This window comes from Sceloporus occidentalis, unplaced genomic scaffold, assembly GCF_023333645.1.
Source record: "Sceloporus occidentalis isolate IW3139 unplaced genomic scaffold, rSceOcc1.0.p SCAF_13, whole genome shotgun sequence".
Classification (NCBI taxonomy): Eukaryota; Metazoa; Chordata; class Lepidosauria; order Squamata; family Phrynosomatidae; genus Sceloporus; species Sceloporus occidentalis.
Window position 1 is genome coordinate 4,687,721 of NW_028316993.1, and position 133,837 is coordinate 4,821,557.

The window sequence follows — 133,837 nt, forward strand, 5'->3', positions numbered from 1 at the left end:
CTGTTTGATGCTGCTTTAACTTTCATGGATCCATGCTATGGAATTCTAAGATTTGTAGTTTTGTGGGACATTTAGCCTTCTGTCAGAGAACTGGCACACAGCAAACTCGCCATGAGTCCAAAATGACTTGAAGGAACACAAATCCCAGGATCCTATAGCATGGAGATGTGACAGTTAAAAGTGGTGTCAAACTGCATTAATTCTGTAGTGTGGTAGCAGCCCTAGTTAGATATACCTGTTTATACCTAGTGAAGTAACTTCTTCTGCAACCTGATGGGAACATCTTTCACCTGCAAAATAAAGCTGTTTCGGGTCACTTTGGAGGTATACTGTTTAAATGATGCATGTGTCCTAAGAGTCCAGAATCCGCACCAAAGCCAGGTGGCTTCTGGACTCTTAGGACACATGCATCATTTAAACAGCATACCTCCAAAGTGACCCAAAGCAGCTTTATTTTGGCCAGTCTATATGGGCCCTAAATCTAGGTAACTGTTTCATATTCACCATCATTACTTTGTTATGACTGTGACACTGTTGCCTTCATTTTAGAAACCTAGCTGGCTTAGTTTGAAAATATCAATATGCAAAGTGATCTTTGAGCGAAAGGTTGAGACTAATCGAGGGGGGAAAACTTGCATTGTCTTCCATAGACTTGGCCTCCCTTTTCAGATGCATGGAGTGAACTGGTGCCCAGGAAGGACCTTTGTAATAAGACTGTATGAATAGCCATAGAAATGCAAAATGGTGGGGACGGTGATGAGACAACGGGAGTTCAGTTTTAATTCTGGCCGTTGAAGGATGAAGGCAGGAGGAAATATGTTGCTTAAGGCCAAGGAGGGTGGATGATCGTATGGTGTAGAGAGAGATGTAGTGGGGTATATTATGCTCAGCCATGGAACTAGGTGGCCTTGTGTGAGTTGCGCACTCTCGGCCCCAGAAAACCCAGTGATAGGCTCACCTTGAGTTGCCATAGGTCCAAAGTGACTTGAAGGCACACAACAAGAACAATAAAGGAAGGGATGGAGACAGAATGCTAGACTTGGTGCATCCCATTCTGGTCTAATCTAGCAAGAGGCAAGACCAACCCTTTAATCTTTTAAAAACCTTTCCAAGTGCTGGCAGTCAGTTCATCTTTCTCTCTTTACTTTGCCATTGCAACACCCTCCTGCTATGGAGGCTTATTTGGCTGCGTGCGTCTTTGCCTGCTGCCCTTGGCATTGCGTGTGGCTGGAGGATGCTCTCTCAGCCTTTGCACAGTTGGGTGCCCTGTGCATTCACTGGGAAGGAACCAGAATTAAGAAGGACAGTCCATCAGACGGAGGGACAGAGGGAGTGAATGAGCGACTGGACAGAGAGGTTGTTCGGTCTGAATGGAGCGGAGTGGACTTTAGAAGTCAGAAGGCCAGGCCTGGTGAATCAAGGGTCCAACTTTATTCAGGGGAAATAACACATTTCTGTCTCTCTGCCCAACAGAACAGAACTTGAAGGGAATGGGAGCCCTGAACTACAGTCTATTGTTGTTGGGTGCCGTCAAGTCATTTCTAATTTATGGCGACCCTAAGCCAAACCTATCATGGGGGGGTTCTTGGCAAGGTTTCTTCAGACAGGGTTTGCCTTTGCCTTCCTCTTGAGGCTGAGGTCATACAGTGTGTTTCCATGGCTGAGCAGGGATTCGAACCCTGAGCTCCAGGGTCCTAATCCAATGCTCAAATGACTGAACCATGCTGATTCTCATGTGAGCACATTGTGAAAGCTGCCACTACAACTACGAAGTGCATATGTTGGGAAAATACTATCAAGCTAATATATTTGATGTTCTGTCTATAGCCTAGGTGTTAGCTGAGCAACCTACGTATTTTAATATTTTAATGAAATCACCCATACTTTCAGGTTTAGGCCCAGAAACCTCAAGGCCTGGGGTGGTCCTCGATTGGCAGAAGGATATCAGACAAAGACCCTGCAAATTATCACACACAAAGCATCAAGGAGTGGAAACCACTTTGCAGAGGATGCCACTCTTCCCTTGCCTTGGGTGGGTGGGATGCCCACCGTGGAAAGCGAACCCGAGCCGCCATCTGTGCTGATGGGAGCCGCGCCGCCTAATCTCTCACAAGTGCTTTATTATCCCATTGCATTATTAATCCCAATTATTCATTTCCTTGATTGCTATTCTTCTGTTTTATTGGGTTTGTGAAATGGATCATGTGGCACTTCTCCCCAGGCGGCGAGGGTACAATGGCATTCCAACAGGCTTGGAATGGCTTCAGCGCATGAGACGTCGGGGTACGCATCGCCTGCCTCCTCTTCTGGTGGGAAAGTAGCGCCGTTCAGGTGGCGGTGAGTCTTTGGTGTCACACTGCATACTTCTGGGCCGACTTGGTATATAGTGGTTTGAGTGCTGGATTCAGGCTGCTGCCACACTGCAGAATTAGTGCAGTTGGACACCATTTTAACTGCCATGTCTCTATCCTATGGAATCCTGGGATTTGTCGTTTGTTGTGGCACCAGAGGTCTCTGACAGAGAAGGCTAAAGATCTCGCAGAACTAGAGATTTCAGAATTCCATAGCACTTAGCCATGCCAGTTGAAGCAGTGTCAAACTGCATTAGTTCTGCAATGTAGGCGCAGCCTAAGACTTTGAGAGAACTGGGTTCAAATCCCTACTCAGCTCTGGAAACTCACCAAGTGATTTTGGACAAGTCCCACTCTCTCAAGGAATCCCTGTGGATTGCAAATGGTCTTGGGGGACATTATAGGGCACCCTAAAAATTCCATCACCCCAACTAGTCCAGGCTGTTTGAGCCTCATGGTGCCTGACTCTGCATGCGGACCCTGAGAGTTTTCCAAGGAACTTCTGGTTGCAGTTTGAAAGAATGGTTTTTTGGAAAGAATCTGTTGAAGGTTTTGTGATCTGACATGAAATCCTTTGTGGATAGTTTCAGCAAGCCCCTGATGTCTTCTGCTAAGCACTTCTCCTCCATACCTTCTCCAGATGCAGAAGTTACTAACTTCTGTTGCAGTAGATAGTAGAACATCATTAAGAGCCAGCACAGAGTAGCAGTTTGAGTGTTGGACCACAACTCTGGAGACCAGGGTTGGATTACTTCCATGAAACCCTCTTGAGTGACCAAGTCACACACTCTCAGCCTCAGAGGATGACAACGCCAACAGCAACCCCCTCTGAAGAAACTCACCAAGAAAACCCCATGGTTCGCCTTAGGGTTGCCATAAGTCAGGAATGACTTGGAGGCACGCAACGCCACCATACCAGAAGTTCAGTCCATTTGATTGTCCTCCTTGGTTGGGAGAGCAGCCAGAGAAGGCCGGCCATGTTGGTTTGAAAGAAGAAAACCTGGATCCATCCCAGGCAGAACCTGCCAATTTGTGCCAACAGTTCAAATACAGGGAACAGAAACCCTGGAGAACTATCTTTTTGGTCAAAGGCTCTTTTCCACTTTCAGTAAACGATGCCACATTAATGAGGCCTGCTGGACTAATTGACTTGTTGTTGTTAACTGCCATCAAGTTGACTTCAACATATGGTAACCCTAGGAAAGAGAGACCTCCAGACTCCCTATCATTAACTGCCCAGTTCAGGTCTTGCAGACTTGGGGCAGATACTCAATAAATAATGAGGATTCAGAATAGATTGCCTAATGCTCTGCAAAGATACTATTGGACTACAACTCCCAGAATCCCCCAGAGTAAAACAAAGAGATCCAGAGCCACTGCCATGAGCTCCTTGGAGCAAAGCCCAGATATCAATGTAATAAATATATTGTGAATATTGGAGGTCGGGGGGGCGGGCAGGGATAGGTGTTTCTGGTTTGCCAAAACTTGGGGAGAGTAGGCCATCCATGAAGGTCTGAGCTTGGTATGAGAGGCGTTTGGCATTATAGGTTTCTGCCCTTTCCGCTTATAAGCATCATATCCTATTTAGGTTGTGACTATAGATTTTAATTATTAACATAGCATGGCATAGTGGTTTGAGTACTGGACTATGACTCTGGAGACCAGGGTTCAAATCCCGGCTTGGCTATGGAAACCCTATGGTTTTTTGACAAGTCACACTCTCTCAGCCTCAGAGGATGAAAATGGCAGACCTGCTTTGAAGCAACTTGCCATGATAGGTTCACTTTAGGGTGTCATAAGTCAGAAATGCCTTGACAGCACACAACAACAACAAAGGGTGAAATCTTCCTCCTATGGAAGAAAGACAGCAAATAGTCTGGATGGAATGCAGCTCATCCTTTGGCAATGATGCTGCTGTTCTGTCATCATCCTGCTTTAACCACTAGGCCTCCTTCCCAGAGCTGGCAGCTGAAGTGGGCATTAATGAGGCTTGCTTGTCCCTGATCCAACACTGACATCACACTCCCACAGCCACACAACTCCTGTTGACTCACACAAGCAAGCCCTAGTGACTCTGAGGGGGTTATGGCTCATGGACCATGCGTCTGGGATTGTGACCAACAGCATCTCTAAGACCTTGTTCCCAACAAGTCCCTCACACCAAGGTGGCCACTTTCCCCATCGTTCGTAGTCAAGTGGCCAGCTTTCTGCCAACACTTGGCTGGTTTCGGGTTCAAATCTCCATTCCGGTGGCACTGCAACACTCGCTGGGAGATCTTGAGCCACTCAGCCCTCTCTCCCACTCTCTGCCTGTCCTACTTTGCAAGGTTGTCGTGAGGATAACATTGGAAGGAACAGAACCAGATCCAGGCCAGTCTCGCTTGGTCTCTTTCTTGCATCCCACCTCACAGGGTTGTCATGGAAGATAAATGCACAGAAGGGGAGAGTCTTGCACAGCGTTAAGAAACCCACTAAGAAATCCGAGGTATGGCAACCCAAAGGTGACCCTAACACAGGCTTGTCTTGAGAAGGTTTGTTCAGAGGAGGTTTTCCATGGCCTTCCCCTGAGGCTGAGAGAGTGTGACTTGCCCAAGGGCACCCAGGGGGTTTCATGGCTGAGCTGGGAATTGATCCCTGGTCTCCAGAGTTCCCCCTTGCCCTTCATCCTCCTCTTCCTCTCCCCAGCCAGCCTCCTTTCCCAAGGGCTCCATTCCCTCCCTCTTGTCCTCCTCCTTCTCTTCTTGGCCAGGAGGACCAAAGGTCCTCCTTCTCCAGGACATGGCCTCCATTTCAACCTTCTGAAGCCTGGATGCACAGCAGCGTGTGGAGCTTTTCTTGGGCCCTGTCCTCCAGGGCCCATGTCCTCCTCTGCACCTGGGTCCCCTCTGCCCTTGACAGCTGTCCCCTTTGGGCGGCCCTCTCCTCCTCCTCCCAGCCTGGCATGGATTCTCCTCCTTCTCCTTCTACCTCTTCTCCTTTCTCCACTTGCTTCCATCCATCCATTCTTCTCTCTCTCCCCCTTCTTCCTCCTCTTCCTCCTCTTCTTCTTTTTCCTTATCCTCCTCCTGCATCCACCCATCTATCCTTCCCTCTCTCCCTTCTTCCTCCTCCTCCTTCCTCTACCTGCCTCCTTCTGCATCCAACCTTCCTTGTCTCTCTCTCCTCCTCCTCTTTTTCTTCCTCCTCCTCTCCTTCCTTCTCCAGCTGCCTCCTTCCTGAATCCACCCATCCATCCATCCATCCTTCTCTCCCTTCTTCCTCTTATTCTTCCTCTCCTCACTCCTCCCTGGATCCATCCCCCTCCATCTCTCTCTCTCTCCCTCCTTTCCTCCTCCTCCTTCCTCCTCCTTTCCTTCCTCCTCCTCCCCGCATCCCTCCCTCATCCCTCTCTCTCTCTCCTTCCTCCTCTTCCTCCTCTTCCCTCCCAATTCAGTGCAGCAGCTGCAACGCCCGAGCCTTTCCTCGGCGGTGCGCCCTCCTCCTGCCTGCCTTGCTTCCTTCCTTCCTTCTCCTCCTCCATCTGCAGGGAAGGGGCGGCCCTTCTCCCCGCCCTGACTGCCTCCTCCTCCAGCCTCAGCCTGTCTTTCCCCCCAGAGATCGGCCAGGAGATGGGGCCCAGAGGGGGAGCCCCCCGAAGCCGGGCGCCTTAGCCTTCTGCGCTTGGCTCCAAAGGCGCTGCAGGGAGGCGCAGCATCCTTGGCTGCTGCTGCTGCTGCTTCTGCTGCTGCCCAGCTCTTCTCTCTCTTGCCCTGGTTCTGTGGGGCTGGGAAAGGCTGGAGCCAGGCCCCTGGGAGCCTTTGGGATCGGGACCCTCAGGGCTTTCCAGAGCCGGGCCTGGGCCCCCTCCCTCCTCCTTGGTCCCCTCCGGAGCGCCATGGCCAGCTGAGGAGGCTCCTCTTCTGCTGGGGCCCCAGCCCCATCGCCATCCCTGCCTTGCCTTGCCTTTGCGGAGCTCGCCTTTGTCTGTGGATGCCGACCATGGAGGCTTGAGAGAGGCCAAGGCCTGGAGGTGCCCTCCTTCCCAAAGGGCTGCCTTCGCTTTGCCCAGCCCCAGCCAGGCAAGAGGCTTCTGGGGGGCAGCCCCAGGAGCCCAGGCACCTCAAGGATGACGCCTCCCTTCGGCTGAGACACCCCACTGCACCCCCCCAAAGGTAAGGAGATTTGGGGGGACATGACCCCATTCAATCCCCCCCAGGAGAGGCAAGGGCTGCGTGCCAGGATGGAGAGGGAGGCCATGCCAAGGTGGGCAGGGAAGGCTTGGCTAAGATGAAAGGAGGGTGGGGGGGGGTGATGGGTCTAGGAGGGAGGGGTCCTTGGAAAGGATTGGGAAGGGTGCCACCACACATACACACACACACGCACACCCTCAGGGCTTTTCAGGGGCCCTCAAATGGCATTGGGCTTGGCATTCCAGGGCCGGGACTGTGCCATGGAGGGGTCCCTTGGTGGCTTTGATGCTGAAGGTTCATCTCATTGGGAGGGAGGAAGGGAGGGAGGGGCTGGCTGGGGGTGGGGGGCACGCTTTGCCAAGGCTTGGTGGGCACAGGGGCACAGGCACAGCCATGAAGGGCTGGGCTTGGCAGGGCAGGGCAGGGCGAGAGGCTGCTTTCCGGAGAGGGGCGCCCAGTGGCTTGGAAAGAGAGATATGGAGCATTGATGGATTGCTTTGGTCCTGGGTGCCAGGGAGGGAGTGCCTTTTTTAAGCGGGGCTTTGGTTTGCTGGACCAGCCTCTGGAGAGAGGGACTGGCATGATGTCCCCTTGCACCAAGAGTGATGGATCGGTGGGGTGCCGGGGGGGGGGAGGCACCTTGCCATCTCTTGCTGCCAAATCCTCCATTGAAGGCTTTAGGGCTCTCCAAATGGGTGGGGAGAGGATGCCCTTGGCACCCAAAATGACAGATGCTGAGTCTTGATTGATTGATTTGGGTAAGGAGGGCAACCGACAGGGCCTGAGTCCCCTTCCACTGTGTGATAAGGAAGCACTGAAATGCATCAGGGCTCCTTCCCAGTCTGTTTGGGTTCCTCTGGCAGGGCTGAGTTTGCTTGTCTCTGAACTGGGAACATTGCCTCTGTCTGTCTCTCTCTCATTCTCTCTCTCTGAGGGCTCCCCAGCCCCATGGTTCCTCTCTGCCAGACTCTGGGGGTGGCAGCTGGTTAGAAAAATAGAGGAGCTTTGCCAGCCAATAGAGGTGCCATTCTCTTCCATTGGCACCGACCAGGGGCAGTTGGCATCCTCGCCTCCCTGTCCCTGTCCCTGGTGCTGAATCCCAGTGCATTTGGGAGAAAGGGGTGGGTTTTTCAGGGGAGGGGAAGAGGCAGAAAATCTGCCAACCTCCATACCTGGAGAGGAGATGAGAGAGACCCTTTGGTGGTGCCAGGGGGGTAGGACCCACCCCAGACCCTTCCCAAAGAAAGATCTGAGCTGCTTCCAACAGACATGGAAAATCCCTGCCAACTGCACTCCTCCAGCTTCTATTCATTTGTATTCAGCGGTGTGGTTTTGATGGGGGGATCACCTTGAGGTGAATGACTGGATCATGGATGGGTCTATATTGGGTCTGTGCATCATGGATGGGTCTATACTGGGTCTGTGGATCATGGATGGGTCTATATTGGGTCTGTGGGTCATGGATGGGTCTGTACCTATACTCCCCCTGTCTTTTGCCCCCTCCCTTACACACACACACACACACTTTGCACCCAATCCTTCCCAATTTTAGACTCAGTTGCCACTTGGCTTCCTCTGGTTGCAGAAGAGAAGTGCAGGTAGGGTTTCTTCCCCAGCTCCTTTCCCCATGTCCCTCTGCCTCCTGCCCTCAGGGTTGATGCATGAGGCCTTTGTATCAGTTGAGATGAAGGATGGTGGTGGAGCTTTGAGAGAGCATCCAGTGAAGCTTCCCTCCTTGCCTCCAATGCTTGACTGCCTCATTGCTTCTTGGGAAAGCTTTCTGGACCCCCGGACCCCCGCTGACACACACAGGGTTCCTTGATATGCATCCAGCCACACTCTTAAGTGTGCTTGTGTTGAAATATGTACACTCAATGACACCCCCACATGCGTTTGGAGATGGGTCTAGAAGAGAGAAGCACGACAAAGAGGTGTATTATTGATGCTATTTATGGCATGTCATCGTCGTCCGTGACATTTTTCAGTAGCACAAGAGAGGGAGAAAGCGTGAGAGAGAAACAAATAGATGCCTGCCCCAAGGAGCTTACAACCGTGCGTTTTGACAGAGGGGAGAGAAGAGGCAGAGGGCCTAACAATAACACAAAATACTGGTTAATCTCTTTTGATCCAGAAGTCTCCGCACTGAAAGCAACACATTCTCAAATTGGCCTACTCCAATGGAGCACAGTTCACAACACTTCCAAGGGAACTCTTTATCAACAGTGAATTTACCAATGCGTAGTGCCAAATGGCACATCATCTGTCTCTCCTCCACTTGTTTGCCCAGTGGAACAAGGAGAGCCTCTAACACACAACCTTCTCATGCACCAAGTTCAACAGGGAGCACACTTATTCCAGTAAGTGTCAAATGAGATTTGCTCTCATCTCCATGTGCAAAGGATTCCAGGCTGGGCTGTGGATGCACCATTATGGGGGCATGGCTTTTGTTTCACATACAACCCAACCAGGACTTGATCTCCATCTTACTTCCAACAACCTTGCAAGGTAGGCTGTGCTTATCCTTCAGTTGCCACTGGGGTGAAAAGAAAGGCCCAAGTCCACCTTGGCAAAGGAAGGGCAAAGGGGTCACAGTCTTAACCCTTGCAATTGGGGTTTGGGTGCCTTCAAGTTGTTTCCCACTTACGATGACCCTAAGGCAAACCTATCATGAGGTTTTCCTGGCATGATTTGTTCAGAGGAGGTTTGCCTTTGCCTTCCTCTGAGGTTGAGAGAGTGTGACTTGCCCAAGATCACCCAGTGGATTTCATGCTCAGTAAGCATTCAAACCCTAGTCTCCCATTTGGCACATTGGCCCTCACAAAACCCTTGCAATAGTGGTGCGTAAATGTTGGTCTTCCAGATAACTTTCAACTTCATCAGTTCCCAGATGTCCCAACCAGCTTGGTCAATGCTCAGGAATTCTGAGAGCTGAATTAGTCCAAAATACTTCTGGAGGACCAAAGTCTGAGACCCTCTGGGCCACAGCATGAAGGGTCTGGTGGGCCAGAGCTTTGCTTTTGAGTGTTTCTGTGATGGGTTGGTGTGTGTACACAAGTGTTGCATATGAGGCGAGTGAGGTGTGTGTGTTCACTTATTAGTATTACTCAATGGAGCGCATGGTGAGGTTGATCTGCGCATGCAGGCATCAGTGTTGGAATTAGCAGAGTTTGAAGGCCTGTCTGCACATCACACGTTTTATGGATTACTCAAAGCGGAACTGACTGTTTTCTCAGTTCCTGCCCTGCAAAGCTCTTTGTTCAAAGAGGGTTACCATGCTATACACCCCTGAATCTAGAGGTGAGCAACTGTGGCGCTCAGCCCATTTTTGACCCATGTGATGCCCACTCCCCTTTACAGCATCTCCACATTTCAACATTTTAGGATGTGGTGGAGTGTTCTTGGGATGAGTGGGCAAGCTAAATCGCTGAAGGCGAAGGTGTTTTTGTGACATTTGGAGCCATTTGGGGGGGTACAATTAGCCTTAAAACTAAAAAAGAGGGAGTTTGAGGAACATGGAGTGACACAAATGTAGGTCACACTTTCCTCACCCCTGCCCATTGGGGCAATGCAGGTGCCAAGGGCCTACCTGGTTATCTGGCAGGGCCATGCTTTCTGCAGAGTGGGGCCAAGAACAACAAATTCCAACCCAAGTTTGAAATGAGGCAGGGGTTGCAGGGATGAAGAAATGGAGGAGGCAGGATGGGAGAGCGGGGAGGGGAAAAAGAGTGGGCGGATTTTGCCTGCCGTGGATTTTTGTTGTGCATTAATGAGTCTGCTTTAGGAGAGTGCATGGCGGTCTCTGTGCAGCTGTAAGGCTAATTCATGTGTGCAAAAGAGACCCAGTCTGAATGTCATAGTCATAATCTGCTTGCATTCTCCACCAAGGAAGCAAACCCTCTGCAGGTGGAAAGGGGAGCTGTTGGGGAAGGAACCCACACTGGAGAAATAACCTATTTTGGCATGGCTTTAACTGCCTTGGCTCAAGGCTATGGAATTCTGGGAGCTGGAGTTTGTTGTGGGGCCAGAGCGGAGCAGAGCTCCGCTCTGGGCCCCACAACAAACTCCAGCTCCCAGAATTCCATAGCCTTGAGCCAAGGCAGTTAAAGCCATGCCAAACTGAATTATTTATCCAGTGTGGATGCAGCCAAAGGTTTGCCTATTCCCTTCCATCTGCTGTGAGATTAGTGGGACAAGGCCCAGTGCGTCCAAGTGGCTTTGCCCCATCAAGCTTGGCTCTTTGGAAGTGACAGAGCTGGATCACAAGCGAGAAGAGAGAGACCTTAAACCCACTCCCTTGCTTCCAAAGTCTCATTTTGGTTGCCCCATTCTGGTGAGAAGAGCTTCAGAGGAAAGGAGTGCAGAGTTCAGACAGGCAACCCGAAACAGGCAGCCTTTGCTTTCAGCCTAGATTCAGGGTCTGAGATTGGGGCCACTGTTGGCTGCAGCTACGAAGAGTGTGGTTGGGTCAGAAGTGGGTGTTGTTTTGTTGTTTTTGTGTGCCTTCAATTTGTCTCTGGATTATGGAGACCCCAAACCTTAGGACCTAAGGTGAACCTATCATGGGATGCCCTTGGCAAGATCCAAACCTGGTCTCCAGAGTCATAGTCCAAGACTCCAACCACTACACCATGTGGTCTCCCCAGATGTGGATTGCAGACCATCTAATGCCAGACCTTGGTGTGAACTGTAGTCCAACAAAATGAAATGTCCAAGCTCTAATCAGATCCCTTGGGAAGTCCAGAGAGAACATGGAGCACAGGAATGTAGCTTAGTGGCTTTGGCTGCTTTAACCTCTGTGTTTAAAAGGATATCCTGTGATGGATTGGAAGGAATAGCCTTCATCCTGAGATCCTCTTGGGCAGCAGTCTGCCAGAAAGAGCAGGGCTGGATCAGCTTCATCCTTCCTTGTGTCTTCCAAAGGATTTGGACTACAACTCCCATCATTCCTTGGGTGCCCTAGGAGTTGTAGCTCAACAGATGTGCAGGACAAGTAAGGCAGGCATAAGAGAAGGAAAAGCCAGGCAAGGTGGCCGTTCCTTTGGATCAGCAGAAGGAATTTCCATACGCGATTTGTAATGCTGACTTCCATTCGTTCATGGGGCTGCTATCTGGGGAGTGAAACCCTCTAACTTAAAATTCCACCGTTTTGTGAACAGAATACAATTTCTCGGAAATCACTGTTTTGTTAATGCAACATCATTTCAGGCCATGGATTATGAATATTTCACCCCGCATAACAGTATGCAGCCCAAGAATTAGGCCTGCTGCCAATGGATGGGCTCCGATGACTTCTGTGTCAGAGGAGGTTTTGTTTGTCTTCTAGTGCCACTTGTTTGTATGGCTTTCATTTTATTTTAGCAGGCATCCGCATTATTCTTGTCGATGTTTGCAACTTGTGGTTTTGCCTGTTGCCCGCTCTGGGCTCCAGCATGGAAGGGCAACGCATAAATGAGGTTGTGTTGGCGGTGATCAATAATAATAATAATAATAATAATAACAATCTGACTATAGAAGGTGGCTTGATACGTTCCTATGAATCCTCAGTAAACATCTAGGGACATCCCTAGATGTCATGCTGGCATCATGTATACCTTGTACTTTGTTGTTGTTGTTGTGTGCCTTCAAGTCATTCCTGACTTATGGCAACCCTAAGGCAAACCTGTCACAGGGTTTTCTTGGCAGAATTTGTTCAGAGGCGGTTTGCCCTTGTCTTCCTCTGAGGCTGAGAGAGTGTGACTTGTCCAAGGTCTCCATGGCCAAGCAGCGATTTGAACTCTGGTCTCCCAGTGTCCTAGTCTCTGGATTATGGAGACCCCAAACCTTAGGACCTAAGGTGAACCTACCATGCTCAAACCACTACACCATGCTGGCTCTCTCTAGGCACCTGTACTACTGGAATGCACATTATTGTATAGAGGGATTCTCTTGCTGTAGCCCAGTGCTTGCTGAATTCCTTGTGTGCTGGCCTTGGTTGGAACAATTACAGATGAAAAGCTGACTCATTCAGTTGCAAGATCCAGAGCCCAATGAATTTGGCATCCTGAGATTCTAGCTTTTTTAGTTTTTAGGATTAGGATTCTAGTCCTCAAGATTATTAAGGCAGGCATTAACAATGCCAAATCCCAGAAGCGCAGAGGAAAGGCTCCATTGGGTTTGTTGTTAGAGCAGTCATTATAAAAATAGAGACATGTCTAGGGAAAAGTTGACCCCATGCCGGTCCCTTATGATGCAAAGACTGCTTAAAAGGAACATAGATCCCACTGGGAGGAATAATTGTGACTGGGATCTATAGATGTTTTGTTGGCCCCCTGAACTTCCACTCTTCCTCATCTTGGACTGGTTGCAATTGGTAGGGTTCAAGCATATAAAGTGCACAAACAACAGGGGAATGGGTCTAACTGGTTGGATTTCATTTGAGGTCACAACAAGCCCTCTGTTTTGTCACATCAAACTGTGGCTACCTGAGGAATATTGGTTGGTCTTTTCCATTAACAGCACTCAGATTGTCTTGGGCTTAGGCCAACCAAATGCAACTTTGAAAGCCAGTCTGGTTGAGTATCAGACTAGGATCCTGGGAGTCCAGAGTTCGAATCTCTGCTCAGTCATGGAAATATACTGGATGACTTTAGACAAGTCAGGCTGTTGCTACGCTGCAAAATTAATGCGGTTTGACATCAATGGTCATGGCTCCATCCTATGGAATCCTAGGATTTATGGTTGGTTGTGGCACCAAAGCTCTCTGACAGAGAAGGTTAAATATCTCAGGAAACTACAAATCCCAGGATTCCATGGGATACAGCCATGGCAGGTGAAGGGGTGTCAAACTGTATTAATTCTGCAGTGTAGATGCAGCCTCAACCTTAGAGGAAGACGATGGCAAGCCACCTCTGAATAAATCTGGCCAAGAAGAGCCTAGGATCGGATTGTCATAGGCCAAAGGTGACATGAAGGTCCCTGACAACAGGAAAAACAACAAAATGCATCTTTAACTGCAAACTTCTCAAGGTCAAGGGTCAGAAATCTGTGCTGACAAGTTGTAAACATGGAGCAACATCCATAGAAGATCCTGGATGCCCCAGGCTGATGCTGTCCTGCCATGACTTGGCACATGCAGCTGAACTCTGGCAAAGCTCAGTCATATACAAGGGAGCCAAATATAATGCATTCCAGGGTACTTGCAAAGACAGTCAGGGCTATTTTGGGAAATGTGTGTGCATTGTGTACAGCTCTAAGAGAACAAACATGGTGCAGGTGACCTGGGTTTGAATCCCTGCTCAGCCATGGAAACCAGTTGGCTCACCTTGGGAAAGTCCCACTGTTTCAGCCTCTAAGAAAGGCAATGGTGGAAAACGTCCTCTGAACAAATCTTGCAGAGAAAAACCCTAGGAAATAAGTGCCATAAGTCAGAGTTGACTTGAAGGCACATAACAACCACATGCAACCCCAGCATGTTCTCAGCAACCTGTTTTTAATGGCTTCCCTTTCAGCAGCTAAAGCATTCCATACGATTTAGCCAAGGAGCAAGAAAAGAGGCGTATGGAGCCAGTGACTAGGGTTTAAACCAAAGGTAGGGACTTATTTTAACCTGAAGGCTAAATTGAGTTTCAGAGACTTTCTGAAGGGCCCCCGTTCCAGTGGAAGACAGGACCAAAGACAAGAGGAGTAGGAGGACCCAAATACGAATGTATTTTCTTTAAAATTCTTTTGGTTGTCATGTAAGCCTTAGCAGAGGTGTTTCAGCCTTGGTACAAAAGCTAGGAAGCCACCAAAACTATTAGTGGGAACCATTTGTGGCCCAGATGTGGCCTCCAGGATGGGGACATGTGGCTCAGGGCCACATTTACCTCCAGCTCCTGACATATCTCGGCAGCATTTTAGACTGCAAGACAGTCAGACATAAGGGACACCATTTTGCTGTGCCATTATATTTATTGGGACTTGAGCATCCATGGATGTTGTTATCCATGCCACAGGAACCTGGAACCAAACCCCAGCAGACAACAAGGTCCCACTGTATATATTTTTAAAATCTTCGTACAGTCAGTCCTCCATATCCACATATTTTTTTTAAAATCAAGCATCCATGGCTTGAAAATATTTTAAAAATATATAAATTTCAAAAAGCAAACTTTGATTTTGCAATTTCATATAAGGGACACCATTTTACTATGCCGTTATATTTAATGGGATTTGAGCATCCACAGATTTTGGTATCCACAGGGAACCTGGAACCAAACCCCAGAGGATACCAAGAACCAGCCCACTGCATATGAGAAGCAATTTGTGTTGCTGAGTGTGAATGTCTTCTCTTTCCTGATTGAGAAAAGGCCTGAACAAGGACAGGGAGGAATGAAAAGGCTCCATAGTAGTTCCTCTTGCTATTTGGGTGAATGTTTCTGAGCCCGCTATGCACCATTAGCATTTGTGTCTCTGCCCCTTGGCTGGCATGCAGCACGTTCTGCGTTCTGCACTAGCAAAGTGGACAGTTGGTCCAGGCGGTGGGAGTCCACTTTCTCTGCCAAATGCCAGCTCCTGGGGTGGCCCAGGGGCAGGGCAAAGAGGAGGATGGAGGAGAGGAGAGCAGGTGGCAGAGCTGGGCAAGGGAGGCCTGAAGACTGGTGACGGGTAAGACACATTGGAGGATTGGCCGGTTTCTCTCTTCTCCCGCTGCCCACTGCTCCGTTCTTGAGATGTGGCTCTTGACTTGTAAACACACATCAAAGGGAAGCTCAAAGCATCGGTGTGCCTCATGCTCTGCTGGAGAGATCTTTGTTGTTGTGGACAGGAGAGGATTATCACCATTGCTGTCATGTAGCGGTAGTCAGAGCCAGAGGTGTGCAGCAAGCAACCCTCCAGGAGGAATGGGGCCAGGTGCAGCCATCCTTTCTTCTTGCTCACTTGTGCTGCCTCCTTGGTCAGTTGCTGATTCTGTTGGTGTTTCTACTCTGGCACAAGTTCCCCTTTGGGAGCGGTTGGATGTTTCCCATCCAGTTTGGAACATCCACTTTTGGTTCGAGTGCCTGCAGTGTGTGGCTGGGCATGTGTCTCGGTGTCACACATGCATTGGGTTGTGCCTGCACATTTGTGCACATGTGTCTGGTTGAACAGGTGGTTTGAGCATTGGGCTAGGACTCTGGAAATTTGAGGTTCAAATCCACCCTGAGACCTTTAAAGAAAGGCTGAGATAGAAATAGCTTAATAAAAATGATGGTCCTTTCCACATCAAGAGTCCGGATCTCCTTGTACCTGAGACTCCATAGAAGCGTTTTTCCCCTTTGTACAAACTGAACTTTCCTTTTCTTTGTACAAATGGAATGCTTTGTACAAATTGAACTGCTTGGTTTGACAACATTTCTGGCTTCTTCATCCTGAATGTCTGGATTTATTTCTATTTCTATTTTATTTTTCTTATCTATGGCATCACACTGTCTCATGGCACCGCCATTGTACCCCAAACTCACAAATCTTGTCTGAAGTTGGAAGGAAACCAGGGTCAAGTTACTGGTTACTACTTGGGTGGAAAGTCATCGAGAAATACCAGGCATCTTCTTGCAAAGCTAGGAGGGAATTTTTTCCCCAAAACCTGGGAAGCCAAAGTTGAAAGCCAGTCAAATTTGACAGTATTGCACTCGATGGAGCGATGTTCCTGCTTGGGATGAGGCAGCTTCTGATGCTCCTCTCTCATGCAGGGTTGGGTCTTTTCCACAAAGATAATCTCACAAAGGTCAAAACTCACATGTTATGGAGGGTAGGAAATGCCACTTGTTATTAATAGAGGAGGAAAAGAAAAGTTTGGATCTTTTTGCATCACTGAATGGCACATTTGGCAATTGCAACTCCTGTCTTTCATGCCTGGGTACAATCCTGCCAATTGCAGTAGAAGCTTGTGTTTTCCCTGGCCTGGAAGCAGCCAAAAGGGGTGGGCAATGCCGCGCTCCTGGTGTAGCAAAGAAAGAGGGTTCAATGCCCGACACATCCTGACTGGCATCCTGGTAGTCAGATGAAAGTGTTTATTACTCAGATTGCCAGTGCCAGGCATCATGGGTCTTTGCACCGAGATGGAGAATTGGAGTGATGTTTTTCATCTAAAACCACAGAGCTTTGTACTCATTTCTTGCTCATCGGCTTCCTACTGAGGAGGCATACTGGTCTGCCAATGTGGAGACAGGAATAGTTAACCTCCAGGCAGGTCTGGAATAGTCTGGGGACTGCCCAAAAACATGGAAATAAGTAAAAACAGACGCCTTGGGACTGCAGCAGTAGCTGTGTACTATGGAGACAGAGGGGAGGTGACTCAGAAGTACATGTGAAAGGGATCTAGGAGTCCTAGTAGACAACAAGTTGAACGTGAGTCAACAGTGTGATGCAGAAGCTAACAAAGCCAAAGCGATTCTAGGCTACATCAATAGACATATAGAGTCTAGATCGAGAGAAGTAATAGGACCACTTTATTCTGCTTTGGTCAGGCCTAACCTGGAATAATACTGTGTCCAGTTCTGGGCCCCACAATTCAAAAAGGATGTTGAGAAGCTGGCACTGTGTCCAAAGGAGGGCCACCAAAATGGTGAAGAGTCTGGAAACCATGCTTATGCAGAGAGACTTAGGGAGCTGGGTATGTTTAGCCTGGAGAAGAGAAGGAGGTTTATCACACGGAGGTTTTTGCAGCTCAGATCCGGGGTGACTCCTGGTTCAGCTATGCAAATTCATGTTGTAACGTGAATGTTTTATCACACCTGGTTGCCCTTCCGTTGCCCTTCCGAATTGAGGGGGAATTGAATCCAAGGCAAGTCACGTGATGAGGATTCAAGCAAAGCAGAGTGAGTGCAAGTTGTATTACCACACCAGTGCATACCATGCAGATTCAATGATTCAAATCGACACCTTGTGCATGCTCAGGTTAAGAGGTGACATGACAGCCCTGTTTAAGTATTGGAAGGGATGTCATCTTGAGGATGGAGCAAGCTTGTTTTCTGCTCTTCCAGAGAATGGGACCCAGAACAATGGATGGAAGCTACAGGAAAAGAGATCCCACCTAAACGTTAGGAAGAATTTTCTGATGGTCAGAGCTGTTTGTCAGTGGGACACACTCACTGGGAGAGTGGTGAGGTCTCCTTCTTTGGAGGTCTTTAAACAGAGGCTGGATGGCCATCTGTTGGGAATGCTTTGATTGAGAGTTCCTGCATGGCAGAATGGGAGGTTGGACTGGATGGCCCTTAGGGTCTCTTCCAACTCTGATTCTATGATTCTAAGTGGCTGGTCTCAGCTGTGAGGGGAAGGGAAACAAGAGTGCTCTCCCCGATGGAGCAAGTCTTCCTTTCTCTTGCCCTTGCAGCCCAGACTGGCTGCCTCTTCCTCCTCTGAATTGCTTCCCTTGCTAGGCCAGTAAACTGCAGCAAGATCAGAGTCCTTAGGGTTTGGCAGTTGCTGGAGGCGCTGCAGTGGGGCCTAAAGAAAGAGCCCCTTGTTGTGCCCCATCTAAAGGAAAACATAGCCATGGAACCCATAGTTATGTGTCTTGTGCCACTAATAGGATTCTGGCCTATGTTAGTCAGTATGGGGGAGCAATGCATCCAATGATAAGAGATTCCACCTAAACATTAGGAAGATCATTTTTTAAATGTTAGAATAGTTTGAGGATGGAATAGATTGTCTCAGAGGGTGGTGGACTCTCCCTCATTGGAGGTCTTTAAGCAGAGATTGGATGATGGCAAGGGGTTGGATTAGATGGCCTTTGTGGTCCCAATGCTAGGATATCTATGATTCCTGTGAAGTAACCTATTTAAAAAGTGATCATTTGCTTCTGGTGGTTTCCAGGAAAAGTCATTTATCCTATTTTTGCCAGGAAAAGGCAATCCATAGGGGAATCAAGGAGGCTGGACAAACAGCCTTATAGAAGCCCCTGCCATACATCTGATCCAGTGGAGCTCCTCTTACTTTCTTCATTGAGTCTGTTGTCCCCTTTATGAGCATTTTTGAAAACTTATTTATTTGCACTCCGCTGTTGAAAAAAGTGGCACTTGATAGAACTAACAAGCATCATTAAAACAAATGAAAGGCAAATGAAAGACAAATTGGACGTTGGATGAGATCCTGCGTCTACACAGTTAGCTCCTCACCTCTCACTGCCTCCTATGGCAGAAGCCAAGCCCTCTGTGTGTGTGTGTGAGGTTGTGTGTGTGTGTGTTTAGTGTAGTGCTGCCATGATTAAATTGTTATGGAGGTGAAGGAGGAGGAGAAGGAACAAAATGGGGGGCAGCCAAGCAATGGAGACTGCCTCCCTTTCCCACTCATCTCCAGAGAAAGAGGTCCTAGTTCATGTTCCTCTTTCCCTGGAGAATTGTAGCCATCATCACCATCACCATCACCATCATCATCATCATCATCATCACCACCACCACCACCACCACCCTAGATAAGTTATAACTCTATAGGGAATCTTGGGATTTGTAGTTTGGTGATGCATTAGGCTGGCCTCTGAAGCCTCAACAGTCCCCCAATTTTCAAAGAGCAAAATCAAAATTTGGTGCAGTCTTTGTCCCTAAACCTTGCAGAAACTCTTCCCCGTTGCATGAAAACACACGGAAATATCTCCACTCCATCCTTAGAAGCGCCCCAGAAACCTATCCTACGCTCAAGTATCTCAGTCTCCCTTTGCAATCCCTCTCAAAATGGTGGCATCACCTTCCTGCCACCATTTTGAGAGGGAACACCGAGGAAAAATTGAATTATTTGGGTTGCTGTGGGTGGATGGGAGGATGGTGAAGCCCACAGGAGGGTCGGAGGGGGAATTGACCCCTGGGCATCACTAGGGTTGCCAAAGGGAAATTGGAATGGGCTCCTGGACCTTTCATGGTATGTGTAGAAGAGCAAATTTTGTTGCTTGTTGCTTGTGACACAACCAGGTTCACACCTGCTGAAATAATATTTTTTTGTATAAGTAATTAAAGGTGTAAGACTCATGTTTTGCTCTGGCAAACAAACTCCCTGGAAAAAGGTGGTGCATTGGACGGTTTTGCTTGGACAGCCGTCATCCAGAAGTGCTTTAGCTGTGGATCCCTGCATGGCAGGGGGTTGGAGCAGATGGCCCTTGGGTGTCCCTTCGAACCCTTACAACAAGGTTGCAGCTTCTTTGCCCAAGCAGAGCTCTTCCTGAGACGTAGCCAATAAATATTAAAAAACAAGCCAGTGAAGGGGAGAGAGGGAAAGCTACTTGAACGGCACATTTAGCTTGCATGAGGGCTCTCCACTCTGCAATCATTATTCCCTGCTTAATGTTTCGTGTTTTAAGCAAGCCTTAATGCTATGAGAAAGATTTTTTCCTATGCTCCCCGCCCTCCACCTCTGCAAAGAGTGCCAGCTCTTAATGGAGTTAATAGGCAAGCGACTGTACGGTGGAAGGGTCCGCTCAGCCCCATCCAGGGAAAGAGGGCTTGGACGCCAAGGCTCCAGCCATCATCATACAACTGGATGGGGACACCAGGGGGTCAACCAGTCAGACCCCCACCTCTGAGACTGATTTCCAAAGGGGTCTAAGCTTATTTTATTTTGTTATTGCCCACCCTTTTAATTTCTGATGGGTGAGATTACGGGAGGATTCCTTTACAAATCTATCTATTGATCCGTCTAATCGATCCATCTAAGCTATCTAAAACATTTGAATGAATATTTCATTGGACCAAAAAGACAATATTCCTTTTCGTGCAGAAACCCATGGGTTTTTAAGATTAAAAACCTGGCTCTTCTTTGCACAAAAATGCAGTGGATTTTTGCACAATGTCTTTGTGCAAAATCACCAAAACTCGGGAAGGAAACACCCCAAAGGGCTGGTCTTGAAGTCAACTGAGATCAAAGCAGGAGGCAACGAGAGAAACCGGGACGTTATAAAAGCCGCTGAAAAAGTGGGACAGCAGAGGATTAATCATAATACGTCGGAGGCGTATGCCTTTGGACGAAAGGCAGGATCTCGCTGTAAGGAACAAACCTGAGCTGAGTGTTGGCAATGGCAGCTTCATCGTGGCTCTTTCTTTCCCCCTTTTAATACCTCCTCCCTGCTTTCAATCCTCAGCCCTGGTTGGCCATTTAAAATGTCATGTCTGGAATTCAGCAGTGGCTTCCAAAACCAACACAAGGCTCAGGGATCGATAGCACAGAAGTGTTAAAACCGAGCCGCCAAGGAGTGTCCAGGCAGAGAAGGATAAATCAGGCCTCCAGACAAACTCATTGTTAAGATTTAGCCTCTCCTCTGTGGCTCCTTGGGCCTTAATCTCAGCCAGGCAACTGGATGGCTACAGAAGGAGCAGCAATGGGCCGGCGATGGAGGGATGGCTGCTTTGGGCATGCTTTCTCTACAGAGAGAGGAATTCGCCAGTCAAAATCCATGGCGCTATCCATTAAGTTGGAAATGTCCCGATTAATTAAATGCAATTTGAACTGATCTGATGGCCGTAATGCTGGCATTTTCAGACTTCAACCTCATGCCAGCATTAGGTTATTAACTCAGTTATTAATTAATTCAGCGAGCGATAGTGCTAAAGAGCTAACATGGTTTTTCAATATATATATATATATATAATTTCTCCATTTCTCACCTGGTTCTTTACAGAAGTAATATTCTTGTGGTCTTGGATTTTTGAAACTGATGGCCAGGGCAGATCTGATCATGGCTAATAGTTTTTTTCCGCCACTGGCCAGAGTGCAGGACTACAAATCCCAGAACCAAAGGCTTAGGGGATTTTGGGAGTTACGATCTAAAAGCTCAGCTTTTGAAGCTCTGAATGGTACCTAGGTACCAAAAGAAGAGAGAAGCCTCAGTTCAATTGCTGTCCCAGTGATTCCCAAACTTTAGTCCTCCAGGTGTTTTGGACTTCAGCTCCCAGAAGCCTCAGCCAGTTTGGCCAACAGTCAAGAATTCTGGGAGATGAGGTCCAAAACATCTGGAGGACCAAAGTATGGAAACTACTGCCCTAAAGAAAGTATAAGGTTTGAATCAATATGTGTTGCTTAAGTCTTGCCCTAGGAGAAAGGCAGCATAAAAATAAAGTAATAAATAAATAATAGTGTTATTATTATCTAACAATTGATGGAGTGGGTCTACTGTAGTGAAGGCTAGCAGCTGGATTGAGGCCATAGTCTCCTCTCTGAGAAAATTGCTGCGTTTTCCTATGGACAAAGGTAAGAATCATATAGTCAGAAGGAATCCCAAAGAGCATGTAGTCCTACCCTACTTTAGTTCAGGAATCCCCGGCTAAAGCAGCTCAAGAAGTAGGTATCCAATTGCCGTTTTAAAACTTCCAGTGATGGAGAGATGACCAATTCATAAGGGAATCTATCCCCCTGCCCTATCCACCAAACCATGCAGCCTTGTAACAAGAGTCAACTACTGAGTTGGAAGGGATCCCAAGGTGATCTAGTTCCACTGCAGGAATCCATTAAAGCCTCCATGACAGATGGGTGTCCAACCTCTGTTTAAAAACTGCCTACAAAGAACAAACTATCACTTTCCAAAGTGGTGTATTTTACTGCCTCTGAGAATAGTGGTCCGTGAACCATTGATGGCCGTTCCATGGGGAGTTTCCCAGGAAGGAAAGATGCAGTTGTGGCCAAAGGCACAAACAGGACTTGAGTGTTAGCATTTTATTCTTTGCTTAGCCATGGAAATCCACTGGGTGACCATGAGTGAGTTGTACACTCTCAGCCCCATAAAACTTGTGATAGGGTCGCCTTAGGGTCGCCATAAGTGTGAAGGCACATGGCAGACACAACAAACCTTGGCATGTTGGGGAAAGAGAAAGGTAGTCCATCACTTTCTAAGGGAATCTAGTCTGCTGGCAAACAGTCCTTACTATCAGAAAATTGTTCCTTGTGTTTCATTGGAATCTCCATTCCTGTAATCTAAAACCATTGATTCCAGTAGCAGAAAACAAGCTCGCTCCATCTTCCACCTGACAGCCTTTCGGATAGTTAAAGATGGCTATCATCTTACCTCTCACTCTTCTCTTTAGAGGAGCATTTGCAAAAGAGATGCTGCAAGGAAGATGTGCGGACTGGACAATGCGCAAAGTGCAAATGCTGTTCGAAGGCGAAGACTGAGACGTGAGATGAGACCCATCTTTTCCAAATGAAAATACCTGAAATTGGATGGCGCACTTCCCACAACCATCCACAAGAACCACATGCCCAGGGATGATGGCTTTAACTCCCCAGTTGTTGCCAACATTTCCAGCTCCATCTCTCACTCCATTCTCTATATCACCCGGGAGGTCAGCCAGAGTGTCCTGGATCATCCGTCTCGCCTCTTGTTTCTTCTTCATATTATATATGTATTTTTTATAACAAAAGAGATTTTATGCTCCATTTTCCTGGCTGGCACTCTGGATGGAGCGTGATGCTCGGTCATGCCTTTCCACCTCTTTGTGCGCTGCTTTTGGGGGGCTGCAGGAGAGGAGAGGAGATGTGTGTGAGTGCTTCTTGGTGCTACCTGACAAGCATGATCTATAGAGGATCTGTTTCATTGAGGAAAACTGGCTGAGCAACGTCAGAATGTGGTCAAGAGGGCAAAAGTTAGGAATGAGGAAGAATGGCTAAGCTTGAGGAGGCTGCAGCAGTTTGCTTTTGCCTGAGCCAACTGGGAAGGACAAGAGTCATCCCTTTCTCCTCCTTTCTGAGTCAGTGGAATGCAAACCAATTTTTGCATTTTGGGCTCGGTTTGCAGCAACAGAAGTAGGTTGGCTTGAGGGCAAAAGGAGAAAGTGGACAAAGGTTATGAATGAAGAAAAATGAATAAGCTAGTGGAGGCTGCAGCTGTTTGCTTTTGCCTGAGCCTCCTGGGAAGGGCAAGATTCTTCTCTTTCTCATGCTGAGTCAGTTCAATGCAAACAACATTTGCATTTTGGACTCTGTTTGTAGCAATGAAAATAAGCCGCGGACAAAGGGGGAAAGTGAAGAAAGGAGAAAGAGACTGGGACATATCAAAAGCAGGTGGAAAATTGGGACGGCAGGGCATTAATTGGAAAGGTCTTTTCCAAATTGTGACAATTGGAGGCCAAGCTCACCTTAGCATTTAAGGTTATCCCATTATATTTTTCTGTCCTCTTCTCTCCTTTCATCCTTTCTTGAGTTAATGGAGTGTGGTCTACTTTTGCGCTTTGGGCTCAGTTTGCAGCAATTGAAGTAAAATGAGGGGGAAAGTGGGAGAAGGAGATTGAAATTGGGACATTTTAAAAACGTTTGAGAAAGTGGGTTGATAGAGAAGTAATTCAGCCTTTCCCTGCCAAGGTGGGATAGCTGGATATCAAAGGGGCATTGACTGAGAACTGGTCTTATTTTAGATATCAGGTGAAAATGGATTTATTTATTCTCTCAGACCTTTTAATTCAGACTCCATTATTTGTTTGCCACTGTTACCAGTTTTGCTCCTGGTTTGATGGGTTGCTGCTTTAGCCTGAGCCTTGAATTTTTATTTCCTGATTTCAAATGTTTATTGCTTCATTATTTTTATGTCTTTCAAAGGACGGCGCTCTAAGAGATGAGCTTCTTTTGTCTGACTTCAATATAACACTATCTTTCGGAGGCATTCTTTCACCTGTCTGTAAAGGAGCGCATAGATGGCAGAAGGAGGGAGTTTCTTTGCTTGGAGCAAATCTTCACAACATCTGGTTTTTTCATTTGCTATTTGATGTGTCACGCATGCCCTCCAACATTTCAGAGAGGAAAACAGAGACGCTTGTGGTCCAACAACATCAGAGTGTGGTCAAGATATCAAAGGTTATCCATGAGGGAGAAAATACAAGCCAGGAGTGGCTGTGGCAGTTTGCTTTTGCCTGAGCCTAATGGGAAGAGCAAGACCCTGTTCCCTTCTTCCTCGCTCCATCCACTGAGTTAATAGAGCACCAACTATTTTTTCCCATAGAACTCAATTTCCAGCAATTTAAGTAAGATGAGAAATATTTGGGAAGGTGGGAGGAATGCAGCTGGAAAAGTGGGATAGCAGAGGATTAACCAGGAAATTCCTTGCAAAATCAGGACAATTGGAAGGTATTCTCTGTGTGAAAATGATGTTGCAATCCCTGTTTCGCCCAGGGATTTGAGAGGCTACTTTTCAGATACTCTTAGACTCTCCCAATCAATAGGGAAAGGATTCTTGGAGCTCTCCTCCTAGGATATAACTTTTCAGAGCCCCGTTTATGAAATAGGTCACAAGTCCAAATTAGTAAGCGTGTCGCTATAATCCGTTTATTCAGTTGTAGGTTGCATCAGTGGGAGTGTAGGGTTCAGGTTGAGGGAAGTAATAGTATCCTTGATCTGTATTCTGTTATTCGGCCTCATCTGGAGTTCTTGGCACCGCAGTTCAAGAAGGATATTATTGACAAGCTGGGAAGGGCCCTAAGGAGGATGACTGAGATAGTAAAAGCCTTGGAACTTAAGCTGTATGAGGGATGGCTAAGAGAAGCAGATCTGTCTGGTTTGGAGAAGACAGGATTGACGGCTAACATGATGGCCGGATTGATATATCTGAAGAGCTGTCATGTTGGAGAGATGGAGCAAGCTTATTTTCCGCTGCTCCGGAGACCAGGGCTACTGCCACACTGCAGTCTGACACTGCTTTAACTGCCGTGGCTCAGTGCTAGGGAATGCTGGGATTTGTAGTTTGGGGTGGCACCAGAGCTCTCTGGCTGGGGTGGCTAAATGCCTCACAAAACTGCAGATCCCAGAATCCCAGAGCATTGAGTCCTGGCAGTTCAAGCAGTGCCAAGCTGCATGAATTGTGCGCAGTGTGGACTGGAACATGAACCAATGAGTCCCAATTGCAAGAACAGGGATCCCAACGAAGTGTTAAGAAAGACCTTCCTGATAGTAAGAGCTGTTTGACAGTGGAATGGACTGCTTTAGAGGGCGCTGGACTTCATTGGAGATCTTTAAACAGAGGTTGGATCCAAATACTTTAGTAGTGTTGTTTCTGCATGGCAGAAGGTCAGACTATATAGCCTTTGGAATCACTCCAACGCAATGAGTCTATGATTCTCTCCTCTCTGGTTCCAATGTCTTCTGCCTTCGACATATTGATGGTGCAGTGGGGTACCTTTGAGTAAGGATGTCTCTAGGCATGGCTGACAGTTTCCTTCCAGTTTGTTTTCATCTGGGTTTACTAACCTTTGCACAAATTTCAAGCTGGGAGAAGATAGAAAAAATATTCATTACAGTCGCAGACTTGCTGGGAAGAAGAAAACCAACAGAGGTGATTCAGGATTTGGTGTAAGTTTTGGTTTGATGAGAATCTTCCCAAAATTCACCAAATTCAAATGCAAGAGAAAGAAAAACAGACAGACTTTTCATCCATAGATGAGTCCAAATCTCACCACAGTTGAGGATCTTGCCATGTCTTTTTCTCCCCTAAAGAAGTTCATAGATCTCAGATTTTTAAGCTTTTGACCAAGGTAAGAACTGTATGTCCCTCTTGTTGCTGGACTGCAGATACAGGCCTCCCCCATCATTGGCCATGTTGGCTAGAGATGCTGGGCTTTGTAGTGCCGCAACAAGTTTTGTTTTAAGTAAGAGTTATGCTTTTGTTGCCATTTTAAAACATCTCACTCTTAACCTGTCAAATTCTTGCATTTGATGGTTTTGTTCCTCGCTCTCAGGTGTATTGTATTTTGACTGTTTTTTGCACCAGCTGCTTAAAATGCTATTTCTAAAACAGAGGAAAAAAAGAAGAAGCACGAACATATCCCTGTATCAATAAATGTGAAAATACACTTATTGTAGTTACATAAAAGACACAGGCGTTGCACCTGAACGATGATAGAAAGCCAACCATGTGGTCATTAGGTATAAAATGGGTACGTTTTACCACTCCGATGAACAAGAAAGGGGTGCCAATTCCTTTAGAAAATGACTTCATCTTGCTCTTCTTTCTCTGTTTTTGTTTATGGAGCACTAATTTCACAATCATTGCATATGAATGCAATTTATTCCCCCCGTTTTGCTTATGCTAGGTGTACATATTGATCTCTACTGTTTGGAGTGCAACATCCTGGCCATGCTGAACGTATTGGAAACCATTTCTTCAAAGATTAAAACACTACAAGTCCATTTTTTGCACCTAAGTTAGTATAAAAGGATCTTGTCTCGAACAAGAAGTTATCAGATGAGGTTGCACTATCCCCTACTATACTGCCCCAATTTGTCAGGTTCAGTCCCCATTAATTCTTTACCATCCCATTTTCCAGCTGCTTTTAAGACGTCCCAGTTTATCTCTCTTCCTCCCACCTTCTCCCTTTGCTCTCATTTGCTGCAAACTGAGTTCAAAGTGCAAAAGTAGTTTGTACTCCATTAATTTGGGAGGAAGAAGAGGAGAGGAGAGGAGAGGTATCTTACCCTTCCCAGTTGGTTCAGGCAAAAGCAAACTGCTGCAGCCTTTGCTGGTTTAGTTGCTCTTCCTTGTTCATAATTGCCCCATCTTTACCACACTTTGTGTCCCTGTTTTGCTTCTGGGCCTCAGTCTTCCTTCTGTAATCTGGGGTTCCTGTTAGCCTGCCTTGTAAGGTTGCTAATACATATAATACAATCACATCTGTGGCTTTGACTTTTGTGGATCTGGTTATCCACAGGTTTGATTAACGTTGTTTTAATTGTTAACTGCTATGTATTTTATTGCTGTACCTTTACTGTATATATTTATACTGGGTTGTAATCCCGCCTCAATCCCCCTGGAAAAATGTAAATGAAATGCTTATTTTATTTGTTATGTATGTTCTTTCTAGGGATCTAGAAGTCCTCCAGTGTAACTCTATGGCCATCTTTCACCGGATGTTGCTCTGGAAGTCCTAGGGATCCCTAGAGAGAACACTCCTCTAGGCATTTGTAGGTCCTCCAGCACAACTCTATGGTCAGCTTCCAGGAAATGTTGACCACAGAGTTGCACTGGAGGACCTACAGATCCCTAGAGAGGTTTTCTTTCAGGTATTTGCACTTTTGCTGCAGTCCTGAGTCCCTAAGCCCAGCAAATATGGAGTGACCTCTGTACTATTAAGATTGCTGAGAAGTATTTGAAATGCAGAATACATCTAAACGCTTTCATTGGCATCGTGTCGGATGCTTGCGTTGCCTCTTCCCATTGCGGACGGTTGCATTTATAAATACGAGCTCATTAGCATTCCTCCCGCCTGTTTTTAGGGTATTTTTAGCCTTTATTTTTTTTAAATTGGATTTCTGCCTGATTCTGACCTTCAGCAACAAAGCAAAAGACTGCAACAAGTAAGAATGGGTTTATGGGGAAGTGGGGGACTCCAATCCCTCTTCCCTCTCATCATATCTTGCTTGTTATACCAAGGCAGGAGGTTTGCACTAATGTTTAGTTGGATCTTTTTTCTTGTACTTTGAATCCTTTGGTTCACTTTCGATCATCTTGGCTGGCCTTTTTGGGACACTTCCCACTTTGTCAACATCCTTCTTGAACAGTGTTGCCAATTTCTGGGGAATTCCCCGGTTTCCGGGTAATAAAAAGCCTTTCCGGGTAATTTCCAGGTATTTTAAAAATATGGGGAATTTCCAGGGAATTAAACCTTCCCGTTCGGTAATTAAAAGCCTTTCCGGTTATGGGGAATTATTTCACTTCCTGCTCCAAAAAATGGCCGAAAACGCCTTTCCTGCCCAAAAATGACCGACCCAGAAGTCCTTACCCACCCAAAATGGCCGACCTGGAAGTCCCTGCCCTCCAAAAATGGCCGACCCAGAAGTACCTGCCCCCCAAAATGGCCAACCTGGAAGTCCCTGCCCCCCCCCAAATGGCCGACCCAGAAGTCCCTGCCCTTCAAAAATGGCCGACCCAGAAGTCCCTCCCCCCAAAATGGCCGACCTGGAAGTCCCTGCCCCCCCCCCCAAATGGCCGACTCAGAAGTCCCTGCCCTTCAAAAATGGCCGACCCAGAAGTCCCTCCCCCCAAAATGGCCAACCCGGAAGTCCCCCCCACCAATGGCCAACCTGGAAGTCCCCTGCCCCTTTTGCCTTCCCATAGTGCTTTGCAGCCCCTTGACCCAGAAGTCCCGCCCCCTGACCTGGATGTCCCACCCCTGACCCAGATTCCCCTGGGAAATTTGGGGGCGTTTGGGGGATTTTCAGGGGGATTTCCTTTGAGGGTGATTGGCAACATTGTTCTTGAACTGTAGTGCCCAGAATTGGACACAGGTGAGCTCTGACCAAAGTGTGACACTACTATATTCCTCAGTCTGGACACTATGCTGCTGTTGGTGCAGTCCAGAATCGCATTGGCCTTTTTGGCCGCTGCATCACAACTAAACTAATGCTGAGCTGATGGTCCACTAAGACCCCTAGATCCTTTTCTTTCAAGCCACCTTGTATTGGTGCATTTCCTTTTCCCTGCCTAGATGTAACACCTTGCATTTATCCCCCCTTGAGATTCATTTTGCTAGCTTTGGTCCAGCTTTCCAGTCTCCAAAGGTCATTGCATATCGCTAAGCGAGTGGATAAAAGAGGAAGTTTACACCCAACCTTCAATCTTTTCTGCTCCCAAGCTAAAGCAAAATTCATACTATTAAACACAAATTACTGTATATACTCAACTATAAGTCGACTTCATGTACAAGTCGAGGGCAAGTTTTGGGATCAAAATGATGGATTTTGATATGACTTGAGGCCGAGGGTAAAATCTAAGGGCACGTAACAAAGGATCTAAAGGATGATGCAAAGGAATATAATGCCAAAGAACTTAAAAAACCCTACATATATACAGTGCCTATATTTCCCCGTGTATAAGTTGACTCAGGTTGTTTGGGTCAATTTTTTTTACTAAAATGTCTAGACCTATACATGAGTATCTATAGTAGCTCCTCTCATGCCAGTTAAGGTATTTCTATGGGGACCTTCTCAGCCCCAGAAAACCCTATGATAGATTTGCCTTAGGGTCATCATAAGTCGGAAACGTCTTGAAGGCACACAACAGCAACAACAACAGCAAACTTGTGTCTGATCCAAAGCAAGGCTTACATGAACATAACACTCAGTGTGATCCACCTATATGTCACTTATAGGATTCCAGCCAAAGTTTTGGTATAATGAAATTTTTGCAACAACAACAACAACAAAAGACCCTCAAATCATCCAAAAAATTGGCTAAAACCTCAGATGACCTTCTCCGTTTTGGAGAAAGAAAACGTTTGAAATGTCTCATGCTCACATGCTGGAGAGAAATAAGCAGCAATTGACATTGCTAATGCAATGACTTCATTAGCGTAATGAGTAATGCTACTTTCAAAGAGCGTTTTTTAGACCCATGTGGACAGGAGTTATTTTCATGTTTCATGGCATTTATTTATCAGTCCTAAGGGTTGGTTTTTTCCCCCCTTCCCCCAAAGATAATGCAAAAATAACAAGCAAATAATGCAATGAGCGAAGGGATGCATTTTGTTTTATGCATTGTTAGTAAGTGATGACAATGGCTTATCCGTTACAACAGCTTATCAATGAATCATTATAGAAAATAATAGGAACAAAGTACAGTCAGCCCTCCGTACCCACAGGTTCTTTATCCACGGGTTCAACTATTCAAGACTTCAAAATACTCCAAAAATATAAAAATCCCAAGCAGCAAATCTATTTTACTATGATGTTGAACCTTTATGTCAGTGATGGTGAGCCTATGGCACGCGTGCCAGAGGTGGCACTCAGAGCCCTCTCTGTGGGCACATGTGCCATCGCCCCAGCACAGAGTTTGTTACTAGAAAGCCAGAGGGACATAGTGCTTTGCAATAAATAAGTGGGTTTTGGGTTGCAGTTTGGGCACTCGGCCTCACCATCACTGCTTTATGTTGATAAAGATGTTGAATAGCGCTGGGCCCAGGACAGGATCCTGTTGCGTGTCCTCATCCGATGAACCCGTTGGGGTGGAGGGATGGAGAGAAATAGCGTTAGGTCCTACGTCTTCCATGATGTGGGAATGGAGATCAGAGAGACTCATCTGTTCTGCACAGGAAAGACTGACTTCTTCTAGTGGGGCAACTGTGGATCCGGACCATCAGCCAGGGATGGACTGTCAGCCAAGGTGGTCTCTGGATTTTCTCTCCCTTTTGGCTGGCCAAGCGCTCATCTGGGCTGGATATTTCTGTTGGATCCTCTGTCTGTCTAGATTTGCCCAGGCTGCTCCCAATTAGCCAGCCGCGGCAAGTGCCAGCCAACTGCATGGAGCCAAGGCAAACTTTGGCCGAGCGATGGAGTGGCAGCAGCTGGATGAGGATGAGAAGGTGATTAGTCTCCTTGGGTGACATGGGCAGAAAGGACTGGGACCTTTTCCCTCCACTGGGTTATTTATTTGCTAGGAAATTGGCTTTCCCTTGCCTGGGTTGGTGCAGCTCAATGCTTTGGAGGGAATCAGAATTGGGTGCATAGGAACAGGGGTCCTTAATGTTCTCTTCCCACCATGTGCCATTGCAAATTACCCCCAAATATTCAGTGTGGCACAATGCAGTGCGCTATTTGTGTGGTTGTGTCATGTACCTTCATGTCATTAAGGTGACCCTAAGGAGTTTATCACAGTGAAGCTAATTTTGGCATTAAAGAGAGATTAAAGTGCATTTAAAGCATCCCTCAGATAAAGCCAAAAATGGTGAGTAGTTGCGCAAATGATTATCACACGCAATTGCACAAATAAAGTGATGTCGGCAACGCATTGTCGCCTAAATCCCGAAAGTAAAAAGATGCACATTAATGCTTCTTTGTGACCACTTTAATGGCGGGTTTTGTGCGATGTTGTGTGAAGTTGTTTCATGCAGTTATGTGATTTTTCCAGGATATTCATGGGATAAACACCCGATTTTCCGATTTGTAATTTGTTGTGGCACCAAAATGCTCTAATAAAGAAGACTAATATCTCACCTAGTGACAAATCCTAGAATTCCATAGCATTGAGCTGTGGCAGTTAAAGCGGTGTCAAACTGCATTAATTCTGTAGTGTAGATGCATTAGATGCATTTAGTGAGGATGCATTAGAAAACATATTGAGTTGGGGAAACTCCGGGATCAAAAGTGTTGATTTGTTTATCATAAAAAGACAGACAAACACTTCATATAATTATAGTCTAAGACTCCGTCGCTTTCTATCCTGCTGTTCAGGAAGCAAAACCCTTGCAGACATATTTTAAGACACACAACAAATAATCAAGCTATTAAAACCACTTTTAGTATATAAATCATTTACAAAAACCCAGATAAAATGGGAGCACCCGATCTTAGTTAAAAACACAGCGCTCCTAAATAAAATGGAAGGCAGGCTGGCATAAGCAAATCTTTCATGTTCTTTGAAAAACCAACAAAGAGGGACCCATGTGGACATGCGCATGTGCCTTCAAGTCGCATGTCAACTTGCGGCGACCCAATGAATTCCATAGGCACATACCTTCCAACGTTTTGCAGATCAAAATGTTATGGAGCAACACAATAGTGTATTCAAGATGACTATTGTTATCGTTGTTGTTGTTGTTAATGTCCCATCTTTTCCCCAGATTGGGACTCAAAGCAGCTCACACCAAAAGCTGTAAGGCAGAAACAGTTGTGAATGAGGAAGAACAAAGAAGAAGCTAGGAGAGATTGCAGCAGTTTGCTTTTACCTGAGCCTACAGGGAAGGACAAGATTCTGCCTCCTCTTCTCCTTCCACTGCTACGTTAACTACTATAAATACTATTTATGCTACTATAAGTAGTATTGTGGTCTGTACTAATTATATGAACCAAAAAAACCTCCTCCTGTCCTTACTGACCATCTTTTCCCCAGCCTACCTTGCAGGGTTGGGTTGGTTGTGAGGAATGTCTGGGACATGGAAAGAGCCCTACTGGATTGGACTCACCGACTGTCTCAACCCGGCATCTTGTTTTCCCATGGCGGCCAAGTGAATAGTCTAGACGGAGAGGGCAAGGGGACATTGACTTTCTTGTCCTGTGAGCCTCCTGGCACCTGGCATTCAGTGCCAGCCTTGCCTCTGAACTCAGAGGTTGTGGAGCCTCAAACGCAGGCTCCTATGGTGACTCATAAGCGTCAGTGAGCTAAAGAGCTGAAGCACCATGGAGGGAAGGTTTGCATTGATTCAGAGTCGCCTTGCCATGGAGTCATTTCCACATACAGCCCCCAAGCTGTCATGAAGGCACATTCATTACCTGCTGCTCTCAGCGTCAAGCCGAGACATGTGCCTGCATGCGCTTGTGTGAATGTGTCACTGCAGATGGGATGCTAACCCCCCCCCAAAAAAAATCTGTGTTGCTTCCGGAGGGATATAGCTTTGGCTGAGTTCACACACAGAGTCAGCTGGTCACTAAATGATGAGAATCAGAGTGGTGCGAGTGGTCCGGCAATATTTGGGGCCGCATCCCTGCTGCCAAAGTGGGTCAGACTAGTTGACCTCTGAAGTCCATCCAAAGTCTGGACTTTGATAAATGGCCCCTTTACAAAGATGTAAAAGGCTGGCAAGCAGCTTAAGAGACAAAACACTTGTGAATTTATGTATTTATTTAATCTCTTTATGGCTCTTAGAAGTTTAAAAGTAATTGCTTTAGAGGACTATATGCCCCAGAATCCCCTGAGCTGCATACAGGTTGGGGGCATTCTGGGAATCATTGTCTCCAAATCTGACACTTCTAAGTGCTGCTCAGTCATAAAACAAAAACAATTTAGTGTTGGAGAATGATGCTAATAAGCTGGACAGAGGAAAGTAAATTCCATCTGGTGACAGACACCTAATTTACACAAAGAATTGACTGCTAGAAGGGCTGATGGCCATCATCTGATGGTTTATGGAGAAGTTCTTTATGACCTGGAAGTCAGCCCAGTCCCACCAATAGGGTTACTCCTATCACCTTACAGCCTTTCTGGGTCTGGCGGGGCTGCTGGCCAGGAAAAGGAGAAGGCAGCAAAGTAAAGGGATGTCATATTGAGGATGGAGCAAGCTTGTTTTCTGCTGCTCCAGAGAATAGGACAAGGTGCAATGGATGCAAACTACTGTACAGGAAAAAAGATTCCACCTAAACATTAGGAGGAACTTCCTGACAGTGAGAGCTGTTCCACAATGGAAGATGCTGCCTTGGAGTGTGATGGTGTGCCCTTCTTTGGAGGTCTTTAAACAGAGGCTGGATGGCCATTTTTGGGGGATGCTTTGATTGAGAGTTCCTGCATGGCAGAATGGGGTTGGATTGGATGGCCTTTGAGGTCTCCTCCAACTTTGTGATTCTATAGTTCTATGTTCTTAGCCAACTAGAGAAGACTAGGAGGGGACACAGATGTGGAATTATTTTTTTGTGGCCATGTTCTGAAAGAATTTGTTCCTGACGTTTCACCAGAATCTGTAGCTGGCATCTTCAGAGAATGTGGCATTCATTTGCTCCTTCCAAGTGAGCATCTCACTCTTATTAAATGGCTAGCCATATTCTCTAAATGTGTGAAACGATTCTGGAGGTCAAATTGAGGTTTGAGGACTGCAAATCCCAGCGCATGTTGCATTGTACCTGGAGGAGGCTTCCCAGTGGCATGGCTGGCACATTGGACACCTGCTGCGGATCATTTTTAATACTCCCTATCTCTCTTCAATAGCCTTTTCTGAGTCTGGCGGAGCTGCTGGCTGGATGAGAAAGAAGGGAGACCTGCCCTGCCCTCTTTCTACCATTGCACCAGGAGTCACCCAGTGAGATCCACACCTCCCGCACCCCCATAATGACACCCCTGGCTTTGTGCAGTTTTGATTCTGGCAGTCCTAAGCTTGCTCCTAGCCATGCACTCCTCCTTCTCTTTGCAGCATGTCCAGCAAAATCAAACAGGAAAGCCCTCTTCCAATTTCTGCTTAACCTAATTGGAGGCTGCTGGAGGCGAGTGACATACGGACTAATTAAGACATGCCCCAAGGAAAAGTTTGCATTTGGGTGGATCATCTAAGAGTGCGCCGTTCCTATTTGCTTTGCCTTCCATTGCCACTCTGCCCCAGTCGCTTGCTGGGTTCGGGGAAAGGAAAGGAGGAAAGATCCATTTTGGACATCAAGGTTTTTTGCCTGGCTGTTGAGGGGTGTTTGCGAACCGGGGAAAGGAAGACACAGAACGGTTCCTTCCTCTCTGAGAAGCGTCCTCTAGGAGCTGGGCTGGGAGCTTTAATGGGATTAATCATCTGCGCAATCAATTAATTCATTAATCACAGATTAAAAGATGTGGCTTTTAAAACAGGATTTCCAACTCGGATGCTTTCCCGAGTTGTTGCGCATGAGCAGCTATCAACAATTAGTCGATGTCGCAATATCATTGCAGATGATCATTGCATTAATAAGTGATTGATCGGTGCTAATTAGGATTATTACATCCATTCCAGAGCCTCAGGCTTGCATCTTCGCTGCACCCCAAATTTTCAGATTTCTAGCATCCCAAATCTTTCTGCGAACCACGCAGATGTTGGAAGATGTTTGATTAAAATGGTCTTGTTTATCAGACTTTTGCTGGGCATGGATTTTGGCAAGGAGCCATGCAGAGTACCTGCTCCCTTTAGTTTTATATGTTCCTGCTTATAGTGTGTATGTATGTGCATATGTCTTATTTCATCCTCAAAACTTTCCAAATTGTATTATTTGCGATGGAGAGAAACAAGACAAGTTGGCAAGGATTTAGCTTCTTTAATCCACTCGGATCTCCTTGCCAGAGCTGAACTCCTCTGCAGATCGTCTACAAACTAATGTAACTTGAACGCATGAACAAAGAACGTATAAATTTTGCAAGCATGTCAACAATGAGCATTGTAATTTTGCAGCTCAGTTGTCTCCTTGGATCGTTTTTTAGTGCTGAAATTTTCATGTAAGCTTGGGATTTGCGTGTCTGTGTGTTTGGTCCAATCATTGTCTGCAATGTGCCAGCACCGAGGAATCTAGATGGTAAAGATGATGGCAGCGATGATGTTCAACAGAAAGTGAGGATCCACCTTCCACAGAGCTAGGGAAAACCCCTGAATCCTTTTAGTATCCTATACAGGTGTAAATTTTCTTACACACGTGGTTGTACTTTTTTTGGCTGTTGTGCAACAGACATGTTCAAATTCATGGTGTTGTAAGTGAAGTTGGTATTTAGCAGAAGGGTTTTGTAGTGCCATATTTGGCACTACAAATTTGGCTGGAATCCTCTGCCATCCCATTTTTTCAGTGGCTTTTCAAATGTCCTGGGTTCTCTCTCGTCTTCCCGCTTCCTCCCTTTGCGCTCAGTTTATTTGAGCTGGTGCAAACTCAGTGCAAAATGCAAAAAGTAGTTTGCATTCAGTTAACTCAGAAGAAGGGATGTGAGGGTGGAATTGTGCCCTTTCCAGTTGGCTCAGGCAAAAGCAAACTGCTGCCATGCCACCTCTCCTAGCTTGTCTATTCTTCTTCATCCACAGTTTTCCTTATCTTGACAACACTTTGGTGTGGTTTAGTTACAAGTGTCCCTGTTTTCATCTGTGCATTGTTGGAAGGCATGAGATGTACAGTGGTCCCTCCACATTCACTGGAGTAAGGGGCGAAGGACCCTTGTGAATGTGGAAAAGCCACAAATTTAAAAACCCACTATTCTTTTCACCTAAGAGAACACTTCTCTAGGAATCTTCAGGTCCTCCAGTGCAACTCTATGGTCAACATCTGCCAGAGGTTGATCATAGAATCATGCTGGAGGTCCTACAAAAGCCTAGAGATGTGTTTTCTATAGGAACTTCTATATTCTCCTGCACAACTCTATGGTCAGCTTCTGGCAGAGTTCCGCTGGAGGACCTAGAGCTTCCTAGAGAGAACATATTAATCAAGTCTGCAAATAACCAAAGCCGCAAAAGTCAAAGCCGCAAATGTGGAGGGCCAGCTGTATTTAGCTGGTGGTGTTATAAATGAAATTGGTATCCAGCAAAGGGGGATATTGTGCCAATGTCTCCATGTGAATATGTCAGTATAGGTTTACAGAATGCAAAAACCATTGTACGATCTCAGCCAAAAACTTGTGTTTGTTTTGTGGGTTTTAAGTTTTTCCCCTTTGGCCCTCTCTTTCCCGGCTCTCTTCTGCTGATGTTAATCAGACAAAAAAACTTCATCACGAATGCTCTGACGGAAAGGCGCCGATGGCCAGTTCCCTGGAAAGCCAGTCCTGTCCTGCAATTACCTCTAACAGGAAAATAACTGGTGTGGTCATAGCTAATATCACCTTTCGCCGCTGGTTCTAAGCTGAGGTTGCCAGAAAGGATCATTCGTAATCATGGCACAAAGGCAGGAGCCTGGCCTGGCTTTCAGCATCATTCGCTTTGGCAGAACGGCGAAGCCCTAATAGCTGGCTACAATATGGGCTGGTTTGAGTTTTCACGCTCCTTCAAGAACTGAACTTCCTTGGATCGAGGGCTTTATGTCCTCCTAGACTTCGCAGATGAAACATGGGGCACATGTAGCCAAGCCACATCTGAGTGCAGTCAAGGCAGCAAGGCTTATGAACACACAATCCAGGTGAGGCTGCAGCAGTTTGCTTTTGCCCGAATCCACAGGGAAGGGTGATATTCTTCTTCCATCTCTTTACAAACTACTTTTGCACAGTGAACTCAGTTTGCAGCAAGATGACAGGTGAAGGCGGGAGGCAGTGAGAAACTGGGACATTTGGAAAGCAGCTGAGAAAGTGGGACTGTGGAGGATTAACTGGGACTGTCCCTCTCAAATTATTTTGAAGGTATGGTCTTCTGCCTGACTTTTCTCAAAATGGGTGCGCATGCATGCGCCTGCCTTTGCTGCTGAGATGCTTCCAGCCCCATCTTTTCACCCCACGTTTGGCCTGACAGCAGAATCAATTTTGTTCCTTTCTGTATTTTTATGATTTTTTTTTTTAAAAGAGCTACATTTAACAAATTGGAAAATAGATTTTTCTTTTTTGTTTTCCATTTTACCTCCATTGATTTTCTTTGCCGCGTGCGTAAATAATTCCTCCCTCTCCCCACCCTCCTGTCCTTTTCATCCAAGATAGATGGGCTGCAGAGCCAGAGGTGAGCAGCGCAGCAGGATCCCAGGCTGGATCCATACTGTGGCATTCTCGATAGCTTGTCCAGTGCATAGAGAATGGCGTCGTTGGTGTCGTTGCTTTTGGGCCTGCCATTCCCTGAACAGAGGATTCTGGGAGTGACAGTCCCCAAAAGGCATGGCTTTACTCAGAGTTATGCAGTCTCTCTTCCCCCCCATCATTCTCTGAACTTAGAAATGTCATTTTTGGGTTCCCAAAATCACTTGGACAATATAGCCACTGGAGGATTCTGGGAGATATAGCTTTTAAAAAATCTGTCTGTCCCATTTCTCTCTCTCTCTCTCTCTCTCTCTCATATATATATATGGTCATGACACTCAGCAAGGTTCATGTAGGGACATTGTTGTGTTGTGTTGGCTCCCTTCAAGTTATTTCTGACTTATGGTGACCTTAGGTGACCCTATCCTGGGGTCTTCTGAGGCTGAGAAGGTGTGCCATTGTAGATATAGTACTGGCCTGCAATACCCATCATCCTTTATCCAGGATACCCAATGTGATGGGTTTATACGATTTTCCATCTTAATCCATATTAAGACAAACACACATACACTAATATACAGGGATTAATATACATACATATTTGTTGTTGACTTGTTTCCGACTTGGGGTTTTCTGGGGCTAAGAGTATGTGACTCAACCAATGTCACTCAATGCTCAAATCACTACAATATACTGGTTCATTTCAGTTCCCAGAATTCCTCAACCAGCCTAGCTACAGGGGGATTCTGGGAGGCGTAGTCCAAAACACTAACTTCCCCAGGCTCTAGGTTTTCCTTCCATCAAATGAGAGTCTTATATATCCCTTCCCATCGGTCCATGTTTCCTTGTCTGCCGACTTCACAAGTCCAGGACTTGACCTCATTTCCACAAGTGCAGACAGACTGCCAGTGTTATATTATGTATGCCAGTCATGACTTATATACGTTGCTACTTGGCTCCTTCTCATCAGATTATCCTAGAACACAGTGCATGTTTTTCAGGGTTTGCTTGAATTCATAGTATGTTTGTAATGTCTGGACTTAGCCCTGATAATCTGAGCATCTGAAACTGTGTTTCCCTGACCATAAGCTAGTTACAAGCATGCATTGGACTCCTATCTCACCATCTGCTTTACGTAACTTTACCTATACTTAGCTCCATTGAAGAGATGCTGAGAAACCGTGCGGTCAAGATAGCAAAAGTTATCTGCGCAATGAGTCTCAAAGGTGTTGCAAGATCCCTTTGCCTACCGATATCCCAGACTAACACGGCAAAGTCTCTAAATTCTAGATAAACAGTATGAAATCATTGTGGTTTGTAGCAACAGAAGTAAGCTGAGGACAAAGGAGAAAAGTGGGAGGAGGAGGAAAAGAACTGGGACATTTTGCACGCAGCTGAGAAAGTGGGATGGCAGAGGATTAACCGGGGCTCTCCTTGCCAAACTGGGACGGTTGGAGGGTATACCTCTGAAATGGAGACTGTGTCACTTGTCTCTGTTCTTTAGCAAGTAGTGCATCAGTGCCTTTCCTTTCCTCTCCTCCTTTCTTCCTTTTTCTTTCACTTCTTTCTGCTGGGACACCTGGGAGGCAGCAGCTGGCTGGCTGCAAGCAGAGGAGGCATTAGCAGGCAACTCGTCTTCTCTGCAAAGAGGAAGGGTTTCTCTGGCAGCTGGCAGCAATGTTTGTCGACAACCAGTCTCACTTTTATTTGGTCCTCATTTCGAGTCAAAGCATGCCAGGCTGAGGCTGAGGTGCAGCTTCACTGTGTCGTTTCGTGAACAGCATTGTGCAATATGGCCTTGTGAGTGGATGGCAGCATTGCACCACCACGAGCCCAAAACCATGAGCATGTGTATATCTTTGTGTTCACATGCAGGGTTCGTCCACGTACATCCATATGCTGTGTACTTGTGCAGTGCACCACATGCTCAACTCTGCTTCTCCACCCTTGGGATGAATCATTGCGCATCTATATTGGAACAAAGCGTTCCATATTGGAGCAAAATGTCCAACCGCATCAACCAGGGTTGAAAACACACTGCAGAAATAATCCAGTTTGAGCCAGCTTTAACTGCCCTGGTTCAGTGATAGGGAATCCTGGGATTTGTAGTTTATTGTGGCCCCAGAGCTCTCTGACAGAGAAGGCTAAATGTCTCACAAAACTACCGTTCTCAGGATTCCCTAGTACTGACCCAGGGCAGTTAAAGTGATCTCAAACCAGATTATTTCTGCAATGTGTTCTGGACCAAGGTAATTTATACATGCATATGATACCAAGAGTAAAAGCTCCCATGTTTTAGTTCAGCGCTCTAACCACTCCGCAACACTGCTCTTTTGATCTCTTGTATTATGTTCTGGCTTCACATTATCCAGATTTGGCAATTGGGTATAAAGATATAGATCTGGCTAAGTTGGAGGGGGGGGGGGGGCTGTGGAGGATTTTCAAGCCAATCCAGTATTGGAAAAAACATCTCCTTGGCTGCATTGCAAGAGATCATGGGATGTGCGGCTTGGCATGGCTTGCAGACTCCTTGGTTGGCACTGCCCAAAATCTGGCTGCCTTGGGGACCATTGAGTCAGGAGAGGTTTGGAGACTCGGTTTGAAAGTGGAGAAACAACTTTCAAGTTTAGCATTAGCAAGCAGGAAAGAAACAAGGTTGCTGTTTGTTAGAATAGCCCATTCATTCTGGATTTAAAGCCTAGGCTGAAAGATCTTGAAAGATTGGATGGAAGTTTATTCTGCATACAGAAAGGTATTCTGCACATGGTCTGTGGCCCAGCCCTGGCAATTCAAAGTGGTTTCTGGTAAGGATGTTAAGTCTTTGATTATTTCATTCTTATGTGAAAGGATGAATAACTGCTGTAGTTTTCTTGCTGTTGAAGGAACAAAAGTGAGTGTTTTTGTGCAATACAGTTGGCCCTTGGTATCTGTTGGAGTTTGGTTCCAAAATCCATGGTCCCATTAAATACAATGGCATAGTAAAATGGTGTGTGATACAAAGTGGCAAAAAATCAAGGCTTGCTTTTTGGAATATATATATATATATATATATATATATATTCATTCAAACCATGGATGGGTGAATCCATGGATAAAGGATCTGTGGATACAAAGGGCCAGCTGTATTCTTCTGTATCTGAACATCCTGGAGAATGTTCTGGAGAATTCTTCTCCATTGAAAATCCCATTTTTTTTTCCTGGGGGGGGGGGGAATCATGACTGTCATTGTGTTGGGAACTTATGTCTTTGTGCAAGTGGACTTAGGTTTGCAGGAATTAGAACCGAACAGTTCCATAATGTCCCTATCCAGGAATGGGCTGCTGCCATGCTACCATATAGAGGAGCCGGCAAAGGGGCTGATGCGCATCGGGAGCAACCATTGTGCATCAGGACACTAGCTAGGGAGTGTCAATGTGTATCAATAGAACCGGATGCATATCAAAATATGCTTGCCTCTGTCCCGTTAGACATCTTCACAATTTACTCGCAGGCTTTCTTAGCACCTCTACTATGCAGCTAAGCATGGTGTAGTGGTTTGAGTGATAGACAACGACTCTAGAGACCAGGGTTCAAATCCGGCTCGGTCATGGAAACCCACTTGGTGACTCTGGGCAAGCCATAGTCTCTCAGCTTCAGAGGATGGCAATGGCAAACCCCCTCTGAAGAAACTTGCCAAGAAAACCGCATGATATAAGTTCGCCTTAGGGTCTCTGGTACTGGAATATCAAGAGAATGATGTATAAAATTTCACTGCTGTTTTATTCTATCTGATGAGGTTTTCTAGCTGTCGGGAAACCCTTTTTAAAAAGACTGGGAAAGAAATAATAGAGAATATTCTCTCCATTCCTCGTTTCTTGGAACAAAGTCCTGCCAGCCCAGATGAAACTCTGGGAAGGCCAGAGAAGACTGAAATGGAGCCAAAGCGTCGAGAGAGGAAAAGCGTTGGGTCTAATTTAAAGCAGAAATCGTTCTCTGGGGTTGGGAGAGCGTCTGAGATCAGGGGAAAGACCCACGAGGTGGAAATGTTGTGTGGGAAATACTTGAACGGATCCGCAAGGTGAGCCATTCATCGGGATGTTGTAAAACCTGTTCCAAGAACGCATGTTGACAGCTGTCGGCAGCTGTAAGGGAAAAACCACCGCCGGCACCAGCGCACTCCCTTCGCATCTTAAATAATGGGCTGCAGGGAAATGGCTCTAAGAGATGCTGGAGTTTGGATCCCCAGCTAAGCAGGGTCAGCCCTGGTTAGCACTTGGATGGGCACTGCCAAGGAACTCCAGGTGCTGCAGGCTGTGTTTCTCAGAAAGGCGCTGGCCAAATGGTCTCTGAGAAAGCCTAAGATCCAATCCACACTGCAGAAATAATCCGGCATGAGACCACTTTAACTGCCCTGGCTCAGTGCTGGGGAATCCTGGGAATTGTAGTTGATTGTGGCACCAGATCTCTTTCTGAAAGAGAAGGCTCAATGTCTCACAAAACTACAGTTCTCAGAATTCCCTAGCATTTAAAGCGGTCTCAACCTGGATTATTTCTGCCGTGTGGATTGGACCTAAGAAAGCCATGGCAAAATAATCAGTGAAACTTTACAAAATGGAGTAAATAAAAGCAATCCTTAATCTACCAATGCTTTTACTAGCACCGATTTGTGTTTGTAAATGTGTACTTGCAAATCCCCTCCATGTGTTTGGTGGCACTTACTCCCAAGTAAGTGTGCCTAGGAGAAATGGCATGCGGCCTTTGCATGCCGTCTGACTCTTCACAAATGAAACCCAGGATGCATGTGGCCACAAGAGTTTGGTCAAGATGGCAAAAGTTATTAATGGGGAAGAACATACAATCTGAGAGAGGATGCAGCAGTTTGCTTTTGCCTGATCTTACAGGGAAGAGAAAGAGTCTTTTCCCTCCTCTCACCTCCTTCTGCTGAGCTGACTGAATGCAAACTACCTTTGCATTTGGAGTCCATTTGCAGCAATAGAAGAAAGCTGAGGACAAAGAGGAAAGGTGGGAGGAGGGGAGAGAAACCATGACATTTTAAAAGCAAAAATGGGATGACAGAAGATGAATCGGGACTGACCTTGCCCAATCTGGACAGTTTGCTTCTGCTTGATAATTCCATATGACTTTTGGTGGTCCAGTTTTGCCAGATCATTTGCCAGATCTGCCTATTCCAGATGCCCTTCCATTGCAGAGTTCCTGCACACATGTGCCTCACCCTGTCCATTTGTTACCAGCCTAATTCTAAAAGGCTTTAGCAATCGATGATTCGAGATAAGGAGCATCTCAGTCCCAGAAGTGTGTGTGTGTGTGCGTGTGTGTGGGGGATAAAACAGCGAAAAGAGAGAGAGAGAGAGAGAGAGAGAGAGAGAGAAACAAGAAAGTGATGAATGCTTTTAGAGAATGTCTCTCCCCACCCCAATCCAAAAACCTCCCTGCCGACTCCGGCTTTGCCACTGTATTGCTGAAATGGATTAAAAGGTACATTAGGCTGAGGTTTTGCAGATGGCGCTTGCCTGGGGAAGGCGAGAGATGCTAAGGAGGATTAGGGGCCTATTAAGCCTTGCTTCCTTGCCTTGGCAGATAATGGCTCCAGTGCATCTCCTTGGTTCGTGGGATGGAAATTGGCTGGATAGAACTGGGGCAGCTTTGAGGCTTCAGTCGAAGCCACCAAATACGAAGAATCATTTCAGCCACATAGGGCACCGAAAAGGGTTTCCATCCCCTTGGTTTCCCATCTCCTGCTGGTTCCTCTTCTCCTGGCCTCAGGGCCAGGAGGAGGAATCTCAGGGCAAGAGCATTGCCTTGAAACAGGCCTCCATACGTGGTTGTTAACCATGTCCTATCAGGAGTGGCTTAGGGAGCTGGGGTATGTTTAGCCTGGGGAAGAGAAGTTTAAGAGGTGACATGACGGCCATATTTAAATATTTGAAGGGATGTCATACTGAGGATGGAGCAGGCTTGTTTTTTTGCTACTCCGGAGATCAGGACATGGAGAAATGGATTCAAGCTACAGGAAAAGAGGTTCCACCTCAACATTAGGAAGAACGTCCTGATGGTTAAGAGCCTGGGGAGGAGACGTTCAAGAGGTGACATGATGGCCATGTTTAAATATTTGAAGGGATGTCATATTGAGGATGGAGCAAGCTTGTTTTCTGCTGCTCCAGAGAACAGGACATTGAGAAGTGTGTTCAAGCTATAGGAAAAGCGATTCTGCTTAAACATTAGGAAGAACTTCCTGATGGTAAGAGCCTGGGGAAGAGAAGGTTAAGAGGTGATGATGGTCGTGTTTAAATATTTGAAGGGATGTCCCATAACGGATGGAGCAACCTTGCTTTCTGGTGATGTAGGGACTACTCTAGAGCAAGGGATGCAAGCAATAAGAAAAGAGATTCCAGCTAAACTTTAGGAAGGATGTCCTGATATTAAGAGCTGTTTGCTAGTACTATAGAATGACATACTGCCCCAGAGAGTAGTGGAGTCTCCTCCTTCGGAGGGTTTCAAAGAGAGGCTGGGTGGCTGTCTGTGCATGGATTGTGTTGCTACTTCGATTGTTGGGATATAGATTGTTGTTGTTGTTGTTGTTGTTGTTATTATTATTATTATCCTGCTTCGTAGAATGGGGTTGGATTGCTTGGCTTTTGGGAGCCTTTTCCAACTCTAGGATTCTGTAAAAATCTGTATTGATTTATGTTGTTGCTTTGGGCCTTCAAAGTTGACTCTGATTTATGGTGAGCCTATCCTAGGGTTTTCCTGGCAAGATGGATTTGAGAAGGTTTGCCATGGCCCTCCTTTGAGGTTGCGATGGAGAGTGGGTCCCCATGGCTGAGCAAGGATTCAGATGCCTTGATGTATTCATGCGAATGTGCAAATTGGGAGCTTTCGGAGGGAGGCTTGGTGGCCCCTTCTCGGCTCGCTCTCCGCCGGCAGCAGGCAAAGGCCTTCGTATTCAAATGGGCTTTAACCTATTGGGGAATAAGGACGTGCAATGGATGTGCTGTTTTAAATACATAATATGATTTTTAATGTTCTTTTAACTTTTTCAAATTAATCTTTTAATTGGATTGTTGCTTAGGGCTTTATGGGGAAAAAAGTGTACCGTTTATTGCTTTACTGATTTTGTTTTAACATGGAGTGTAAGCCTGTGTTGTGAGAAAAGCAGGGTATAAATTGATCAATAAATAGGAATTGACAGTGGAAATAAACCAGTGCTTTGCAAGCTCTCTGATGGGGGGGACTGGCACTCTCTTTTGCCAATGTGCCAAGGATGGTACCCTGTTTGTACCCATTGCCTGCGATTGTTTCTTTTCTTCTTGGAAGCTCACTACAGATAAGCCATTGATGGACCATAGACCAGAACCGGACCATGGGCCAACACTTTTGGTAGCATTGGAACAGACTACCTTTAAAAAGGTGGTAGACTGTGCTTTCTTGGAGGTTGGAGTCACATTCTCTCAGCCTCAGGGGGAGGCCATGGCAAACCTCCTCTCAACAAATCTTGCCAAGAAAACCCAATGACAGGTTTGCTTTAGGATTGCATTAGTCAGAAATGACTTGAAGGCACACAAGAACAACAACAGCAGATTTAAACTGGGGCAGTTGAGCCTAAGTTGCGATGTTGTAACCACATTGATCCATCAAGCCTTCCTTTTTCTGGGACAAGATGTCAGTTTGCAATCTGAAGAGGTCAGCTGTTCCTCCCCTTAAGTTTCTGGCCTTTGATGAGAAGGTGGCTCTCTTCCTGACAGCCAGAGAAACACTATCTCTGAGCCAAAACCAAACACGACCGCAAAGCCACAAATGCTAACTGAGCCCACTTCCATAAATGTAAAGATCTGCTTGGAAGAGGAGATTGTTTCCAAAAGATTGTTTTTCTCCACCCCCTCGACCCCAGGAATGGGGCAGGTGTGGACCAAATGTGAGGGGTGGGCCCAAAATCCCTGGTTTTATGAAAGCAAATGTGAATAAAGCATTTTGACAGGGGAGTAAGCAAGGTGAACTTTGCAAGAGATCAGCTGCTTTGCTCTTGTGGTGCAACAAGGGAAAGAACATCCCCGGATATCAGGAATGCAACGGGGGCACTGTTTTGGCCAGGGGCGCAAATGCATGGGCAGGATATGATGGCCCCATCTTGTTGTATTCTGCTTGTAGAACCAGCCTATTCTCTCCCTCATCTCTTATATGGTCCAGCGCGGTTCAGATGCCTGCCCGCTACTGTGCCTTGGAGCCACCACCAGCGACGACAATTTGCCCATCACCACTGCACCGTTCTCCTTGCACCAAGGCCCATAAGGGTGGAAATGGATTCCTTGGATTCATCCACATGGTCAGGCATCACAAGCCATGACTGGGGGGGGGGGGCCTGGAAGGAGAATGGTGGCAGTGGTGGCAGGTACAGGTCCACACTACCTGCTGCAAACAGCCAGTTAGTTAAAACTAGGTAAGGGCCAGTTTGACTGGGTTTGGGCTGGATCCACTAAAATGGCATCTGTTCTACCCATTCCTGACCTGGGGCTGTTGGGCAGCATTATCTGAACAGTATGATGCCAGGCCAGGGAGGGAAAATGTGCATTTTGGCCATGGATACAGCACTCCGGTCAAGTAGCAGCACCACCATCTACTTCCTCCTCCTCTTTTCTCCTCCTCTCCCTGTTTCAGTTGAGTCGCTTTGTCAAGGTCATCACTCCTGGCGTCTGCTAGCAAGCTTCTCCCTTTCTCTGACAGCTTTTGCACCTGAAATATGTGTGTGTGTGTGTGTGTGTATATATATATATATATATATATATATATATATATATATATAGTGTGTGTGTGTGAGCATCAGAGGCCCTGAGGCCCTGATCCTACGCGTGGAGTAAGCATGTGAAGCAAGCGTCAGCCTCAGGGGAAAGGCAAACATCATCCGTTGGGGGAAATCTTCAAAGGCTGTCAGAACCAGGGCAAAGGGAGGGAGGACTTCTCTTTCAAAACCAGGCACTCTGCTCTGGGGTGTGTGAGATATATATATATATATATATATATATATTTTCCTACAAGGGGGAACAAAACCATCACATATATTGTTCTGTTTCTCCATGTAGGAAAATAGATTGACCAAGAACCAACAAGCAAACAGGGAGCAGGGAGGCAAGATTCTCTTGGCATCTCCAGATTTTGGGGCGGGGGGGGGGAGCAGTCTTTCTTTTGACCCCATTGGGAAGTGTCACCTAGTGGCTAGAGCAGACTTTGATCCTAGAAAACATTTGACCTTCCCAGTTTTGGGGAAATAAACAAGAAGTCCCTGTAGGATGTAAAGCAAGCTTGGCTAAAAAGATCTGAACAGCAGAGAGGACTGAAGAAGATTGCAATAGAGGAGGATCCACTTTGCCAGAGGTCACCTGCAAGTTGATTTGGGTTAGAATGTTAGATGGAAGGCAGAGCAGATCGACTTTTCTTCGTCTTAAGGGGAATGCACTCTCAAGGTTTCCAGAATGAGCAGCTATCTTTTCTAAGGATCATAGGAAATCTGGAAGAGTGGGTGTGGAAGCAGCATCAGTAGAGATTCAGGACAAACAGGGGCAGTGCTGAAAGCCATAACACTGCAAAATAAATGGAAATGTGAGGACCGAATAAGATTTGGTAACTACAGCGAGTGAGATGAGCTTTGCCGGAGAACACTTGCATTTTGCAATGGCTATCTCCTCTCTTAGACTGTGACTCTAGAGACCAGGGTTCAGTTCCCTGCTCAGACATGAAAGCCACTGGATGACCTTGTGCAAGTTGCACACTCTCAGTCTTAGAGGAAGGCAATGCCAAACCTCCTCTGAACAAATCTTACCAAGAAAAACCCATGACAGCTTCGCCTTAGGGTCGCCATAAGTCAGAAATGACTTGAAGGGACACAACGCACACATGCGCACACACGCACGCACACGCGCACACATCTCCTCCATTTAGTTTAGTAGCGCAAGCTTTCCAATGATACATTTGGCAAATGGTATGTCGGAATAAACCATGGTGGATAGCTCAGCTGCCAACACCTTTGGGCTTCCCATGTTGAATATTGCCTATGCTGAGGCTACAAAGATACGAAGGGCGATTGGTGAGTGGCTAAAAGGAGGACCCAAATGCCCCTTTGATACCTGTGCATGGTGAACATGCTAGCTGTGTTGAGGCACAACATGTGCCAGGTTGCATATGTTATGAAGCTGGATTGCATTGGGAAGGAAACAGAAAGTGAACCCTACTGTTTCCAGGAACAGGGTAGGCAAGATGACCTCTAGGTGTCCAGTATTTCTGGGGTGGGTGGACTCTGTCTATTTTGTTCAGCCCCAGGAAGGAGGCTTTCCCTTTCAGTGGGAATCCCCTCTTCTTCCCACCCTGCCCAATGCATTGCTTTTAATCTGCTTTAATCTCCCTAAAACCCCTAATGAGATCTTTGGTGAGGAGAGGAACCAAACTCCCGCTGTGCTAATCCCACCATTTCCCTTTGGAAGTGATGGCTGGGTGCTGAGTGAAGGGAGACCCATGCTGGGGAAAGGGCCACATGGTCCTCATTTCCCAGAGCATGGCATCATCCCCTTCATGGACTACATCCTCTAGAGTCCCTGGATGGGGCTGGAAAATGCTTGCTTGCACCAGGAGTGTGATCGGTGACATGAAGCCAACTTGCTGTCTTTGCAGCTTCAGCCCTGGCATCTTCAACATGAGAACAATGAAGGCTGGCCTGCCTTGCAAGGTTCAAAGTGTGGTTTGCTAACAGAACATGTGCAGAATGCTCCTTGAACAGCCTTCAGTGTATGGTTATGGCTCCATATTTTGCTAATATTGGCAGGCAATAAATCATTAATGAATCATTAATGAATCGGACTTGACTTGTTGGGGGCATGTTATCACCATCATTATCATCACCTCTATCTTCACCATCACTGCCATTTCTTCTCATCTTGGGGTGTATCCACACTGCAGAGATGCAGCAATCTGACATCACTTTAACTTCCACGATCCCTTCATGCAGAATCTTGGGATTTGTAGTTTTCTGAGTCTTTTTGCCTTCTCGGTCAAAGTGCTTTGGTGCCTCACCAAAGAATTTGTGTCGGATGGAATTGTGGCAGTTCAAGTGGGGTCAAACAGCTATAATGCTGCCGCTTGGCATAATTTTATCTTCCCTTATTTTTCTAGCCAGCCCCAGACATCACAAGAAAATGCCTTGACTCATAGCAGACTTTCCTCCAGCCTTTTGATTATCTTGACCTTTTCTGCACCCTTTTCCCAACTCTCTAATACTCTTTCTCAATGACCAGAATTGTTCTCTGTGTTACAAGTGCGATCGCCCCATGGATTTTTCTATTTGTGTAAAGCCGTTCTAATATTGACAGTTCTGCTTTTGAGCCCGTTCCTAATGATGGCCAACACGGAATTTGCCTTTTTCGCCGCAGCCGCGTTCTGGACTGACATTTTCCCATTGAGCTCCCACAAGCGAAATCTCCCTTCCTTGGTCAGTCCCAACCAGCTCAGATCCTATCCGTTTATGCATGAAGTTCAGGGTTTTTTTTGTTTTTGCTTATGTTGCTAATGTAACACTCATCCAACCTCTGTCTAAAGACTTCCAAAGAAGATGATGGGACTTAGAGAGGTGGAACCTGCCTACTTATAAACTTACAAACAGTGGTGTCATTGCGCTTGGTGCCATGGCAGTTAAAGTGGTGTCAAAGTGCATTATTTCTGCAGTGCACATGCAGCCTACATAAGTGGATGTACATCTGAGGGAAGTAGGATTGAGCAATTTTGCAAAATCCGTATTTGGCAGGGGCTATTGTAATGTAGGAGTTCCAGCAAAGTGACCATTGTGCATTGGAATCAATGGGCATTGAACATTACCAATGTGCATTGGGAGACCAGTGCCAAGGCGCATCTATAGAGCCCAGTGTATCTTACCAGTATCCTGATAGACATCTTTCATAGAATCACGGAATCATAGAGTTGGAACAGACCCCAAGAAAGGCCATCCAGTCCAACCCCATTCTGCCATGCAGGAACTCTCAATCTAAAGCATCCCCATTGACAGATGGCCATCCAGTCTCTGTTTAAAGACCTCCAAGGAAGGAGACTCCACCACTCTCCTTTGCAGTTCACTAGGAGAGTTCTGTAGTGCCTCTACTATGTAGCTATGTATGTGTAATGTTATGCAATACAGACTATGGTATAGAATTTAGGCCAACATTTTACCTCATCCCTAGATGATATCCAAAGTCTCATTAGATCCATTTCCAAGACCTTAGATCCATATTATTGAGCATGGGAGGGATGAAGGGAACTCATATCATTTTACAAAATAATAGCCATAGCAAGTACATTTCTGTACTGCTTATCAGTGAACTCAGCACTCCCTAAGCAGTTTACAATCTGTAACCCAATTGCCCCAATAAGCTGGGTCCTCATTTTACCAACCTACGAAAGGATGGAAGGCTGGGTCAACCTTGGAGCCCTCCTCCAGGATCGAACTTACAATGTTGTGGTCGCAGGACCAGCATTTAACCACTGTGCCACCAGGGCTCCTTTATATAATGTAAAGTGAACCTCCACATTTGCTGGGGTTAGGGACAGAGGATCCCCATGGAACTGACAATACAATTGGTAGGAAACCCAAATGAGAACAAGCTGAGCAAAAGGGAAAGTTGAAGTGTTCTCTTTGTCAAGCAGCAGGGAAGAAGGGGAAGAACGGAGGCCCTCGCCTGCCCCAAATAGAAGCGTTTGCTGGTATGGCTGCTGGCAGGCAGCAGCAGGGGGAAAGGGGAAAAATCCCCAGCACTTTCACTGATGGACTTGAAAGTGGGATTCTGAAAAGTCTGGAGGAAGCCGAGCGAAGAGAGCATGTCACTGTACCTAGTTGAAAAGCCCTGGGTGCTGCGATAGGGGAAGAAAGCTGCGGAGAGGAGATGCCAAAGAGAGCAGTGGTGGAGATGCAAAGGTGATATTCCCAGCAATGATGGGAACTTGTCTGAAGCGAGGCAAGGAAGAGAAGCATGGAGGTGGCACCAATTACGGAGGAGATGAGCGGATTCACTCCTCCCTGGATGGCTCAGTAGCTTGGGATAAACAAGGCTGAAGAGGAGGTTTTGAGCCACACAGCTCTGCAGAATTCTCTCTGTGCAGAACTTAAAATACTCCCTGGAGGAACGGAGAGAGCAGCAACCCACCTTCTGGACCAAGAAGAGCCGAAGTCTACAACTAGGAGAAATGATGCAAATGGGGCAGAGTTTTGTGGTTTTAATTTGCATCATGTATTCTAATGCTGCTACACCAGGGAAGGGGACACCAAAGGGAATAGCATAGACAATCTGTATCAGGCTTTGTGGAGTTTCAGCCAGTGTCGCCTACATACATTTAAATATGTACTTTATTTTTTTAGAATACTAGAGACTTTAAAAGGCAAATGTTCATGTTGAGAATTGGAAACACACACTCACACATGCACCTATACAGATGCTGGGCTGTCCAACAGCATGCCCTCCGACTGTCCCCATTTGACAGGGACATTCCCCAATAATCTTCTGTTATCCCCCTCTCTCAGCTGCTTTTGAAATGTCCTGGCTTCTCTGTCCCATTCCTGCTTTTCCCTCTTTGTCCTCAGCTTACATTGCTGCAAACTGGGTTCAAAGTGCAAAAGGAGTTTGCATTCAGCAGCAGGGAGAGGAGAGGAGGGAGCGAAGGCTTACCCTTCTTGCAGGCTGAGGGAAAAGCAAACAACTACAGACTTTCTCGGCTTGTGCATTCTTCCTGATTCCTAAATTTAGCCATTTTGACCTCACTCTGATGTTGCTGGGCCACATGTGTCCTGGTTTACATCTGTGAAAAGCAGCTAACTAAACAAATTCGTAGACTCCTGGAGAGTCTTTGCAAGTTGCAGCAATAAATCAATTAATCCTTGCAGTAAATTGTAACCAGCTGCTGTTCTCCTAGGTGAGCTGGAGATCTGAAGGTATCCCTATCCTCTTGCCTAGAACTGAGCCTCCAAACCAGAGAATTAGCACCCCACCTGAAGACGACCCCTAAAAACTAGAGACCCCTGAGCAACCTGACATCACTTTAACTTCCACATGCACCTATACAGATGCTGGGCTGTCCAAGAGCATGCCCTCCGACTGTCCCCATTTGACAGGGACTATCCCCAATAATCTTCTGTTATCCCCCCCCCCCTCTCAGCTGCTTTTAAAATGTCCTGGCTTCTCTGTCCCACTCCCCAATGCCTTGCATGAAACCGCTTTCAGTTTACTTCTTGCAAACACTGAAACAGCTCAGCTTCTAGGCAAGTAAGGCATTCATTCCCAACACGATCCATGCCATGTTCAAAAGCAGACCTCTCCAATCTTTTGCAACCCTACCATCAAGCAGAGACCTTTGTGTTTTAAACAGAGAGAGGTCTTGGAGTGAGGGTTATGCAAGGAGCCAGCCATCTTCTGCAGAAGGAAACCCTACTCCTTAATTCTCTGCCAATGGGCAGCAGTTGCTCCATGGAGGGGGAAAGCTACTCATGCTTGCAGGGATTTTTCTATCTTGGAGCTAACCACTGGTACCTGCTGACTCCCATGTGAATCTGCTCTGTTGAAATGTGTTAAAGAAATTTGGGGAAGGGATTGGACAGAGTTTGGCACCTTGGACAGCTCTTTTAAAAGCCCCAACTAAAATCTGTTGCAGATGTGCCCACCAGCCATCACTGAAAGACAGTCCTTTTGGTCTGCAAAGTCAGTGCCAAATGTGAGACCATCCTTGGCTACAAGACCTTATTTCTGTCTCAGGCGGAGAAGGGCTGTCTATGAATCTCTGCTGGAGTGTGGCACGGCCGGTGGGCCTGAGTGCCTCCGATAAGCCAAGCGCAGAGTGACAGGTCTCCTATCAGGCTTCTCGGGCAAGCTGGCATGCAAGCGGGTGTCCCCTGCACGCTCTCTCACACACGCACACCTTGGTCTGGCCTGGCTTGCAGGCGGAGAGATAGCAGTGGGGTGTTGCAGATGGATAGAAGGCAGGCGGCCATGGAGCAATGCATATAAATCCTGACTGAAGGTGAGGAAGATAAGGAGGTCCCTGTAAAGGGGAAGCATTCCTTCAGTCTCAGAGCAGGCCAAAAGATTGGAGAGGTATGCTTTTGAACATGGCACGGATCGTGTTGGGAATGCATGCCTTACTTGCCTAGAAGCTGAGCTGTGCCAGTGTTTGCAAGAAGTAAACTGAAAGCGGTTTCATGCAAGGCATTGGGGCACATGGCTTTTATAGTCCCTGTCATGCATCATGGGGTGGATGCTAGCTGCATCTTTGGAGGAATTTCTCCAGAAGCCTGTACTGTTACATCTGGAAAAACTTTGGGTGCTGTTTAGGTAAAACATGCCGAATGCAGTCCCAACTGAAGAATGTTTTACCTTTGTTGGAGGTGGAACCTCAAAGAATTAAGTCTCACTCCCTTGGCTCCTTCTTTAGGCTTGCTGTTGTAAATATGGCATCCTTGAATACAGAAAACATACAGCAAAGTACAATAACATCCAAAATCCACAAAACAGTGGGCCCTTGGTATCCACTGGGGTTTGATTCCAGAACCCCCTGTGAATGCCAAAATCAATGGATGCTTAGGTCCCATTAAACACAATGGACAGTAAAATGGCATCCTTCTCCTGTCTGTCTGTCTGTCTCTTTCTGTTTGTCTGTCTGTCTGTCTGTCTGTCTATCTATCTATCTATCTATCTATCTATCTATCTATCTATCTATCTATCTAATGTTTTCAAGATGTGGATGCTTGAATCTGTGGGTAAAAAAATATCAGTGGATGTGGAGGGCTGACTGTAGTTATTGATGATACATGGAAATGCCACATGCAGATTTTGCACCGCAAAAGCCCCGATGTGTGAATAGTCTGAGAACTATGCTGTTTTTGAAGACTTTCTTGCAGCGGGAAGAAACCTGCTCACATTACTCATTGCTTCCTTTGGGAAGGATATCAATGAAGAATTACATCCTCATTGGGTAAGCACCAGAGCTCCCTGGCAGAGAATACTAAATCCCGCAGCAAAAGTACAAATCTGAGGATTCCCTAGGATAGACCCATGGTAATTATGGTCATGTCAAAGTACTGCAATTCTGTGCTAGTGGAGAGACTGAAGCATGTCCAAATGCATTTGGCTTACGCAGAACGTCTGTATCTGTCACAAATCATGCCAAGCTGATTTAGACTTTAGAAATAGTTACATGCTTCCTTTAGGGATAAGAGCCAGGAAAAGGTTGGATAAGTGTTCTGGAGTAGGATCTGAGACTGGTCCCCCCTGTTGCTTAGAGTGGATCCATTGCAACTGCATTTCCACTGCAGAATTAATGCAGTTTGACACTGCTTTAACTATGGGAATTGTGGGATTTGTAGTTTTTGTGAGATCTTTAGCCTTCTCTGTCAGAAAGCTCTGGGGCCACAACAAACTGCAAATCCCAGGATTCCATAGGAAAGAGACATGACAAAATGCGGTGTCAAAATGCATTCATTCTGCAGTATAGCAGCAGCCTGAAATAAATAGTTGCATAGAGAGTGAACGCCAATTTACTGGGTCTGCTCTAGTTTGGATCAGCAATAGGATTCAGGTTGTTGCATGATTTCAAGTAGTTTCTGGTTTATGGCAACCCTAAGGTGAAGCTATGATGGGGTTTTCTTTTCAGGATTTATTCAGAAGGGGTTTGCCATGGGCTTCCTTCGAGGCTGAGAGAGTGTGGCTTGTCCAAGGTAACCTATTGGGCTTCCATGGCTGAGCAGGGATTCGAACTCTGGTCGAAATTGTGGAAATTGTTGAAAATGGCTGACACTCAGCTCTTTTATGTGTAGAAGCAGCATAAAAACAGTGGGTTCTCAGAGGTAGTTCTGAGCCTATCCATTTTCTGGAGACACCTCCAGTCCTGAGCCCCTCACACTACTAGACTGGTGGTAGTTGGATTTTCCTCTTTGAGTTCCAAACAAGACTGCATCTCACAAAACCTGAGCAATTTGTTTTTGCAGCTCACCTCCATATACTGTAACAACCCCTCTCTATAGATCTGGATGTCCAGCACTTGAAAAAATAAAATCCAATCCCGCCGTCCTAATATCTGGTGGCATTTGATATCGTATGCCTATTCCCTGGCCTTTGATAGCCTTCGATAATATTTAGCATCCCATTGACGCTCAGTGTTGTTGCTTCCCCCTCCTCGCTCCCTTCGCCAATCATTGCTGGAAGGCTTGGGGCCTTGGAGACTGGGATGGAATTGGAGATCTGACACCTGTGTGTCGATTCTGGTTGGCAGTTGGTATTTCTAAATGTTTCCTCCGCTTCTATTTCTAGCACGGCTGATCCCAATGCTTATTCGGAGTGGCCCCGATGCCACTCACATCCCAAACCTCCCCACCCCAGCAGTCAGCGGCTTGCTGGTTTCCCCCAACCACTCCACTCTCCCTTCCCAGCCTGCTTGCAATGAGCTGAGCGATGGGCGCGCCAGACACCCGCATTATCACCACATGTGTCTTGGCTGTGTGCCTGCAGCAGCGGCTTCGTCCAAGAGCTGATGGAGCAGAGACACCGATCGATGGCATGCACTCCTCCCTGTTCAGCTTACTGTCAAGGCAGGCAGCAGGGGTCAAGAGGACGGAGAGGAGGCAAAGGATGGAGAATTTCTTTCACTGATGGCTCCAGGACCCCATTCTCTCCAATCTGGTGCTGCAGATGAAACAGGGACATAATTTGACCCCGGTTGAGTTCAAAAGGACCATGGCCTTTACACTGACATTACTGCAGTCCGTAGTTTTGTGTGGGTTTTTCAGGTTATGATGCCCTGTTCTAGAAGGCTGGCATGGAAGTGAGTGGGGTGTGTGTGTATATATATATACTGCTGGTTGAGGGGAAATGATTTGCATGTTAATCTGTGTATTGTTCTGGGGTTGAATGGCAAGGCCTACAGTTTGTCAATTTACTTTATGATCCATTGCCTGCTGGGAAACCTCCTCACCTGCAAATCGCTTCCCCTCAGCCAACAGTATATATGCCCACTCTCTTCAGTGCCGGCATTTTCTGAAGATGCCAGCCACAGATGCTGGCGAAACATCAGGAAAAAACCCTTTGAGAACACGGCCTCATAGGCTGAAAAACCCACAAAAAAACTATGGCTGCCGGCTGTGAAATTCTTTGACTGTCTTTTTTTAATCCCTCACCCCTTTGGAAGTGTTTAAACAGTGGCTGGATGGCCATCTGTCAGGAGCGCTTGGGTTGAATCTTCCTGCTTGGCCGAATGGGGTTGGATTGGATGGCCCTTGGGTTGTCTTCCAACTCTGTGAATCTGTGTGTTGCATCTGGTTTCAGAAGCACCCAGGGCTCTTTGGTGTGGCTGCTGCTGGATATCGCCTTTCTTGACATCTTGTAGGTAGTTCTCCCACTGAATTCTGTAGAATTCAAAGATATAGCCCTGTTAGTCTGTCGAATCAGTATGTAGAGAGATCTTGTAGCACCTTTGAGACTAACTAAAGAAACAAGTTGGTAGTAGCACCAGCTTTCATAGACTTAATTCTACTTCCTCAGATGCGTTAGATGTCTACCTGGTAAGTATCCCACTAGAGAGGGTTCCTTTCTTATGTGAAGTCGAAGGCTTTCAGGGCTGGCACCCATAGTTTCTAGAACATGGGCACATAGCCCAAAAAACCCACACAAAAAAATCCTATGGTTCCTTTCTTTTGCTGGACTTCCCATAGCCTCCCACCCAGTTCCCTTCTTAGGATTTGGGAAAGGTGGACCTTGAGTAGAAGGCTTGAGTTGCCCTACTCTTCCTTGAGGACAACTACTTGGAGCAAGTTGTTCACTCAGAGCTATCCATGGTAGTAAGATTACAGCCCTGCTTTGCTGCTTCTCCTTGCTGCCCAGCCTCCAACAACCCTTTATTCCACCTTCGGTCTTCCTGCAGAGTGGATGTGCCAAGAAGCGTCCCTCCCTCCCTTTGCAGCCCCATAGACCTGGCTTCCTTCTGGCTGCCTCTACCCTTTTCTGGATCTGTGTAGCAAGATTCGGATTTGCAGCTAAGTTTATTTTCCAAGCGGCAATGTTCCCAACTTCCAAGTCTCAGAGGGGGAGAGTTATATATAGATATTTTTAACAGCTCTTTTGGATGTTAAAAAAGTGGGGTGAAAGCCTCATTTTGCTCTTGGTTTTTTTAATAACATCTCCCCCCCCCCCCCATTAAAAAGCACTGCCTTTTAGCATCTTTGGAGGTGGGAGGAGGGGGGATATCTTAGGAATACGGGAAACTGCTTCATACCAAAATCAAACTATTGATCTATTTGGGTCGGTGTTGACTTTACTGACTGGCAGTGACTCTCTACAATTCCAGTCTTATCAGGTGATACCGGGAATTGAACTTAGGAACTCTGCATGCAAAGCAGAAGCTTTGGCAATGAGCTATGGCCCTTGCCCACCAAAACCTGTATGGAAGTTTTAGCATGGCGCATACAAAGCTCTTTTCCAACAATCTCTTGGGACCCATACAGACAGGCCAAAATAAAGCTGCTTCGGGTCACTTTGGAGGTATGCTATTTAAATGCTGCATGCGTCCTAAGAGGCCGGAAGCTGCGCCAAAGCCATGCTCCAATCCTAAAGACTAGAGCGCAGCTTTGGCACAGCTTCTGGCCTCTTAAGATGCGTGTGTCATTTAAACAGCTTACCTCCAAAGTGACCCGAAGCAGCTTTATTTTGGCCTGTCTGTATGGGCACTTGGATAACCTGGAAAACACAGATGTGTAGCCTCAGATGTATAGCTTCTGGGGGCAGAATGAGGGCATGTTCACTGATCTATGTAATTCAAGCCTTTTCTGCTTCTCGCCTCCTGAGGTTACTTCTCCTCTTTCTCTCCAAAAGTTCATTCTTTACAACCCTTTGACCGAGAAGGAAGCATCCATGGACGGCTCAGACATTCACAGATGAGGGTCAGCATTTGGGACTCTTACTGAAGTACTTTCTTTTGTCTATCTGCTTCCCTGTTTCTGATGGATTTCTTACAACAATAAATGTAAATTTGGTGGGTTTTTTTAAAACTTACTAAGGGGGATCCTGCATATTTCTAACCTGTTTTAGACCAGTGACCAAGGGAACATGAGCATGGCAAAAGTTATGCCGCCTCTCCTCCATTTCTGGGAGTCCCATGTAAGGTCTGGCAATGCCAGGGGCAGGGAGTGCCAACAAGCTCCATTCAAAGCATCTCTTGAGCATCTGTCCTGCCAAGAGGTGTTCTCTTGCAGATGCTACCAGATCCTCTCTTGGTTTTGGGGTTTTTGTGTGTGGCAAAGTCACTCAGACACAGTGAAGATGCCTTCGGCCTGGAATGCGATAACACTTGCAGTGCCAAGACGTCAGTACCTTTCAGAAAGCCACCTAATGGGGTTGGCTTTTGTTTTTTGATGCACGAAAGACCCACCAGATGGTAGGCATGTGTGTGGTGGAAACACATCCCTATAGATGGACTTTTGAGAAGGTAGGTAGGTGCCAGCCCCATCTCCCCTTCCCAGCTGGCTGTGCCTCTCGCGTTCCCCCTTTTCTCTCCCTCAGTCTGTTGCTTCATCTCATGCTTCCAAGCCTAATAGGATTGGCAGTCTTTGCTCCCGGTTCCGATTGTGTGGCACATTGGTTGCTGGAACAGAGGAATAATGCAAATAGGCCTGAGAAGGTAGGTGAGAAGTTGGTATAAATGGCTGGGGATGGTCATCATGAAGAAGACGGGGAAAGTCTTCCAAAGCAGTACTGTTTTCCTACATATTTTCAAAGACTTTGCTTTGTCCTTCAGATTAGAGATTTCACATTCTCCCGATAGACACAACCCGTTATCTTCCCAAAGCTGTCCATTTTCTTCATGCTGGCAAAGTGGTCCGGGAAAAGGCGGAAAGACAGACTCATAGAGGCGAAAAACACAGAATCAGTGATGCAATCGCCTGCGGCTTCCAAGCCGTTAGTCACTCCACTCTGGCTTTCAGTCCCAACTTTAAAGGCCCTATCCAAGGCTGATAGGATTCAGCCCCTTGGGTAGATTCTTTAAAATATAGTAAAAAAAGTGGTGGGCAAAGTTTAATTTCCAGCTTTTTTAAAAAAAAGAAATAGAGCCAGCGTGGCATAGTGGTTTAAGCATTAAACTATGACTCTAGAGGCCAGGGTTCAAATCCTGGCTCAGCCATGAAACCCACTGGATGCCCTTGGCAAGTCACACTTTCTCAGCCTCAGAGGATGGCAATGGCAAACCCCCTCTGAAGAAGCTTGCCAAGAAAACCCCATGATAGGTTTGCCATAAGTCAGAAACTACTTACAGGCGCACAACAACAAATAGTTGTTTGAGCCTTGGACTATGACCCTGGAGACCAGGGTTCGGTTCACTGCTTGGCCATGAAACCCACTGGATGACCCTTGGCAAGTCACACTCTCTCAGCTTTAGAAGAAGGCAATGGCAAACCTCCTCTGAAGAAATCCTGGTAAGAAAACCCCATGACAGGTTTGCCTTAGGGTTACCATAAGTTGGAAACATCATGAAGGCACACAACAACAAAGGAGAAGAGTGTGCAAAATAAATAAGACATTGTGGTCATATGCCTTCATGTCAATCCCGACTTATGGCAACCCAGCCTTAGGCTTTTCTTGGTGAGATTTGTTCAGAGGAGGCTTGCCCTTGCCTTCCTCTGAGGCTGAGAGAGTGGGACTTGCCCACAGTCACCCAGCTGGTTGCCATGGCTGGATGGGATTCGAACTCTGGATTTCTGAAACCCTCTTCCAGCCATTGCACCCACTATGCCATGGTGGCCCATCACACACATTTACTGCAATTGTATACTCCACTAGGCCATGGAAGTGGTTGTTCTCTCCTGTTCTTGTGGGTTTCTTCCCTCTCTGATGCAGGCATGCAGTGTAATCGATTCTATATTCACAGCAGGTATGGGGGAAATGAAATAAGGTCATGAACGGTGGCAGGGAAGGAGGACTGGATGAAGGGTGTGCGCTGGGTTCTGCCCAAATATTCGTGGGGGTTGCATTTCTTGAGCATCCTCAGTGAGCAGGTCTATATTTGTCAAGGGCTCTCCCCCGGCCCTGGAGTGCCAAAAAAGTTAAATTAAAATAAAAATCCACAGCGGCGCGTAAGGCTTTGGCTGCTGCATGGCACAACAGTGAAATCCATCTCCATGGAAGCTCATATTCGCTCTCTCTCTCTCTCTCTCTCATTCTGTCTCTCTCTTGGCTGGGTTTGAAGGTGTGAAAAAAAAAACCCTCGCACAATCGGCGGAGGGTGGACTGGTAGAAAAGAGTGCGCACGGGCTAAAAATACCAAGTGAAGCATCAAATGGTGGAGGGACGGGAATGGGGCAGAGCAGGAGGGGGGGTGGCGATGGTGGCATATATTTGAAACAAACCAAGGAGCATTTTTTTTTGGCTCCTGCCAGCTCAAATCCATGGAAGCAAAACAGCTAGGAACAAGGGGAGCATCCCAGCATATGTAGTGTGACTAACGCACAATGGAGAAGCGACAAGGTGGAAGGAATGGGCCAAAACTGTGCAGTGAATTTTAGTAACCCCTCGTGGCATTCCCTCTGATGCCCAGGACTGAGACTGTACACTGAGGTGGGCAAACGGTGTGCATCCAGCCCCAGCACCGTTTTTTTGAACTCCCCAAGGATACAAAGAATACCCTCAGATGCCCCCCAAATGCCTTCTGCATTTTTGCCATGTTTTGCCTCCCCTAGATTTTTTTTCCAGCCCCACAAGAGGCCTTTTTAAATAACAGAAAGTGACTTCTCGCTGTGCAAGGGAAGGGAGAAAGGAGTGCTCAAGTGCACTGATAAGCGGTATAGAAATGCGCTTGCTATTGCTATTGCAACATTTGAGTGGAACAACATTCAAACCAGCAATGTTGATACCTTTTAGTTTTGCATTTCATATATGTACGTGGATGGTGAGATATATATATATATATATTAAATGATGGTGATGATGATGATGACAATTTTGTATGTGTATGTATATGTGTTATATATATATACACACACACAATGCAAGCAGTTGTAGCCAAAAACCACAATGTGAGCAGTTGCGTTTTTTCTTTCCTCTGAGAGCTGCGCAGGAAGTGACTTTCTAGTCATCTCCTCTTATTCTCAAAGGCTGCCTTTGGCCCTACAGCAGCTGGAGGGAGATAACAACATGGGAACTATGCCTTCACACTCCTAGGGTTTGTGTTGTACCAAGACTGATCTTTTTTTAAAGGCCTTTTTAAATAACAGGCAGTGATTTTTGTTGTTGTTATTCAGAAACATTGATGATTGCGAGAATTCAAAGATATGGCCATGTTAGTCCGCAAAATCTATATGCAAAGTGATCTTGTAACACCTCTGAGACTAAGGTCCAAAACACACTCCCAAAATAATCCAGTTTGAGACTGCTTTAATTGCCCTGGCTCAATCCTGGGGAACTCTGAGAACTTAGTTTTGTGAGTCATTGAGCCTTCTCTGCCAAACAGCTCTGGTGCCACAATAAACTACAATTCCCAGGAGTCCCTAGAACTGAGCCAGGGCAGTTAAAGCAGTCTCAAACTGGATTATTTCTGCAGTGTGTTTTGGACCTATCTGAAAGAAAGAAGTTTGCAGTGTGAGCTTTCGTAGGCTTAAACCTACTTCCAAATGCATCTGAAGAAGTAGACTTAAGTCTGCAAAAGCTCATGTTGCCAACTTCTTTCTCACAGTTAGTCTCAAAGGTGCTGCAAGATCCCTTTGCAAATTGAAGATTGGGATCTGCCTTGCAAAAATGAAGTATGGAGTATGCCAATCTACCTTTGGCCAGTAAGGGCCCTGCTGTGCCAGGCACAATCTATAGATGGAAAGAGAGAGGTCCATAATGTTTTGCTCCAATGGCATCCAATGGAGAGTGGGGACTTTCACCCACCCACATCCAGTCTCCATCTCTGCTTTGGAAAGATCTTCTTGAGATGCCGTAACAGTCTATGACTGCCTCCGGGTATCTCCCTGACTCCCACATACACACACACACTTTATCCTCACCCTTGCTGGCATTTTAAATTATTGCTGTAAGTGGATTACCGGATTAGCATCTGTGCTGCCAAGGACAGCTGCCGAGTCCTGTTTCCATCTTGTTAGGGCCTTTATCAAAAATTAATTGCCCCATATGTGGCATTCGGGGGCCGTCGAAATCTGTAGGTCGGAGTGATGGCACAGACCTTTTGGAGGAAGGGAGTCTGAATCGACCTCCTGCCAGGGGCTGTTAATCTCTGGGAAGCCCCCATTGAAGAACACAGAAGGTGGTGGGGCTGTATGATCCAGAGTCACCAAAAGGCACAGCCACAGGGCAGCTTGGCGTGGCACTGGAGTCCTGAAAACCTCACAGGAAAGTGTGTTCCTTTTGTGGGCAACAGTTTTGGGCTTCCATCTCTACCTGCAGCAGAGGAGGGGTGTATATTCCGAATTGTTTCATCCTCACACTGGTGGCATCACTAGAGTTTCATCTGATGCGGATGCTATCACCAGAGAAGGAGATACATCAATAGACATATAGTGTCTAGATCAAGGGAAGTCATAGTGCCGCTCTCTTCCGCTTTGGTCAGGCCTCACCTGGAATACTGGGTCCAGTTCTGAGATTAAACTGAAAATCAAAAAGGATGTTGAGGCGTGTGTACAAAGGAAGGCAACCAAAATGGTGAAGGGTATGGAAACCACGCCTTGTGAGGAGAGACTTAGGGAGCTGGGTATGTTTAACCTAGAGAAGAGACGGTTAAGAGGAGATATGATAGCCCTGTTTAAGTATTTGAAGGGGTGCCATATTGAAGATAGTGCAAGCTTGTTTTCTGTTGCTCCAGAGACTAGAACCTGGAGCAATGGATGCAAGCTCCAGGAAAAGAGGTTCCACCTAAACGTTAGGAAGAATTTCCTGACAGTAAGAACCCAATGATAGGTTCACCTTCGGGTCTCAATAAGCCAAAAATGACTTTAAGGCAAGCAGCAGCAACAACAAATGAGCATGGGATTACACTTCCGGAGCCCAGGGTCTGAATCCCCGCTTGGCTATGGAATCCCACTGGGCGACCTTGGTCAAGTCACACTCTCTCAGCCTCAGAGGCAGACAAATGCAAGTGCCTTCTGAACAAATCTTGCCAAGAAGATCCTTGGCCTTAGGGTCACCATAAATTGGGAAGAACTTGAAGGCACACCATCATAACAAAAAGAATGAGATTCCCAGAGGTTTCCCAACCGTTAGCATTAGCATTTAGAGAATTCTGGGAGTTGTAGTCCTGCAAAAGTAATTTTTCCCAAGCACTGGAAAAATATGGCCTTTTCTTTGTGGTCCAAAGTGGAACAGACTACAGGCTCCCTTCTGCACTTCAAAGTGATGGAGTCCATGCCAATATTTTGGGATTCCACCTCTAAGTTCAGCTGCTTATAAAGAGGGGAGTGGCTACAAGAAGTGGGTGTGGCTATAAGAAGATGGAGCATGATATGGGTATAAATACCAGACTCAGAGCACTTAGTCTTCTTGGTCCCTGCAAGGAGCAAGATCTCTCTAGCCATGTCTCCATGTATTCCATGTACCTCTGGCTCAGCTGAGCCATGGATTTTCTGCTTCGAGAATATTCCCTTTCACCTGTCAGATGCACTGCCTCTTCCAGAGAATATTTATGAGTTTCTGAATTTCTCATGAGCGCCGTTATTGACGGCTTGACAAAAACTGAAGGCACTTTCTTTTGGACTGAGAAGGGAAGGAGAGCGGGTGGCTCATTTCAGCAAATGGTGCATCGATCGCGCCAAGGAGGAAAACAACATAAAATAAGGGGCTGGTGGGTTGGAGTGGTGCGATGGTGAGGGGTGATGCCACCTGGTTGCTTTATTCCTTGTTCCACACAATTAATAAGATGGCTGGGAGCATGGCTGTTTGGGGCTTTGGCGGCCAGACACTGACAGACACACTCCCTCGACAGGTATTTTGCAATTCTGCAGCATTGGAATAGAGAGCATTTGAGGCTGGAGTTTTTTTCCCTTCCCTTCCCTTCCTTTTTGGAGACTGAAACGAAGGCGACGGCAGAATGGCTGATCCTGCTAACTCTTATTGCCTCCTCAAATCAAGCTGAATTTCAGCCCAGCTTAGGTGCATGCGAGCACACACGCAAAAGCTATTTTGGATTCAAGGCATTGTGCGAGCTTAGGAAAGTACTGGGACACACACACATCTTTCTCTCTGGCACACTGAGCAGATGAAAGGCACCTCTGATGGTCTCTGGGAGAAGCCTGAAACCCCCTCCACTCTCTGGTTTCTTGGTGGCCACCTCTTTCCTCCTTGAGATGTTACTCCAACAGTGACTCCTGGTTGCGCTGGTTGTTGCACCATTTACTCCCTTGTGTAAAGAAGCATCTGGTGTCTCCTTATGCAAAGGCTGAGATCCTTCAACCAGGTGCATAGCATTCCATGCATGCAGCTGTCAAACCCTGTGCGGTGGTACTACTATTGTTAAATAGCCAGGAAAGAAGAAGGAGAGGAGAGATGAAGAGAGGGAGGGATAAAGAAAGGGAGAGATGAAGAGAGAGTAGGAGGAAGAGAGGAGGGAGGCAAGTGAGCATAACTCATTGCCAAGGGAGACTTGCTGCTCCTCAGTTGTGGTTTATTCATCAGGGGCCCTTTCACACTGCAGAGTTATAGCACTATGATCCCACTTTAGCTGTGTGGAAACCTCATATGGAGCCCTGGGGTTTGTAGTTTGGTGAAACACTAGACCTCTGTGGTTGTGAGTTCTAGATATGTATGTGTTGTTGTTGTTGTTGTTTCCAACTTATGGTGAACTTTTCATGGGGTTTTCTTGGCAAGATTTGTTCAGAGGAGGTTTGCCATGGCCTTTCCCTGAGGCTGAGAGAGTGTGACTTGCGACTGTGGAGACCAGGATTCGATTCCCCCTTTTGGTCATGAAACCCACTGGGTGAGATTGGGCAGGTCACAGTCTCTCAGCCTCATTGGAAGACAATGGCAATGCCCCTCTTGGTGAGAAAACCCCATGATAGGGTCACCTTACATAAGTCAGAAACAACTGGAAGACATACAACATATATATATATATATATATCCTGACATGCTAATAATTATCCTTTATAAGACTTGGCTCTTGCACCCAAACTCCTAATGGGTCTGGCACCCACTCTGCTCCTTTAGCACTGTTGATGGGAATGCAGCATCTGGGCCCATCTGGGAGTTGTGCAAAGTGCCAGTTTTTAAATGTGCAGCCGAGCAATGGGAGTTTCTCTTCTTGGCAGCAGAGACAGGCGAGGAAGAGCAGCGGGGTGAATTCAAATTCTGTGCCAGAGATCTGACATCACAGCCATAGTTATAAATGTGTAGCTACATCTTGTAGTTACTCCCTGGATCTACCTTAACAGTCAGCGGCCACAGCGCAAAACAGAGGTCTGTTCTGCAGGTGATCAGGGTGCTGCGGGGTAATGGCTGCCTCCACACTGCAGGAATAATCCAGTTTGACACCAATTTAACTGCCGTGGCTCAAGGCAATGGAATTCTGGGAATGGTAGTGGAGCTCTAGTGCCACAAAAAAACCTACCATTCCGAGAATTCTATTTATTGGGCCACTGCAGTGCTGATGCAGCCAAGGTTTCCAGTGAGGTGCAGTGCGATGAAAGGTACAGTGTTATAAAAACTATACCTCCCAGAATCCCCAGCCACGCTCTGGACCTGCTGTCTGGGAGGATTCTGGGTGTTGCCATCCCAAATGTACCCTTCCTGAGCTATGCATTATTTTATTTTCTTGTGGGGCATGAAGGATAACAATGTGAGAATCTTTGTCCAGTTTTCTTTATCAGCTACTTAGTTCTGTATACTTAACTAAGTCGCTGCTCCTGACCCGATCTCCCCAAACTTGATGGAAACGTCATTCACCTGTGTTTTGATCTCTGGCAGAATGGAATTGTGCTGTATTACAATTGTGGGATTTCAATACAGGACAGTGATGGATGAGTAAATCTAGGTAACTGTTTCACATGCATGACGGTGATACCGAGACGCAATTGTGTCACTACTGCTGTATCCGTAACTCCCCTCCCCAACCTACTTTACTGGGGAATCTGCTGAATGGGGAGAAGGAAGCCCCTTCTGCAAAGATAACTTACCCATATCTGGATTAAAAAATGGTATGCTTCTGCCGGAAACTGACTATACAGTTGTGCTGGAAGCAGTGGCGTCCTTGCCTGGGATGACACCCGGTGCAGGGGTTGGGGACAAAAGGGCACACACACCCAGCTTTCTGCCATGGTGCCATTCTACTCATGAGTAGAACAGTGCAGCGAGATGGGGGATGCACTTGGCCCTCTCAGAAGGCTGCCACTGCCCATTCCAGGCCTTCTGATTCGCGCATGGCAGTTGCTGCATGGGACTTGGAAGGCTTTGGCAGGGGCTGTCTTCTGAGTCCCACATGGTGGTTGCCACAAGGGACTTAGAAGGGGACATGGAAGGTAGTCACCCACCCCCTAGTGTCTACTACCCCACTGGCTGGCATCACACCGGGTCCCCTGCACCCCCTTAGTGACGCCACTGGCTGGAGGACCTAGAAGTGCCTAGAACAGTGTTTTCTCTAGGTCCTCTAGTGCAACTCTGTGGTTAATTTCCACCGAACGTCATTCGTTTTGTTACCCTTCACGTTTCCATGGTAAGTCCAGCGGCGTATCCCCTCTCCACAGATACGGTAGTTGTACTGCACTTAATCAGGTAGCGTAACTAAGGAACTGGTTAAGTATACTTAACTAAGTAGGTGACACAGAAGACTATCCTATGTATTAGCCTGGAAAGTGCAAATTAAATTTAATGCTGATCTTTGAGGAGGGGGGGATTGCTACTCAACCCCATTTTGCAGGGGGTGAAAATGCCTACTCTTAGTGTAGAAAACCCACACCCCTGAACTCCCACTTTTCCCTGGGCTTCACCCCACCACTGTGCTTTCTCAGCAAGGGTCTCTATCCCCCTCCTTGCCCCAATCACCCCATTGTTAGCAACCATGGATGCCGGTCCCTTTCCTGCTTCAGTTTCCCAGTTCTTGTGTGCAATTAACCACAATGGCGGCCTCCCCCAGGCAATTCTAATTTTCCCAGTTAATGAACCCTACTCAACCTTCTCTGCTTTGAAGCCTTCCCTCCCCCTCCCCACCCTTTTGCTTCCAGAAAGAAAAGAATAAAATGGATCAGAAACTTGCATTCTGAATGGGCCCAGCTGGAATCCCATCAACCCTTAAACACTGCCATCGGAAGCAGAGACACTACACAAAAGCAGGGCAGTGGGAATGAGAGGGAAATGGAGATTGGAGAGGCAGAGCTCTTTATTTGCATGATGCATATTTGCAGTGTCCTCTCTGAGTCTATGCAAAAAAGGGGAACCTTTGCTCCTGGAGGATTCCAGAAGAGGCATTCACACCTATATATATGGCCAGAAAATGGATGCTTCAGGAGCCGAGGCAGCTATGGCTGTGTTACTCTGGAGCAGCAAATCCATGCTGGGTATCGCAGGCACTGGTCTTTCGCAGGAGCTATTCCAGGTGTTTCCAAACACCGTGGCTGGAATTCCATGTGGGCCTTTTAAAGTCTTCGTGAGCAGGCATACGCGAGTGGGAAATAGAACAGAGATGTTTTGCAGCACCTGTATTTCCTAAGGGGATGTTGTGATGTTACTATACATGGGTATCTATTTTACAACGCGCGATTGGCACCAGTGCACATTGGTGTGCCCCCCCCCCCCCCGTGTGCAAGCAGACATTGGTTAGGAAGTGTTAAGAGTTCCCAATGCACATTGAATGTGTCCAATGAGCATCACATCTGCCCAGTATAGATCAGAAGAGCCCAGTAACCATCCAGTTAAGTAGAATTGGCAAATCTACTCTGGATCTTATCTGGCTGGTGTCTGTGGGATGGGCGAATCTACTCTGGGTTTTAGCTAACTGATGTCAATGGGATTGGTGAATCTACTCCTGGTCTTAGTTGGCTGATTTCAGAGGGGTTGGTGAATCATATCGGTTGTAGTTATTACCCCTTGTTTTCCTAAACCAGAAGCTCACCTCTGATTTCCAAATGAATCGCTATTTCATGCTCCCCTCCAAAATGTGGGAGACCCCCAAATCACGTTAAATGTACAGCCATTGCCCACAGACACTTCTCACACGTTTGTGTGTGATTGTCTCTTTTTAAGCTAAGGGGGGCAGTGATGGGGTGTCGGTGGGCCACAGACAGCCCATGGATAGCTACCTCCTGCCCCTAGCGTCACATAATACATGCTGGCCCAAGCCTAATTGAGTTAATCGAACCAATTTCCTTCTCTTCGGTATCCAAGGCACACACTTTGTGGAGTCACATAGTGTGTAATAAAGCCTATACTCTTTTTATTCGAGGCTTAAGGCTTTCTTTCAATAGCTAATTTCCCCCTCGGTAGAAGTGTCAAAAAGTGCCTTGGCAGTGCCTTGTGCCAGCTTTGCTCGCCCTCCCCCAAGTCGCAGCTGGAAGGAGGAGGAACTCTGGCTACACCAGGTAGGAGGGGAGGGGAGCCCTTATTGTAAGGTTGCAGCGGATGCTGTTCTCGGTCCAAGCCGATCAGCTGCAATTCCTGTTCCTCCCAGCAGGGGTCCCTGCGAAAACCCCGTCTGCCTCTATGGTGCGTTCTCGTTTCTGGCGCGTGCTGCGTTCACTTCTCTCCACACCGCCCCCCTGTGGCTTATGATTGCTATTGTGGCTATCCCCCTCCCCGCCTCTCCTTTCTAATTGCTGTCGCTCAGTCAACCAGCTGCCACTAACCACCCACAAATGAAAAGGAGAGGAATCATCACAAGCCCCTTCTCTCCCTCTCTCTCTCTCTCTCTCTCTGGGCAAAGGACTGGCAGGAAGCAAGGCTGACTCACACTCAACTGGAAACAGGACCTTTCCCCAGTATTTTTGTCGCAGTGGGGCGAGCGTCTCGTTTATGGCGAGCCGTTGCTATCCGCTCGGGTTTGGTCCCAGGATCCCCCGTGGATACCAAAATCTGTGGATGCTCCAGTCCCAGAGGTTGGCTGTGTTCCACCCAAAAACCAGATCTGGAAGGCATATCACTTCTGATTGTGCCAGGAGGAAAGATTCAAGGAGGGGAAATGGACTCCATGCTCTTTGTGGGCACTTTTGGATCATAAATGTGGCACTGTTGCAAGGTGCGGACTGCAGCACCAAATAGGCCCCACTGCTCCCCAAGTATTTGCCTTTCGGAAACTGAAACAGGCTGTGATATCCACCTGCATCCCTTTAAAACTCCAAAGAGATGGTGTGAATGGGGTGAGGCTCAATGCAAGGAGAATCTTACCAAGATTTCACATGACACTAAGGAGATTGCCACATTGGGGTTATGAAACGGGAGAAAAACAATGCTTATAGCGCGATTGCGCAAATATTTTCACATGACGTCGCATTCATCCAGTACATCTCCCGTGAATAATTTGAGCTATTGCAAAGGCACAGAAGCGAATAACAAGGCATTTGCGCTGTCATGGAGCGCTATCAGGGAGTTTTTCCCAGACTGCACTTCAGCACTGACAATTTGCTCTCATTGCTAGGATGAGTAGCATTTTGACATATAGGGCACTATTTTATTTGGATATTTATCACATTGTTAAATATAGAAATTTTCTTTTGTTTGGGTCAGAACCATATTTTTCAGACATATGCAGTAGCGCGATAAGGACACATGTCCGAAACATCCAATCTGGATATACTAAAGTTACAGCAATGTGATCAGGTTTTGTATCCAGAACATGACTGCATGTTCGTTTCATTTTTATTTCCTTGTAATAGTGCAATTACGCAAATGTGTGGAACTATAGATTGCTATAGCGCCATGTGTTCATTATCTTCCAATAGCATGGTTGTTGTATTATAGTGTGATAATCTCCTAAGTAACACATTTAGGCTGCATGTACAATATTGTAATTGAAAGGCATAATTTTGATTTTGCTTGTTGTTTACGTCACAACTACTACCATTAAATTCAGTGAGGTATATGGAAATGGCGATTTATGAGTATCAGTAGTACAAAAACCATTAAGGATTCTGTAGCGTATGATCTGGGAAGAGGTCAATGGAGAGGTAATACCATGAGTTTCCGCACTGGGTGATGCCAACCCTAGTGACACCGCTGATCATAAGCACTATAATCTTGGAGCAGAGTTAAAGGCAGACTGCTGAGGTCTTTCCACCAGCCCATGTGCGTGAGAACCAAGCTTTCCACCATCCTAGCATCCCATTCCTCCCTCCACTTCCACACCGGTCTTCCAGGCATGGTCAAAATCATGCCACGCTCCACCGCATGGGACAAAAGTCACATCAAGCTTGTCATCCCTCTTTTCTTCAGGGGTGGATCTTCAGGGCCCCTGTCATGCGTGTTGACAGCCGAGCCGATTCCGGCACTCTTGGAAAAGGGATGCACTCCACACAGTGCCCAAATGGACCATTGTCATTGGCACCCAAAGCAATGCGCTGAATGCAGAGACAGACACAAACATGCTCTGCGGCTCGGGCTTGCCTCCGTGGCTGTATGGGGCAGGGAGGGAGGCAGCAAGGAGCAAAGAGGCTTCCTGGCTGGCAGCCTTTGCTGCATCTTCCGTGTCAGGCTCCCTGGGGAACTGAGTCAGCAGAAGCCAGTGGGCTGTCTCTTGCAATCTCCATCTGGAAGGGAGCGACGATGGGAGGCGACCACCTGAAGGTCAGCAGATGGAGCACTGCATTGTGCTCAGAAAAGGGGGCTGCATAGATGGAGCAATGGAACTCCCTCCATCTCTCTCTCTCTCTCTGTGTGTGTGTGTGTCTCCAGAGGTAGCTGTGTTGGCCATATAGCAAAGTACACTATCATCCAAAATCCATAAAACACTGGTACCTTTATTGGACCAAACAAAATGCGCATTGTACACGTTGCAAGCTTTCGAAACTCCACTGACTTCTTCAGCAGCAAAAGTGTTAAAAATGATACAAGAGAAAGAGTGAGAGGTGGGGGGGGGGGGAAGGAAGGAAGGAAGGAAGGAAGGAAGGAAGGAAGGAAGGAAGGAAATTGATGATGTTAGTCCAACACTGCGTTTGGTGAAGATATTGCGGTTGTAGCCCTCAGTTTAGATGGTACAAGAGAGTATTCTTGCAGGTGGGCTCTTCTGCCTTCTGGCCATGTGGATGCTGGGAGATTCAGTCCAGGAAATAGACTTTAAATCCCATTAGAAAGGCAAAAGGTTATTGCCTTCGAGATCCTTGACTAAGAAAACCCTTGAAATTCATGGGGTCACCATAAGTCAAGGGGCAACTTGAAGGCACTCATGCACAATGCAAGTGGAACATCACACCATTGGTAGTTATTCAGGCAGGGATTTAGGGTCTCAGCTGCTGAGTGAGCACTGAATCCCGACATAGTAACAGCATTGCAAAGGATGCAGGGAGGATGCGCTGAGATGGATGTCTCCATCTCTCCAGGCCTGCCTTTGATGGGATCAGGTTTCAAAACCCCTGAGTTTCATTTTCTCGGCTGGTGCATCTACCAGCCTGCTGTGTTGTTCTCTCCGGTCGGATTTCAGCGTGCCTCTGAACCTGTGCGCCTCCATCATTTGCAAAGAAGACCTTGAAAGGAGCACAAAGCAGCTGTGAATTGATGCCATAGCCATGTACCGTGTCTGACTGTGACGGGGAGCGGGGGAGAGCTTGGGAGACAGATGCTCTGGCGAGGGCATGCCAAAGAGAGCCAAAGTGTGTCAGAGAGAGCGGTAGTCCGAGAAGGTGGACTGTGCAATGGAAGCACGGCTTGGGAATATTACTGGGTGTGGAGGCTGAGGATGCAAAAGTCATCTCCTGCCCTGTAACATAAGCCCCTCTGGGTTTTGTTGTTGTATGCGCCTTCTGGTCATTTCCGACTTGGCAAACCTTATCATGGGGTTGTTTCAGAGGAGCTTTTGCTATTGCCTTCCCCTGAGGCTGAGAGCATGTGACTCACCCAAAGTCACCCAGTGGGTTTCATGGCTGAGCTGGGGATTGAACCCTGGTCTCTAGAGTCCTAGTCCAATGGCCAAAGCACTATGCCACCCTAGCTCTCAGACTTACTGTAAAATCAATTGCCACAATTTACAACAACAAAAAGGAAATCATGTGAACTGCCTAAAAACATATTGCACCACTGAATCATTTGATAAAGGCTGCGTCTGCACTGCAGAAATAATGCCATGGCTCAGTGCTATGGAATCCTGGGATTTGTAGTTTTGTAGGATAGTTAGCCTGCTCTATTGAACTATGAATCCAAGAGTCAATACTAGAGGACCATGGCAATTGAACCAGTGTCAGACTGCATTATTTCAGCAGGAAGGGATGGCTTGGCTGTTTGGGGAAGGCAAATAAAGTGCAAGGAATAGCCACCATTGTGTAAAAGAAAACATATGCTTTGGTTACCCAGAGATGGGTTACACACACACATGCCACCAATAAGTTTCCGGCCCTTGTGTTACTTGGACTGTACATCATCCACCCTCTCTCCCAATATTTCAGAGATGAAAATGAAGACACAGTTATCCCTGCTTTTACACCCGGGATCCCTGCCAAATCCCTCTCCCTGTATATACCATTATTTATCTCCGAAGAAGACACTATTGTGTTGATGTCTGTCTGGTGCATTCTTTTATGCTGCAGTCTCTTTCCCTTTGCTGTCTGCAAAGCTAAACACAGTCAAAAGGATAGCTCCTTCTAAAGGACATAGAAGAAAATGGTAATTATAGTTCTAGCCCCAGATCAAAAAAGTACTTAAGCTGCCGAAGTGGCAGCAGCATGGAGCTTAGGGAGGTCATGCAATCCTGGGTGCGGTGAAGACTTGGGCTAGAGGCCTATGGGTGACATTATCTAATGCAGTTCCTACCTCTGTATGTATTGGGGGGGATGTTGCAGAAGGAGGTATCCTGTACCATCTTGTGCAATGCCTCTGTAAGACAGAGACTGATAGGTCCCAAGGGTAGCTCTGTCCCCACAGCCAGAGGGTAGTTATTGAACTACGGCCATAGATCAACTGGTAGCAAATGCCTCTGGATGTGCTCCAGATCATCCCTCACATTGAGGGAAAAAGAACCAGCTTACATTGGCGAAGGAGACTGCTTCTCCTTTCTGGATTCATGAAAGCAACTGGGATGTAGTTGGTAGACCCCTGTAAGAGGGCCTTTGTGGTATATACGGTGCAATATATGGTCTTCTGCATTAAATATATGAAGATATGAAGCACAAAAGAATTTCCAGGAAGGCAGGGATGGGGGAATCTTTCTTTTTCTGCTCTATGTCAATTTTGCATTTGCTCATGGATGTGTCTGTTCTCTTCCATTTCAGCATTTCACCCACGTCATGCTGAATTTCAACTTGTAGGCACTCAGTATGACAGCTATGCACCGCAAAATGTAGACAGATGTTCATAGCAGCACCCAAAGTAGCAATTTCTGTTCCTACCGGAAGCAGATGTTTTGCGCAGCTGGTGGACCTTCATTGCCCACTCGAGACCAAGCCGCCCCACAATAGGGGCTATTATAAACCTTGCCCTTCCCAGTCAGCTCAGGCAAAAGCAGACTGCTGCAGACTCTCCTAGCTGGTGTGTTGTTCCTCACTCATCGCCTTTGCCATCTTGATACTACCCTTCAGGTTGCTTGGCCACACTTGTCCTGCTTTTCATTTGTGAAACATTGCAGGACGTACCCCAAATAGCTGTCCTCCCTCCCTCTTGGAGTCTGCAACACTCCCTCTCTGTGAATGCTGTGCTCCTCATCCTCTTGCTTGTAGGAGAGCCTCCTTCTCCCAAGGTAATCGCTGGTGGTGAAGGGCCCTTCAGATGAGCGTGAGGCGGCCGGCCTTTGTCAAAGAGGCAGTGCGCTTCTGAATCCCCCACCACCGAGAGAGAATTCAGACATCCGGCAGGATAATAGACACGGTATTAATAGCTGCCCGGGTAGGAGGCAGAGCGGCTCTTCCTTGTCTGGGTTCTCTCCCGTCACAATGGCATGTCTCCACTCATGGCACCCTCTCCAGGAGGCAGACAAAGCCAAGTGTCTGAGCAGGCAGGGAACAAAACTTCAGGGATGGCTTTGGAGCATCACGACGCCAAGCCAAGGAACGGATCTGTTGAGTTGTCTTGGACAATTGAGTTTGGAAGCTTCAACGGGTGGGTGGGATATCTCCGTTGGGACCGGCAGAAGACCCCTTGCAGAAGATTTCCCTCCATCGGGACATGCAGAAGATTTCTTATCATTCTGTCCATCGTTTACTCAAAACCATTGGGGGTGTTGTGTCCAATTTGGGGTGGAGGACCCTCTATGCTGAGGATATCCACCCAGAGCTCAGAAGAGGGGGGTAAATCTTCAACAATTTCAGCCTCACATGCGAGAGTGAATAATTCAAATAACTTTCTCCCCATCATGGGAGAGATGAAACGTTTCTCCTTTGTCCTGTATACTGCAGTTGACTTACGGTATCCTGCAGTTCACAGGTTTCCATAGAAAAAGATGTTTTCTGTACAGGAAACACATTTTCTCCACAGAAAACAAAGTGGGTTTTTGCAAGCAAGCAAAGAAACAACCTTTTGTTTGTCTCCTGACAAATAATTCCTGTGAAGCCCTTTGGGGTGCACTGAGCTCCAGTAGAAAAATGTACACAGTTTGGTACTTCTTCCTGATGCACATTCTTCCCGGTTGAGAAACCTGTTTTTCAACCTGGGAATAAATAATCGTCAATATTCTCATCTAGCTCAGAAAGGGGGCTTGTGCTGGCTGTGGAATTCTGGGAGTGGTAGTCCAAAATCAGTCACTTTTCCTTCCTTATGCCTCTGATCTCCTTCCCAAGGACCAAACAGAAGTCCAAAACTAGGGTCAGTGTTGAACTAGATGCGAGTTAGCAGTCTGCCTTCATCCAGTTATGACCAAAGTAGGTTCGGTCAAAAGAAATTCATAATCAAAGGGAAGGCATACAACTTGTTTTGGATGACACCAGGAAAGCACCAGGGTTACAGTTGGGAGGGGGCTTTGGACATTTACTCAACTCCTGGGTGCCAGGGGCACTTTTGTACAACTATCACAAGTTCCCAAGGCAGAAGTGCTCATCATCATGGTTAGATGGCTACAAAACAGAGCTAGGAAGTAGTGAACTGGAATGGAATGGAGTTACCTTTTTGTGCCTGCAATGCTCCTGGCTGTAACTTGCTGCTCTTTAGTGCAATTCTCTGTCTGCTTGTTACTCCATGTGTATCTGTGTATGCTGACTATATCTGAGAAACTGCCTCCTACTGCAACCAGTGTTGCTTTGTAATGCACCAGGTATGGCATTTGCTCAGATTTTCCAAGGTGCAATGTCTGATTTGGCCACTTGGGGGACCCAGAAAATATTTCCCTGTAGTTTCCAGAGGCACATAGTGATGGTCCACAGTAATAGGTTAGTAATCAGTAACTTAGGCTGCTCTGTACTGCAGAAATAATGCAGTTTGATAATACTTTAACTGCCATGGCTAAAAGCTATGGAATTCTGGGATTTGTAGTTTTGTAAGGATATTTAGCCATATCTGTCAAAGACGTCTGGTGCCACAACAAACTATAAATCCCAGGATTCCATAAACTGCATTATTTCTGCAGTGCAGATGCAGCCTTAGTGAGCTGGCTTTCTGGACCAAAGGCACAGTAATGAGTAATAATCTGTTGACCAAACCTTTCCTCTCCACAGGGCCTCCACTGGTACAGTGTGTGCCAGTACCATGGAAAAGCTTTTCCTGCCTCTTTTGATGCTTGGCACCATGGCAAAAGCTCAGCACTGTCCCGGCCGTTGCATCTGCCAGAACATCTCTCCAACCTTGACCATGCTGTGTGCCAAAACGGGCCTCCTCTTTGTGCCACCATCCATTGACCGGCGCACCGTGGAGCTCCGATTGACAGACAATTTTATCACCGTCATCCGCCGGAAAGACTTCTCCAACATGACTAACCTGGTACACCTCACTCTGTCCAGGAACACCATTAGCCAGATTATGCCCTTTGCCTTTTCTGACCTGCGTGCCTTACGGGCTCTGCACATGAACAGCAATCGCTTGGCCATCTTAAAGAATGAACACTTCCGAGGGCTGGGGAACCTCCGGCACCTCATCCTTGGGAACAACCAGATCAGCCACATCGAGCCTTCCTCTTTCGACGAGTTCCTCTCCACTGTGGAAGACCTGGATCTCTCCTACAACAACCTAGAGACACTGCCATGGGAGGCCATTGGTCAAATGGTGACCCTCAACACCCTCACGTTGGACCACAACCTCATTGACCACATTGCTGAGGGCACCTTCTCCCAACTCCAGAAGCTGGTGAGGTTAGATATGACTTCCAACCGGCTACACAAGCTGCCCCCTGACAACCTCTTCCTGAGGGCTGAAGTGTTGGCCAATGTCCGTGGGACTCATCCTTCCACCTTGACCATCAGCTTTGGAGGCAATCCATTGCACTGCAACTGTGAGCTTCTTTGGCTCCGGAGGCTGACACGAGAGGATGACCTGGAGACTTGTGCATCGCCAGAGCATTTGATGGACAAGTATTTCTGGTCAATCCCTGAGGAGGAATTTATCTGTGAACCTCCACTCATCACCCGCCAATACGCTACCAAAGCATTCATCATGGAAGGACAAGGCGTGAGCCTCAAGTGCAAAGCGGTGGGAGATCCAGAGCCTTCCATCCATTGGATTGCGCCTGATGGCAAGTTGATCCACAACACGACTCGGGCAACTGTCTATGACAATGGCACTCTGGATGTCCTCATTACCACTTTGAAGGACAATGGCATCTTCACCTGTATTGCCTCCAATGCGGCTGGAGAGGCCACTGCCCCCGTGGAGATATGTATTGTCCCTCTCCCTTTGCTGGTCAACAACACTGCCCACATGAAAGAGCCTGACCCTGGTTCCTCCGACATCACCACCTCCACCAAGTCTGGCTCCAATGACACCAAGAATCACCTTGACAAGAGGATCGTAGCTGCTGATCTGACGTCCACCTCGGTGGTCATCCATTGGCCCTCGGAGCGGCACATCCCTGGCATCCGTATGTACCAGATCCAATACAACAGCTCCCTGGATGACTCTTTGGTTTACAGGTGAGCAAAGTGATGGGGTGTGTGTCAGTGGAACAGTTTGATTTGATGTGTTGAGTTTAGAGTCATATCTATCATGTGCATCCCTTACAGTGCCATTATCAAAGACCACAGAATTTTGTATCTTGATGTTCCAGGACAGATTGCCATATTGTGCAATGACTCTCTACAATTACCATCCTGTTAATAACATATGCAAGCATAAAATCCACTTTAGGCCTGGGTGTGCCTTTTTGGTTGTTGCAGAGGCTGGTATTCTCTTCCATCCTTTGCAAGGATCACCAGTGCAGAACATGGGGAATCAGGTAAGTTATCTGGCTATGGGCCAGAGCCAGATGGAGACTGATCTTGGGAGAAGATGCCTTCAATGTGTGTCTGGCTACTTCTCCGATCCCTAACTGTGGGCTGGCGGGAAGAAACCATAACAGGAAGAGTTCTCCTTGTAGAACTCTTATGTTATGATGAACAATGTAGGTTATCAACCTATGTGCAGCCACACAAAATTGCATGTCTCACAATGTGGACCATGATCCTACCAGAACCACTGAAAAGAAGAAGGAAGGTTTATTTCTTTCTAACTTACTAGGGGATGGAGGCAAAATATTGGTCAGCGTTCTGTTAGTGACTTCCGTTCATGTAAATGCAGCTTACAAATGCATCTGTCCCTTCTGGATGTAGACTAAGAAGGATATTCCCTTGACCTTGTGCTTTGTCCAAAAACTTCCCACCGCCCTGGAAAGGGCCCTTGCTGCTGTTGTTTAGCAGTGGGCAGAAAAGAGAGAGGAAAGGTGACTGGGATCATGAAGATCCAGCTGCCCTAGGCTCCTGGGGGAAGGAAAAGGAAGATGCACTCTGTCTGTGCGCACACCCTCATTTCTTCTCCCACGACTGAGCTGAGACCAAATGCATCTCCACACTCTGAATCACACACACACACACATACACCCCATATGCAACAACAACAGCTGCCGGGTGATGGCAGGGCACAGAAATGTGCGGGGGGAGCTATGTGCACATGCAGGATCTCAGCTAATGTGTGTCAGTGGTGCTCCATTTGGCCTCCCTCCTACCATGATTCCTGGAGGCTTTTCGGGAACAAGTCCAGCTCATATGGAAACAGAAGGTACCGTAAACAGGCAAGAGATGGTGCCTGGGATTCTCCATTATGGGTGGGTGCTAGGCTTGCAGTTCTTCACCTCTCTTTCTCTGGCAGCCCCAGAATGAGCCAAAGTCATGTACCAGACTTTGAGTAGTAAAAACAAAAGCTTTATTTGAAAACTATAGATGTTCATCACCGGCATAATAACATAGACATATGTATCCCCTTTTGAATGGGGCTCAGGGGCTATTCTCTTGTGATCTGCCCCAGACCTGCTTCCCGCAAGAGTTGTCAAGCCCAGGAGGGACTGCTGGAGTTGTTTCTCACAAGTGGGAAAGGGAGGAAGGATGAAGGATGAGAGGCAATTCAGCCGCTCTAGGCTTGCAGAGGAAGTAAAAGAAGGAGGCACCAGTGCTCTGAGCACCATTTCTTTCCCTTGCCAGCTGAGTCCAGCTGTTACTTCATAGTCTGTATCACCTCCTGCTTCTCTCTCCTTCCCATTATTAAGCAGAAGCATTTGCCCCTGGATGGTCTTGACAGCTGCTAGGGGCAAGGAATGATATGTTACTGCCCAGACAGAGTTGCCCTCTGGTGTCAGATCTCAGTTTGTTTTTGAGAGAGGAAGTGGAAACAAAGCCCAGCTCTGTGTTCTTGGCACTGGTTGCTGTTATTGCTGTTTTTCATTGATGCCTCTTTAAATCCTAACCTTTCTTCTCTCTCATAGGATGATCCCTTCCTCCAGCAAGACCTTTCTGGTCAATGATTTAGCAGCAGGCCGGGACTATGACCTGTGCGTGTTGGCCGTTTACGACGATGGGGTGACGTCCCTCACGGCCACCCGAGTGGTGGGGTGCGTGCAGTTCACCACCGAAGGGGAGGGTGCCCAGTGCCACTCTTTGCACACCCAGTTCCTAGGAGGGACTATGATAATTATAATTGGGGGCATTATTGTGGCCTCCGTCCTGGTCTTCATTATCATTCTTATGATTCGGTACAAGGTCTACAGTGGCCAGGATGAGCACAAGAAAGCCAAAGTGAGCAACGTCTACTCGCAGACCAATGGGAGCCAGCCTTCCTCCACCACCACCACCTTGCCCCATTCGGCCTCCAAGGTTGGGGAGGACAAATACGAAACTCTCCAAGAGATGACTTGCAAGGAGCCCTTGTTCATGGGGGAGACCAAGGAAGAAGTCCCCAATGGCCAGGACATCATTGCCTTGACTGAGGTGGATAAGCGGTCAGCCAAGATGGCCTCAGACCTCCAGACGGTGGCTGTCTTGACCTCAGAAGAAAGGAAGATGGACGGCAGCATGAGTGGCTCCTCGGTCTCCTTGTGTCTTGTCAAGGATGCCGGCGCAGGGCCCCACCTCCGTGCCAAGTTGGGGGGCAGCGGGTCGGGGGTCTTCCCCCGCGAGCTGTCCAGGACTCACCACCACCGTCACTCCTTCGACGGGGATTACTCACTGTTCCAGAGTCACAGCTACCCGCGTCGGGCACGGACAAAAAGACACATGTCCACCTCTCAGTTGAACTCGGAAGAGTGTCCTTTGAGTCACAGGAGGGTGACTTTTAGCAGCACGGAGTGGATGCTGGAAAGCACAGTCTGAGATGGGGTGGGTGGGTGGGTGGGTGGGATGGGGGGTTATGGGGTGGGATGGGGTGGGTGGGAGGTATCAGGATTGGGCAAGGGACTGCCGGACGCACAACCAATGGGGGAGGAGGACCTGTGGGTGGGAGGGAGAAGACAAAAGGAAAGGGGGAACAGGCTGAAGTACTCGAGAGGAGGGGGGTGGATCCGGCGCATCCCCCCAACCTCTCCCCAAAACAACCGCTTGTTTCCAGAATTTTCTGCAGCGGTGCCTTAGCCAAGCCACAAAAGAGAGAAAGAAAAAGAGGGGAGACAGGATGGAATCGTGGTTTTCAGGAAGAGAAAGTAAGCTGGGTTTTCCCAAGAGTGAGGAAAGAGGTTCAGTGAAAAGGGGAGAAGGCAGTTTTTCTGGGAATGGGGGGGAGGGTGGGGTTGGAAGGGGAGGTTGGCCAAGGAGAGACACATATGCACAGACGACACGAAATTTAAACCAAGATCCTTTTCCCCCCTCGGTATGCATTAATAACCGTTCCAGTAAAGGAAAAGGGAGCTTATTGCAAGAGAGAACTAAGCAAAAATGCCAGGTGGGATTTTGGGGGGAGGGAGGGTCCCCTTCTTACCTGCCACCAAACCACGAACCCAATGAGACGATTCGGTTACTCTATTTATTGTATCTGGCTGGTCTAGATAAACGAAAATTCTGTGTTTGGTGTGTTCATTATCGGAAAAGTCATTTGAACTCATGGACCCACCTCCCCGACCCTTTGGTTTGCCCTTGTGATTCCCATCCCCTTACCTTTCCTTACAAACTCACCCCCCAAAAAATTTCTGCCCCTCTTTCCAGTCTTTGCTGCCCCACCCAACAGAGTATTGATAACATCCCAGTCCTATTGGCCTCTTCATAGAGCCTCTGAAAGTCATCCTTTCCCCAATTCCATATTTCCCCTAACCCTCCTAAGTTCTGCCTTCCCAGACCCCCTTCCCTTCCCGTCTCTTTTGACCCTGTTCCCCCCAATTCCAATCCCTCCTGACCTCCAGGGCAGAATATTCCTGATCCCCCCCCTTTTCACCGTCCCTCCTTCCTACCCCTCCTAGCTTCTTACTCAAATCATGACTTGTTAAAAAGTCAACAACAACGCCCCCCCCCCCAATGTTGAGTGTTGAACACAAGTTTTTACATTAAAAACCTGTGCCTGCCGCGCCCAGCCATTGCTCCAACCTGACCCCCCCATTGTCCATTTCTCCCCCCTCCCAGTTCTTCCCAGTGCCAACCAGTCCCTCTTCCTCCATAACACGGTGCGGCTGCTTTCCGGAGGTGATTAAATCTTTTGTGTGTGAACCGCAGCCTGGGTCTGGCTTATGTTTTTCTTAATAAGTGGGACTGAGAAGGAATTTTCCAATGGGGCAGAAAGAATTCACTTAACATGGAAGACTAATGTATAGGTTGGAGAGGGAGGGGGCTTTAGGAAGGTCTGTTCTGGGGTAGAGAGGATGCTCAGAGAATCCTTAATTTAATTTCATTTAAACCCACCGCGTTTGTGTCTCTAGCCTGCAACATATGTGTTTGGCACAATCTAGGCACTCATGGTAATGTGCAACATAAACTGTCGGACGTACCGAAGAAATCCAGACTCCTACAGAAGGTTAAATGCCACCAATCTGATTATTATTAATTAAGTCTGTCCATCATTTTTATGATTTCAGTGGTATAATCATTGGCCTTTTAACTGATTCATCGATTAAAATCAATTTGCTTATTAACAGGGCCTCGCGACAGCTGCTTTTCAAAGGGTGCGGAAGAAAGCATGAAGCAATTCACAAATCTAATTTAAAAAGCAGCGCCTATGATGCATAACTGGTTGTTTTTATTACATTTCCTCTTAAGCACCTGAGCCAAATATGCCCTTAAATTGAAACCCTGATGATTAAAAGCGAGCCTCCCTGTTGTTTAAACAAAGCAACTTTTAACTGAGTAATCAAATGAGTCAGACTGGGATCCTGTTAGTGACATACATATGTGTAATTCAGGATTATGCATAATTCACTAGTTCCTTGTGCAACATCCAAAAACCACCACCTTGGTGCATATGTTAGGCCCTAGGACTGTTGGCATGGCCATTTACTGTCCAGAGAAAGGCAGTCAGGCAGTGCCCATTCTGGCTGCAATTTGGCATCTGGGGCAAGAGAATGAGATCACTCTTCCAATGCAATTCTAGGCTGCATCAATAGGAGCATGAAATGCATAGATATAGGATAGGGGACACCTGGTTTAACGAGACTTATATATGTGAAAAGGTTCTAGGTGTCCTAGTAGACCACAAGTTGAACATGAGTCAACAGTGCAATGCAGCAGCTAAAAAGGCCAATGAAATCTTAGGCTGCATCAATAGAAGTATAGTGTCTAGATCAAGTGAAGACATAGTGCCACTCTATTCTGCTCTGGTCAGGCCTCACCTGGAATAATCCTGTGTCCAGTTCTGGGCATCTTAATTCAAAAAAGATGTTGAGGAACTGGAGCCACGTGTTTAAAGGAGGGCGACTAAAATAGTGAAGGGCCTGGAAACCATGCCCTATGAGGAACGCCTTAGGGAGCTGGGGATGTTTAGCCTGGAGAAGAGAAGGTTAAGAGGTGATATGATAGCCCTGTTTAAATACTTGAAGGGATGTCCTATTGAGGAGGGAGCAAGCTTGTTTTCTGCTGCTCCAGAGACTAGGACCCAGAGCAATGGATGCAAGCTACAGCAAAAGAGATTCCACCCAAACATTAGGCAGAACCTCCAGATAGTAAGAGCTGTTTGACAGTGGAGGACGCTGCCTTGGAGGGTGTTGGAGTCTCCTTCTTTGGAGGTTTTCAAACAGAGGCTGGATGGCCATCTATCGCAGGGAGTGCTTTGCTTGCAGAAGGGAGTTGAAATGGGTGCTCTTTGGGATCTCTTCCAACTTTATGATTCTAGCCAACTCAATTATCTTCCTATTTCTTATACACTGAGGGATGGAGTTTTGTGGACATAGTGAGCATGGCATTAAATGATTGGCATTGCTTTCTTCCTGGGCTGAGAGGGTGTAACTTGCCCACGGTCATCCAGTGGGTTTCCATGGCTCAGCAGGGATTGGAACCCAAGTTCTAGTCCAACGCTCAAACCACAACATCACACTGATAGCCCTACCTTCTGTTAATGTATTCCCTCTCCTTTCGAGGTTTCCCAGGTTGGCAAGCATTGCTTGTGACAATATCTTCCACTGTCTACCTCTGCAAAAAGATTACCTTTCCTCTCTCCTAAATCTCCCTCCGTCCATTTTCTGTGCGTGGCTCTGTTGTTTGCAAGCATTAGGACAGAGGAGGAAACACATCTCCCTGTCTAGGTTCTCCACGACATGCATAATATTAAGTGTACATTTTGGTGGAGAGTCTCTTAAAGTGAAGGTTAATGTGGAAATCTGATGGGACAGAGTTATGAGTGAACCCATGCGGAAGTAACGCAGCGCAGAAATAGATTTAATCTAGCCATCCCTAGAAAAATTTGCTTTCAAGGGACTTCAAATGTCAGCGTTTGGAGAAGGCTCAGGGACCATTAAAGAGTTCTCTGTGCCTGTCTGCTGCTTTTCTGAAATGCTCCGATGCTCTGCCTGTGGAATTCTGGCCTCATTCCCACTACCCTTTAAACCTGGATCGCAATTTGTTTTAAACCAGTTCAAATGACTCTGGTTCCCACTTAAATCGAATCTCTGAAGCGATTTGGAGAAGGGGGGCATGCGCCAGACCCATTTAACCTGCGTCTTTTTGACGCTGTTTTTTTCTGCATCTTTTTCAATAAACCAATTCTGCCCAAGTGTGAACCAGATGCGGATCAGAATCGATTTAAATTTGCCCTTTGGCCAGCTGGAGCGGTCCATTTTGAATTGATACATGCATGAATGTGAACCACAAGTGGGTTATTTTAGAGGGGGGGGAAATGCGATCGGGGCAAATGTAGTGAGAACCACACTCCACTGTCAAATCGATCCATCGATTGGGATCGCACACCAATTTATCCGTAAATGGGAATGCAGCCCAAGAAGCCTTTTCTGGGCTCCCCACTCTCCCCAATCCCTTCCATGTCTCTCTCTGCCCTGCAACAGCTTTTGGCCTCTCCGCTGTTGATGGAAGTGCAACTAATTACCTTTTTTGCAATTGCCATTTCCGCGCAGATTCTGCGGCTTCATTGAAATGCATTCCCCCCATTATCAGAGGGACCAGCCGGGCGATGGCACTGCAGAGATCATACATCCTCAGGAAGGAGGGCTGCCTTCAGCTGGGTTTGGAGCTGACCAGAGGCGGCAGAGAGATTTTTCCCCCTCCCTTTTGTGTTTTCCAGGACTCGTTTGTTTTCTAGTTTTAGCTCACCCCAGAGTTCAAGGGAACGAGCAGCCTCTCGCATGAGCATGCATTTAGAGCATCATTAAAGTAGTGTTTGGCACATCAATCATAGCAGATGAGCTAAACAAACAGGTAAGGGCCTCACCTTTGTTCTTGCGCTCCTGAGCTGTGCAGCTGGAGATAGCGGCGGGTTATATTTTTTGCTTTTGATGTCTTTTTGGAAATAAGAGAGCGATCTGGGCACTGGAGTCTTCTGCCTCTGGACCAAGGGGAAGGAGATGGAAACGGGTAAAGCAACTGGTGTCTGATGCTCACTGGGGCTGGTGGAATGGAGAGCAGGGTCCCCAGAGGTAGTGCCAACTAGATGTAGTTTGCTACCCAACCTACTCCCTTACAAGTGTTAAATGAGCCTCTTTGCTCACCCTCACTGGTTAGGAAGGATGTTAGGAGTCATGTAGGTGCACCCCATCCATCCAAACATGCTGCGTGCTATGTGCCTTCAAGTCAATTCCAACCTATGGCAACCCTAAGGCAAACCTCTCATGGGGTTTTCTTATCAAGATTTGTCCGGGGGGGTTGGCCATGGCCTTCCCCTGAGGCTGAGAGAGTCTGACTCCATTGTCATCCATTGGGTTTCCTGGATAGCCATATTGCAGGCAGCATGAATGCCAGACATGGGTTTTGGGAGACTAGGGTTTGAATCCCCACTCAGCCTTGGAAACATGCTGTGTGATGTGAAATTGAAGGCTTTCATGGCCAGCATCCATAGTTTTTTGTGGGTTTTTCAGGCTCTGTGGCCATGTTCTGGAAGAGTTTATTCCTGATGTTTCACCAGCATCTGTGGCTGGCATCTTCAGAGAAACAGACACTGTGTATTCCCCATTGCAAATGGGGCAACCGGCATGCACTTTGGCAGATGCACAATTGCTTATTCAGCAGCAGTGACGATGAGTGCAACCTCTGTGCGCAGCCTTGCCCTACACAAGCATGATGTGGGCTCTTCTTGGCCCATGTTTAGAGTTGTTCAATTTTGCTATTCAAATTACAGATGCCACACGCCAGCTCTGAAGTTCCAAATCAAGTTTGAAACAAGAATGTCTTACTTTTTAATCTCGTCCGTACATCTTCATTGCCTCTGGCAGGCATCGCGAAAGAAATCTCTCAGCTGTCAGCCACTAAATACCATTGCCTATTACCTATCAGATGGAGGAGATCAAAAACTGCAGTCAAGCGTCCAAGGTCAGAGATATCAAATACATCAGGAATGTATGTGTGTGTGTGCGCGCGCATGTAAGTGCTTTCAGGTCCCCTGTTGACTTATGCCGACCCCATAAATTTCATAAGGCTTTCTTAGGCAAGGAATACTCAGAGGTGGTTTTGCCAGTTCTCTCCTCTGAAATATAGCCTACAGCACCTGGGATTTCTTGAGGTCTCCCATACAAGCACTAACCGGGGCTGACCCTGCTTAGCTTCCAAGATCAGAAGAGCCCTGGTGCCTTTAGGGCATTTAGACCCTTAAGAATAGGGGCATTGAGAGAGTATTTGATAGATACAAGATAGATAGATAGATAGATAGATAGATAGATAGATAGATAGATAGATAGAGCAAAGAGATGATAGAAATAGAGAGAGAGATGAAATGGTGATTTCATTGACAGCAATAACTGTCAATGAAATAAACATTTCAGCTCTCCTGTCTGTCTGTCTGTCTATCTATCTATCTCTCTCTCTCTATCTCTATCTCTATCTTCCTACCTACCCACCTACCTACCTCGTTCTATCTGCCATCTATCTATATCTCTCCTCTCTTCCTTCCTTCCTGTCTAATCTATCATCATATCTTTCTTATCTCTTTAACCTATCATCATATGTTTCCTGTCTGTCTGTCTGTCTGTCTATCTATCTATCTATCTATCTATCTATCTATCTATCTATCTATCTATCATCTATCTATCTATCTAGAAAGCTTGGCAGGCAGGGGGAAAGGACTGGAACTAGGTGGCTGGGGCCCTGGTTTAGCCCCCCAAATAGATCCCCCATTCGTGTGTACACATGTGAGTTATTTGAAGAGCAGTGACATCAAACGGAATAAGTAGATCAAATGCAAGCTGCAGTAGGCAGCTGTGTAGCCACCTTCCTACATGGACTCATTTCAGGGCTGCAGCTTAAGTGAGTCTCACAGACTGGTCCACTTTATTCTTACTCAATTACTCAAAGCGCACGCGGCACACAGAAGATAACAGAAGCACTGGGAGGTTCGGGAAGGGAATGAGAAGAGGAAGAGGAAAGCAAGTTACACCTTTTCCTTTTTGCCCTCGGTCCCTAGATAGTAGTGAAAGACCTGAAGGTCTTGCATTGCAGCAACTACACCACTGATAACACCATTGGATTTGGGAAAGGACAGATTAGTCAGTATTTGGATAGTATGGAAGTTATTGGAATTTGGATAATAGAGATGTTACTGGAATGGATGACAGAGTCAGTTTGTAAGCAAACAGTGGTGAAAATCCTTGTTTGTCCCATTCTTGTGTGGGAGAATGGGAAACTAAATTCGCCCTTGCAGGCTGTTTCCCCTCACTTGCAAAGCAGGAGACATATTTCCCATTGGTCATGAGAGAGTCGTCACATTTGGGAGAATGGTTTTTCTGCAAACGTATGTATCAGTTGCACAAATGGTGTAAATTTGTGCATCAGTTGTGCATATGGTGTTAAATTTACTGGGTAGTTAAACTACAATAGCAGCCACCTTGTTGCATGGAGTTTTTAAAACCAGAAGCATTCTGTTGTGAGATGCTTCCAGCTTTTTGGCCCATCAGCCTTTTATTTTGGATGCACGGTGTGTATGTGTTGGCCGTTGCCTTGCCTAAGCGCTTCGCTTTGCAAAGGGGAAAGGCATAGGTTTCCCTCGGAGATAATTTTTGTACAAATGATGGAAACCCTTGACAAAAAGCTAAGTGCTCCTTGCCTTGTTCTCATGCTAGAGTCAAGAACTCTCTCAGAAGCTGGCAATTTTAATCTCCCAAGCTCACCCTCTTTCATTGAGATGGGGAAAAAATTGCAAAAAGGTTCTTCACAAGCCTAGTTAGCATCATGATAAAATAATGGAGTGATTCACAGAAGCCACCGTGGAACTGTCAAGAATAAATTGCGCCAGACTATTCTTACCTCTTTGCAACTGGGGTGCTAACTTGGTGGATTGCGGGGATGCGGTGGATATAATATATCTTTATGTCGCAAAGTTCCCCCTTAATCCTATTTGAACCAGCAAACTGGTTAAAAAGTTAACAAGATGACAATATTGGAGCCACAGATGGCTGGAAACCCATATTCAAAGAGTGTACATCCATGCCTGCTTGGCAAGCTGGAGAGACTCCTGGAAAAGTGTGCAACTGATACTAGTACTTTTCAAGACTTTTACTAGTGGCTTGGGTTGCATCTGCACTGGAGAAAGAATGCACTGTGGCACTGCTTTAACTACCATGGATCAATGTTGTGGAATACTGGGATTTGTAGTTTGGTGAGTTATTTAGCTTTCTCTGTCAGAGAGCTCTGGTGGCACAACAGACTACAAACAGATTCCATAGCATTGAGCCATGACAGTTAAAGCAGGGTCAAGCTGCATTATTTCTGCAGTGCAGACGCAGCCTTAGACAAGGAATGGGCAATACCAAATGGGGCAGAAGCCATTTCCCATATGCCTATCCACACTGACCCCAAGGACTGCACAATTGCTGCGGTTGCAACCAAAGGTGATATCACATCACTTCCATTTCTGGGGTTCAGCAGGAAAATGGCTGAGTTTGGGGGACTGGAAGCAAGGGGACTGAACCACCATTTTGTGGCAGTTTACGTAGTTTTGGAGATTTTTGGCAGAAGAATTAGATGGTGTGGATTTTTATTTTTAAAAAAATTAGGGATGTGGGTCTTTGGGGTCCTCAAAATGGGGTCCCAGGGGCCACCTGCTGCTCTTTCCCCATTGCTGGCTTATCCAAAGGGGAATGAGGGAGCCCTTTGTAAATTTGCAAGTAATACAGAATTGTGGTAAAATACTCCAGAACGCAGGAATCAAATTCAAAATGAGCTAATCAGATGCTGTGTCAAAGACGACAGGATGAAAATGCACCTGAGAGAAATGGAGAGTTCAGCCTTTGCAGAAGGTAATGCACAAGTAGAAGAGAAAGGATGCTCTGTTTGGTCGCAAGATGTGCGAAAAGGATCTCTGGGCTGTAGCTGATTACGGGCTCCGTATAAATCAGGAAGGTGATTTATCGGCCATGGCAACAAAAGGCTAATGTAATTTTAGGCAACATTAATAGAACCACAGCGCCCGTGGCACAAGATGTAATATTTCTCCTTTACGCCATACTAGTCCAACCTCATCTGATCTACTGTGTGGAATTTCTGGGCGCTGTGCCGTTCAGAAGCAGACAAATTGGAAGGGGTTCAGAGGAAGGTAAGTACATTGCTGAGCAGCAGAGCAAACTGTTCCTGCAAGAAAGGGTTGAAGGGTAAGCTTAGTCTGGAGGAAAGACGACTAGGATGAAAGGGGAGATGGGAACCATCTTCAATGGTGTTACTCCCTTTGGTGTCATGTGGTGAAGGTGCCCAGAAAGGGCTGTGGAGGAGGCAGACTGCCTCACTCACCTGCCTCCCTGGACGGCTGCCCACCACCTGGCAAGACCACTCCTGGGGTGCCAGTGCCATCCAGAGGGGCCATGCAGGGTCTGGCATGGCAATGCCCTTTCCTGCTGTGCCTGTCCAGGTGTACCACCCTCCAGGGTTCACCCAATGTGGTGCTGCACCCCCCGCACCTCCCTAGTGACACCTCTGACCATCTTTAAATAGTGGAAAGTCTGCAGGACCACTGTTTATGCTGGCTGGAGGATTTGGGGAGTTGAGTCCTCAGTGCCATTCTTCAGTTCTTCCCATTGCCTCACTCACAGAGAGAAACCCAGTGATGTGATCTTGGACACATCTCTCAATTAGTAGCCCTTTGGTTTGCCACCTGGGTTGCCCTTGAGCAGCCAAGGTTGGCCCATTTCAACATTGGGATGGACTTCCTGACAGTAAGAGCTGTTCGATAGTGGAAGATGCTGCCTCGGAGGGTGGTGGAGTCTCCTTTTTTGGAGGTCTTTAAACAAAGGCTGGATGGCCATCTGTCGGAGGTGCTTTGATTCTGTGTTCCTGCATGGCAGAAGGGGGTTAGATTGGATGGCCCTTGGGATCTCTTCTAATTCTATGGTTCTGTGTTTCTAATGCCAGGCACTCTTTGCTCTTGATTCTGCCTCCACCGTGAGCATCATGTCAAACATGTGCAGGGTCCATGTTCCCTTGTGTAGTGCAAAAATGCAAGGTTTGTGAAACTCAAGTCACATGCCTTCTGCCTCCAGCACCAACCCAACCTGCAGCTTTTGCTGATTGCATCAACAGAGTCCTGGTCTAGCTCCCTGTGTCAGGTGTGCAATCCAAGGCAATGTGTACATCAGTGTGCACATGAGCACAGGTGTGAAAGCAGGGGGTTGCCACTCCAGAGGAAGAAATCTCTCCCACCTGTCATCTCATACAGCTGCTCTGAGCTCATGTCATTCCTGGTGATGTGGAGCCACAGCTCTGAGAAGACGAGTCTTCGATCCTCAAGACAAGAAGGCCAGCTCAAGAGACATTTGGGGAGGGGTGCCCATGTGAGTGGGGGACAAGCCCCATGGCAGCCAAGAAGAAGGGAAGCAGCTCCAGAAAGTCTGATTGCATACTCCAAAGGCACCTCATGCTGCAGCCATTAACAGTCCTCCTCGGGGAGAATAACTCTCCTGGGAATGATTTCTTCTCAGCTCTGCAGTCTCTGTGCTTTGCATTTTAAACCGAGAAGGAAGGAGAAGGTCAACCGCCTCCACCTTGTGAGGTAGGCCAAAAGTAGGCCAGTGCAGGAACATATCTCTTTTTTTGTCATCACAAACGATGCATTGAGAGCCAGCATGTGGTGTAATGGTTGGAGTGTTGGACTAGGAATCTGGAAGACCATGTGTCGAATCCTCACCCGGCCATGGAAACCCGCTGGGTGACTTTGGACAAGTCAGGCTCTGTCCATGGCTAAACAGAGATTTGCCCCCTGACCTTCTGGAGTCCTTGTTGTTGCTGTCTTCAAATCATGTCTGACTTATGACAACCTTAAGGCGAACTTACCATAGGGTTATCTTGCCAAGATTTGTTCCGAAGAGCTTTGCCATTGCCATCCTCTGAGGCTGAGAACGTGTGACTTGCCCAAAGAAACCAGTGGGTTTCAAGGCTGAGTGAGGAATTGAACCCTGTTCTTCAGATGCTCAAACCAACACTCAAAACACTGTGCCATCCTGTCTCCAATATGATTATTTTCTCCTATGGTTCCCTTGGCCAGATTTATTCAGAAGAGATTTACCCTTGCCTTGGCTGAGAGAGTGTGACTTGCCCAAGGGCATCCAGTGATCTTCCAAGACTGAGCGGGGATTTGTATCCCAACATCCAGGGCTCCCAGTCCAACATTCAACCCACCACAGCAAACTGGGCTTCAAGATTTCTTCAGGGGAGGTTTGCCATTGCCTTCCTCTTTATGCCCTACTGTCTTCCAATGGTTACTCTGTCACCAGCTTTTCTTGGCAAGAGTTGACAAATCTCAGAGTAGGTTTGCCCTTGGCTTCCTCTGAGACTGCGAGAGCATGTCTTGCCCAAGGGAAAACCCAACAGGTTTCCATCTCCAAGTGAGGATTTGAATCCTGGACTCCTGGACTCCAAGTCCAGTACTCAAACCACTGCATTGCACTGTCTCTCCAGTCCACCTCTGCTCTAGCCCTATTAAAAATCAGGCTGACCTTCACATCTGAAATTCAGGATTCAATATGCTGCCCAGAGGAGGCTGTCTATCTATGCAAATAGGGAACCATGCAATTCCACTCATTCCTTTCCCTAATCATTCTGAATTCCCTCTTTGCCCTTTCTGACCCCTGTGGCATACTGAGCGGCTATCTGAGATGGTCCCTTGACAGTCATGCTTGCACGAATTAGAGCACCGCACTGAGAGTCCAAGCTCATGCATGCAAAGTGTGTGAGTGTGTGTCTTTAATATTCCTCTTCCGAAGACCTTTTTCCAGTCCTGTCGCCAGCCGTGTCTGAGTCTCCAGTCACTTTGCTCAGCCGGAGGCTTCTGCCAATGCACAACACGCGCCAACCAATTCTGCATTGGATTCTTCCCAGTCGGAGAACAGCATGCCACTTGCAAAATTTAATTTTTTTAAAAAATGCTTCTCCTTTTCTTTGGAGAATGAGTAGTGGGCCTATTGTTGTTCTGTGTCAAATCCCATGCACTGCATGGAGAAGGTTCCAGGTGCAACCTTTGTTATAGAATGATAGAATCTTAGGGCTGGAAGGGACACCAAGAGCCATCTAGTCCAACCCCATTCTGCTATGCAGGAACTCACAATCGAAGCACCCCCCACAGAAAGCCATCCAGTTTCTCTTTAAAAACCTCCAGAGAAGGAGACTCGGCTACCCTCCAAAGGAGTGTGTTCCTCTGTCGAACAGCTCTTACTCTCAGAACGTTCTTCTTAATGTTGAGGTGGACTCTCTTTTACTATAGTTTGAATCCATTGCTCCATCTCCTATTCTCTGGAGCAGCAGAAAACAAGCTTGCACCATCCTCAACATGGCACCCCTTCCGATACTTAAACAGGGCTATCATATCCCCTCCTAACCGTCTTTTCTCCAGGCTAAACATACCCAGCTCCCTGTGCCACTCCTCATAGGACTTGGTGGTTTCCAGACCTTTCACCATTGTGGTCTCATGTTCAGCCTGGGGCTCGTTGTTTCGTTTCACATGTGCATCATGTTCATTTTGGATAAAAAGTCTGCTGAAACATGATGAGCTGCTCCAATTAAATGGTTTTACCTTGCCAGAGAAAAGAGAGCAGAGATAGGGCTAACCGGATTTCCCATGGGAAGGAGTTCCACAGTCTGGGAGCAGCCACCAAGAAGGCCTTGTCTCCAACCGTACCTAAAGGTGATGGGATGGAGAGAGAGCCTTGCTCTGAATATCTCAGAGGTAGAGCCGGTTCATATGAGGAGATAAAGTCTTGTCTGTAGCCTGGACACAAGCCATCATCTTGAATTCTTCCTGGGAATGGACTGGAGCCAGGTTAGTGAAGCTGGTAAGTTATACGTTCTCTGCATAGTTATAATTATAAAATGGCATCCTCAAATAACAAATGGCACAGAATAGAGACTAAACCTACCCTCTGCCACTGTATTAATGATATAGGTGTGATATTTGATACAATCGTTCGCTGACTGTCCCCCCCAAAAATAAAATGTTGACAGGAGCCAAGAAAAGACAAACCACCAATCAATCAGAAAACCAATTTTTATTGGAAATATTGATCCGCTGATCAAGACATCTGCAAGCGAGAGGCGCTGCGACACGGGATCCCCGAGCGCAAAGGAGGTGGTGCGATCTTTGTCAAGAAACATTACGATTTTGGTTGAGACGACATTAAAGGATCAACTTACTCTTTGGCATGCAAATGAGCTAATTGGTATGCTAATGAGACTTCATAATGAGCTCATTGTGGTGGCAATTTGCTTATTGTTATGCTAATGAGCGAGGAGAAAAGGAGCCCCCTTGTTCTGGCAATTAGCTTGTTTTGGCAAGAGGCTCGTTATTATGCTAATGAGGCCAAGGAGGTAATTAACTCATTATGCTAACAAGCTTTTTATTATCACTATTATGACTATTATTATTACTGTTATTATGATGACTCTTTCCTATTTGCTTGATGGCGTCTGGGGATTTGGTGAATTCGTCAGGGGGCGATGGGATAAAAGAAGAGGGTAGATCTCTGAGTCCCTGGATCTGTGTTTTACGACTTGTATTAAACCGACAGCAAACGGCTGCAAACATGTGCAGAGTGCCCTGTGGCCCACCAGCTCCAGTAGGTACCAGTCGCCAATGCTTTCCTTGCTTCACCTCTGAGTAAACTGGATCACATCCTTAGGGCTGGGGCAGGAGGCAGGAAGGAGTCTTGGGGTGCATCTACACTGTGGAAATAATGCAGTTCGACACCACTTCTAGTGCCGCCGCTCCATCCTCTGGGATCCCAACTGCAACAGCTCTCCTGATGTGGCACTCCCATCTCCACGCCTGGGGGGGGGGGGGGGAAGCCACATCTTACCTATGTCTGCCTGCTGGCTGTGCAGCTGCAAATGTGCACAGGAGCCCTGCTTGAAGAAAAACATGGCAATCTTATTATCATTTTTGCAACAATATATATATATATATATATATATATATATATATATATATATATGCGCATTTATTTAATTTTTTGGCAGGCAAAGGAACGCCTTCCCAGTCAAGCCCACCTTCCTGCACCCTTTCCCTGACCTCCCTGGCCTTTCCTTCCAGCGCCTAGAGACTCCACACTTACCTTCCCAGTGTTCCCCCCCCCCCCCCGATCATCTGTCTGCTCCAATTTTGGGGGCAGAGGGAGGGAAGAAGGGGCTGCTTGCAGCCTGAAAGTCGTTTCCTTGGCAACGTTGGCTTTTCCACAGCATCCTTCCTCTCCCTCCCCATCCCTCTCTTTTCTTGAAAAGGCCACAGCAAGAGAAAAGGAGAGTGGGGGGGGGGGGGACAGAGAAGGAGGGTCCCAGACAACACCAGCAACATATGTGCCATTAATATTTGAGCAGCACTGCCAAGCGCATTGCACTCAGATGCTCACTCGGCTACCCGCAGCACCGTCTCCAGCCCGGCCACGTGTCGCCCGGCCACATGTTCCCCCAGGCTCCCCAAACAGCCTCTGGATCCTCTCCAGGTTCTGTTATTTAAAAAGAGAGAGAGAGAGAACACCTTTCTATATACATGTCTGTTTTCCTTTGGATTTTGGCCCCTCTATATACTCATGTAAACATTGACTACCCAAAACCTGGGTCGACTTATCCAGGGGTCAATGGAAGTGCTGTGCTTTAAGTCTTGTTTTAAAAAGGAGCCATCCCTTGGTGAAATACAAGAGCATAATCCGTCATGGAAGCACTGACCCTCCTCTACTCTCTTATCCATCCATTGCTTAGTGTGAGCACAGTGATGCCTGCTGGAACTGTGCAAGTCCTTTGGCATTGTTTTCCTTTGCTTCATTCACATAAGTTTTACCCTCGACTTATCCACGGGTCTCATATCCAAATCGATAATTTTGGCCCCCAAACCTTCCCTCGAAGTATACATGAGGTCGACTTATAGTCGAGTATATATGGTACCTTTTATTTATTCAAGGCCTTTATCTATCACCTCTCGACCAACCAGGGACCCATATGGACCTGAAGCACATAGGACGCAGACAGGTTCATGCTTTGCGAGAGGATAGGTGCACTCTGCACATGCTCAGAAATCCTGCCTGTATTTACAATATCCTCCCAAATAACAGGGCTATTTCAACACCAGGTCTTTCTAAAACAGATGCAGTTCTTCACTAAGGTTTCTCTTGAAGGAAGGGATGAGGAGTTTTGGAAATTTTCACCCGGTTGTGAGAAAAGACATTGGAAACCGCATAGTTTATTTATAGTTTATTGAATTTATACCTTGGCTTTCTCCCGTGATAGGATCCAAGGACGCCTTCGCTTCTCTGTCAGGTTGGGGAACTGAAGGATGGTGAAAAAGTGGAACTGGTTGCAAAGTGGAACCCTGGAGGGGTGTTAGCTTGCAAATGCATTTTGGTCACAATGTCCCTAACATACTATATGTTGCCTTTGAATGCATGCAAAAGCTAGCAGGATTCCAGCCTATGGCCTTGTCTGCACAGTCCAAAAGGCCTATTTCCACACACATATACCCAGTTTTGGCATTATCCTGTTTGGGTGAAACATATACCAAACAACAGGTTCTGGTGCAAATATATATCTCTGTCTGTCTGTCTGTCTGTCTGTCTGTCTGTCTATCTATCTATCTATCTATCTATCTATCCACACCCACACCCACACCCACACCCACCTACCTGTTACTCTGGTTCTTCCGGAGGCCTCCATTCCAGATAGGAATCCCACTGGGCCAGCCGGTGCATCTGCCGCTACCATGGGTCACTCGCTTTGAAGTCAAAAAGAGGTGCCCAGCTATGTGACCACCTCTGGACACCTTGTTCTAACCTCCGCCGTGAGCAACGGACTCACCAGGCAACCCAGCATAAAGGCCACCTTGAGTCTTGAATACAAGATCCAGGGAGGGATCTTGAGGGTCTAAGGGCAAGGTGAATGACAAGAGCCAAGGGTTGGCACTGCAGGGCCAACTTGAATGGAGGATCCATCATAAAGCCAGACTGACATCTGTTGGGAGTACTTCTACATGCACCTATACTCCCTTGTAATGGAGTATGGGGACAGTCTGGAGCAGCTGTGGGGATACTCCAGGCTGGCCCCAAAGTATCCTAGCCTACAGACAAGGCCTATATCTCCCAAATCTGAAGTTTCATCAGCCAGAATATTATCTAGCTATATGATCTCAGGATACCATTTCTCCCCTTCTAATGGTCCAGTCGAGATGCCCCTTTCAGATGGGTAGATCTCATGCCATTTCATTTAAGGAAAGGGACAGTTGCTGACACTGGCTGGCTTGTGTCCTGTGTTACTGTATGGAGGCAGGGGCCTGGCAGTTAGGCTTGTCTCCCACCCACAATTGCCTTGAATGGCATCAGGAATGGCACCATTGTTTTAGCTGATGCTCAAGTGAAAGGAGAGATAGTCTGCCTCTCCCCTTCCTTGCCACCGCCCTCCTTCATCTCTGGAGCCTTGTACCAGTTGGAGGATTTATTGCAAATTATCCCTGGTTTGAACAGATTTCAATTTTGACTCAACCGATGGTGTCAGAAGAGAGGAAGAAAAACAAGAAAGCTGATGCCAGGGGTTGGGCAGGGAGGGGAGGAAGAAGGAGTGGGAAGATGGCACTTCGGAAGAACAGAGTTGACAGATTTACAGCCGATGCTCAACCAGGCGAGTACCAAGCTGTGGGGAGATGAAAAATGGGGAAAGGTTAAGGTGGGAACAGCTTTTGCATAAAGTCAGAAGGTGGCATGAAGAAGGGAGAGTATGGGTGCGCATAGACGAAGATCCAACACATGGCTGTCTGGCTTTGAGACCGATCCTCTTTCTGTTTTGGCCTGGCAGTGCCAACCTTTGACTCCTGTCACTCACCCTTGGACCCTTTACTGGACAAAAACAGGTGTATACAATGAAGAATAATAGGTGGTTGTGTAATGTTCCACAAACAAGATTGCAATACAATCATATAAAAGAATTGTGACCATATCCACCCATTACATATACAGTACCAGGAACAAATGGCATACATATAACATTGCAAAGATGTAAAAAGGAATAGAACTAAAGCTATATAGCATCCATAGGGAAAATACCCAGCTAAAATGCCAGGGTTTTTTTTTGTTTTGTTTTGTTTTTCTCAGGCTATGTGGCCATGTTCAGAAATTCTCTGAAGATGCCAGTCACAGATGCTGGCAAAACGTTGGGAATAAACTTTTCTAGAACATGGCCACACAGCCTGAAAAAACCACAAAAAACCATAGATGCCAACCATGAAAGCCTTCTGACTTCACATTGAAATGCCAAGTTGTTGTTGTTGTTATGTTATTCAAATATCCTGGGGACCACTTCATTGTGACTTCAGATTTGTGCAAGCAGCGGCAATGGAGCGTGGCACAGTGGGACACTAAAACAGCCCCCCAGGACTTGTAGTTTTGTGAGATATTTTGGCTTCTCTCTTAAGAGAGCTCTGGTGGGTCACCAAACTACAAATCCCAGAATCCCACATCATGGAGCCGTAGAAGTTAAAGTGGGGTTAAAGTGCTTCATTTCCACAGTGCAGCAGCATACAGAGAGACATGCGCACAGTTACTATCACTGTGCTCCAACTACTAGGACAAACTTTTCTGTCACTGTACCCTAAATGTATCTCCACTTTAGTATGGAAACCTAGATGAGCAGTCATTGGATCTACGGTGTTCCAGCCAGCTGTGCGAATTCACCGGCGGTGCCACTTCTGAATAAAATATTGCGGGTAAGTTTGTCAAGTGCTTTGCAGGAATCAAGATAAATTACATCTCCAACATTCCCGCAATCCACCAAGTTAGCAACCTCATAAGAAAAGAGATAGCGACAGAGATACGATCAGTCCGGCCGGATTTATACTTGACAAATCCATTTAGGCTTAGAGTAAACACTGCACCTTTATCGAGATGCTTGCAAATTGAATCCTTTATCATCTGCTGCAGTATCATCCTCGGTATCAAAAGCCGCCTCACCTGTCTGCCATTTCTCAGAGGCGGTGGGACCGGTGTTATTTTTGGATGCCATATTTGGCTGATTTAGGATGTTCTCCCTCCTTTTGGGGAGCTACCAGTTGAGGAGGGTTGTCTAAATAAGAAATGGATGGGGGCCTCCTTTGAAATGTTCCCCTATTTTCTCAGGGGGAAGCAAAACAATAATACTCCATTAGCCCCCAGGGAATGGTTTGGACTTGGTCCATTACAAACTGCAAGCAAGAGAGGCAAGGCAAAGCCAAGCAAAGCATGTGGATTAGGTTTTCTAGGGATGAATCAAAGGTCTTCTTTTTACTTTGTACAGCATTACCGAGTCGGGCAGAAAGGACGAATTTTTCTAATTGAACGCCTGGGGAGAATTGAGAGAAACATGCCGGCAACTCCCCGGAGTTGTTGGGCAAGATGATAAAGGGCGCATAGAAGGGGACACAAGGGCCATATAGTCCAACACAACAGGAATACACAACTAAAACCCTCCCAACGAAGGGCCATTGAGCACTGGGCCTTTGCAGTTAAAGCGGTGTCAAAGTGCATTAATGCTGCAATGCTGATGAGGTCCAAGGCTGCATCTCCACCGCAGAATGAATGCAGCTTGACACCGCCTTAAGTGCCATGCTTAAGTGCTATGGAATCCTGGGATTTGTAGTTTTTGTGAGCCTTCTCTGCCGGAGAGCTCTGGTGTCACAACAAGCCACAAATCTCAGAATCCCATAGCACTGACCCTTGCAAAGCACTGTCAAACTGCATTATTTCTGCAGTACGGATGAAGTCCTAGGCTGCACCTATACTGCAGAATGAATGCAGTCTGACACCACTTTAAATGCAAGGGCTCTACAAATGTCAGAACCCCATAGCATTCAGCTGTGGCAGTTAAAGCGGTGTCAAACTGCACTCATTCCACAGTGTAGATGCAGGCGCAGGGAGATATTTACTGGGCATCTCCTGGCTGGCTGCAAATCTGGGGAACCCCTTCCAGACTTTTCTGTTAATAACATGCCAAGGAGGGTTGGATTCAGTTTTGGAAAGAGCAGCTCTCCCTTTGAGAACCCACCAAGAGATGCCCATCCAGCCCTACTTGCCCTTTGGAAGTCCTGCCCCAAACGCTCGACAGTCCTGTCAAGTCATGACATTTTTGCAAAGAGATTGCAAAGCAAAAAAGGGGGGTGTGGGTGGGAAAGAAACCTCTGGAGCTTTTTACCAGCGCGGACGGTGAAACCCTGTAATTTGAAAATTATTACAGCTCATTTTCTTGTCTCAATGAGTCCCTGAGCTTTGTGTGTGTCATGGTTTTCTCTTGCTCTCTGTCTCTTAAATACAGTTATTAGCCAGGTCGGGTGAAAACGAGAAATACATATTTTTAAAATCTCCCTCGGCTCAGACTTTAGTGATGCTCAGCAAAAGGTTGTGGGTTTAGAGTCTGAAGACTGATCCGGGAGACCTGATGTCCTCCTTTTCCAGGACATGTCCTCCATTTCAACCTTCTGTGCAGGAGGAACTCCACAATGTCCTCCATTTGGAGCATGGATAGGGCAAGGTGGCCAGATGTCCTGCTTTTTCCAGACATGTCCTTCATTTTAGCCTTCTGTCCAAGAGGAATTCCACAATGTCTTCCATTTGGAGCATGGCTAAGAAGCATGAATGTAATATTTATATGAATGCATTTAGCATTTATTTTGTTATGTCCTCCATTTGTCCTCTGCAGTGCCTTGTCCTCCTTTGAGGTTAAGACATCTGGTCACCATGCTGATATCCATAAAAATATGAGTTTGTAGCATCGGTGTGATTAAGCCAATGTCTATATAGAGGAAAGAAGAATTTATGGTTTTATTTGCTGCAGTGAATAGGTATCGGTGGTCTCATGGCCCAGAAGACTGATGCCATACGCCCTAAAAAGCACCTCTCTGCCAAAAGGTACCCTCCTTGATTTCTGAGCTGCTAGGCAATGCAGGATTATTATATGATGGTTGCATATGGCCTGTCTAGCATGCATGCTCATGAAATGGGACCTGCGTATTAGTGACACTATGGCTATGTACGGATAGGACGTTGCGTGATTATCATATGGAAAAATGTATATGCACGAATGTCTGCTTCTTTCCTTGGTGTCGGTCTTTTGGGTCATAAGACCACTGGTGCCTATTGGCTGCAGCAAATGAAACTACAAATTCTCCTCCCCGCCATCCTTGTGTAGACATTGGCGTAATGGCACCGGGACTTCAGACTCATATGTTTATGGACATCATTGCCTCCGACGGTGTCACCCAAGTGTGTTTTGCACTCTTCGCACCTTCCTAGTGAGGCCACTGGGTCTCAGCATCATCCAAGGAGATTTGGGGAAACAGGTCTAAGCAGTAAGACATGGAATAATAGCATTGCCCAGTGGTAACAGCAGGCAGTGAGAGGCACTGGGGAGGAGAGAAGAGGGAGTCGAACAACACAGAAGAAACATACATAAGGTGGAAATAGATCTTTCTCTACTGAATGGGATCGAGGTTGTATCTCATTTTCGGGGTCTCACACTGATTTGCACATGTTAGCTAAGCAATCATCACCCAGCACCGCCTGCAAAGTGGGCTCTTTATTTGTTTGCCGAAGTGTTGCTAGCCAACCTCCCTCTCGGTCCCATTGCAGAAGCCGAGAGGATGCTCAGAACGCTCATTTCAAGAACATAAAAATTCAGAAGGAAGACATCAAATGGGAAAAAAGATTGCCTGCCCTGAGAATCGGTTATACAAGCAAAAGGGGCACCTAAGCGTACAGACGATGCTGTTAAGGAGCATCAACATCAGAGGAGGGGGAAACCTGCTCCCACCACCCCTGACTGTTTTTGCAGGTTCAGACTCCTCCGAGGCCTTTTCACGCTACACAGTTTTAGCATTATCAGGAGTGTAACTATTGGGGTGGTGGGTGAAAATGAGGATATTATTCCCCAGATCAAAAAATGCTTGCGGTTATAGTATGCCTTCAAGTTATTTCCAACTTATAATGACACTAAGGCTATGATGGGTTTTCTTGGCAAGGTTTGTTCAGAGGAGGTTTGCCATTGCCATCCTCTGAAGCTGAGAGAGTGTGACTTGCCCAAGGGTACTCAGTGGGGTTCTGGGAGCTGTCGTTCAAAAGCACTTTCCACAGGCTCCGTAACAGATGCTCTGTCCAGAATGTCATGCCCAGAGGACAGATACCAGAACCTCCAACAGATGAAAACCAGGATGCATGCGGCCAAGTAGCAGCAGACTGTGGTTAAGATGGCAAAATATAATAATGAGGAAGGATACACAAGGAAGAAGAGGCTGCAGCAGTTTGCTTTTGCCTGAGCCTACTGGGAAAGACAAGATTCTGCCCTTCCTCTCCTTTCCTCCCAGCTTAGTTAACTGTGTGCAAACTACTTTTGCATTTCAGGCTTGATCTGCAGCAACTGGAGCACACTGCGAACAAAGCAGAGCAATGGGAGGAGGAGAGAGAAACTAGGACCTTTTAGAAACAGCTGGTAAATTGGGACTGCAGGGGATTAATTGGGACTCTCCTGCCAAATCAGGACAGTTGGAGTGCAAGCAGAATTGACTGTCTCCTTACTCTCCTTAGGAAGTAGGGGGTCCCTTTCATTTTCTCCCCAACCCTCACAGGCCCCTCTGACTTCTCCAGTCTTGTCGGCATTTCAAAGGGCCACCAAACGCACCAAAAGAAGAGGAATGAGAGCAAACCTCTCCACCAATTCTTGGGAGGTTGAGTTAAGCAGAGGCCAGGATTAGAGGCAAGGGGAGGATACGCCAACAAGTGTGCTGAGTCAAGGTATAAGACTCTCCAGGGGGATGTGAAGGAGCCAGTGTGTAAATACCTTGAAGGTAACAATCTAAGCGAAGACGGGAAGGAAAAGCATTTGAGGCCCCCTGGGTCTTGAGCTGAGCAGCAGTCGCTAGGAGTGAAATGGTGGGCCAGATTCGGAGTGCTGATGGAAAACAGAGGAGGAATTTCAGGCCCCTGAAGTTACTCCATGTTTGCATTGCGTGCTCTGACCCGGCAGGGATGATGTAGTTAGGGAGAGGTGAATATACCCTCCGGGAAGCCTGGGGCAAGATGTTTGCAGCTTGGTTCTGATCGGGCACACGATCAAATCCTGCCATAGAAAATGTTTCCCACCATTGGAGGGTGGGAAATGGATACCCAAGTTAGCCTTACTTGGCCTAAGATCTGCAGGCCCTGGTTAGATGGTGACATGATGATGATGATGATGATGATGATGATGATGATGATGATGATGATGATGGGTGAAATCCTCTGTCATGGCTTCCATTATGTAACTTTGCCTATACTTAGCTATGTAGCAGAGGCACTAAGGTCTGATCTGGACTGCAGAAATAAGGCACTTTGACATCACTTTAATTGCCATGACTCCATGCAGAGGAATTCTAAGATTTGAAGTTTGGTGAGATATTTGGTTTTCTCTGTTAGAAAGCTCTGGTCACCCTCCAAACTACAACTCCCAGGATTCCATAGCATGGAGCCATGGCAGCTGTAGCAGTGTCAAACCACCTTATTTCTCCAGTGAGGATTAGACCAAAGAACCTTGTTAATGAATTGCAAAGATGAGTAAGGGGACACTGGCAAGGGCATCCTGATGCGCATTGGGGTCTACCAAATGGGTTTCATGGCTGAACAGGAATTGAACCCTGGTCTCCAGAATCGTAGTCCAACACTCAAACCACTACAGCACCCTGATCTTTTTGGAACTACCCAATTCCATTTCATGCAGACCTAAGTCAGTTTATGAAGGTGTAATCTCAGTTTCACAGTTTAGGAGGTGTTACAGACTGGAGTTTTAAACTCTCGGTGATTCAGATTCTGTGGAAGTCCTTACGAATCAGTGCGTTATTGTCAGATAATGTGGCCTCTTCCAAGTAATGCCACTTTACGCAATTGCGCCATTATGATCATGTCCATAGCCGTTGTTACTGCAATATCCGTAGCGATATCATTAGTATTTCTTGGTTTTACAATCTGCCAGCTGTCACCGAATGGAGTCCTGAACCAACAATGATGCGGAGTCTATCCAGGAATCTGCAAATCAATGAGGTATTGTTGGATAATGTGGCGTGCTCTAAGTTGTGTCACTTTTTATAACGGCACTATTGTGGTCCTGTTTATGGCAATTTCATTCAGATAGTTAAGTCAGTCTGTTCCGGATTGCTCCCAACACACCTCTCCTTGGAACCACAATGGTTGGTTTTCTTTTCCCAAAGGCGTTCAATCTCCATTTGTAGCTCTCAGTATTTGCTCATCTTTTCCCTCTCTTTGTCTTCAATTTCTTTGTCCCTTGGGATTGCCACATCTATTATCCAAGTTTTCTTTTCTTCCCCCCCCCCCCCCAACTGCAATTGCATCTGCCATCTTACGTTCTAATTGTTTACCAGTTTGAAATTTAAAGTCCCATAAGGTTTTTACTCCAACATTTTCAGCAGCGCTGTCAAGCTTACGTTCCCATCAATCTTTGCAGAGAGAGAGATGGTGATGATTTTGAATCGCATCCAATCCCCTCAGCATAACTTAAATATCTGAATAGTAACCTTGTTATTTGTTAACATAAACCCATTGGATCACTTTGGGCAAGTCACACTCTCTCAGCCTCAGAGGATGGCCATGGCAAACTCCCTCTGAAGACACTTGCCAAGAGCCTTATGGTTGCCATACGTCAGAAACGACTTGGAGGCACACGACAACAACATTGTTAGTGGAAACTGAACATTATTAAATATCTTTGTAGTGACACTGGGCAACACATGTCAAATAATTTGGTGCTTTTGTGCATTGTGACTTCACAACTCCAGTGTCCACCACATGCAACCAGAGTGCACAATGTGGAACCGCAACGCACAATGCAACCTCATTGCACCATGCACAATTGCAACGCACAATGTTGGTGCATGTCACTAACAGGATGCCAGCCAGTATATTGTTCCAGTTCTTTATATCATGTAGTTTCTTCTATTCCATCTGCATGACGTTGCTGCAATGATGATGATTTTTTTCCATTCACATCCCACTTTGTCCCTGCATCGTGGGACACTTTTGCAGGCATAACCAGTGCCAGAGGTTTACTTTTTCGCAGTGACACCAAAAACCCCCCAACAACAACAGAAGTTTTGGCCTTCACGTTTCCTGCAGTGAGGTGAATGGACAGAAACCCCTGACATTGTTATGACAACCCGATTATTTACAAATGGATGGCTTGCTTGGTAATTGCAGGGTTGTGGAAGCCAGACTGTGGGTGGCTATCATATTCACAGCCACTCTTTTCTCTCCATGCAAGATCCATGGGCAAGGAAGCTCATCACTGGCACTGCCACATCTTCCTAAGCCCAGCTATTGCCACAAACCTTGGGAGGGTCCTGATCCTGCATTTGTGTACCAGAGAGGAAGGGAAGAAGGAAGGATACACGCACTTCAACTGTTCCAACTGGGAAGGGACGGTCCCAACTAATCCTCGGTCATCCACTTTTTCCCAGCTTCTTTCTCCTCTCTCCACTTCCCTCCTTTGTAAACAGGTAATGTCTAGGACTTCAAATTGACTTCAAAATGCAAAAGACCCTGTTGTTCTTTTTGCTGTTGTTGTTGTTGTTGTTGTTGTTGTTGTTGTTGTTGTTGTGTGCCTTTGAATCATTTCTGACTTATGGTAGCCATAAAGGGAAGCTATCATAGCGTTTTCTTGGCAAGAGTTGTTCAGAAGAGGGTTGCCCTTGCTTTCCAATGAGGCTGAGAGAGTGTGACTTGCTTTGAGGCCACAAGAGCAGAAGAGCAAATTAAGTGGCTGGGCAGAGCATCTCCATCTCTGCTTCCTCCTCCTCCTCCTCCTCCTCCTCCTCCCCTTATTCTCTCATCTATCTCCCAGCACTGGGACTCAAAATGGATTGGTGTCATCTGCCTTAAAGTCATTTCCTATTGTGACCCTATCATGGGGTTTTCTTGGTGAGGTTTGTTCAGAGGCGGTTTGCCATTGCCTTTCACTGAGGCTGAGAAAGTGTGACTTACCCAATGGGCTTCCACGGCCAAGTTGGGATTTGAACCCTGGTCTCCAGAGGTTCAACACAGTCAGACACAAAAAACGCTACACCATGCAGGTTTTCAATGTGCCAGGGACCAGCACTAAATCTGACCCATTGGGTACAACTGTTTGTTTCCTCAAAACTTTCCAGGGACAAGCAGCGAGTGGCTCAGAGACCAGCATCCTACTTGGAGTTGGACAGGTTTAGAGTCCCCAAGTCTTCACTTCGCCCACCTCTGTTTGTAGCAAAGAGCATCTACTAGAGGACGTTCTAGCCATGATGGGGGCCATGCCAGCCACTTCCCATCCCATTTGGTCCAAAGAGCTGCTTGACTCAAGCTCCTTTATGTGAAGGGTCCGCAGCCTTTGGGTGAAGCCCCTCCTGCGGATGTGACTGGCATCTCTTACCACCAAGTCCCCATCCTCAGGCCTCAGCCTGGATTTCAGCGAAGCAAAGTAAAAAACCCCAAGACATCATTATAATATTAGCATTCATTCATAAATGCATGGCCGCACGCCCAAATTAGACAGGGCTTTAAATTCCCTGACAAAAAGTCTAGACTGTCAATGTCAGACTCCATTATTCTCATCGGTTTGTCGGGAGATAACAGTCACACGCAGAACGGCCCGCGCCTGAACCACAATCGTCACAAACGGCACTATGGCAAATGGAAAAAGTCTATCTCCTCCAACAACTCCAGACCCCTCCGTTCCCATAGTGACCTCAAGAAGTAAGACGACACAAAGGTGCAATAAAGCTTGTCCTTCAAATGTGACACCACAAGACATGCCAGATGACCACAAGCAGAGCCGAGATCAGTGCTCCATTAGTATTCTGGGAAGGGAGGAGATGACCAAGCCATGGGGCTGTTTCTGGTACCCTCTGCAGCTGCCCAGTTAGGAAAAGAAAAGATCACTGTCATTTGGGGGAGCTGCTTCTTTTCTCCTCTCTTTGGCGGACTGCAGTGGGATAGGAAGAAGTCACCATGGCTTGGTTACCTGTCTTCCACCTTCCCAATGCCATTCCATGGGCATTGCGGCACCCCACTGGGCTTGAGAGATGGTGAGGAGAGATTCGGGATGGAGTCCCTTGTGTCATGTATAAATGAAGACATCTCATGCATGTGTAACCTTGGCTTCCCAGGAACATAGAATCAATCATAGTTAGAAGTGACCCTGGGTCCATAGTTGGAAGTGACCATTCAATCGAACCCATGCAGGAAGATGTCGGCGATGTTTTGATTGAGAGTTCCTGCACAGCAGAATGGGGTTGGACTGGATGGCCCTTGTGGTCTCTTCCATCTCTATGATTCAATGATTCTATGATTCTATGACTCAACTGTAGCACTCCTAACAGATGGCCATCCAGCCTCTGCTTAAAAACCTCAAAAGAAGCAGACTCCACCACCCTCCAAGGCAGCATATTTCACTATGGAGCAACTCATACTGCTGGGAACTTCTTCCTAATGTTGAGGTGGAATCCCTTTTCCTATAGTTCACATCCATTGCTCCAGTGCAGCAGAAAACAAGCTTGCTCCATCCTCAATGTGTCATCCCTCTCACCCTTGTTAGGGACATAGGTGAGTTACACACACCTATGTCCCTAACCACCTTCCACTTGCTTCCACCGGCAGCCTCCTTCTTCTCTGTCCCCCTCTCCGATCCCACTCTGGCAGCAATTTGGTGTCACGTCACACGCCGGAGACATTGCCAGAATAGCAAGCAGCCTGCTGTAATCCCCCAGACACCTCATAGTCTGCATTTCCTCTCCTAAAGCTCAGCACCATTCATCTCCCTTTTCTGGCTCAGCAAGCACCAGGTCTCCAAATAAGCAGAGAAAGAGAAGTGAGGGAAAGGGACTCTGAGGGACAGAGCCATTGGAAGTGGCTGGTCTGATTTGTGTCTGTTTTTACACTCAACCTCTGAACTCTTGTCCCTGTAGAAAATGCTCTCCGGCAGCAAAATAACCCTCATTAGACCTGTGCTGGCAACGGATGCGATTCCTTTATGAAAGAAACCAGGCCAGAGACCTTAGCTTAAAGACCTCTGGAAAAGGGAAAAATGCTTATCCTCCAAATTGTTTGGATATAACTGGCACAATTTCCAGGGATCATAAACTGTGCTGGAAATGGTTGTCTCGGGCCTGGGTTGCTGCATGGACAACCTGGCCTGAAATAGCTTTGTTAAGGCTTCCAAGCTCTAACTGGTTGAACTGGGAGATCCAAGGGATATGCTATAGTTGGTTGACTGGTAGGAGGCCCTTTAACCAGCAAGGACACCAGGGCTGTTGATGATAACGGATGACTTGGTGGAGGTCTCTTATTCATAGGGTTGCCATAGTGGAAGTCGACTTGATGGCATTTTAAAAACAAGTACAGCCGCCCCTCCTTGGAGTCCGCGTCCTTCTCCCATCCACGTCACCAAAACAACAGCAACAAATAATGGTCCAACACATTATACAAAGCCTGTTTTTAACTTTTTAAACAGTTAAATCCAAAGGCCTGGCAGAAGAAAAAAGGGTTTTACTTGCTTAAAGAAAGACAGCAAGGAGGGTGCCAGTCTCATGTTTCTGGGAAAGGAGTTGCAGAGTCTGGGAGCAAAGAGAGACTCTCCAGCAAAGAGAGAAGGATTAGGAACTGCATCACAGGAGTCAATGGACATATCTACACAGGCCAAATAAACCTGTTTTATCCCATCCTCATGTCAGACAGGCGGCCTGTTTTCAGATGTGAGGCCGGTTCGACAGTGAATCCAGCCCATCACCTCCTTAAACCAGATTTAAGAGATTTACCTGTTGCTCCAAATAGTCCAGGAAAATCCAGGGCTTTTGCTCTGTGCACTTTCTCCTTGTAGGCACAGGACATTCTTCAAATGAGCTATCCAAACTACCGAATGCTATCCCCAAAATTAGGGATCCTTCCCCAAAGAAGAAATGGGTAATTTTAGCCATTGTCTTCCTGCTGCGAGAAAGATTTTGAAAACCATACAGATTTTAAAACCTATTCACAATTCCAGACCTATTTTACACAAAATTCACACATGGTCAGTTTCCATAGAAAGCAGCATTTTCTGCCGAGAGAACAAAAATTCTGCACTGAAAGTGAAATTTCTGAGCAGCAGAATAATATTTGTGCACAGAATATTTTTTTTTTTTTTTGGCAGAGATTTTTTCCTCCTCTGGTCAAAAAAATCCCGTTTTCTGCACAAAAAAAGGACATCTAAATTTTGTGCAGAATAAGTCCTGAACGGCGAAGATTCTCATCGGTCCACAATTCTTCTCACCAGGGCTTCTTGACACTCAAGAAACCATTTTTCACTTTTCACATTCAAATATTCTCTCCATCCTGGATCCTGTCTGGATATCCTTTCTCTTGAGAATGGGAACTAGTGAAAATAAGACGAATATCCATGGATCAAGTCCAAAGCTTCTCCTTCTCACTCCCCTGTTTCCATGAGTCCCAAAGGTCTGAAGACATCCTTATCTTCCCCCTGCGATTGTCATCTGCAATCACTCTGGATAGTGCCTCTGTCCTGGAGGAGCTGCAGAGAAAGCCCTTAGCAGAATCCATCACACACTTGGACACATCCAGCCACAGTCTGCTTTAATCTGACTTGACACCTCTTTGCCCAGGAGACCCTCCGCATCTCCCCGCTTGGACTGGGGGCTCCTTTGCGGAGCTGGTTCAAGTTAACATGATTTAATCCAATTGCCAGAGCATTGGCTCTTATCGAAGGACTCTGCACTGGCGAGGGACTTTCTCCCCCTGCAGAGCGGGACACAGGCCACCTTGTGTGAGTAGCTGGGGAAGAAGGACTGTCCAATCAGATCAGGATCAGAAAGGGGCAAGTGGAAGGGGGAGATGGGCACACTTTAAGGGACGCAGAACTGGGCGAAGGGGGAAAGGGGGTTTGCCTTCAGGTGGGATTAGCAAAGAGGAGGCTAGAGAGAAGGAGCTGAGAGAAGCCCACAGACCCTGGCCATGCGTGCTTTGAATCAAAGTGATGAAGCGTGTGGGAAAGCGTGGGCCATTTGCCTAATGCCATTTGATTAACATTCCAGGAGTACATCAGATGCTTCTTTAAGGACAAGGAAGAAAAAATATGAAGACTCCACTTCCTTCTGCTTAAGAAAGAGGCCACCTTTGAGCATCTGCCAAAGGAGATCCATCAACGAAGGAGAGTCCTTCAAGAACGTCCGGTGTGAAGTCGGGATCTCTCTAAGACAAAAGCTTCCCAGACGGTTCCAATTGCCCTTTTGAGAGGGCTGGAAAGGCCAGAAAGACAATTTTAGATATGGATATTATGGAAGAGACATGAAGTCCTATACAGTAAACCATTGACGGGTCCCTACTGAATTTCCAGGTAAGAAGCAGAAGGAGGAATGGCTTGCCTTCATAGATATCCCTCCCGTTTCCTGTTTTAAAGTCATTAATTTGAAAATATCCTTTCTTCAAGGACTGTCCGGTCCAAGTCTGGTTTAAAATTAAAGAATCTGAAAAAGAGGGAGCAAGGAATAGTCATTTTCATGTTTCTTGTCTGCAATCTTCCCTACAATGGTAACAGGTATTGTGTTCCTGTTTAAACACAGTCATTAGTCCCATATTTGCACACATAGACATAAACCAGTATGTGTATTTTTATGCAAATTCAGAGTTTTCTTTGTCCTCTGATGTGTGTGTGTTTTTAGTGATGCTTTTTCTCCCCACATAAATAGTTGTCCTAATTCTGTCTCACCCAGATTGATAGAAAGCTAGGCCAGTAATTGGAACTTGTCGCAAAAATGAGCCTTGCCGAAAAAGCAAGCGTTTTCCTGCGCTCGCATCCAAGTATGGTAATCTTGGCTTATTTCATTCCGACGCATGAAAGTGAAACATTTCCAAAGTTCAGAAGTGTCCTGCATGAATTTTGAAGAGGTTTCATCATTCACAAATGCTGGCATTCTGTTAGCGACCCATGCTTGTGTAAGTCACACTAGGCATATGAGACATATAGTGCAATGAACCTAAGCTGGAATTCAGGTAGGGAAATCTGCATAGGTGAATGCCCCTTATGCATGCAGATATCCTTTTAAGATGCTCTAGGGGTTGGTGTTCCCATCCTCCCTGTGCAACACCCAAAGCTCCCCTCCTGACTTATTTTCAGGCAGGGAAGCAGCTTCACATGGCTATTCTGGGCTTCACAGAAGGAGCAGTGCCATACCTAGTATATTTGATACCTGGTGCGGATCAATTTTTAATAAACCCCCTCCTTTCTTCCACAGCCTTTTCCAGATCTGGTGGAGCTGCTGGCCCAGAGGTAGGAGACTCTCTTTCCTGCTTTGCCAACAGAGATGCCAACCCAGAAGCCAGGCCAGGCCCACCAGTAGCCGCTAATGGTCCTGGGCTGCTCCTTCCACCTTGCATCCTTTCTGGGTCTGGAAGCGCTTCTGGGCAAGCAAGAGAAGACTTGCTTTCTCTCTTGGTCAGCAGAGCTGCTTGACCCAAGAAGCAGCCCCTTCCCACCAGAACATTGGTGACACCCCAATCTGAGGTGTCACCCAGTGCAGTCTGAACCCCTTGCACCCCCCAAGTGATGCCCCTGGAAAGGAGCATAGAAGCATCTGGCAACTCCCCCATAGCCAAGGATTGCAGAAGCTGAGACCTCTGGAGGACTGCAGCAGATCTCAGTGTTGATATCATCACCGCACAACTAGCTGTATCAGGTGCGGCCATGCGCTTCTCTGATCCTGGTTTCTTGCTGCAAAGCACAGAATGGCTGTGTGTGGTGTCTCTGAGGCTTTAAAGTAAGTCAGAGAGGTAAATGGCTCAGCCTAGCATAAGAACGGCATGCAGTTATTTATGCTTTGGTGAGGGAGGTTGGACAAGATACCTAAATATTAGGTATCTTGTCCAACCTTTGTAGCTGTAAGACCTGTTTGACAATGGAATGGACTGTTTCAGAAGGTGGTGGACTCTCCTTTTACAGAGGTCTTTTAGTGGGTGTCTTCTAGGAGTATTGTAGTTGTGCAATCCTGCAGGGTAGGGGCATGGTCTACATGGCCTTTGCAGTCTCTTCCAACCGTAAAATAATAAGGGACCATGAAATGCATCTCTCCCAGAGTCAGCACATGGATTCCCTGGTGTGCCAAAGAGGCAGCAGCCTCCATCTCCCACCAGGTGGACCAGCCAGGTCAGCCAAGATGGCTGGAAGATCCTCCTTGCTTAGCAATGTCACGTAACAAGGCAGCTGCAGGAGAGGATCCGAGCCCCGAACATCCCAGACACTTGCAAAGTGATGCTCAAGCAAGCAGCTAATGTGGATGGGTAAGAGCTGTGGAGCGGAAAATGGAGCCTATCTCCCTGCTCTCCGCCACACACGCCGCAAAGACAGAACCCTTGTCTCAGCACCGAGGAAGGGAATGGATCCCTTTGGGCTGAGCAGAGAGAAGGAGGAGGCTGGGCACTGAGGCTCCCTTGCCAACAGGCCGGAGTAGTGTGGCACCACTATGTGCCCCTGCACCCATTAGTCTCCTCCATCAAAGCAGTGTGAAGAAGTCTCTCCCCTTTGCCACCCCCTTGTTATCTTCATAACAGCCCTGCGAGGTAGGTTTAGGGTAGGCCAAGAGATAATGAATTAACTTATGAGGTGGGTGACTTTGCCAGGAAGGAGAAAGACAGATTCAGAGACAGCGTGAAAGAGAGGGCTGAAAAGAATGAGTGAGAGAGAGAGAGAGAGATTAGATGTTAGCTTAGCTTGTCTCTCCTCATCCATCCATCTGTCCATCTGTCTGTCTGTTCACTTTCACCTTTCTTTCCCTTTCAGTTTCACTCTCTTGCTTTCCATCTACTCCTCCATCTGAACACCTCTCTCTTTCTTTCTCTCTGCCTCTGTTTCTCTCAGTCATCCCTCCCTCCACTCATCCATCTATCTCTATCCCTGTTTTTCTCTTTCTCCCTATCTTTACTTCCCCTTTCCTCGCTCTCTTTCCATGTTTCCTCCATCTGAATATCTATCTAAATATCTAGCTATGCACCTTCATCCCCTCTCTCTCTGTTCCATCTCCCTCTTCCAGCCCTCCCCATTTCATCTCCTTCCATCTCTCTCCACCATCTATCTATCTATCTATCTATCTATCTATCTATCTATCATCTATCTATTATGTACCTGTCCCCTCTCTCCCCCTCTCTATTTCCATTTCTCTTCTCCATCTGAATATCTATCTATCCATCCATCCATCATCTTTTATGTACCTTTCCCCTTCTCTACCCACCTCTGTTTCCATCTCCTTTCCCTCATCTGTCCCTCCCTCTCTACTTTCATTCATCCCTCTATCTATCTATCTATCTATCTATCTATCTATCTATCTATCTATCTATCTATCTATCTATTTCTGTCCTTGTGTGTCTCTATCTCTCTATCTCCACATCTATATATGGCTTGCATTTCCACCCCTCCTTCTGCCCCACTGCCTCCTGCCACCCCTCTTTGCCAGCTGGAGGGCAGCTTTCTGCCAGGCCTGGATTTACCTGGCTTCCTTCCCTGCCAATCTGCCACCTATCAAACCCCCTCCTACAGTCACTCACTCATCCTCTCTCTCGTTCCCTCTCTCTTTCTTTCTCTCATTAATTCGAAGAAGCTTCCCAGCACAGTGCTCCAGGGACGGCTGAATCACTCGGTGTCTCTTAACACTCTATTTAAAAATTACTCCACTGTCAACACAAGCCAGATCCTGAAAAATTCCCAGGCTAGAGGGAATTGCAGCGAGAGGAAGGGGCTGGCCCCAGGGTTGAGGGATGCCAGGGCTGCGCAGGTGTATCTTTCTTTTTCCACAGGGATGTGGGAAGGGGAAACAGAGAGAAAGCAAGACCCCAGATGTGAATATTTGAATGGTTCGGCCTGCTCCCCAGGAACGCAGCCTGGTGCATTTTGATAGCTCCCTTGTCTTTCCTCGGCTCCCAAGGGAATCCAGAATTGCCTCTTGAACACGATCAACTGCTCAATTACTGCACATTTGGGAAACTTGGCTGGAGGCGAATATTGAGAGAGGTGGCGCCTCGTGCTGCAAATTGCAGAAGAAAAGCAAATACTCCATTGGAGGGAGGCTTGGCGATGGATGCCTTGCAAGGACATTCCCTGGAGCTTGGGAAAGTGGGCCAGGATTCTGCATTATCATGTTTCATAACTTTCCAGATGTGCTATGAAACTCTGTTAGTGGATTGCAAAGATGTGCACCCAGACACCAGCAAGAGCATTCTGACATGCAAGAAAAGCCCCTAATTGGGTTGCTGTAAGTCTGAAAGGACGATCCCTGATGCTTATAAATGACGTCTTGCAATGGCACAGGAAGGATGCCCCAGGGATGCCATTAAGCATGATATCTTAAGACTCAACATAGTGGTGTCAGGGAAGCTGGTGTCACTCAGTGCAAGTCCTGGAAGGAGCTGCATGAGGGACTGACCTATCCTACTCACCTGACCCCCCTGGCCAACCTACTACCAGCTGACCGGACCACTGCGGCCACCAGATGGTCCATTCAAGGTCTGGCACAACTTGCTCACCCAGCAGCAATGCCAGACTCTGAACTGAAGGCATTGACCACTGCTGAGTGGGGTGGCATTGCAACCTCCTGGTGCCCTATTGGGGTCTGGCATGGCAAGAATGAGAGGTGATGCCTTTCCTGTTCTCCCAGTAGCAGTGCCAGTCTCACCAGATGTACCCTTCATTGGGTGAACACCCCCCCCCAGGATGTCACCCAGTGCAGTTCATACCCCCTACACTGCCCTTAGTGACACCTCTGGCTCAACCAGTTGCATTAACAATTTGGGGGGGGGGGGGGAGGTTTTGGTAAATTCATGAATGTTGGACTTAGATTCTGGAGAACAGGGTCTGAATCCTCGCTCTGCCAAGGTAACCCACTGGGTGACGTTGGGCAAATCACACACTCTCAACCCCAGAAAACACTGTGATAGGTTTGCCTTAGGGTCTCCATAAGTCGGAAGCGACTTGAAAGCACATGCTTTCAGTCCTAGAGGATGGTGATGGGAAACCCCCTCTGAAGAAACTTGCCAAGAAAACCCTGTGATAGGTGCATTGCCTTAGAGTCGTCATAAGTCAGAAATGACTTGAAGGCACCCAACAACAACAATTTTACCCAAGAGAGCCAGCATAGCGGCATAGTTTAAGCTTTGGACTACAACTCTGGAGACCAAGGTTTGATTCCCCACTCATCCATGGAAACCCACTGGGTGACCTTGGGCAAGTCACACACTCTCAGCCCCACATTGTGATAGGTTCACCTTAAGGTTGCCATAAGTTGGAAGCGACTTGAAAGCAAAGCAACAACAACAAAACCCCCTCAAAATATAACAATAAGAAATGTACACAGAAATCTTTCAAGACCCTTGCCTTGAAAACCCTCTCCCTTGCCCTAAGCAATGCACAAGAAGGTCCAGGACCTCATGCGCCAGGAGAGGCCTGAAATCCGGCAACCTTAGAACAGAAGACCCCTTTTGCTTTTCTTTCCCAGGATCCGATTGCCAATCTGGATATAAAAACAGAACTGCCTTTTAACAGAGGGCTCCATGGGGCTGTCTAAGGTGTAGAGAGGGCATTGCCATCACTCTGCCATTTGCCTGAATCCCCAGATGCCCTTGAAAAAGAGTTGTTTGCTTTGGCACAATGGCTGGCCAGCTCTGCTCTACTGATTCACATGGAGATCAGCACAAGGCCCTCCTTCCTTCCTTCCTCTCTGCCAGCTCCCTTGGTGTCTGTTTTGCTTCCCGCATTAAAAAGTGTTATTGCTCTTCCTCTGTTTCAATTACCCACCCAGCCAGACCGAGCGGCAGGCCGTGCCCGGGGTGCTAAGGGCCAGCATTAAGGGGAGGCCGCAAGGCTTTTCTCCGCAGTGTGCGCACAAGCTGGGCTGAGGAATCAGCACGCAAAAGGCAAACCTTTCACTCAGGAGCGGGTGACCAGAGAGAGTCTGGGGCCTGTTTTCTACTTCTGGGGCTTGCTGGGGTCTGCCAAAAAGGCTCCCAAAATTGCAAAGCCAGAAGTGGACAACTGACCATAATCCATAATGATAGCATTGTGCTTACATTTCAACTACTATGGCAACATTCTAGGGAACGCTAGGATATCCAGTTTGGGCTGCATACGCACTGCAGAAATAATCCAGCTTGACACCACTTTAGCTGTCGTGGCTCAATGCTATGGAATTGTGGGAACTGTAGTTCTGTGAGACATCTAGCCTTCACTGTCAGAGAGCTTTGGTGCCACAACAAGCCACAGTCCCTAAAATTTGATAGCATTGAGTCATGGCAGTTAAAGTGGAATAGTCAGAGATTGTTTTGCTGTTTCCTTCCTCTGAATGGTAGCCTACAGCACCTGGTACTCTCTGGCAGTCTCCTGTCCAAGGACTAACCAGGGTTGACCCTACTTAGCTTCCAAGATCAGGTGGGATCCGGTGCCTTCTGAGTATTTAGGCCTTCCTTTTTCGTAGCATTGTATTTGACTCAAGAGCAACACAGTCTCAGTCCTGTTAGTCTTGGTTAGAGCAGATCCACTGAATCAACCGGACTGACCAACTCGCCATTCCAAAATGGATCGAATGGGTCAACTCTAGGGAGGCCTAACCAAGAAAATGCCAACCCATGTGTCATTCCATGGAAAGTTATGCTTGACAGAGCTCCAGAGACTTATCTGTTCTTCTTCCCTTGACTCAAGAGCGCCACAAACAGGGAGAAGACAGCAATCGCTATGTAATAAATAACCTCTTCCATCACCGCCACTGGTAGACCTGTCCAACACTGAGACGGTACTCAAGATTCAAATGATTTCTAAATGCTCTGTCCAAGTTTATATTATACTTATCCACACCCCGGAATATCTCACAGCCCAGCCTTGCCAATTTCCCATAGCCTCCACCTCTACTTTTCTGTGCCCTCCAATGCCCCTATAGCCCAGTCGCGGCTGGCCCTTGCCACCGCCGGGGCTAATTAATTATTGATTTGCTCCGGCAAAAATAGCCGGCCGATCGATTGAGTACAAAGCAGGGAAATTAAAGGATTTTTTTAAATATGCATCCTTTTTCCGTTCCTTCTCCTCCCTCCTCCCAATCTGCCTACAAAAGTGTTTCAGAAATAATAATGAAAATATGGCTTTGCTAAGGACGCGGGTTAATCGCTCATCCCTGGGCGCTGTCTGGCTCAGTCGGTGTCCTATCCCCAGGCCTTTTGGGAGGGTTTCCCGGATTTAATCCGACAATTCCGCACCTCCTGAGATGGATGTTAAAAAGCGGTAATTAATAATAGTATTTATTGAAGGATTTTCCGACACGATCCAGGTGCTTCCCATACATTCTCGTAAGAGAGCTTGCAAGATATTGCCGCTATCCCTGTAGCATAAGTTTCAAGACATGTTTAAGGTAGAGTGACATAATCCTGGTTCAGACTAAAGACCAGGAGGGCTGCCTTGTTCCCAGCTCATGCATGCGCTTCACTGTCACACTGCAATTCACATCTTCAATCTTGAGTCGTCATATTAAAATGATCAAGCATTGAAGCTTAATGGTATTTTTTAAAAGCATACAAAACTGAGAATGTTCCTATTTGGAACTGCAAATCCCAGAATCCCCCAACCAATGACCATGCTAGCTAGGATGTTCTGAACAGTTCTCCAAGCTCTGCCCATCTCTCTTCTACTCCTTTCGTCCCTTGTCTAGTACAGAAATGGGATCTGACGTACAAATTAGATATTAATAGGAATGTTTTTCCCTCAGTGATAAACCTGTTTTCCCTCCCGCAAAGGGATTTCCTCAGAGATATGTGGCTCGCTAATCAGACTGGCAAATTTAGCCCATGTTTACATTTCAAAGATCAAGTGGAAATAACCAGGCACGAGAAATGCAAGATACATTGGTGAGGAAAATCATGTGCTATGACCGACAGACACCTTATGTCACTTGAGAACTGGAAAAATAGGGCTCGGCAGCAACACTCGTCCCATCCCTGGATAATCTTTCCTCCTTCCACCTCTTCTTCCAGAATCCTTCAGCATCACATTTCAAAGCCTATATTTAAGAAGACTTTGAATGTTTAGGATCCTGCAAAGTCTGTGTGTTTGTGTGTGGAGGGATGTAAGTGAAATTTCACTTTGGATCTCCTGAACTACAAGTGTTGGTCCAGGACAGAGATGGGGAAAATGTGGTCCATGGACCACATGCATCCTGTTTCAGTACTGCAACTTTGTTTGGCCCGCTGCAGACACATGCCCTTCAACATTTCACAGATGAAAACCGGAACACAGCGGCCCAGCAACATCACAGTGCAGCCAAGATAGTGATAGTTATCCACGAGAAGGAGCACATAAATTAGGAGAGGCTGCACCAGTTTGCTTTTGCCCAAGCCTACTGGGAAGGGTGCCATTCCACCCCCTTCTCTCCTCTCCCTATTCCTAACAAACTACTTTTGCACTTTGCAGCAATGGAAGTAAGCTCAGGACAAAGGAAGAGGTGGAAAGGAAAACTGGGACATTTTAAAAGCAGCCAAGGAAGTGGGGTGACAGAGGATTAATCGAGACTGTCTCTGCCAAACCGGGGCAATTGGAAGATATGGAGGTGCAAGGAAATAAAATAATAGCCCCTGCAGTTTTGGCACCACAATGTTGCTCCCAACAAGTACACCAAACAGCACATCCATTCCCATTTTAGACACATATTTTTAAAAAAATAGCCTGCAGGATATTCAGAAACCAATATATCCTGCAAAATTCAGGCACCAACCCCAGTCATGGCAAAGCAAAATGCAACATTGGCACACGCCTCTCTGCTTGCAATATATTCTCCATTTGTTAAAAAAGCCAAACAAAACTAGGATCTCTTCTCTGACATTCAGCAAAAGAGGAGAGATCCCACCTGAAGACAAAGCGATCCCTGCTTCCCTTGAAGTGAGGAATAAATCTCCAGCGCTGTTTTCTCCTTCTCTTCCGGCTCTCAGCCCTGCTGAGCACTTTGTTATCCAAAGGTCTCCCTGGAGTTTTGCTGCTTATTACAGAAATGCCCATCTTCCATCCTTAAAACCCATTTCTTTACTAGACCCAAACCGTACGGCAAAAGCGGGGAGTGGCCCAGGCGAAGTCGACACTTCGGAATTAAAAGTCATCATTTGTATTTGCCTTTCTGATATATATTAAAAAACTAATTAACCTGTGGCATTTGCCAAAAGGAGGGGAGAAAATCATCAGGGGGCAAAGTTAATTCAAAAGGAGCTTTCTTTTAAAACCTCAGATGATGGCAGGGAGAAGAAAGGGAGGCTCTGGAGAAGGAAAGTGAGATCTGACAAACTGGGGTGTTTAAAAGGGGGGCAGTGGTTGCCCTCACAGTGAAGGAAGCCGCTCTAGCTTTCAGTACGAACTCTGGAGAAGCTGTCCAAAGTGCTGGAAGCTGACATCTCCAAACAGCTTCAGGACTCTGCAGAGATCCTTGTAGTTCCAAGGACAATCATAGAGTCATAGAGTTGGAAGAGGCCCCAAGGGTCATCCAATCCAACCCCATTCTGCCATGCAGAAGTACACAATCAAAACCCTCCTGACAGATCCGAACTCTGTTTAAAAGCCTCCCAAGAAGGAGATCCCACCACGTTCCAAGGCAACAGCATCTTCCACTGTTGAGCAGCTCTTAAGATTTTTCTACTGTTTAGCTGGGATCTCTTTTCCTTCAAGTTGATCTTGACCCATGGTGACCCTACTGATGAGACATCTCCAAGACCTTCTGTCCTCCACTGACCTCCTTCATAGAGTCCATCAACCTCCATCTGTGGCCTTCCTCCTTCCCTCCACCTTTCCCAGCGTTATTACCTTTTCCAATCAGTCCTTCCTTCTCATAATGTGTCCGAAGTACAACAGCCTCAGTTTGGTCATCTTTCCTAGAGCTTGAATCAAATGCTCTATGTTCTAGTCTCTGGAGCAGCAGAAAACAAGCTTGCGTCATCCTCAATAGGACATCCCTTCAAATATTTAAATCTGGCTAATATGTCACGCCTTAACCTTCTCTTCTCCAGGCTAAACCTACCCAGTGCCCTAAGACGTTCCTCCAAGGACTTGGTGGTTTCCAAATCTTCCACCATTTGGGTTGCGTTCTGCTTGCTCCACATCTTTCTTGAATTGTGGTGACTGCAACTGGACAGTCGATTCCAGGTGAGATCTGGCCAAAGCAGTCCAAAGTAGTAGAACTGTTCCCCAGACATGGAGGCCTTGAGAAAAACAGAGGAAAGGTTAATTTCTGGAACAAGAGGAGAAAGGGAGAGTCAACTAGGAGCCAACCCTCTCTTTGGGAAATCTTAATGCATGAGCTGAGATATTGCATCTGCTTTTGTGTGGCATAATGTCTTGAGTCTTAGACTAAAACTCTGGAGATCAGGGATCGATTCCTGGTTCAGCCATGGAAACCCACTGAGAAACCCATTTGGTCAAGTCACACTCTCTCAGCCTCAAGGGAAGGCAATGGCAAACCCCCTCTGAACAAACCTTGCTAAGAAACCTTAGGGTCGTCATAAATTGGGAACTATTTGAAAGCACACAACAGCAACTACAGTGGTCCCCCGGGTTACGAAATTAATTCGTACCGCGGTTAATTTCGTAACCCGAAAACCTTCGTAACCCGAATTGCCATAGGCGCTAATAGAAAAAAAGCCGCGGCTCTGCCGCGGCTCCATTTGAAACAGCGCCGGGGTTTTTTCGTAACCCGAAAAAACCTTCGTAAGCCGAAGCAATAAATCCCTATGGGATTTATTCGTATCCCGAAAATTTCGTACCCCGGGTAATTCGTATCCCGGGGTACCACTGTATAGCCCAATGGTTCCACTTCAGTGGCTGCAGCACCATCTTGCAGGATCCTGGGATTTGCAGTTTAGGGAGGGAGCGCCAGAACTCTCCGGTGGAAAGAGCTTCAGTCCTTCGCCAAACTGCAAATCCCAGGGTTCCTTAAGACATTGCAGTAGCCCAGAAAGGCTCATACAGGGAAATACTGTCTGCCAAATAGCCTGGATCTGAGCCAGACAGGGCTTTTATAGGTCATAAGCAATATGTTTGAATTCTGCCCAGAAAGAGACTGGAAGGAAAGGTGTTTTTGTTTCTTCTTCTTCTAAATGCACTTCCAAGGCTCACTGTCTCATTGCCAATGCAGCAGCGGAAGGGAGCAATTTCAGTATTGCGCCTCCCAAGGCTTCCAGTTATGGTCTCACTCCATCATCACCCATACACCCCAAAAACAGTTATCTTTTGGAAAAGGGAAGGTGAGATCTTTGAGGCCACAGCACCCTCTGCTGCCGGCCACTGACACATCCTTAGCAATGTATGTGAAACTCAAAGGACTGGGGGACAATATGCATGCAAAGGGGGCATAAAAATGTATGTAGAGGGGGTATTAAAAAGAAAGATTCCCCTTAATTTGCTCAATGAATATTATATCAGCTGAGATCCTACAAGGGAAAACAGATGCTCAGTTGAACCTCTCTCCCTCCCTCTTTCCTCTCCATTTGAACAGCTATAGCAGAAACATAGATTGATTGACCGATTGACAGACCAATCGACCGATCAATCAATAGATAGATAGACAGATAGATACATGCAAACACACACATAGCATGGGAATTGGTAGCTGTATGGTGGGGAAAGTTTTGGATAGTCTTAAAAGGGGAAATGAATAGCCCCTTGTACATCCCATATAAAGCAAGACATACACAAATTATGCAATAATAATAATAATAATAATAATAATAATAATTTCTTAAAATAAAATCAGGTAAAAGAGCATAAAAAGGCAAAGGTTTTCCCATGATAAGATGTCCTCGTTGTGTCCGGCTCAAAATCAATTCATAATGTCAAAAACCATAATTTAAAAAACATCTGGATGGCATTGGTCCTTAGGGCTGTTTAAAACCCGTATCCCCATCTTGAATCTCTTCTGGCAATTTGGGGGCGGCTGAATTAAAACTCCTTTGGATAATGGTTGCCAACCTAGTCCTGGCTGGTTAAAGTAAATCTCCTTCCAAGGGACCTGTATGCGAATTATACGGGAGAAGGCAATTATTATTATTATTATTATTATTATTATTATTATTATTATTATTATTATTATTATCCTGCCCCTCTACACAGCAGAATTGGGGCAGCTTACAACATTAAAATACACATTTCATATCCCCAAACCCCCCGCCCCTTAAAATACTATTAAATGGTTTGAATGTAATACATCACTTAAAATAATAGAACAGCAACAAGAGTGACTGCAGCAAAAATCAGGGTCCAACAAATTTGATTTTTCTTTTGGCAATTCCATAAGTAACTTGGACCCAAACCATGTAGGAGTTGAAAAGTAGGAATCAATACTTTGTACCTTGCCTGGATATATATATATATAAACACACACACACACACACACACACACACACACACACAGTATATCACCAACAGGTTCCCAGCTTAGGTCAATATTCATATCTCAAAATTGCAAATGGAAAGTTCAAAACGGCTGGTATTGGTGTCGGTGGTTTTAAAGAAAGCGTTTCAAATGTGCATTCACAACAATAGTTTGACATTTTCAGAGGAGGACGAAGAATCCCCAGATTTAATATTGGCTCTTCCTTCTAGATTGTTTCCAGAATGGAGGACAGTATTAAAAATGTGAATACACAAAGAATGAGACTTTAAACTCCCTTCCCCTTCCTAACCAGTAGAGAGCAATGCTTCCCAAGCAGTCAGTGAGCTCTACGTTCACAGAGAAACCTTTTGACAAATGGAAGCAATTTCCCCAAAATCTCAAGTGGAACTTTGCACCACTTTGATGGCCAAACATCATTTAATCCCACTGCCTCCTTAGTGGTCTTTCCAAGGCTTCCTCTCTCCCAGAATGAATAGGGAGGAGAGTGGAGCATGCGCAGAGTTCCTCGTCCCCTGAGTGTCCACAGTCAGCCTTCATACCAGTGATGATTGTCGGCCCCAGAGCTCTCCGACAGCAACGGTTACACATCTCACAAAACTACAAATCCCAGGATTCCATAGCATTGAGCCATGGCAGTTAAAGCAATGTCAGTTGCAATGTTTCTGCAGTGCAGGTGCAGTCCATGTTACTGATTACTATTATATTACTGTTACCATCACTATATGGCTCTGGAAACTACAGGAAAATACTCTCTGGTTCCCCCAAGTGGCTGAATCAGATACTGCACAAAAATACAAACCCAAATATTCCTTATCACTGAGCCATGGCACTTAAAGTGGTGTCAAACTGCATTAATTCTGCAGTATGGATACAGCCACGTTGTTGTTTTTGTTGTCGTCATGCGCAAAACTGAGAGCCACTGAGAGAATGCAATAATATTTTAACTGTTGTTGTTGTTGTGTGCCTTCAAGTCGTTTCCAATTTATGGCACCCCTAAAGTGAACCGGTCATGGGGTTTTCGTGGCATGCTTCTTCAAACGGGGGTTGCTATTGCTATCCTCTGAGGCGGAGAGTGTGTGACTTTCCCAGGGTCCCCCAATGGGTGTACATGGCCAAGCCAGGATTCGAACTCTGGTCTTCGTGCCATTTCCAAAGCAAGAAAGCATACCCCATGGTGCTTCTTCGGAGTTGGGCACAGGAATTGCAGACTTCATGTACATACATATATATTTTATTTGGTCAATGACCTGCAAAATTTAAAAAGGGAACCAAAGCACAATTGACAAGCGCCATAGCAAACTACAGAATAACACATAATGATAAAACATTGACTCAGTTATGACTTTGTTACTACCCTTGTTACCTTATGGGGTGAGCCCAATACATTAAAAATATCATACTAGAATATCATATATCATAGAATACTGTATTATAAGATGGACTAATATATATCCCCTAACTATTTTTCAGACAAGATATTTCAGATTTTAAACATATATATTTAAAATAGGGAGCTGCAGTCTTCTGTTCTTGCCCTGCCACTTTGCAAAAGGGTCCCATTCATTGCTGACTCCCAAATCAAACAAGGCAGCCTGAAAGTCTCTTGAGATGCCGGGGTTTCTGACAGCTGCCAATCAATCAACCAGCGGCATGAAGATCTGTGGCGCGCCAGCCTCTCTTCCAATCGATGCCAGTCTGATTAAGACACCGGATCATCCGTCTTCGTGGCCCCGCCACCTGGCGCACCGTTACATCTACCTTCTTCGCTCGCAGCAGGTGACTAACATCAGGATTTAATTCATGGGGAAATAAGGCCAAGATTAGGACCCTGGCTGGATTGCTAATCTCAGATGATCGTGATCATACGACTTCCCAGCTTTTCAGATGGTTTGCAGGGAAGCTTTCTATTCGTGGCAGATGCTCACTTTGACCTGGGATTCCAGCATTTTTATCTAGGACATACCTGGGAGAGTATGGCCTACTGGTTTGAATGTCGGATTACAACTCTGGGAGGCTAGGCTTTGAATGCCCCCTCAGCCATGGGTGACCATGAATGGGTCACACTCTCTCAGCCTCAGAGGATGGTAATGGCAACCCCTCTCTGAAGAAGTCTTGCCAAGAAAAACCCCATGATAAGTTTGCCTTAGCGTTGCCATAAGTCAGAGATGACTTGAAGGCGCATAACACACCCAGGAAGGCATTTTTGACATAGGAAAGTGTGGAGCATGGGCCAAACTGGACTTCTGTGGCTCCTTCCAGACATCCCCATTATTGTTGTTGTTGTTGCTATTTCTTACCTACTTCTTCCCATGGATCAAGGTGGGGAATAACAATGAACAGATAAACTATATCAGTCTAAAATGACAAATAAGTTATACACTTGTTAAAAGGATTCCATGGTATGGAGCCATAGCAGCTAAAGCAGAGTCCAACTGTATTAATATTGCAGTGCAGATGCAGCCTGTGTCTCTCTTTGCCTCTGTCAGCAGTTGCAGTAGGAGGGGAAATACTGTGCAGTTGCCAAGCATCCTGGGATCTGTAGTTTGTGGCGGCATCAGTGCTCTCTGACAGGGGAGGCTAAAGATCTTGCAGGACTACAAACCCCAGGATGCCATAGCACGGAGCCATGGTAGAGTTGCAGCCGGAGGAAATGCTGTGTGGTTACTTAGCAACCTGGAGCTTCCCAATGTATTGGGGTCAAGGGGGGTCCATTGGGAGCATCTTCCAGGGTTGCTAGGACACAGCGATGCATCGTAGGATGTGGGATCCCTGGGACTGAAATGGTGGAAGAAGGCTGGTTGCAGGGTCAGATGAATGAGAGGCTTGGGAACAGATATGTGCTAGGCATGGAAGCACAAATGTTGTCTCCGCATGTGTATGTGTGGCCTTAAATGAGCAGGATAAATCGTGCATGCAGATTTGGGTCTCCAAATTGGGAAGGGGACTCCATCTGGTGCATTTTTTAGTTGAGGATTCAAAAGTGGAATGGATAGACGGAACATTTGCATTTCTGGGACATCATTTGGTGGATGGTCTAAAATACACTGCAGAAGTAATGTAGTCTGATACTGCTCTAATGGCCATGGTTCAATGCTATGGAATTCTAGGATTTGTAGTTCATTGGGGCACCAGAGCTCTCAGACAAGGAAGGCTGAATGTCTTGCAAAACTACAAATCCCCAGATTCTTCATGGCAGTTAAAGTGGTTGTCAAACAGCATTGTTTCTGCAGTGCATGGGAGACCTCTCTCTAAATACCCTAAAGGCACCGGAGATCCACTCTGATCTTGGAAGCTAAGCATGGTCAACCTTAGTTAGTACTTGAATGGGAGACTGCCAGGGTGCTGTAAGATATATTTCAGAGATCAGCAGACATGCACGCATATCGCACGCACAAATTAACAAATGCAAGGATTAATTTCAGCCTGATCTTGTGTGCATCCGCGCTGCAGAAATAAAGCAGTTTGACACTACTTTAACGGCCGTGGCTCCATCCTACATAACCCTGGGATTTGTAGTGAGGCTGAATAACTCTCCAAACTCCAAATCTCTGCATTCTCCAGGATGGAGCCATGACAGTCCAAGTGCCATTGAACTGCTTTATTTTATTTAAGGTGGCCAGTCTCCTTGACCTCCTAACCCACTTTCAATGCCAGTGACAGAATAAAGGTCAGCAATCAGTAGGTGGTTCTTTTGAGCATGTACAGAGTGCCTTTCTCCATTGCAGCCTCCCCAAGGCCTGGTCCGGGTTTTCATCCAAACTTTAAAGGACCAACCCTTTTGAGAGTGTGGGCAGGGGTAGCTTTGCCACGTGACGGGTCTGGATGCGTGTCTTTTCATCCCTTTGGGTGCCAAGCGTGTCAGGGACTTCCTCCCATATTTTTATCAGGATTTCCATGGCAACAGCCCGTTCACATCTTGCCTGGCATTGCATTTTCTTCCCTTCCTACTTCAGGAGGACTGACAGCATGGGGAGAAAAAAGAGCAAGGCAAATCCAAGCTGAAGGGCCAGGTTGTTTGGGCCTGGAGGCAGAATCCATCATCCACTGAGGGCACAGCCAGCCAGGACTTCAAAGGCCTAAGAATCGGGTTTCGGAAGAGACTGGCGACATGGTTGACGTCTGGCATCGAGTCAGAACTTGGAAGTGTCCCTTTAAAAAACAACAACACTACAACCCCAGAATCCCCCAGTCATGCTGGATGGGGAGTTCTGGGACTTGTGGTCCAACACTGGGACCTGTCGTCCAAAGCTGGAATATTGTTAGTACACTGCTCATGCTAACAGCCTCTTTCCTTCACTTAGTCTCCAAGGTGCTACAAGATCCCTTTGCATACTGATTTTCCAGACTATGCCTTTGAATTCTGCATTTCAAATGAATCGATGCTCCTCCTGACAGCTTTCTTCCCTGTCCAGCTTTCGCAGCCATACATAGAAATCCTAGATGCAGAATTACTAGTCGTAATGCCTCTATTTTGCCTCCAGAAGCAGAGGAAATGTACCTCTGAATGCCAGTTCCTGGAGGACGTTAGCAGGGGAGGGTATTGCTATCTGGGATCCTGTTGGTGACACAGACGCACACAAATCAGGTTTATGCATGCATAAATCTTTTGTATGGTGTGCAGTGAGCCATTCACTAACTCCTTTCACTCCATCAAAATCCTCCCTCCGAGGGTGACACTGCTCTGGCTCGGGAAAGGAACAAAAAAGGTAGTTCAGACAACCAAGAAGCATTATAGTTGATGGGAGGAGAAACAAGGTTACTCACCCTAATGGAAAGCAGCTTCATTTTCCTTCCCCTTGCAGCCGAGATGAGTGTTGTCTTCATTACCTCTGTCTTTTCTCCCAAGTCTACCTGTTGCAGTCCAAGGCATCATACCCCAAAACAAATACAGTGGGTCCTTGATATTCACTGGGGTTTGGTTCCAGGATCCCCCGTGGATACCAAAATCCATGGATCCTCAAGACCCATTAAATACAATGGCATAGCAAAATGGTGCCTCTTATATGATATAGAAAGTCAAGGTTTGATATTTGAAAGCTAGATGGATGGACTCCATTAAGGAGGTCAAGAGTATGAATTTGCAGGACCTGAGCAGAGCAGTGGAGGACAGGTTTTTTTTTGGAGAGGTCTCATCCACAGGGTAACCATGGGCCAAGATTGACTTGAGGATGGTTAACACTGAGAGAGGTGTTGGGGTCTCCTTCTCTGGAAGTATTCAGAAAGAGACTTGGCCCTCATTCCCACTTACAGATAAATTGGTGTGCGACCCATCGATTCGACATGGGATCATGGTTTACACCACACTTGCCATTTTCTGGCAGCTAAATAACCCATTTGTGGTTCCCATTCATCGCCAATGAATCGATTCAAAATGAATGAGTTCCAGCCGGATGAAGGGGAAAGTTGAATCGATTCTAATCCGCTTGTGGTTCACACTTGCGCAGAATCGATTTATTGAAAAAGGAGCAGAAAAAATCAGCATCAAAAAGACACAGGTTAAATGGGTCTGGAGCATGGCTCCTCTCTCGGAATCGCTTCAAAGATTCAGATTAAGTGGGAACCAGGGTCATTTGAACTGGTTCAAACTGATTCACGGTCTGATTTAAAAGGAACGAGGCCTTGGACAGCAGTTCCCTGCTGGGGATGTTTTAGTCGGACATCCTGCATTGAGAGCCCTTCCAACTCTAGGATGCTGTGATGCTATTCTACGACTCTTTGAGTGTGATGAATTTGGATGGGAAACTTTGGGCCTTTGGGGCTTTCTTTTTGGAAAGCTCTGTAGAGCCATGCACCAAGGGAGCTTTCCTAAACTAACCTCCCTCTCCTTTTCACATGCTCAGAGTGCCTCTCTCTGCAACAACCTGCCAAGAGTGCAAAAACATCAAGATGGGCCTCTGGGAAGCAATCACTCAGGGACCACAGAACCCTTGCCATTAGTGTGCTTTTTCCCCATGTGGGGAGTCTCTCTGTCTATGCTGGCCATGCTCTGCTGATACGAGTCCCGTCACTGCTTTGCGAGCGGAGCTTTCAGGTCCTGGGGGAACCGTGGCGCAGCCTGAGTCATTGTGGCAGATTTTCTCGCCTGAAAAATGCATCCCCTGATGGGGAGAGACGGAGGGCGCCGTGAGCAGCCTGGCAAACGGCGGGACACGCCTCGCTTGCACGTGGCGCCTTTGTTCTCCGGCCCACATTTGTGCATTTCCCCCCCCCGCCACAAACACACACACACACACTCTTAATATAAGAGTCTGATTATTGCACCCTCACTTCCCATGGCACAAATGTAAGTGTTGATTTATTTAAGCATATATCAATTTTTAAACGGCGCTTTCAGGCTCGTGTCGGCGCGCAGCTAAGCAGCAAACCAGATCGAGAGCTGTGCATTTATTTTGGCAAAATCCACATTAGAGACACTGGGATGCTTGCTGTATTTCAGAGTTAGGGGATCCGGGGGCATTTTTAGCCCCCAGACTCACTCACATACCCCTGCACAAAATCCCAAGGCAGGGGCATTTGGGGTGGGGGGCTGTAGTCCAAAAGGGATTTCCCCTCTGATGAAATTCTTTGGGAGTTCCAGGTTTGTATTGATTCCTAACAGTATTTGGCTGGTCTGCTATGTGCATTGGAGGGGGGTCAGAAAAGGACAAGAGACTGGTGGGGCATCTCCAGTTGGGGCAAAGATGTTCCCCCATTGCCCCTGTTATTTTGTTGCTCTGGACCTTTGCACTGGCTGCTCACTCCACTTATTCTATACTACATTCGGCCCACTCACTCTATATGGCTCATTCCATGATGCATTCTGCACTGTACTCCATCCTGACTTGACTTTTGCAATGCAGCCCTTCCACCTAGTCCAGAAATGTCAATTAATTCAAAATATGACAGCCAGATTGGTCACCGGGAGATCTAGGGGTGACCATATAACACCTACATTAAAGTCTCTTCACTGGCTGCCCATTAGCATCCAGGCACAGAACAAGGTGTTGGTTATACTCTAAAGCCCTTTGTAGCTTGGGCCCAGCTTACCTATGGGATCACCTTCTCCCATGCAATCCGCCTCGCACACTGAGGTCCTCTGGTAAAAACGTACTGCAGCTAGTGAAAGCTAGCCTGGCGGTGGTTACCCAGAGGACCATTTCTTCTGCCGCTCCCAAGTTATGGAATAGCCTGCCAGAGGAGATCCAACATATTGTCAGTCTTGACTGCTTTAAAAAGGCGGTCAAGATGTATCTCTTCCGGCAGCCTTTCCTAGACTAGCTTCTCGGTGCCTCCCACCAATTGCCCCTCAATTGTCCCTGCTTAGTTTTAGAATTAAAGTGTATTTTTATTGTGGATGGAAGGGTTTATGGGTTATGATGTTTTTAATGTATTTTAATGCTGTTTTATTATCGTTAGCCACTTCTATCTGCTTGGGATATAAATACAGTGAAAGCTGCTCACCATAAAAGACAATGGCGTGCATGCGCATGGCACATGGCCCACACACCATGCTGCTGCCACGTGCATGAGCTTCCCTTATGCGGGGGGGGGGGGTCTAGAACGGATCCCTTGCATAAGAGAAGGACGTCCATTACCCCACTCATTCTATGCCTTATTTTGCTCTCTCTGTAACTGCATTCCACTGGCTCTGTATTGCATTCTGCTCACTCAGTGCTGCATTCCGCTCCTCCTCAGGAATTAATTCTGAGCAAGGTGTTGTTTCTCTTTCCCCTTCTATATCATTACTCTAAACATTTGTGGCAATAAAATACTGCAAAATAAAAGCCTGGCGCACGCGTCCACCCAATCGCATCAAGGCTCCCTCTTTCTTGCCGTTTTTCCACGGCGTGAAGGTGTGCTGCCATGCATTGTAAAACACCTGGCGAAAAGAAACTCAATACAACTGGCTGGACAAGTCCATCAATGCTGGTTGTTTTTCCCCCTCTCTGGCACTTTTGTCAATGCCTGTCTCTCAGGTGAGCTACTGCAGAGGGGAAAGGAACAAAATGAAGGAATCGAAAGTCGTTCCATCGTGTGCGTGCACAAGATTGTGACATATTTTTTTAAAATCAAGCAATGGGATATTCTTGTGGCTGAATTTCCATTCTGGGCCACCCACATTCCGTGTGCAATCCAAATCGATGGATCGATTCGACATCGGAGCATGGTGCCCACTACATTTGCCCTGATTGCATTTTCTGGCATCAAAATAACCCATTTGTGGTCCGCATTCCCAATGAATCAATTCAAAATGATTCGATTCCAGCCGGCTGAATTGCAAATTTGAATCGATTCCAATCCGCTTGTGGTTCACACTTGCGCAGAATCAATTTATCGAAAATGACATGGAAAAAGACCAGTGCCACAAAGACGTGGGTTAAGTGGGTCTAAGCGCATGGCCCCCTTCTCAGAATCGCTTCAGCGATCCGGATTAAGTGGGAACCAGGGTCGTTTGAACCGGTTCGTGTCAAATTGAAATCTGGTTTAAAAGGTAGTGGGAATGAGGCCCTGGAAACAAGAATAAGGAATTTGGTTCTCCAAAGAGAAATTTAGATGAGAATTTCAGTAGCCTCCTTCTCTAACTGCGTCTGAAGAATTCAGCATCCTCCGAGTTTAATAATCCTCCTGAGATTTGCCAGGAATTTTTACCTGCTGGAAAATTTAAAACCTCTCCAAAAGAAGTCTGTCTGTCTATCTTCAGAGACTGGTAGGCCTTCAAAAGAGGGATGTCCTTTCATGGGATGGAGCTGAGGATTTGGAAAGGAGAGGAGAAGCTTCAAAGGGTATATGACCCGCCATGAATATCTATCTCTTGACAAGAAAGAACATCCGTAGAAGCAGCAGATAACATCACCGTTTCTTCCGCTCGTGAGAGATGGATTGCATGTCTGAATGAGATTACTATCCCCGTAGCTACTTCATTTGAGTTAAGGAGGCTGGGTTGATAGAGATGAAGGAAGCTACGGGAGATGTTTCCACTCAGAAGCGGTCTCAAAAGAAGAGGACAGGGACCGCAAAGGGACGAACCTTAAAGAGGGGAAAAAAGAAAGGACAGAGGTAAGGCCATTTTAAAAACCTGGGGACAATGGCTTGGAAACTGTCAGAGAAACAGAAGGTCAAAGGAATGGCTTCAAAACCCCTCTTGATCATTTTTGGATAAAGCACTGGAGCCTAAAAGGACGAATATGCGACACTGGGCACCATCCAGATTGCATTAGGACATTATTAGGAGATTACTTGTGCATCCAATTTCAAGACTGTTCTTCTTTCAAATGGAGATTGCGCAGGAAATATTCTTGATGATCCCATCCTCAGTTCCTTATCCTTCTCTAAAAGGGCATCGCTCTGTTTACCATTTGCCCGCCTCTGAAAATATAGAGACAGACTTTGGGCAGAGAAAACAGTTGTAAATTTCCTGGCAGGTTAAAAAGAAAAGAAAGACATAAAAAGGTGCCAGTAAATTTACTGGTCCCTGACTCCATTGATGCTCACTATATATATATATATATATATATATATATATATTCTTTTCCAAGTTCAATAAATCATATTGTCAGCCAAATAATAAACAGTTGAGCAGCTATTGATGCCTGACTGATAATTATTGGGTACAAAAACACCATTAAATATGTTCCCTGCTTTTTGCCTGGGTTTTCTTAAAGGCGGGATGAGAGATAATCCATCATTTTTAGTGCCTCTTTTCTTTTTAAATAACAAGGAGCCCCTTCTTCTGCTCCAAAGGGCAACCGGATCCTCCAACCGGGATGGAACAGTAAATGGAGAGGAACAGGGACATTAAGTTGGTTAAATGCAGAACTTCTTCCCCACGTTGAAATTTTGCAAACTTGGAAACCGAGTCTAAAAACGTCTGCCCCGCACACCTTTCACACAGCCTCTGTCTACTACTGCTTTGGGGTTTTTATGTGTCTGCTTTTCTGCACCTTGGCTCACTTACTAGAGCTTCCTACATCCAGTGCTGACTGGGTTTATTGCAGCTGTAACTAGAAGGGTGCCAGGTTGGCACTCCAGAACAGAATGGCACCCACCCAAACCTGTGCAATTGCAGGTTTGTCAGGCTTGGACTCTTTATGGCTGTGTAACCATCTCGGTGTAGCAGTTTAAGTGTTGGACTACAACTCTGGAGGCCAGCGTTCGATTTTCCGTTCAGCCATGAAACCTACTGTAGACTCTGGGCAAGTCACACTCTCTCAGCCTCAGGGGAAGGCAATGGCAACCCCCTCTGAAGAAACTTGCCAAGAAAACCTGTGCCACCTCCAAGTTATTTTTGACTTACAGAAACCCTAAGGGGAACCTATCCATCCTACAGAATCCCGCCATTTGTACTTTGGCAAAGGCACCAGCACTCTTTGGCAGAGGAAGCTAAAGACCTTATAAAATTGCAAATCCCAGGAGTTACAGCGGTGTCAAACTACATTGTTTCTATAGTCTGGATGCACCCCAGGTCATTTCTGACTTACAGCAACCCTAACGTGAATTATGGCAGGGTTTTCTTGGCAAGATTTCTGCAGAGGAGGTTTGCCCTTGCCTTCCTCTTAAGCTGAGAGAATTGCCCATGGTCACCTGATTGTCTTTCAGGGCTGAACTGCAATTCGAACCCAGGCCTTCCAGAATCCTAGTCCAGCACTCAAACTGTTACACCAAGATGGCATCCTATGACCCATTCCTAGGGTTTTTGTGGCAAGATTTCTGCAGAGGTTTGCCCTTGCCTTCCTCTTAAGGTGAATTGCCCATGGTCACCTGATTGTTTTTCAGGGCTGAACTGCGATTTGAACCCAGGCCTTCCAGAATCCCAGTCCAGCACTCAAACCGTTACACCAAGATGGCACGCTATGGCCCATTCCTCAGGTTTTCGTGGCAAGATTTCTTCAGAGGGGATTTGCCATTGTCTCCCTCTGAGGCTGGGAGAGTGTGGAAACCCCTTGGATAACATTGGACAACTCTTCTTCTGGAAGGCAATGGCAAACCTTTTTTATTCAACTCCAAATTTAGACTTCAAAGTATGCCATCATCCCAGTCCTTTAAGCAGTTGTCATGCGAATTGTCTTTGATGCATTTGGCTAATTGATCAATTTCAGCCATTCCAATAACTTTCACCATTCATTCTCCTTTTGTGGGTAACAAAGCACTTTTGCAATTCTGGGCCTGCAGACATCTTGCTGCTGGTATCTTGCAAGGTGATATTTTAAAAGTTAACTCCTTTCATGTTCTCTCATTTGATATCCCCATTAAGACGAGTTCAGGTTACCGCTGGATTCTTATTTTTAAGATATCTTCTATAGAGACTGTAGTCAAAAAACTGGAAGGAAACTAAGACTTAGAAGGGCAGCTAGGAAGGAATTAGGCAAGAGCCTCGAGTGTCCAAAGATATCACCGAATACCAAAGTCAGGCTCATCCGTACCGTATTATTTCTGTTCATGGTTGTGAAAGTTGGACAGTAAAGAAAGCTGACAGCAGACAAGAGAATCAGCTCATCTGAAATATGATGCTGGAGGAAAGATTTGTTGCTGTGTGACTTCAAGTCATTTCCAACTTATGGCAACCCTAAGGTGAACCTATCCTGGGGTTTTCTAGGCAAGATTTGTTCAGAGAAGGGGTTGCCTTTGCTTTCCTCTGAGGCTGAGAGAGAGTGATTTGCCAAGGTTACCCAATGAGTTTCCACAACTGAGCTGGGATTCGAACCTTGGTCTCCAGATAGCTTTTGTGTAATGTGCTGGAATTTTTGTTGCTGCATTCATTGTTCGAGTGTTGGACTATGTATGACTCTAGAGACTAGGGTTCGATTCCCCGCTCCGCCATGAAATTCACTGGGTGACCTTTGGCAAGTCACACTCTCTCAGCCTCAGCCTCAGGGGAAGGCAATGGCAAATATTCTCTGGACAAATCCTGCCAAGAAAACCCTATGATTTTCAGGTCACCATAAACCAGATAAGCCTTGAAGCCACACAACAACAACAACATTCATGGTTTATGTTTTTAACTGGCTTTAATTTTATGATGGCACAATTGCTTTTTCACTTTTGAACGCTTTGAATTTTTTCACTGGGTCGAACCAAACTGGCAATGAGCCAGGATATAAATATAATTACACTCATCCCTCCATATTTGTGGATTTGATCATTGTAGATTTGATCATTCAAGTTTTAAGCAGAGCCTGGGTAACCAACTCCCAGGGTACCTGAGTTGTAGATTCCTGTGTCATTAGGAGGGATTAGACTAGATATCCCTTAGGGATCCCTTTGCAATTCTTGTACCTAATTCTCTTTGGAAATGCATCTGTTCCTCAGTCTTCTCCAGAGAAATGGGCCCAGAAGGGACTGTTAACATAGGCCCAGCCTGGCCACTGGGGACCCCTGTCTCTTGGGGAACGTCTCCGCTAGAGATTTCCAATAGCAGGTCAAATGCCGGTGGAGCAGACAAGACTGGCCAGACACATATCTCTCTGCCACCCGCCGATTAGTGACCTGAATATAAATGAAAGGTGTTGGAGAAAGCAAGGGATCAGTCTGACTCCAGTAAGAGACTCCGGGGAAAGGAGAAAGGGCTGGACGGTTGCCCAAAGCCCAGGCCAGGCAAGTTGAAGATGGAGAACACAGCTTCCCTTGTTACCCAGAGAAAAGGAGTCGATTTCCATGATGCATGGCATGGCATGCCCAATCCCCGGTGGGCAGCTGTCCACATCCCTTCCAAAATTCATTCGCCCAGAGGCAAAAGCAGGGAAAGAAGGAAAAGCGTGCGCATTAATCGCAGAGAGAGGTGATTATCTCCAACTGCAGGCATCACTGGCGTATGACTCCTGTCTCGGGTGCATTGAATCCGGACTTGGTTTTATTATCGCCATTAACAGGAAATGTCTGAAGTGCTTATCCCCGTCTCCATATTTTTCAGCTTTAAAATGGGAGCTGGGGTAAAACGAATCCACACTTAGGGGGCATCTCCGCCAGTGGTTCCCAAACTTTGGCCCTCCAGATGTTGTAGACTTCAGCTGTTCAGAAACATCCGTTTGTGTTAAACATGGCCAACGGTTCTTTCCTTGCTGCTGGTTATTGAGACCTTTCATGCCCTGACTAAACTGCAGTTATTGAATTCTGGACAGGTCTCCTTTCCATCTGAAAGAGGACTGTCAACCCAGCTAATGGCTATCATAAAAACAGCAAAATGACCACTAAAACAAAGGAGGACAAACCTTCCAAAATTGCAAACGCCCCAAATGGCAAGCTGCAATAACTGATAAGCGTGTATTGGCCAAGATTCTGAATCTTGTACATGGAGCATGACATTTTTCATGCCCAGTTCCGTATCTCTTTCCA

At 46.6% G+C, this 133,837-nt stretch overlaps 1 protein-coding gene across 1 annotated transcript; it reads left to right on the forward strand.

Annotated features, from left to right (window-relative positions):
* Window positions 1–6,423: 6,423 nt before the first annotated feature.
* On the forward strand, window positions 6,424–79,398 carry LOC149304658 (leucine-rich repeat and fibronectin type III domain-containing protein 1-like). The gene is made up of 3 exons (XM_089478410.1): window positions 6,424–6,502; window positions 75,289–76,695; window positions 78,516–79,398. The coding sequence occupies exons 2-3, from the start codon at window positions 75,320–75,322 to the stop codon at window positions 79,396–79,398; spliced, it is 2,259 nt and encodes a 752-aa protein (XP_089334536.1). The 5' UTR covers window positions 6,424–6,502; window positions 75,289–75,319.
* Window positions 79,399–133,837: the final 54,439 nt, after the last annotated feature.

Excerpts from the sequence above, each read along its gene's own strand:
- LOC149304658 (XM_089478410.1), top strand. The coding sequence starts at position 75,320 with ATGGAAAAGCTTTTCCTGCCTCTTTTGATGCTTGGCACCATGGCAAAA. Across the intron at positions 76,696-78,515 it reads GATGACTCTTTGGTTTACAG|GATGATCCCTTCCTCCAGCA; the intron begins GTGAGCAAAGTG and ends TCTCTCTCATAG.